General features: G+C 35.4%; 15 protein-coding genes and 1 long non-coding RNA gene across 24 annotated transcripts; 10 read left to right on the plus strand and 6 right to left on the minus strand.

The window, feature by feature from the left end:
• Positions 1-13,303: 13,303 nt before the first annotated feature.
• On the plus strand, positions 13,304-14,176 carry LOC145581408 (putative F-box/LRR-repeat protein At3g58920). The gene is made up of 3 exons (XM_081638418.1): positions 13,304-13,462; positions 13,603-13,755; positions 13,856-14,176. The coding sequence occupies exons 1-3, from the start codon at positions 13,304-13,306 to the stop codon at positions 14,174-14,176; spliced, it is 633 nt and encodes a 210-aa protein (XP_081494544.1).
• Positions 13,689-19,848, minus strand: LOC145582547 (disease resistance protein At4g27190-like). Its single transcript, XM_081639527.1, has 4 exons — positions 19,516-19,848; positions 14,912-18,446; positions 14,647-14,838; positions 13,689-14,152 (listed from the first exon to the last, which is right to left on the minus strand). Exon 2 carries the CDS (start codon positions 18,429-18,431, stop codon positions 15,504-15,506), a length of 2,928 nt encoding a protein of 975 aa, XP_081495653.1. The 5' UTR covers positions 18,432-18,446; positions 19,516-19,848; the 3' UTR covers positions 13,689-14,152; positions 14,647-14,838; positions 14,912-15,503.
• A 1,777-nt stretch (positions 19,849-21,625) lies between these two features.
• On the plus strand, positions 21,626-29,705 carry LOC145582548 (disease resistance protein At4g27190-like). 3 transcript variants are annotated; one of them, XM_081639528.1, is made up of 5 exons: positions 21,626-21,846; positions 21,998-22,075; positions 23,289-23,372; positions 24,666-24,799; positions 26,285-29,705. In XM_081639528.1, exons 1-5 carry the CDS (start codon positions 21,806-21,808, stop codon positions 29,416-29,418), a joined length of 3,471 nt encoding a protein of 1,156 aa, XP_081495654.1. In that variant the 5' UTR covers positions 21,626-21,805; the 3' UTR covers positions 29,419-29,705. The 3 variants fall into 3 exon arrangements, with proteins under 3 accessions (XP_081495654.1, XP_081495655.1, XP_081495656.1); XM_081639529.1 differs by having other exon boundaries at positions 26,294-29,705; XM_081639530.1 differs by having other exon boundaries at positions 26,297-29,705.
• Positions 29,706-30,681: 976 nt separating this feature from the next.
• LOC145583353 (15-cis-zeta-carotene isomerase, chloroplastic-like) lies at positions 30,682-38,989 on the minus strand. 3 transcript variants are annotated; one of them, XR_014100111.1, is made up of 6 exons: positions 38,513-38,989; positions 37,398-37,544; positions 37,028-37,237; positions 35,830-36,443; positions 34,870-34,953; positions 30,682-31,415 (listed from the first exon to the last, which is right to left on the minus strand). XR_014100111.1 is itself a non-coding variant. In XM_081640586.1 (4 exons), exons 1-4 carry the CDS (start codon positions 38,921-38,923, stop codon positions 36,108-36,110), a joined length of 1,104 nt encoding a protein of 367 aa, XP_081496712.1. In that variant the 5' UTR covers positions 38,924-38,989; the 3' UTR covers positions 35,004-36,107. The 3 variants fall into 3 exon arrangements, 1 of the variants encoding a protein (XP_081496712.1); XR_014100110.1 differs by having other exon boundaries at positions 34,870-34,975; XM_081640586.1 differs by lacking the exons at positions 30,682-31,415; positions 34,870-34,953 and having other exon boundaries at positions 35,004-36,443.
• Positions 32,034-34,863, plus strand: LOC145583354 (amino acid transporter AVT1H-like). Its single transcript, XM_081640587.1, has 3 exons — positions 32,034-32,399; positions 33,092-33,693; positions 34,157-34,863. Exons 1-3 carry the CDS (start codon positions 32,120-32,122, stop codon positions 34,697-34,699), a joined length of 1,425 nt encoding a protein of 474 aa, XP_081496713.1. The 5' UTR covers positions 32,034-32,119; the 3' UTR covers positions 34,700-34,863.
• A 1,227-nt stretch (positions 38,990-40,216) lies between the features above and the next one.
• On the plus strand, positions 40,217-42,588 carry LOC145581410 (uncharacterized). Its single transcript, XM_081638419.1, has 3 exons — positions 40,217-40,388; positions 41,409-42,004; positions 42,136-42,588. Exons 1-3 carry the CDS (start codon positions 40,217-40,219, stop codon positions 42,586-42,588), a joined length of 1,221 nt encoding a protein of 406 aa, XP_081494545.1.
• A 5,344-nt stretch (positions 42,589-47,932) lies between these two features.
• LOC145582549 (uncharacterized) lies at positions 47,933-53,632 on the plus strand. Its single transcript, XM_081639531.1, has 2 exons — positions 47,933-48,246; positions 49,670-53,632. The coding sequence occupies exon 2, from the start codon at positions 49,703-49,705 to the stop codon at positions 53,504-53,506; it is 3,804 nt and encodes a 1,267-aa protein (XP_081495657.1). The 5' UTR covers positions 47,933-48,246; positions 49,670-49,702; the 3' UTR covers positions 53,507-53,632.
• Positions 53,633-54,452: 820 nt separating this feature from the next.
• LOC145582551 (CRIB domain-containing protein RIC4-like) lies at positions 54,453-56,411 on the plus strand. The gene is made up of 4 exons (XM_081639532.1): positions 54,453-54,500; positions 55,358-55,500; positions 55,642-55,779; positions 55,924-56,411. The coding sequence occupies exons 2-4, from the start codon at positions 55,377-55,379 to the stop codon at positions 56,169-56,171; spliced, it is 510 nt and encodes a 169-aa protein (XP_081495658.1). The 5' UTR covers positions 54,453-54,500; positions 55,358-55,376; the 3' UTR covers positions 56,172-56,411.
• Positions 56,412-59,601: 3,190 nt separating this feature from the next.
• LOC145582552 (uncharacterized) lies at positions 59,602-62,138 on the minus strand. The gene is made up of 3 exons (XR_014099901.1): positions 62,000-62,138; positions 61,771-61,832; positions 59,602-61,013 (listed from the first exon to the last, which is right to left on the minus strand). It is a non-coding gene; the product is annotated as an uncharacterized LOC145582552 (long non-coding RNA).
• A 320-nt stretch (positions 62,139-62,458) lies between these two features.
• LOC145581411 (uncharacterized) lies at positions 62,459-65,467 on the plus strand. The gene is made up of 5 exons (XM_081638420.1): positions 62,459-62,530; positions 62,921-63,658; positions 63,842-64,748; positions 64,831-65,115; positions 65,211-65,467. Exons 1-5 carry the CDS (start codon positions 62,459-62,461, stop codon positions 65,465-65,467), a joined length of 2,259 nt encoding a protein of 752 aa, XP_081494546.1.
• A 24,621-nt stretch (positions 65,468-90,088) lies between these two features.
• LOC145582553 (uncharacterized) lies at positions 90,089-100,343 on the plus strand. 4 transcript variants are annotated; one of them, XM_081639534.1, is made up of 5 exons: positions 90,089-90,224; positions 98,718-98,790; positions 98,914-99,165; positions 99,296-99,353; positions 99,610-100,343. In XM_081639534.1, exons 3-5 carry the CDS (start codon positions 98,975-98,977, stop codon positions 99,733-99,735), a joined length of 375 nt encoding a protein of 124 aa, XP_081495660.1. In that variant the 5' UTR covers positions 90,089-90,224; positions 98,718-98,790; positions 98,914-98,974; the 3' UTR covers positions 99,736-100,343. The 4 variants fall into 4 exon arrangements, with proteins under 4 accessions (XP_081495660.1, XP_081495659.1, XP_081495663.1 ...); XM_081639537.1 differs by having other exon boundaries at positions 90,095-90,224; positions 98,745-98,790; XM_081639533.1 differs by having other exon boundaries at positions 98,718-99,165.
• A 552-nt stretch (positions 100,344-100,895) lies between these two features.
• LOC145582554 (endo-1,4-beta-xylanase 5-like) lies at positions 100,896-104,541 on the minus strand. Its single transcript, XM_081639538.1, has 7 exons — positions 104,280-104,541; positions 104,068-104,114; positions 103,725-103,947; positions 102,796-102,962; positions 102,571-102,669; positions 101,632-102,447; positions 100,896-101,328 (listed from the first exon to the last, which is right to left on the minus strand). Exons 1-7 carry the CDS (start codon positions 104,341-104,343, stop codon positions 100,939-100,941), a joined length of 1,806 nt encoding a protein of 601 aa, XP_081495664.1. The 5' UTR covers positions 104,344-104,541; the 3' UTR covers positions 100,896-100,938.
• Positions 104,542-111,025: 6,484 nt separating this feature from the next.
• LOC145581412 (putative F-box protein At3g16210) lies at positions 111,026-111,826 on the plus strand. The gene has a single exon (XM_081638422.1). It carries the CDS (start codon positions 111,026-111,028, stop codon positions 111,824-111,826), a length of 801 nt encoding a protein of 266 aa, XP_081494548.1.
• Positions 111,827-113,501: 1,675 nt separating this feature from the next.
• On the plus strand, positions 113,502-120,652 carry LOC145583355 (eukaryotic translation initiation factor 3 subunit H-like). The gene is made up of 12 exons (XM_081640589.1): positions 113,502-113,668; positions 113,768-113,859; positions 115,729-115,845; positions 115,955-116,058; positions 116,754-116,820; positions 118,164-118,297; positions 118,398-118,446; positions 118,847-118,918; positions 119,001-119,102; positions 119,196-119,263; positions 119,858-120,010; positions 120,286-120,652. Exons 1-12 carry the CDS (start codon positions 113,659-113,661, stop codon positions 120,341-120,343), a joined length of 1,026 nt encoding a protein of 341 aa, XP_081496715.1. The 5' UTR covers positions 113,502-113,658; the 3' UTR covers positions 120,344-120,652.
• Positions 120,653-121,475: 823 nt separating this feature from the next.
• Positions 121,476-125,457, minus strand: LOC145583356 (probably inactive leucine-rich repeat receptor-like protein kinase At3g28040). The gene is made up of 2 exons (XM_081640590.1): positions 123,527-125,457; positions 121,476-123,184 (listed from the first exon to the last, which is right to left on the minus strand). The coding sequence occupies exons 1-2, from the start codon at positions 125,077-125,079 to the stop codon at positions 121,711-121,713; spliced, it is 3,027 nt and encodes a 1,008-aa protein (XP_081496716.1). The 5' UTR covers positions 125,080-125,457; the 3' UTR covers positions 121,476-121,710.
• A 4,091-nt stretch (positions 125,458-129,548) lies between these two features.
• Positions 129,549-141,053, minus strand: LOC145583357 (putative WD repeat-containing protein C2A9.03). Of its 2 annotated transcripts, none has more exons than XM_081640592.1 (10): positions 140,590-141,053; positions 139,815-139,953; positions 139,506-139,673; positions 139,340-139,426; positions 137,774-137,908; positions 137,420-137,530; positions 135,976-136,067; positions 135,782-135,887; positions 135,479-135,565; positions 129,549-130,311 (listed from the first exon to the last, which is right to left on the minus strand). In XM_081640592.1, exons 2-10 carry the CDS (start codon positions 139,944-139,946, stop codon positions 129,898-129,900), a joined length of 1,332 nt encoding a protein of 443 aa, XP_081496718.1. In that variant the 5' UTR covers positions 139,947-139,953; positions 140,590-141,053; the 3' UTR covers positions 129,549-129,897. The 2 variants fall into 2 exon arrangements, with proteins under 2 accessions (XP_081496718.1, XP_081496717.1); XM_081640591.1 differs by having other exon boundaries at positions 139,506-139,676.
• Positions 141,054-141,633: the final 580 nt, after the last annotated feature.

The raw sequence follows: 141,633 nt of genomic DNA on the forward strand, positions 1-141,633 counted from the left end.
CGAGCAAGTTGTTTTGCACCCGAACTAATTAGCTTGCTCATTTGTTGATTGTCTTCTTCATCGGGAAATCTAAGTTCATTTGGGGTATTAATGTCATTTTAGTTATTTAATTCGGGGTATTTTTATATTTTCATCTTATTTTCATCTCTTTCTTCCTCCATTCTCCAATTCCCATCCACCTTCTTTCTCCAAGCCAGTAAATCTGCACACCAATGATACCACGTCCACCACTTGTGAGGGTTTAAAATGCCGCTGCGATGGTAAGGCTTTTCCCTAAGGGGTTGATATGGCCCTAATTTACACCGTTTGCTATTAGGGTGTCTTTTTGTAATCGTCGCAAAGCGGTGTTGGGGTCATTGTTGCGAAGAGAATCACGGGGCTGTGATGGTGATTGACGCGAAGATGGGGTGATTGGGATGGACTGTGATGGTGATGGTGATGGCGATTGAGAAGAAGATGGTGGTGGTTGTTCCGTTACTTGCCACCGTCACTAATGGGAATTTTGCATCTGTTAAAAAAAACCCATACAAATGAATATAATATTAATTGCAAGTACGGTGTATGGTCCACACCAGCGGCTGATTGACAAAATTTTGCCAATCAGGTCTGCCTCCTTCTTCATAGACAATTAGCTCATGATTGTGTTTAACAAATTCATTGGAACCAAAGGCAACCTGCCTTGGCTGCCACCATCATCATCAGACACTTTATTTGAAGAAACATTTGTGAGGAAGATCCTTTTAAGTAGACCTTTTTGTGACAAAGATCCTTTTATAAAAAAGGTGGTACAAAAGGTCCTTATATCATGTTTAGGTTGTGAGAATGGTCCTTTGACCATTTTCCGACATTGACTTTTTTATTTCCCGGCCAAAAAAAGTCACATCTAAGTTCCCTTTTTTCTCCCTCCTCTTTTCCCTCGTTTTCCCCTTTTTCCCCTATTAAACCCAAATTTCTGAAAACAATTAACACCAAAACTTTAATTGTAATCCCATGAATTAAAATTGAAGGCTATTCAAAGTAATTCAAGGCTAATCCTCCCCACAATGAGAGAAAACAGGGAAAAAAGGGAACTTAAATAAGTCACGTACTTTACATGTGGCTTTTTTTAGCTGGAAAATAAAAAAGTCAACGCCGGAAAACGGTCAAAGGACCTCCTCGCAACCCAAACATGATATAAGGACCTTTTGTGCCACATTTTTTATAAAAGGACCTTTGTCACAAAAAGGTCTACTTAAAAGGACATTCCTCACAAATTTTCCTTATTTGAACCCCTTGATAAAAAAAACTTACACCCACAATATTGAGTTTTTGTGTTTGGTCGTTGCACAATAGTAAGATCTCTATTTTTCCTTTTATCTCTAGCACCGCGATTACAACGCAAATACAACCATCCATTGTGGTTGTAACCATGTACAATCTGAAACTTGAGTGTTATTGCAATGTCTTTTGCCCTTTCAACAAATCTTTGTATATCGGAAATAATTGTTCAGTGTGAAAATGTGGGTAATAATTTACCCCATCGCCATTGGCCAAAATCATCAATGGAAACCTTATAATTACAAAGTTTTTTAAAAAAAATTAAATTTAATATTATTTCAATTTAATACACAAATTTTAAACTAAAAATATTCATAAATATACAAAAAATGACATTCAAATAAAAATTAATAGCTACATGTCAATTCAAAAATAATGTATAAATTAAATTAAATTAATTAATTGGCACACAAAATTAATTAAACATATTTTGTTGATTAAATGAATTATTATACACAAAATTAATTTTTTAAAAACATAATACGATTTTTTTATTTGAGCAAATATACAAAATTATTTAACTAGCCGTATTTTATTATTTTTTTAATAAAAAAAACCACTTGTAATAGGCGGCCACTACCATGGTACGATTGCTTTAAATTTAATACACAACTACATCATGGTGTGGTTGCGTATTACAGGCAATCGTATCATGGTGGTGGTCGCCTATTACATGCAACCAACCACGTCAGACTATGTAAAAAAAGTTTGAATTAGACCTATGTCGGTGGCGTTGAAGGTTTGTCGTCTCCACTAAGTGCCTTCGATATGTACGCAGACCGTCGTCAGCTCATTCAGATGGCCGGAAAGTACAATTCTAATAGTCAGCCTTTGTCGTGGAATGGGTGATCAACGTAGTGGAGAGTCGTGGTAATAACGATGGTGAAGCTGGTGGTCAAGATGGTGTTGGTCAAAGTTAGTGGTGGTTGGATGATTATGTATTTGTAAAAATAAATTAAAGGTGGCATGAAGGTCATTTGATGTCATAGCTTGAGTAATTCTATTGTGGTAAGTAGGAATTCACTTTATTAAACTAGTTCAGTTAACTTGAGAATCATTCGGACATAAAACTAGTTTATCAATTAAAGTTGACTAAACTATGTTACATGTTTAATCAAACTGATGCATCCGTTGACAAATAGAAGTATGCCATGATAATTCTTTGGAAGATCACAATAATCTTATTTCTTCCTAAAAGAATATGATTTGCTGGTCTTTAGGAGTGCATAGACGTGGGTTTTGCTGATAGTGCGTTGAAGGTGAGTTTGTTTAGTTTTTTTTAATTGACTTTCTTTTTTTCTTTTTCTTTTTTTGAAGAATATTGATTTACTTATTATTTCGTGGTTGCTTTAATTTGCTTATACTATATCCCCCGTACACAACAATAGTAATAAACATGATAAGGGATGGAATTAAAAAAAATTAATAATGTAAGAATTAATTAAGAAAAATTTAATGGAAAACAAGTCACATGCATCGTTGGCCTATGTCAAAATATTCCTCGATTAGTTGACACATTTCTTTAGTCAAATTAATACACAAATAAATTCAACTATTAATATGTTTAATTACTAATAAAAAAAAAATTATAAAAAGTTGATAATTTAAAAATATATATCGTGACGAATAACAAAATTATACATGATTATAAACACTATTACGTATAATCACAAAACACGGACAAAGAAAAGTCAAAAGTGTATGAATAAGACAAAAGTAAAAACACGTCAACTAATAAAAAAAACTCCTTGGACCTTATGTATACATATCTAGGTGTATATATATTGCTAAATAGTAACATAGTTTCAACTTTCAAGATCAATACAATTTATACACAAAATGGGGACAGAAAAACAAAACAAGCAGATGGTTGTGATATTTGTGGTGGTTCTAATAATTGTACTAAGCGGTAGTCATGTAGCTCAGGCGCAGCTTACAAGCTGCGAAGAGCAACAATTTCTTGGTGTATTACACTTATACCAAAACAAATTTATGTCTTTGATTACAAACAAGCAGATGCACAACTTATACAAAGCATTTTCGAAATTTAATCAAGACATAACTAAGTATATCGATTCGTTGCTTGTCCAATGCGTATCGAACGATGATTTAGATGATCTTAGAGCCTTCAAGGAGTGCATAATGGCTCAAGAAAGCAACATGCTTGATTACTTCGAAAAGGCGCATGATATGTCTCAAACACGGGTAGCCCGTGCTGTTGCTGTTAGCAAGCTTCCCTATACCCTCTTAAAACGCACTGCCCCTTGCTTGAAGTTTGTAGTATGAAGTAATCTTCCTCTTCTTCTTGGAAGACTCCTATCTCATGATTAAATGAAATTGATCTCCGTCTTATTTTTTAATTTGCTGCCTAGCTATTTGTTTGTATGTGTACATTTGCGTGTTATATACAATATACCTATATATGTATGTGTGATGTTGTCAAACTGTTAACAATTACTAAGAATCTAGGTAACCAAGTTTGAGCCCGGCCACCAACTACATTTGTTTAGGAATAGTTGGATTCCTTACCTCCCCCCTCTACTCTCAAGCATTGACCAGGGCCGTTTTTAAATATAATGCCATTAACAGTTATATAACGGCAAAGTCACCATATGGTTACTTGATAGAGTGCAAAACATATTTATGAGTCTTAACCATTAGTTTAAACTTTTGATTGAGTTGATCCGATCCTTTAAAATGGTATCAGAGTAAACGTGACAAAGAGGTCACGTTCGAGTTCGAATCTAATCCCACCCTCCACTATCAAGTGAAATAAGCGTTAGGTATGGAGGAGCTCATGCTACATCCACATTAAAGATGGGCACGGGCCGTGCCAGCACGACTTCGGCACGGTGGCCCACTTGAGGGCCGTGGGTCGTGCCGTGAACACAAATGTTGAAAATTGGCACGGCACGGGCACGATCGTCGGCACGGCCACCAACACGTTATTTTTATAATATATATATATATATATATTTTTAAATATAAAAATTAAAAAGTCGTGGTGGCTTGCAGCCCGGCACGGCAACGCTCGCTAGGCACGTGGGCCGTGCTGTGGGCTGGGGTGTGCCAAAACTTGGCACGGCACGAGCCCCACCCCGGCACAACCCGCGACGGCACAGCACGTCACGATGCCCATCTTTAATCCACACTTTAAACTCAACGGGCTCTCGTGTGAGGGTATGTGATAGCCTCAATTATCAGCTTAAATTTTTGGTTGAGTTGGTCTTTTAACATTACTAATTATACTTTTAATAGTTAAGAATTAGTACATCATTAGTATGTGACAGCTGAACCAAGACCACAAATGGATTATTGTCATCAAACTTAAGAATTAGCACATCATTAGTATGTGATAGCTGCAGTTAGCATAGTAGTTTAGATAGATTGACAAGGGCTTATGAAAGAAATTTCAATTCGCATAATTAAAAGATACAATAGGGTGTAGGTGTAAACTTTTTTTTTTTTCTTAGAGGAAAAGTAGGTGTAAACTATTAAATGAAAGAAGGCTGCAGAAAAATTCATTAGAATTAGGCCCAAATTCGCCCTAATTGCCAATATCTATCTTTTCGTCCGATCCGAATTTAACCCAAAATTACGATACGACGACGTTTTCTTATGAGTTGTCAAGTTTGTTACACCTTGCACATACATAAAGGGCTTTTATGATTAATGGTTACATGACTTACATCCCGTTGCATCAATGCGTTGTCCTATCAAATCAATGCATCCATTGAGGGATTGAAATATAAGATCATAATCTTTATGTAAATCTCAATCTTCTAAGAAGATTATGATTTGCTGGCTTTTAGGAATTGAAATATGAGATGATGAGATCATAATCTTTTTGTTTATGCGTTTAATGTCTCGTGTACACAATGGTAACCTAATAAAGGAAGGAATAAAATATTAAGGAGTAAATAATAATAATGTAAGAATAAATTAATACGGAGTTAAAAAAAAAAACACACACACACACGAAATGGAAAGTACGTAAAACAGTTTGACTTAACTAAAAAAAGAAAAATTTATCTGTTATTTAAAGTTTATATTTTGCAAATTGCTACCATTTTAAAAAAAAAAATTGAAGATTGCAGACCAAAAGTACTACTCCAATAATATTGTCATCAATCCAATTTTTCCTCGTTTTGCGTGTTGGAAAAAAAACATGTATTTCCTCCATTCCATAATATAATTTTTATTTGTGTTTTTTTTATGGTATTTAAGAAATAGGATGAGGAGTGGATGAATTATATTAATAAAAGTGAAAAGTAGAATTATAGAAAGAGAAAGTGGAAAAAAATACAAGATATATGCAAAATTCAAGGATAATTTAGGAAGTATAATGAATAAAGTTAAAAAAAGTGAGCGTATAATGATTTTTACATGCTATCTAAAAATAGAAACAAGGACAACATTTTGAAACTCGAAAATAGGAAAACAAGAAATATATTACAGGACGGACGGAGTATAATTTTTACAAATTTTTTAAAAATAAATAATCAAAAATTAAATGGAAAGCACGTCAAAGTGTTAAGACTTAAGAGAAAGCACTTAAAACTCTTGGAATTAAATAAGGCAACATATGTTGTTGATGTAGTACGTAGTCTAGTAGAGGTATATATATTGTAATAAGTAGTTTGAATTCAATCACATAAAAAAAAAAAAAAAAAAAAAAAAAAGTAGAAAACCACAAAATGGGAGTAGAGAAGCTAAACAAACAGGTGGTTGGGATGGTAGTAGTAATGCTAATAATTGTGGTAACAAGCAGTAGTAATGTTGCTCAGGCGCAGCTTACAAGCTGTTATGACAAACAACTACTTGGAATCCATAATTTTAGGAAACAATCTTCCCTTATAACTAGGGAATGGGGGGCATCAACCGATTCCGAGCTGTATGCTAGTATAAGTGATGTAGACGAAGTAATAACGAAACTTAATCAAGACGTTGATAAGTATTATTCTGAGTAACTTAAGGGTGGCCAATGCCAACCAAACGAGGTAGCTAGGTTTAAGGCCTACAAGGAGTGTCTGATGAATCTACAAGCACGCTACGATTCTTTCTTGAAGAATAAGGGGGGTTTACGGGAATTGTTTCAGCTTATCCGATCCGAATTACACTTTATTTCCATTTGCGCCTAATAAGCCTTGACTCAAGGCCCTTGATCCGAGTGACTTGCTGTGTATTTGCAATTGTACGTGTACGTTTGTGTGTTATGTACTCGTATGTATTATGATGTTTGTGTGCTTTCTAATAATTGGTTCAACTTCGATCTCCATCTACTTACACTTCTACACTCCAGAATTGAAACCAGTCAATATCAAGCATGAAAGATGTATTTTTGTTTAATGGTTTCTTTTGTAACGAAGGAGTCAGTTACTCAGTTTAATTGGCTCTTTTGAGTGTTTAAGTAGTTTAACGATTTTGTAATACTTTTAACATAACTTTAATCCATCTTACAAGAAATCGGTGTGCACCCACCTTTTTGGAGAATTTGTGAATGCAATATTCAATAATAATTGTAAAATTGATTTTTCACAAATATCCTTGGGTAATTCTCTTATTCACAATATACCCATGAAACTTTCAAAACACACACCCCTGAGTTTAATGACAATGACACCAAAAACCCAAATAACTAATGAATGTCAACTACATTAGTTATTAAGACTAAGTATGCCACGTGGCAAATTCTGATTATCTTCTTTTTAAATTATTTTAATTAATCTTTAAAAATTAAAATAAATTTTGAAAAAAACCACCTAGCCACTACCCTCTCTAGTCCCTAGACCCCACCTCCGGCGAGCGTCCATACTCTCTGCCCCCATGTTGCCGGCGCTGATGCCCTCTGCCCCCACCGTCGTCGGGGTCTCTTATTGCCTCTCTACCTCAGTCGTTGCCCACCCGGAGCCACCAGCCCCCCCCCCCCACCTGAAACCCTCATCATTTTCGCAAAAATTCCCTTCACCCAACCATCTCTCCACTCTGGCGCCGGCACCTATCACTGGTCTAACCCTGCTGCCTCCATCGCGACAGGCCCCGTACGCCGTTGTCCTTCCACCTAAATCACTAGCCTCCACCTCGAAAGTTACTTCCTCTCACGCGCATGGGGAGGGTTTCATTTTTGGGGTTTTAGGTTTATGGGGTGATGGTTTAGGGGGGAAAGGGGGAGGGGCGAATCGGCGTCGGTGGTGGGGGGTGGCGGTATGATGGTTGGGTTTTTTTTATTTTTTAAATTTTTGAAAAATTAATTAAGTAAATAATAATTTAAAAATAATGATTTAAAAGAAAAACCAATTAGAAGGCTCCACGTGGCATAATTAGCCTTAATAATTAAGGGAGTGAATTGCCGTTAATCATTAAATTAAGGGCATTTGGTGATAATGTTAAGTTGTTAAACATGGGTATAATGTATATAGTGTTAGTATATTTTGAAAGTTCTTTGGGTATATGGTGAATACAGTAAGCAAATTACTCAGGGCATTTGGTGAAAAAAAAACGATGTAAAATAAATAAAGAACAATCGCTAAGGTTGCACGAAGTAGATTATTATTATTATTATTATTAAACGAAATTCATACAACCTACAATAAATTAGTTGGAAGTCGAGATATAGTTTGGGCCTCCACTCCTCTAGCTATAGTAAAGCCGACCCTAGTGAAGATACGAGCTGCAACACGAGCCCCAATGTCTTGCGTCATCGAGAACATCTGAATCCGCTTTAGCAACGCAAAAGCCCCCTTCTCTAATTTCGCAAGTGAAGAAAAGGAGAAGGGAATGAAACCGTAACTAATCGCCTAACAACAAGCTTCATACTTAACCCGCTTCCGATGAGCCGCATCAACCACAACTCCTCCAAGAACAAAGTCAGATAGCCCTGTCTGTGTCAAAGGAGAAGACCCTGTGAAGTCGACACATACCTCACGACCACGATCCCATGAATAAAGTAACACATCGGCAGGTCTGAGGGCCCCGTCATTACCTCCAGACAATCCTATGTCAACCTCCTTTCTTGCTGAAATCCCAGATCTGTAGCAAATATCAACAAGGGTATCCCGAACAACATTATGCCGATGTTCAATACCCACAATACCCGCACACGACACTGTGTGCTAGCCGAAATATCCCCAATAAAAACCCGAGAACAAGCAGAGCACAGCGTCAAGACAGACAACAATGGATTATTATTATTATTATTATTATTATTATTATGGTCAAAGGAGTACTCCATATTATTTTTTAGTGAGGAGATTTTCCAGGCTGCGCACCGTTGCTCTGTCTCTCCCTCCCTCATTCGCGCCAACTCTGAGCTTTCTGCTATCCATCGAATCAGTTTTTCAGGTAATATTAATTGTTTTCCCTTTTCTTTTTAATCATCGACTATCAATTTCACAGAGTTACGTTGTTAATTTTATTTTCGGTATTGTCAATGAAGGGTTCTTCTAAAATGATTATATTTTGTCAAAAAAATAATGGATTATTGAACTATTGCTTATAAAGTTATAATCAGTCAAGAAATCGAACAATTATATACATCACCCAGTTCTATGTAGGGTAACTTTTAATCTGCTTTAGGCTAATAAATTAGAACCTGTTATTGTTTTATTTTGTAGATTAACAAGTGATTTTTATGGGATAAGTTTTATAATAAATAGTAATATGATTATTGATTACCTCTATCTGTTGGAATTAATCTTAATTGAGTAAACTTATTATAAAGAGAGTAACTATATTTGTAAAAACATGCAACTTATTTAAAGGTAAGTATATTTGTTAACGGCAAGATTACGACAAGATTACTACTGTATATAGAAACTAGATGCATTTTAGGGTTGCAGTGCAGAAAGTTCCAGTAGAGGGACACCGTTGGTTAAAGGAGTATTATTTTTTTTACTGTGGAGATTTTCGAGGCCGCACACTGTTGCTCGCTCTCTTCCTTCCCTCTTTCGCGCCAACTCTGAGCTTTTTGTTATCCATCGAATCAGCTTCTTAGGTAATATTAATTGTTTTCTTTTTTCTTTTCTATCATTGACTATCAATTTCACAACACTGTTAATTTTATTTTCAGTATTGTCAATTAAGGGTTCTTCTAAGATGGATTATTTTTGTAAAAAAAAAGATAGATTAGTGAACTATTGCTTATAATCAGTCAAGAAATCGAACAATTGTATACGTCACCCGATTGAACAATTGCTTATAATCAGTCAAGAAATCGAATAATTGTATACGTCACCCAAACCGCTCCTACACCAGCCCAACCCCTTGCCCCCACCCCCACCGGCGACCAACATCCTCTTCGGTGTCGGCGGCCACCCTTCCCCCTAACCCTATTCCATCGCCACCCTCTCCTTCCCAGAACCACCTTCCCCCCACCCTAAAACCCCTCCCTTCACTTTAAAAACACCTCTCTCCCCTCCCACCGGTGCCCAGCCCCTATCTTCTGTGCCGGCGAAGCTAATTCGCCCATCCCCCTACCATCTCCATCCACTTCCCCCCCCCCCCCTCCTTCATTAAACCACCATCATCGACACCTTAAAACCCCAAAATTGAAGGGTGGAGATGGGAGGGGGAGGGGAGGTTTGGGTTCGCGGGAGCGGGAGCGGTGAGGGATTATTGGACGCCATTAGTGGGGAGTGTAGGGGGCTTCTAATTTAGGGAAATCGATATTGGGGTTTAAGGTGTCGATACCAACCCTAGATTTCGATTTTTGGGGATTTTAATTTAGGATTCCGGCGTGATGGTTGAAAGGGTGGAGCTCGGAAGGGATGAACTGATTTGGGTTCTCCGGCATGGGGAGGGGGGCTTTGGTCGTCGGCGGTGGGGAGGGGAGGGATTTTCGAGGGAGAAAGAGAGTTTGCAAATCGCGGGAAGGTGGCTGGGTTGCGTCGTCGGCGCGGTTGTTCAGGGCTGGGTCGTCTCCGCGGTAGTGACTGGTTGGAGGTGGGGATATGGTGGTGGCAGTGACATACGGTGGTTGGGGCCGCTGGGTCTTGGTGTGTGGTTTTTTAAAAGTTTTTTATTAAGTAATTAATTTACTAATTTAATAAACAACCAATCATAAGCCACCACGTGACATAATTAGCCCTGTCGTTAGTCATTAATGGCACTCGGTGAATTTTTTTAAAAATCGGTGGCATTTGGTGAATTTTGAAAAGTCCGATGGCATTTGGTGAATTTTTAAAGTGTTCAGTGGCTTTTGGTGAAATAGTCGTTTCGAAAATCCACCAACAACATTGAAAGACCAACATCAGAACCAAGATCCTCAATCAACTGATTGAGAGCATGAAGAATTGTCTCACCAGCTGAAGAAACCCCAACGCCAACTTGAAGACTCACGACCTCAAGTTTAAATTACAATGTGTTAGCCACTAAGCTATTACCATATTATATGTAATTTAATAAAAAAATTAATATTAATAAAGATTTTTATCATTGAAATAATGCAGTAACTCGGGCATCTTCCGGGCTTAACACTAGTTATTATTATTATTATTATTTTATTATTATTATTATTATTATTATTATTATTATTATTACATACGATTTTTTTTTAGTTGCAACTTTGGAATATTTTATATCTTACAAATAATACCCAAAGTTACAACTAATAAAATGTGAACAGGCTCAGCTCAGTTCAGTTCATTTCAGCTCCAATCAGTTCAGTTCAGTAAATGTGAACAGGCCCTTAGTATTGTCATTTGGGTTCTTCTAAGATGGATTATATTTTCTCAAAAAAAATATTGGATTATTGAACTATGGGTAATATTATATGCAGTCCTAGGGCTGCATATAAGCATTTAATATACTTCCCTTTTTAGTATTAAGTTGGGAATTTATCAACAATTCACGAGTAAATCGGTGTAATAAATGTTTATTTATTATCTTATCTTTACATTTTTAGCTTTTTATATGCAGCCATAAGGGTTGCATATATCATTTTCCTTGAACTATTCCTTATAATCATTCAAGAAATCGAACAATTGTATACATCACCCGGTTGTATGTAGGGTAACTTTTAATCTGCTCTAGGCTAATAAATTAGAACTTGTTATCGTTTTATTTTGTAGATTAACAAGAGATTTTTATGGGATAAGTTTTATAATAAACTAGTTTTGTGTCCAATGCGATGTCCGGGTTGTTTATTGAATTTTAGGATTAATCTATAATCCATATGTCAAAATTTAAAATATATCATTGATACAAAATTAGTTAGGAGTTTATGTGATTTTCTGACGATTTGCTATCTAGTAAGCATGTAATGACTAATAATAATGTTGGTGAAAATGTTCGCTTTAATACATTAAAAAAAATAATTAAAAAAAATTAGCAAAAAATAAACTATATAAAATAAATGTTCAAAGCACGTTAGATTGACCCAAACCCAAAACTTTGGGCAAGGGATGAACATTTCTTGACTCATAACCTGAAGTGACCCAATCCGAGATGTTTCATGAGCCAACCCTAATTGACATGTATCCATTATATTAGATTGTGAAGTATATAATTTTAACCGATTAATATATATTATAATTTATAAATAGATGTTTATATGATAATTTTTATGATATAAAAAATAAATTTATATGATACTTTTTGAGAATTATAATCTAATAATTTTTTGGATAAAATTATAATTCAATCTGCACATCTGAAATATTGATATTTTATCGATAATAAAACTCTAAACTAACAATTTTATCCTAAAATTCTATCTAAATAGAATTCTAAACCAACTTTTTTTATCTTATGAAATCTATTCAAATCATACTAACGTGGCGCGATACTTGGCGAAAAGTTAGAACGTCAAGTGTCACAATGTCGTGACCTGGCTAAAAGTTTATTAGTTATATATATGATAGTAATATGATTATTGTTTTCCTCTATTGTTTGGGATTAATCTTAATTGTGTAACTTATTGTAAAGAGAGTAACTAAAATTGTAAAAAAAACATGCAACTTATTTAAAGGTAATTTTACATCCGATGTACTACATAATAACCCAAAAGTTTGTGTACCTACTCACGCTTTCTATTGTCTCCAATTAACTCGTTCATCCTAGATTGATATTTGACAAGTGGAATGTTTTGATTTCAGGATCCTAAGTCTATAGATTTCAAGTTGAAACCATTTACTACATTGCAAGATGATAGCCTGGTGCTAGATAGGCTATCTAGTTTGCCTCTTGAATTGTTAATTCGAATACTTTCTTTGCTTCCAACCAAGGATGCTGTTATTACTTGCGCGGTGTCTAGTACAATTAAAGGCGCATTCCTGTGGATTACGAGCCTAGACTTGAGTGATTCACCTGTATCGAATTGTTTGAAGTATCCATATGCATCCAACGTTTCCCTGCTTTTGTCTCTTTTGTTGATACTGTCCTGCATGCACACCAGTCTCAGTATCTCACCAGCTTTAGACTTCATCTAGGCAAGGATTTCGCCAACACATACTATCTTCTTATTGCCAAACATAAGCCTAATGGGTGTGTGAAAGGCTGTTTCCCAGACCTCAAGTCCACGCAAATAAATGCGTGGATCTCTTTTGCTATAACCTGTATTGGCCTCAAGGAGCTTGATCTCCGAATTCGTGTGAGGGAACCGGGTGAGCTGCCACCAGCTATCTTCATGTGTGAAACATTGGAGGTGCTGAAGATTGATGTCAACCTTGGTCTTGATCAAGCTTACACCATGCCATCCTTTCGTCTTCCAAACTTGAAATTACTACACCTGTATGCTGCTGTCATTAACGAGGATGGCTTTCTGCCAAATTTAATTTCAAGCTGCCCTTTACTTGAAGACCTCACAGTGGAAGCATTTTGGAATCATGTCAACTACATATACATTTCTTCGCCTTCTCTTCGGAGGTTGTGTTTAGTTATGAGTAAATTTGATAAATATGGTAACACTGATTTTGTGCTTATTGATACTCCTAATTTGGAGTCCCTTTATTAGAGTGATAATTTACCAATACAACACTCTGTTACAAACATGAATCGTCTCGTAGAAGCAAAAATAATATTTGGAAATACCATAATCAATAATGTTCCACCGTCATTAGATGAAGTTGAAGATCTTCAAGTATTGCTTAGCTTAATCAAAGTCTTGAATAACGTTCAGCATCTATCTTTTTGCGGCATTTGGACAGAGGTTTGTTTAAATTTCTAGTTTTGCTACCCGATTTCTTTGTTTATGCACTCTCTCCGTTTCTTTCACAAGATCCCTCATATATAAAAACAAAAGGTAGTATGTATTTTGTATTTTGTATTATGTTGCACCTTTGATTGAAGGAATTAAACTTTCATGGTATAGAGGATGATCTGCCAGTGTTTGATAATTTGAAATATCTAGAGCTGGGTTTAGCTGATCATAACTGTTGGGATAAAGTAGTTTTGGCATTTCTAAATCATTCGCCGGTCTTAGAAACTCTTGTGTTTCCTCAGGTTAGTCTGTGACTTCACTTCTGTATTTAATCTACATATACATAGAATAAATTTGATTCAAATAATGACACGACGATGTTGATTTTGACCAACTTTGCAGGGATTGATTGCATGCCCTCCTGAAGACTCTGACGAAGAGACACTCAAGGAAGAACAAGAGTTTTTCAGAGAAAATCTAACAGTTATTCCTTCATGTTGCAGATATCATCTTAAAAGAATTGTGATTGATAACTTCTTTGGGAAGGAGCGGGAATTTAATCTGATCCAGATTTTGTTGAGACATGCTTTTGTGTTGGAGGAATTGATCATAAGGCAGGCATATTATCCAACAGCAGATAATATGGCGCTTGAAACTGCATTGCAGACTTTACCAAGGGCCTCAGCTACATGTTCAATCCTGTTCAATTCAGGTGCAGAATAAGAAGACAGCTTCACAGGCATATTTAATTGCATATCAAAAGGCAGAGAGTTGGATGGTAGTGGGCAGGTCAGATAGAAGACCCGCCTCATCTCTGTACTGTTGGGGCTCCGGGAATGGGTCCAGGTTTGGTGGGTGGTGGGCCGGGGATGGGGATAAAACCATACCCGCCTCATCACCATGGGGCGGGAATGGATGTACCTGCCCCCTACCTTCATATTAACTCAACTTCCTCATTGAAGACATATTTTGTTATAATTTTTTTTTAATACACATTCTACTTTTTATTTGTAGAGAATATTTTTTTAAGCTTAGATGATAAAGAGGGGAAAGTATTAATAATGTTTGCCAGAAACGCTTTTTTTTTCTTTCCTTTCAGCCAATTGAACATCATTCAGATTTTATCTGAATCATCAGTAAAGTATCCAACAGACCAAGTAAATACAGTTCGTAAATAGTAAGAAGCAAGCTACCTGAAGAACAGCACTTAATTTAACCAGCCTTAGACCAAACATGCCTTTAGTTAAGAATCAGCAAAGTGTGCCCTTTCTTTCCTTCGTGTCTCATTTGATGTGAACAGTTTTCTTTTGGATGGTCCTCATTTGATGTAAACAGTAGATATGGCAAGGTAACAGGATCTTAATGTATGGGGAAAACAAGGATATCTGCAAGGAATGCAGTATATAAGTGCCAAATTTACAGAAACTGGAAGGAATTATACCAAAAAGAAGACGATACCTTGGACTGAAATCTTCTGTTCACTTCGAAGTGTCTTTAAATATTCACACTTTATAATCTTCTTGTCCAAAGAGTTGCTATGGAGTGCTTCTACTTTGTCTGCTGATGCCACATACATATTGAGCATGACAACAGGCTTGATGAATATGACTGCGGAGAATGGGGAAGAAGGTGAATGATTATGGTGGTGATGGAGCAATAGAACAGAAAGCATGTAGGAGAAAAACTAAGCAGCCATGAACATGGCTTCCAAAGGATGTCCCCTGAGGCTGAGAAACAAAGTGAGGCTGGCAGCGGCAACACGACAGAGAGCTATATGAAATGCTGGTGGATTCAAATGAGGTGTAGATAGATCTGAGGCAGGTTTTCTCCATATTTGGCAGGGATTAGACAGCAGTTCACAGTGAGCACTCAGAAAGAAGAAACATATACTCATGATTGAGGGTTCTCATAGCCGTCAAGTCCGCACAACGAGCAGATTATTAGGATGTGATAGCTGCAGTTAGCATAGGAGTTTAGATTAACAAGGCTTATGAAAGAAATTTCAATTTGCATAGATGAAAGAAGGCTGCAGAAAGTTTCCATGATATCATCAGATGAAACAGCAATGTTCATGTAGCCGAGCTTTCACTTCATGCTGCATTGCCAGTGCTTCCCACCAAGCTTCAGCGCAGTGAATGGATTGTAATTGCAATGCATTTGTACCACTGAAAGGTAATACAGTCAACCTTTCGCATGCAATGATTTCGATTCTTTGAAGAGAAAGCCACTCAAATGAATTATCACCATAGATGCTGACAAGACTTGGTAAACCAATGAGTTCCAGCTTTTTCAGGGAAGGAAGCGTGCCAGATGAGTCCACCATCAGAGACAAGGCAAGCTCTGGATGCTCAGCTGCAATTATTTCAGTAATCTGAGAGCATCTCTCAATTCTCAAGTACTGCAGGTCTCGGAGATGCTTGGTCATTTCAATGGAGAGCAGCCTTTTCACATATGCACAGTCATACAGTGTAAGAGTATTTAACTTTGCAAAGCTTCCTGGCAAGACTGATCCCTCCCAGAGAGTCTCAAATTGCTGAAGTTTCGATAGATGAAGCTCTTTCAGCCAGGGATACAAAACAACCATAGGTGCATCGACACCCACAATTTTTCCAATTTTATCACACTCTTCAATGATGCAAATTTCCAGGCACTCCATGTTTTCAACTCCAAAATCTGACAAATTTTTGACACTCTCATGACCAACCATCTCAAATGCACAAACTCGTTTAAGAACATCCTTGATTGCATGAGAAATGTCTTTGCCATCAAAATATTTGAGATGCCGTTTAGCCAGGCATTTTGAGATGTCCAACTGATGTAGTTGATTCACCACATGGACACCAACTGTTAGTTGGAAGGATCTAAATTTCTCATCTGTAAGAGGAAATTGGCTGCTGTTCCAGGAACTGCTGTTTGCAATAAAAGCTTCCAAGCATTTCAAGCTAGGAAAGTGGAAAGAAAGATTATTCAGCATCGACAGTGTTGCTACCTCTTTAGCAATCGTAATTGCTATTTGATTCCACCTTGTATCGAGAGGATCAACATCAATTGCTAATTCCTGCAATAAGCAAAGCTTCTTTACCATACCAGAAGGGATCAAGTCCATATCAGGATTTTCTTGATTCATAGAACTCATAAAGGAGACTTTCAAGCACTGAAGTTGGGTCAATTCTCCAATATCAGAAGGCAAACTACAAAGACCAGTTTGACATATCTCAAGTACTTCGAGATTTTTGAGTTCACCAACTTCTTTGGGTAATGCTGCCAATTGTTGACAATTATTAAGATACAGCCCCCTTAAGTTGGTTAAATCGGTAATTGAATTTGGCAATGAAGTGATCCCTGTACCACACAAGTCCAAAACTTTGAGGCAAGGCATGAAGTGGAAGAATGATGGTGGAATACTGGTTAGCATTTGATTTTGCTGGAGGAACAATGTAGAGAGTGTATAGCATTCAGGCTTTTCAGGTAAGCACTGTAGGTTACAGCGGATCAGAGAAATTACTCGGGCACATCTCCATTGTTCAACTGGAGGATACCCTAGCTTTTCATCAGGCCTTACCAGCAATGACCAGTTAGTATCTGTATCAGCTAACTTGAGTGCCATTTTTCGGAACATGAGAGGCATTTTCACAAACTCCTTCTTACACCTGTCAAAAAGGTGTTTCTCTACGAGAGTTTCCAGTAAAATTCTTCCTTCATGGCGTGCCTTTGAAAACATGTGCGTCTTAGCAATCAAACCTTCGGCTTTCCAGCACTCTATTAAATAATGTTGGCAAATCTCATGATCTTCAGGGAATGATGCTCCATATAGTAAGCAACGCTTCAGATTGTCACCTAATCCATCATACACTAGTCGGAAAACATTCAACATTTCTTCCATGGGCTGCAGCTGATGATCTGATGGTGATTGCAACTTTGACAATATTTTCAGCCATAAATCTTCACTAAATTTGTTTTTGAGCATCCTTGCCACAACTTTAATCAACTGTGGCAGCTCTCCACACTCTTTCAGTACTCGTTCAGCTATTGGCCTGATAGTTGGATGCTCTACTGCTTCACCAGCAATCTTTCGGAAGAGTTTCCAAGCATCTGTTCTGCTCATCCTCTCCACTTTGATATCTTCATCTACATCCATCAAATCACATAAGGATCTGTATCTAGTAGCCAAGACAATTTTTCCATGCTCATGACTACGAAGAATTCCCACAGCACGTAAATCAACTTCCGTAAATACTTCATCTAAAAGTACAAGATACTTCTTTTTTTCCAGAGCATTACGTAGTATTAAAGGCAGATGATAATCACTGCAGATGCTCTCAACGTTCAATTTCAATCTGTCTGCAATTGTCTGCTGTATTTTACGAACACTCCCTTCTTTTGAGACTGTCACCCATATTACAATGTCAAACATGCCGTTCTTTTCAACCTTGTATTTCAGGTTTTCCATTATTGTTGTTTTGCCAACTCCAGACATACCCCAAATCCCAATACTCTTTGTACTGTCATCACTCAAGTAACCCAACAACTTTTCTACAACATCATGAAATGTATCCATGTCATCCAATTCATTCACAGACTTCTTTTCAGAGGGACTGTTGCTCATCGGCAAGGTGATTTCAGGTTTCATCCTGTCTTTAAGAGCAACAATTGCCTTAGTTACTATTTTCATCTCTTCACAAAGCTTCACAATACTAGGTAAATTAGCAAGTCTTTGGCCATGTTCACACGAAGTCAGGTATCTTTCTTTTATATTCTCAAAATCCCGCTTTATTTTTTTGACATCATCCAGCCAAGTACCATATTCATGCTTCTCCCTCGTGGCTAAGTGACTACTAATCAATTTACTTATATCTACCTCCTTGGTAAAGAGTTTTTTTGCTTGTTGCTGAAGATCTTGGAAGATGTCATCCACACTAACAGCAAGGTCATATTTCTCCTTGAAAGAGCGATATCTATCTGAAACTGCTTCATCCATCTTGTGCCAGTGCCACTGTAACAATTAAGAGGTGCATGAGTGCCATATTATTCACAAGAGAGCTTTATTAAGCTACCGTATTTTCTTGTCCCAAGAGGACACCAGCCCCTAACAGGCTGAGGCAAAGAAAGGGATCCGGAAAGTACCCACAATTAAACCACCATATCACCCAACCATGAGTTTAGAGGTGGTGAGGATCGAACCTCCAAAGTCCAACCTCCTAGTTGGGAAGTCGAAGCTCTACCATTGAGCTCCCACTAGATTCTCGTATTGAGCTACTATGCAGGAAGTTATGAACTTATGACATCAAGTGAGTCAATTATAAAAATAGCGTTTTGTGACCATTGACATACATAAAGATGCAAACACAAAACAGAATTCAAGAGTAATCCTTTAGGCTAAAAAGGGGAAAAGAAACACCTAAGAAATTATATCAAGAACCAAAATTTCCATAAGATCTCCATCTCTATAATAATCATTACCAAACACAAGAAAAACAGACACAAAGATCAAATTTCATCCCTCAAACTATCGAAATCAAGATAATAACACGAGTCAATCGTGCACTAGGTTGCATAAACCAACCATAACAAGAAAAGCATTATTGCAATATGAGTCCATCAAGCTAGCATTTGAGCTCTATGAATCACACTTCTCCTTAAATTTAACAAGCTAAGCATTGAAAGATTACACAAACCTTAATTTTAAACCAATTAATTCCAAATAACAAAATAATATCTACACAATAACTCAAATTAATATACAACTGCAAGAATATCAAAACTTTCAGGGCAATACTATATTGAAAATCCAAACTAACTAGCTCAGTTAGTAAAGTCTTGAAAGGTGGTACCTAAGACCTCGGATCAAATCCCATTTATTACATTACTATTCATTATCTAAGACCTCGGATTAAATCCCGTTTACAATAAGCACATTACTACTCCTTATGCTTTTTATGCATCAAAAAAATATGAGCAAAAGTACTATTTTTTCAGCAAAATACAAGAACCAATTCCAGATAATTAAGAAATTGAAATTTAATCAAGAAAAAAAAAAAAAAAAATGGGAGAAGCAAGAATACCAGTAAAGTGAAGTAAAAATTTGAGATCCAGAAGCTCTCTCTCTCTCCTCGAAGAAGTCAACTGACAAGCTCAACAGCAAGATTATAGTCGCCTTCCATCGACCGCCATGGTTAAAAATTATTCCTTGACTCGAGCTTGGCTCAAAAATTAGAACTATACGGTATTTTTTTAAAAAAAAATTGTACTGTAATTTTATGTTTTGAGTTAAATATTGGATTTTTTGACTTTTACCAAAAAAAAAAAAAAAAAAAAAAAAATCACAAAATTGTTTTTTTCGAGCACTATAAAGAATTTTAAAAGTTTTATTTTATCACAAAAAAAAAAAATTTAAAAATTGTTTTTTACCATACGTTGTCAAAAGCCTAACGGAATTTTTTAAATTCTTCAATTTTCATGCCAAACACATGCTGTTTAGGGGTTTTGGGAGGCATTTTGGGCGTTTAGAGCCAATTTGAGGTGCGAATTGACAAAAAATGATCGAAAATGCTTCCTTTTACATGTTTAAAAATACCTTGATTTGCGTAAAACACGCAAAACGAAACATTTTCGATAATTTTTTGTCAATTCTGACCTCAAATTGGTCCCATAGAACCAAAATGCCCCCAAACCTATGAATAACATGTTTTGCGTACGAAAATTGAAATTTTTTTTTAAACCGTTAAATTAAGATTTTCTTGACGGTATGTGGTAAAAAACAATTTTTAAATTTTTTTTTTGTGATAAAATAAACCTTTTAGTAAAAAGCAATTTTGTGAATTTTTTTTTTTTTTTTTTTTGGTAAAAGTTAAAAAATCCTTAAATAATTGCCTAAATTATTTGTTAAAAAAAAAAATACACAAAGTTTTATATGCAACTCAGTGGCTAGTCACACGGTATGATCAGAACTACTTGGTCAGTGGTTACTCGGTAAGGAGTTATTTGGTCAATGGTTACTCAATCGGTCAGAGCTCGATTAGGATTACTCGGTAGGTTAGGGCTTAGGGGTAAGTTACTCGATCAGAGATTACCCAATCAGTATTTTAGTGTATGTAAATCAGCCACACAGAAACACGGTGAAAATTTTTTTGCGTAATTATATAATTAATGCATTTTCTTTGGTTTTATTTTTAAAAGAAAAATCATTTTTCTAGTTTAATGTCATTGATATAATTAATTCATTTAGTATTTGTATGTGTTGGCCGAGAATGTAACAAGGGCTTTTTGGAGACTAAGGGGACGCTATATAGCATTTTTAAAAAATTACAAAGGAAAATTTGCAATATTTTAAAGCAAGACGATCATGGGTTGGATTGGCTCGTAGCATGTCATGACCTAGCACTGAAAAAGGACATTGTATCCCACAAGTTCGGTACGGTAAGACATGCTTTTGTACGTGCTAGGCCTAGCCGTGTTTCTTTTGGAAAAGCACACTAAAATATACTTCGTATTAATTTCAACTTTATAGACACGTGGCTTAGATTGTAGTAACACTTTTAAAATTTTGATACGATATACAGCAAGAAGGCACATTCGTGCAATGAGTCAGGAGTAACTAAGCCTAAGACACGTGAGGCACCGTCTTTATAAGTATGAGGAAGGTTTTGCGATTTTTTGGAGGGGATTCAAATTTGACAAGTCTCGAATAGTCATTTCAATCCAACTTCCAATTGGTTAAACAATTAGAAACTATAAACAAAAGCGAAGAACAAAAGATACATAATACTCTCTTTATTGCATTATAATTGACACGCTTTGACTTTTATCATCATTTTGACCATCTTTATTGCCACTATGATCTATATTATCAAATTATCAAGTTTTATAATCATTCCTATTTCGTGATACGTCTTTCGTTTTTTAAACTTGTAAAATGAAAGAAATACATACAAATTAAATACTTTATATAATTACAATTTATTTATTACTCGTATAATAAAAGTCAAAATGTGTCAATCGTGATTAAAGAAAGGGGAATAGCTTCCAAAACTATGTGCCGAGCGATCAAGCAAACCATGTACTAGTGTACTACTCTAAAAATATTTTTTTAAAATGGAGGGAGTAGCAAGTAGTCATATTTATGTAAAGGAATGAATCTAACGTCTTAACAATATTAAGTCAACTTATGTTTTGCTCTCTATTTTAATTTCTTCCCTCTTTTGGCCATTACCACTTCACACCTTCTCCTTGACCACCTACTTCCCCAACGGGCCCACATCATCTCTACAACCGGGCTCCTTACAGCCCGCTTCTGGCCCGTTCTCTAACCTTTCCAAGTTTTCATTTCTTAGATCCTTAACTTTTATGGAGTAGATGAAGATCAGTAGCAAGGAGAAAGATGTTTCTGGAATTAGGTTCTAATTTACTACCAATTTTTATTTCTAAATGCGTTTTTTCAAAAATTAATCCACAATAATTTTTTGTAATTTTGTTTGTTAATTACTGATTATATACTTAAGCATTTATTTGATTTTTGTTATTTGATTTTTGGTTTTGTTTATGCAGGAAATCGTATGAGCAAGTATGGAAGCAAGACTCACATTTCCCAATTAAACGTAAGAGAAGCAATATACAATCAACTGAGTAAGATTCTACTTCGTATTACATTTTCAATTGATTATTTTTTGTTATTTTGCTTGTTAGTTCTTGTTCTTGTTCTTGTTCTTGTTGGTTGACTTGTATGGAGAGAACTAGAGAAGGTTGGATTGAGTACTATCTTGTTATGAACTACAAATATTGAGTTGGTCAAATTCGGATAGATTTGACTAAGAACTAAATTCATACACATTATGAATTAATATATGTAGTAATAAGAAATGAGTTGGTTGAAATGAGAACTTTAGTTGATTATTTGATGTCCACACTAATGTAAATTTTCTAATTTTAATTCTTCTCCCGATTTAATCATGTTAAGCATGAAAGATTTTCCCTTTCTCAATACTAATTATCTTTCTTGAGAATATAGTCATGCCTAGTTACATTTACGGTGTGTTTGGATAGAAGGAAATGGAAGGAAAAGAAGGGGAAGGAAATTGAGGGATGTGATATCTTTCATTTGGATAACAAATTAGGAAGGGAGGGAATTGGAGGGGAGAGAAATGGAGGGATTAAATTGTAGGAGAATGATCCCTCCAACAATGGAGAGATTTGGAAGGAAAACTCACCATTCTTCTCTCCCCTCCCTTTCCCTCCCCTCCTCTTCTCCTCCCTCCCCTTCTTTTCCTTCCTCTAATGTTATCCAAACACACTGTTAATCATGCAATACAAAGCGTTTTCACAAACAATTTATCATTAGAGCAATTTTTTATTATCCATGCTATTGACTTATACGTAGTATAAAGGTTCAACTCAATCTTTTAGATAAGTCGACTACTCATAGATTTCCATGTCGGTATCCCTGTAGAGTAACATTTTAACTTTCATACACAACATAGTGTTTTTATTATTTTGGAATACATAACCCTCAAAAATACGTTCATAATTGCGATTATTTTCTTGTAGTTGAGAAAACCTTAAATCAACAAAAGCTATGACCTTTTTGAAAAAAAAAAATTGACTTGGAGCTATGGAGTATGTAAGATCTTCTATATGCTATGTTGGCTAGAAGTTGACACTTTTGGAGCAAGCTCACAACTATGTACCAAAAAAATCTGCCACATTTTAATTATGTTAATTACTAGTATTTAGTTTTTTGTGAGAAAGGTGGAGGGGAAAAAACAGTTGCAAATAAAAAATAATGTGGAGTTATACCTTGCAGAGAATACGTGTTTAAACTTTTACATCTTTTGGCTCTTAGGATTGTCGTTCAGGAACTTACAGATGATGGATATTCTTGGAGGAAATACGGGCAAAAAGAGATATTAGGATCAAAGTATCCACGGTATGAATCCTTGTTAAACTTGTGTATAAAAAAAGAAAGTAAATTTGATTAGATGTCTTCTTTATACTTCCTAAACTTTGGTGTAATACCTTATGCTATTTGATTGCATATCTTTCATATATGATTAAATTTATTCTATTGGTTTTATTAAGTGATCAAAAGGTTCAATTTTGTTATGTATCATTCAATGAAGACGTTGATTACTTCCATTAGTTCCATATAATAGTTATTATAACTTCATGTGTACTGTTGTGCTATATTATGTGTTGCTTTCTCCCTCGATAGTTGCAAAACATAGTTGCAAAACTTTCATTTCATTAATGTTCCAAATACTATTCGCTTCGACATTACCATATTTTTGGCCATTTATTTCTCTTTATCTCTCCTTTTCTTGTGGGCTAACTACTTCTTTCGTTTATTCTCTTTCCAATCACTCGAGTCTCTTAAATATCAAGGTTTTTCCCCTATGTTGCAACTTTTAAGAATAGAGAAACTATGAAAAACATCTTCTCTTTATCTTTCTATTTCTGGACTGAGTTTTGATTGTAATTTTACACTAATCGATAAGAAAAAAATATCATCAAGTTGGATCTTGTTAGATTTTTCTCAATGTATATATTACAAATATGCAGTTTCATAATTTAATTAATATGGAATGATAGTTATATAGTAATAAGTAAACAAAATTTAACAATTATGGTATGATCTACGTAATTAGTTTTTGAATTAAGGTGAAGAAAACAATTTCTAATAGTTAGGGGGGTAATAAGAAATGTGATGGTTGAAGAAAACATTTTCTTAAGTCTTACTCGTTCACGGAAGGGGGGCAATGAGAAAAAAATATTAAGGAGCATGAAGGAAAGAAAAGGTGATGATAAAGGAGATGAGAAGCTGGTGATGTGAAAAAGAGGGAGAAATGGTGTAATAGTTACCTGCACTTTGAGGGTTAAAGTTACCCTAGGTGGATGGTAGGTAGTCTGGGTACTTATCACCCCAAAATGAGGGCAAGAACCTCCTACTTCCTCTACTTTACACCAAAATGAGGGTAATTTCCCCATACTCCCCTCCTCTTTGCACCACCATTAGATCATCCCATATTCCCATGGCACCACCCCCATCCACCTTTTCTACCATAATTAGCATGCCCTAAATGTTGTTCTGATCATGTTTCGTTTGTCTGCTGCTACCCCTAGTCATTTGTGTTGGCATCAATGAATACGTTGGCTGTGTGTTGTTCTATAGTATCAACTTGCACAAGTTTGCATATGATTAATGGTATAATTTATTCAACAGGAGCTATTTCAGATGTACATATAAGGAAGAAGGTTGTGCAGCTGTGAAGAAGGTGCAGAGGATTGATGAAGGCGATGCTTACCAAATCTCCTATAAGGGTCTTCATACTTGCTCTAATGGAGCGAGGATTATACGTAAGATTTCACTTTTATGTTTAGTTTGTGAATTCACATCAGTGGTCACTTTGTTTGAACTGTTTAAAGTATTTCAAAAAAATCTTCTATATCAATCTCTGTTTCAGATTTTGTACCTCAACTTCTTTCAATTCTCAACAACTAATTTCCAGCAACTAGGTCCCATCTTAATGCCTGACTCTTCATTGGAATTGCCCATTATCTTGTCTGATCAACCAATGACATCTAGAAACTGTCAGATTAAAACAGAAATAAATCATGTTTTATGCTCTATGGTTTATATTTGTATACCTTGAGCCTTGGATGGAAAGGGACAAAGAATGGGCATCTGGGTGGAGAAAAGACAGGTATCAAGAAGTTTTTCTCCCCACTCATTAAGCATACATAATGAAGTTTATGCTAATTAAGGATGAGGATGTGCACATTTGGTGTTTAAAACCGTCTTCTATGACATAAAGAATTCTTTTGCTCGTGTTTGCAGTCACTCTACTAATTAATATGGTCCAAACAAACACATAACTAAGATTGTTGTTGAGTTAAGTTTCGATGTGTGTGATTGTTTTTGAACAAAATTCTGTAGTTGAACTAAGTTTTGATGTGTGTGACAGCGTGACAGCACCTTTTGATCTTCTGTGAAGCTTTTACAGCCCACTTGCTAGGTGGCTATAAATGATAGTAATGGGAATGAGCTTGTATGTGAATTTGTAAGGAAAATCGAGGTTCAATCCCATGGCAATGCTAGCTCACCCCAAATTGTCCATTTCTCTTTATAAATTTCCATTCCCACCTAATACCTCCTCTCTAGTGGTAATGGATGGTAATGAAAAAATATAAAGAAGACACATGCTTAAGGATGAAATTGCATTTTTATGGGGATTACAATGTAAATTTCGTACCTAGTTTACACTTAAAATTCATTCCCATTGCCACCATTTATAACCATATACCAAACAGGCCATTAGTAATTTATTGATTTGTTGTACATACTTTATTCAAAATGTGCGGGCCTAAAAGATTTCACTTGCTTTGAAGCCTTTAGTTATTCAGTTGACAATGAAGATAGGGGAAAGTTTTTTTTTCCTTTTCCAGATGCTGTCAATGTCACCATCCTAAAGTACTGGACATCTTAACAATACTCTTGACATCTAACGCACAATGCACTCATTCATATTCTTGTACTTTATTTATTCCTTCTCTAGCTAGGCTACCTTTAAGCTTTCATATACTTATTCTACCCTCCAAATGACAAGTGCACAGAGAAATCAGCATATCTATTCTTCTACTTTATTGTAATCAACATGATCCATGATTTTAAAAGTTTGTTGTTCTGTCACGGAGTATTTTGCAAATTTTATTTCCTGTTCAACAAACTAATGTAAACTAGCATACTTACTATCAATTTTATATCATGATTGTGGACTTATGGTGCTATGTTATTTTTGTAAATACAGGTTAAATTATGCATATTGATATACTCATTTTTAGCTTTTGTAGCAGGAAGCACCAGTGGGGCCTCAGACTCACAATCTTTCAAGATATCCTTTGGCGTGGATGATTGTAGGGCACTGGAAGCTCCAACTGTATTGACAGGAACGGAGTCATTTACTATCACAGGAATTCCATTTTTTGGTTCAAAAGGCACCAATACTCCTGACAGCGAGAGGGAAACCTATGCAAAATGTTCTCAAAATCATAATGCTGATGTAACTAGTCAAATAAGACTAGATGAATCCATCATATCAACGATTCATAATGCTGATGTTACTAGTCAAATAAGACAAGATGAATCCATCATACCAACGATTCACAATGTCGACTCGACGTTTAGTGCAAATGACAAAACAACGAAAGAGGGAGAAATCAAAACCAGTTTGACTCATTGTCGCTTGAGAAATGTTGTAAATTTGGGCTTCAATTCTTGGCCAACAGCGAAGTATAGTAGATCAACTGATCGCAGTCTGCAGAGATTATTATCTGCTTTTCAGGATGTAGAAGTGAAGAAGATTGGAATATATGGAGCTGGTGGTATAGGGAAAACCACATTGATGAAAGCCTTTCTTTCACGGTATGATGTAAAGAGATCGTTTGACTTGGTTCTTTGGGTAACTATACCAAGATGCTCTTCCCGAAGAAAGATACAGAATTCATTAATTCAGCAGCTATCTTTGAATGTGCCAAATATAAAGTCTGATGATGAAGTTGCTATGATCCTTCTGCAGATTCTTTTAGCAAGGAAGTTCATTTTGTTTCTAGATGATGTATGGGAGTACATTGATCTGCCAATGGTGGGAATTCCTATCGGCAATCTAGATAATGACTATATGATAATATTGACAACCAGATCAATCCATATCTGTGAAGCCATGGAAGTGGATAGAACCATTGAAGCTCAGGTTTTATCTAGGAAAGAATCACTACAATTGTTCCGTTTTCATGTGGGTAATGTCATGGATTCTGAAGATATTGAGCCTTATGGTCGTGCAATTGTTGACGAGTGTTCTGGTTTGCCTTTGGCGATAAAAGTTGCTGGAAGTGCCTTGAGAATGGATAGCAGTATATTTGCATGGAAGAGTACAGTAAAGAATATATTATTGACTAATTGCCTTCAGGTACTTAAAATTGGATATGATAGGCTCAAAGAACATGATATTAGAAGTTCCTTTCTCTATCATGCTTTATTCACAGAAAGAAAAGCAGTTAGTATTTCTTCTTTTGTAGGGTACTTGGTGGATGAAGGCATTGTTTCTGGGAGTATGTCAGATGCACATAGAAGAGGACATGATATTATTAAATATCTCATTGACGTCTCTTTATTGCAGTGCACTGATGATGGTTTGATGGTTGAGATGCATGGGTTTTTACGTGATTTGGCATTAGTAATTCTCTCCGATGCAAAAGGGTTACAAATGCTTTTGATTCGTTATTTTAGGTCTATACTGTCACAGAAAACTCTTTTGTCTCACATAAGCAATCCCACATTTGAGCAACCAGAAGGTCACCTTTCCATATTGAAAGCAGGTGATGATCTCAGTGAACCACCATCAGAGGAAGAATGGGAAGAAGCAAAAATGGTCTTTTTGATGGATAATACACTTTCATGTCTACCAAAAAGGCCAGCCTGCTCAAAATTATTAGCATTATTCCTCCAAAGAAATAGCTGTTTAAGAGTCATACCTTCATCTTTCTTCGAGAACATGTCTTCTCTCCAAATTCTAAACCTGTCCAAAACCAGAATAAAATCTTTACCACAGTCCCTCACAAAACTTGAATGCTTACAGGTATTGATTCTCCGGAACTGTCAACGTTTGTTTTTTCTCCCACCTACAATTGGGGCTCTGAAACACCTCTTGGTTCTTGATGTTCATGGTACAGAAATATGCCAGCTGCCTGATCAAATATGTGAGTTGCTTTGTTTAGTTCACTTGCAAGTCTGCTTTTATGGATCCATGGATGAGGATGAATGTGCCATGCTGCCAACACAGTTGATCTCAAAGGGAATAATTTCCAACCTTGTTCAGCTAAAGGAGCTCAGCATTAATGTATATCCTGGAGATCCACGATGGACTAAGGTTGCATCAGATGTAACAACTGAAGTGAGCAACTTAAAATTATGCTCCCTGTCTTTCCACTTTCCTGAAATAAAAAATCTTGAGTATTTCATTGATGTGAGTCCAGCTTGGCTACACCGAACTTTGACCCATTTCAAGTTTGTTGTGGGCCATGATGTCAAGCGTGTTGTCTCTCATGTTTCTGATGACCTTGAACATGAGTATTGTCAGCAAGATCGGTGCTTGAGGTTTGTCAATGGTGAAGGTATGCCTGATGCAGTTAGTAAAGTGCTTTCTCAAGCTACAGCATTTTATGTAGATCATCACCTCACTGCTCAGTCCTTGACACAATTCGGACGGGCTACTATCAATGATCTAAAGATCTGTGCTGTAAGGGATTGCCCAAAACTAAAAGCAATAATAAGCAGCACAAAACAGACAGGCAATTTCTTTCCGTTTCTAGAGCTCTTGAGCATCCACTATTCCTGGAACCTGACCTGGATTTGGGCGGGTCCCATTCGAGCTGGAAGTCTCTCAAGGCTTAGGCGACTATCAGTGCATTCTTGCCCAAAACTGGAATTTATTCTTTGTCGTTCCATGGTGGCTGTTCTGTCCAACTTGGAGGAGCTGATTGTTGAGGACTGTCAGTCTTTGAAAAATGTCATTAGCAACCAGGATCAGAGTTCTGCAGATGACGATATTGGTGACAGTGATTTTTGTGAGCCTACTGTTACCGATGTCAACTCCATTGAAGATGTTGGAAAAGACCAAATGGAGGTTGACCCTCCTGTTTCTCCAGAGCTTAGGTTAAAGGCACTGAAACTTCATTATCTTCCCAAACTGGTAAGCATTTGGAATGGTGGCGGTATACCCTGCTTAGAGTATATCAGTATCTACAATTGTCCTAGAATGAAGAATCTTGATCTAAAATCTCCTGTTGAGGCCACCATAAAGGAGATCAAAGCTGAGACTAGCTGGTGGGATGGTTTGGAATGGCGGGATCCTGCATTGTTTGCTAAACTTCAGGGTCGTTTTAAGGAAATCCAGTCTGATATATGTGGTTCGATGTAGCCATGGACTGGTACAGTTTCGAGTTCAAAGTAGACACATTTTTTTAGATTAACTACATAGTAGATAATTGGAGTCTAATTTGGTGATGAATAGATTAATCACACTTACAGTAGATCAAATATAGTTCTATGTATGTTGTCTAAGCTATAATATACTTTTAAATCAATTTTGTTTACCTATTGTTTTAGTACTGAGAGTATAAGAACATAAAAGTACGAAGTACTTAGTTATTCTGGAGTTCAGGTTGTACAAATTGAAATTGATTGTACGACATGCTAATTATGATCCGTTGTTTCAAAGGTGATAGAGCTTGTGCTGCTTGTAGTATGTTCAGTACTTTAAAATAAGCAAATCCCAACTTTAGGAGTGAAATTTTATACTTTACCTTTCTACCCTAGTATAATTTTCATTACGTTTCCACCTTTCCGTGTCATTTAAAAATAAATTAGTGAATTGTGTGGCCTAGGCAATGCGATAGATTGTATTATTTTGAGTCATAACATATAAATTATACCCCCTCTGTCCTCGAAAGAACGACCCATTTGGCCTAATTTTAGTCCCAAAAATAATGGCCCATTTGTTTTTCCAAACATCTATTAAAATCACAAAATTACTAATATATCCTCAAATATTTTTGTCATGTAGTTCTTTCTCCCTATTTTACCCTTGTACTTTTTCAGATCTTTGTGCCATCTCCTCTCTAAATTTCTAAACTTTTTTTCTCTTCTGCCACCATTAATTTTTTTGTCCCCCTCTTTCTCTCTCTTCATTTTTTCTCTCTAGATATTAATTGCAAATTATTGCTGACTTGTGTTTTCCCATACATTTGTACTTGCAAATTAAGTTTCTTAATACCCGCAAAATCAACCCAAATGGGTTGTTCTTTCGGGGATGGAGGGAGTATAATGATTGAATAGAGGACATGGGAGACGGAAGGATCCTCAAGTGGTTGGGGTTCAATCCTCATCCCCCATTTCTGTGATAGGGTGAGCGACCCTCCCATATCTTACTGATTAAAAAATATAATAATATAATGATTGAACAAGCTAAAAGATTGATCGAAGAAAAGAAAAGGCAAGCTCCAATCTATTAAGAATTTACATTGTAAATATTGTAAGTGTGATAAGGCAAGCTCCAATCTATTAAGAATCCATTGGTGATGGATTCCTACTGTACAATGTGTTTTAGGCCCTGTAAGAATCCATTGGAATATTTTGTAGCTAGAAATATGATTATACGACGTAGCATAAAAAATTGATGTGGCAAGATTAATTACAATACATTACACATTGGAAATGTTTTAGCATAGGTCAATTTGTTAAAAAAAAAAAAAAAAAAAAGGCTACTGTTCTATTAACCAGTACCTTGGAAATGCTACATATGGAAAATTTTGAATCCCATTCAACACAAATAGACTAAACAAGGTACTTCCCCAGTTCACATACCACTATACCAGTCATACTCAATTAGCTTGTTCCAGAATTCAGATATTTTCATATTGCTCTATATTAAGATTATTACACAGCACACTTTCTGAAAGATACTCATTTAGAGCATTTCTCAATCAGGAAACCATGTAATAACCTTATCTTAACACAAACTAGCTAAAGTTTAAGACCATACATTCTTTTTCAGCAACTAATTTTCAGGATCAAGTCGGTACAATGATGTGCACGAACAGAATAGGAGCTGTGACGTGATTCATTTAGTGTCAGTTTCTGACCGGTTTCTTCAAAGAAAATCAATCAGCCAGGAAACCTGAAAAAAACCCTGTATATTGTGTTGTGTTATGCATTAACTGAAAGGGCGAACTCATGTGCAAAAAGGATTTTTTCCCTCTTTTGTATTCCTCCCTTGTACACAATTTTATTAACCTAAGTTGGCCAGACTCTAATTTGCTGAATGCAAATCCATTATTCCATTTTGACAACTTCCCAACGTGGTAGTATTCTCATACCAATCAAGTCATTATCAGATCAGACAACATCACTGTCAGCCTGCACCAATGAATAACTAACATTAACATAATTAACCAAACAATGCATCAGAAAGAAAACATATTAACCAAATATTAGAGCAATTGAGGTCCGCTCCATCATCTTGGTCATTATCATTAGTCTTCAGTCTGATTCTAGCTGAATTGAACAATCAAACTTTGTAACGTAACTCCAAGTGCTTCAAATAAGGTTAGTTAACCACAGTATTGTTGTATCAGAAACTTTGGTGCAACTGTCCACAACACTTATTTTCCAGTATAATCAGCTAGTCGGGGTCACACGCATTGTACATCTGTTCACACCACTTATTTGTCAGATTCTCAACCATAAGTTTGGAGGACTCATTGCACCCAAAACCAGCTGTCTTGTACATCATAGATCTTTTTATTCATATTTAAGGTGTAATCTTTACAAACAAGGAAAAGAACACAATCCAGACAACCATCGCTTTCATTCTCAACTTACCCAAGGCACACAGCACACTAAGAAACTTAATTTATTTCTGGACCACTTGCTCCTGAAATGCAAACCTATTCAGCTATATATAGGCCTCTACCTCCTATAATCTCACAAAACTAAAATTCCTAGGTCATATAAATCCCATTTATCACATATTATCACTTCAGGCAAGAGCCAGAAACCTGCACAGTAACAAGCTTCCCCTGAGTTGAACAATAAGCTAAAAGAGTCAAGTAGTAAACAAGATGGGGTCTGATGATACACTAAGCATAGAGCCTGAGTCAGATCTGTCATATAGTAAGCTACAAAGAAGTCAAGTAAACAAGATGGGGCCTAATGATACATTTAGCATAGAATATGAGAGTTGTGGGTTGTGTTTTGAGGAAAATAATAAATTGAGCGAATGTGAGCATATAGAGAGGAAGTCAAAAACAGAAAATAAAGAATGTATAGACATAAAGCAACCTGCCAAGCCCAGTAGCTCTTTCACTCACTCTGTCATCAATATGACTGGGATGGTTATAGGTAAAAAGCTGTAAAATCATTAGCCACCTCCTTTTTCCAATTTTTTAATCGGGCATACATTGCGTAATCTAAGCAATTGTTTGACTCTCTGTTTGGTAATTAGCTGGTAGCTGATTAATATAGTTGGTTGTATTGGTTTGACTAACTAGTTGTATTAGCTGGTTGTAATTAGCTAACTCTCTAAAAGTGTTTGGTAAATAGCTCTTAACTAGTTAATTATTTCAATGTATTTAACAGACAAAAAGCTTAATATTGAGCTATTTCAAAAAAAACCCTCTTTCAAAGTTGTTTACCAAACCCCCAAATAAACTTAATCAGAATGGTCAAACCTCTAATAGGCCTCAATAAGCTAAAAGCTCTCCAAAAAGCTCTTTACCAAACAAAGCCTAAACATAGAAAGTTTTGTTTTCCATGAAATAGTCAAAATTGTTTGGTTGCACTTAAGGTTGTGTAGAACTACCTTACTTCCTGAGGGGAGTTCCAATCACCTAAGAGGAACTTGGTATATTGGTAAGCGATTTCTCCCTGAAATTCAAACTTTCCAGAACGTGTTTGTCAACCAAACAACAGAAAAGATTATCAATCCTGAAAATTTCCAATGTAACTTCTGGAAATTAAACTACAAATTATCAAAGCACAAACAGTTACTCTTTCAAGAATGACTTATTTTCCTTGTATCAACATTTTTGCAGGTCTAGGGCAGTTATCTACATCATACGGCCTGGAAAACGGAGGGTGGGTCTCTGCATTCTTACTTGTAGGACTCGGAATGATATGTGCCTATAGTGCTTGCCTACTTGGTAAATGCCTCCACAAAAATCCCGAGTTAAGAAGCTATACTGACATTGGATGGCAAGCATTCGGGACAAAAGGGAAAATCATAGTTACAATACTTATCTACACGGATATTTTCATGGGCCTTGTATCCTACACAATTTCACTTCATGATAACTTAAACATGGTCATTAAAGGAATTCCTATCAAGGTGCCCTTGATCGAAAAATCAACGCTACTAACGACGACAGCAATTTTGGTGGCACTTCCTAGCCTATGGCTCAGAGACTTTACTTCTATAGCTTTTCTATCAGCAGGTGGAATTATCATGTCAATGCTCATTTTTCTGACAGTGACAGGTACAGCAATGTTTGAGGTGGTGAATGCAAACCATAACATACCAGTGCTGCACCTAAACAAAATTCCTCATGTAACTGGACTTTATGCCTATAGTTATGCAGGACATACTGTTTTTCCCAACATATACACATCCATGAAAGATCCCTCCAAGTATCCAAAGGTAACTTCCAGTCATTTTCATTGAAGTACAATAAGATGGCTGCAGTATGACCAGAAATTAACTATTATACCTACCCAATAGCTTCTACCACAGTGCCAACATGAGCATACTCCTTAGGCCATGTTCTTTTCATCTTTGAAATATAATATTTTTGAAAAAATCAGTTTATTGATACATGTAATTAAGTAAACATTAGAAGAAGAGAACAAGGGCTAAGTGTCAGCATAAAAGTCAAGGATGCCAAGGGGTCCATTCATAATTGTTGGGCACAATCTATCCTGTGTGGGAGTCTAAGATAGGCTGGCCTGTGTTTGATCTCCTCCCCACCCCCCCCCCCCCCTCCCAGCACCCTCTGTGTAACAATTAATTTTAATAATTGAATAAAAGAAGAAAGTTGAAAGGTAGCTATTTTTTATTCTTTTTGGCAAACTGATCTTCTTTCCTGCACTCTGGTTCTTTTCAGGTTACTGTATTGAGCTTCACTACAATCACGGCGCTTTACACAGCCTTGGCTTTCATGGGAGCAAAAATGTTTGGCCCCAACATAAACTCTCAAATCACCCTCAGCATGCCACAAGATAGCATTGCCACAAAAATTGCCTTGTGGGCAACAGTGTTGACACCTATGACCAAATATGCACTGAAGTTTGCCCCACTTGCAATCCAACTTGAGCACAATCTTCCTTCTTTCACAAGTTCAAGGACAAGGAAAATCATAAGGGGTAGTATAGGCTCGATCCTTCTTATAGCTATACTAGCCCTCGCTCTTTCTGTGCCATACTTCCAATATGTTCTCAATCTAACTGGCTCTCTTATCAGTGTCAGTATATCTATCATAATACCATGCATCTTCTATTCCAAAATTTATCTTGCTGAAATTTCCAAACCTCACTTGCTCTTCAATGTGATTATCATCATGATTGGGTTCGTTATTAGTTTAACTGGAACTATGTCATCTTCAAAGTCACTCATCAAAAAAATCACAACAGCTACTCCTTCCAGTTGAGGATGCTCTCATATTCTCTTTTGGGAAACTCTCATATATACCTCTAAACATCTCAGATGACAAGAACAGAGGATGTCGAAGATAGTTGTAACACTTGTATCATTTATCACATTCTATACAGAATACTTATGTTTAATAGTAATACTTGTTGAAATAGAAGAGATACTTACAGTCTTACAGCTAGGAGGCCTTGTGACTTCTGAATATAAAGTGGAATAATAGAGGCGTTTACTGCTAGGAGAGCCTTGTGACTGCTGAACATAGAGATGCAATTCACTGAAATTTTCAATTTTATCATAACAATGATAGAATAGATTTGTCAGGCAGGTATCTTATCAAGCTTCTACCACAAAATAAGCAACAATTAAATTGTAGTGTTAAATTCACAGGAAAACCATATATGAATAATTTTCCCTAAAATAGAACCTTTTTTTTTGTTTACAGGTCTCTAAAATAGAACTTATTGGCCCTTATTTAACCTTTTATTTTTTTTTGTGAATTAATCTTGAGTAGCCCTTAACTGACGTTAAAGTGCCTTGCTCAAAATCATTATATACTGTGGTTTAACCAATCAACCTGATTGGAACAAATATGCCAGAAAACATCAAGAAAGAAAGAAAAACTCTGCAACCTAGTATAATTAATAAAGAGCCCTGCACAGTGTATATATGGGTAACATGGCTAGCTGATCTGGTCTCACAGATACACAAAGACGGCAGGGTGATAAATATTCAACAGTAGAGTGACAAACCCTGCAACCATGCTGTCCCAACTTTCCCAGATAACCATCAACAAGCTAATTGCATTTGTTCTCCAGTTTCCAGTATAAGAAGAAACAGCTACTAGATAGAAAATATTAGACCACATGTCAATTTTTTGAAACACATAGAAGAAGAGAATTCAAACACCAAAATTAATGATTTTTTTTTTTTTTTTTTTTTTTGAATTTCTTTCCTCAGCTATTAATTATACAAACTAGGATCATATACTAAAATCACAACTTTCTTTTTTAGTGAAAATTGCAACTATTTTATCTAGAAATTACAAATCAAAATCCAATTAAATACAATGTTAACGATGCACAATTTTTCTCTGTGACAATTGAAAATTAAAGGGAATCAGGGACGCACCACCTTAAGCTGCAATGGAAGGCAAACAGTTGCTGCATCATCCTATCAAAAATTGTGAAATATTATATCCAGTTCTCCTCAGACAAGTCTTTGACATTTCTCTTTAGTGCAAGCTAGCAATTTACCCAAAGAAACATCCTGCAATACTCTGTTTGAGCCCAAGAAAGGTGGTATCTCTCTCTCTCTCTCTCTCTCTCTCTCTCTCTCTTGTTCCGGTCAATGATCACACCAAGTACTGCCACCTACTCACCTGTTCATTGAACATTACACAGTAATTCCTACCAGTGAAGTCGAAAACTGGCTGACTGCATAATTGGGTGAGCAAAATAAGCACCCAGGGTGACAACAGTCACTGCTATATATGGCACCCGAATAAATTCTTTGTAGTAATCTTTTGGCAGCCTTTGACGTCCATCAATTATAGCAGCAAATGGAATTACACTTGTTCGTTTCTTCACAATCTCAAAAGCATCCCCGTAACGTAAAGATAACCTTCTATCCCCATTCCAAACACCAAATAAATGATGTCCAATCAAGCCAATGGAGGCAGCAACTGCCACAGAGTTCCCAATCCAAACAGTGTGAGCCAGACACCAGATTGCCTGTCCAACCATCTACATATAAAACAGACTAGTCAGTCCCTTTCAAGCTCATAAGCAACCAATATATTCAGGTGAAAAGGGACACAAGATGCGGATATTAGTAAATGAAAAGGGAAAGTTTAAGACTTGCATGATTGGTTTAAATTTAGATGTATACGAGAAGAGGGTAGTAAACATATGAAGAGGAGTTTTTAAAGCATCCACAGTGGGATGGCACCTATTGATGTACCTTCTCCTGCCATGGCATGCACCCCTTCATTTATGACCAGGTTGAAAACGAAGTTTGGTAATAAATATATTTATTTTGACTTGTATACAAGAAAATAGAGATGATATGGTTCCAAAATTTCGGGAACTCTTGTCAATTTTCCTGAGCACCATCTTAATGGCATGATGATAAAAACAGACATGCAGTAAAAATAATAGACGATAGTCTGATATTTTACCCCATTAGGAAGCTCTAAATTCTAGAAAGTAGCATCTCTAAAGAGAGAAGTGTTTAGAAAGTCCATCTTCATTCAGTACATTATTACAAACAGTTATTTCAAAAACAATAACAATAATCTTCATCAGCATCAGAGAAAGATGATATTCACCTGTGGATGGCGAGTAATTCTCATGATTCCTGTTTCCCAAAGGTGCAATTTGGGCTTGTCAACTGCTGCTACTTCCAACAAATTAAAGGTTGAAGGATAGAGAAAAAGGAAGGAGATGAAAGAAGATAACCACACAAGCTGATGTACTCCAGGAACACTTTGGAGCTGCCATAATTGTATCCCGTCATATCTGTGGTTTATGAAATAAACCTAATATAGAGATTCAATTAAGATGTCATTGTAGATTAAGATGGCGAGAATTACTATAGCTTTTTCCGCCACAAATGAGTCATCAAAACAGAAACATGCAAAAGACAAAATGAAATTGAAAAAAAATATCACTTTAGAAACATAGAAAGGCAAATCTCACCACAGTGCTAACAGCTAATGGAAGCGATACTCCTGCAAATAGGACACGGAAGGCACGTTCCCCTATAATTTTCTCACCCACATTCCTAAAACTAGCCAATCCACTATGAACAGAAGCAAATATGACTATGAGGCTCAGCAGCACAACCTGTACAAGATTATTGAACGATTAGGCCTTTTGATGCTCAGAATGAAGGGTTGAATACTTGAAGGTGCCATCAACATAAACATATATCAAACAAGTAAAACAAATACTAAATATATACAAGTATAATCACAGGACCAAACACCCTAAATACATTATACTGAAAACACATTTCCCTGTTGTTGAAGATTTCCCTATGTGGAACAGTTCACGCTACATTTACATTAGTATAGAGTTCTGAAATTTTGATAAACTTATAATTGAGCTAGAATGCAAAGTACATAAGTACGACACTCATTAACACGAAAAGGCATGCTGCCTCCAGCCTTCTCAGGAAAACAACTTTCACAATATATACCTCAAAGACTTACGAGCACTATGATATTAACTTCATATTACCCCCAAAGCTACATTACTGCTTCCCTAGGACCCCTATGTACCAATAATTCAATATCAGTTTAAATCCCCAAATCTATACGGTTTGTTCTGCAAGTAGTTATATCTTACGGAATATATACTTCCCCTATTTTTCATTACCCATGGAAACATACACTTCACTCAAACTCTACGAACATTGGCGGACTTTTTACAAATAACAATCATTGATACATTTTCATTGAAAGCATCGGATTCGTTTCCAATACTGAAATTGAAGAGTCCGAGTAACAAAGAGCGAAACACACATTCGGTACCACACTCTATCTGTATAACGTGATTGATTTTGTCAAAACTTCACCTCATTTCAGCATAACTCCCCTATATTTCCTAATTGGTTTCTAGCTAACATAGTATCAACAATATTACTCAAATTTCATCAATTACATAATTAAACTAAACTATACACTAAGATGAATATCGGTATATCACATAATCATGACTAACTATACATTAAAATGAATAATTCGACATATATAATACTTGTTATGATATTTTACAGTATTAATATAAGTTGAAAGACAAGAAATTTTCACCTCAGGGCTTTCGAAGACACTCTCAAGAGCATCAATGAAATACTTGCCAAATCCAGTAGAATTATCAATCCAAAGATAATTAAGGGCGAACAACACAACACCCAAAATTACAGTGAAGTAAACCCAAGAAGTTAGCTTCTGGTTGTTCAGCTCGAAAACTGCGGCATCTTCTCCGACAAGAACATCATCGGAATCCTCATCGGATTCTCCGATGGAATTCCCGACAAGTAACCTCCGACTCCGATGTCGGAATTGCAGAGGATTTGGGGTGACGTGGATTGGGATACTGAATTTGCGGGGAATTGAGGGAGAGGAGAGAGAAATTAAGGGTTTGGTAATGGAAATTGGGGGTTTAGGGTTTCGAGGATGAGGAGAGAGAAAGGGGAGTGATAGTAAAAGTGAGGACGCCATTGATGGAGGAAGAGTAGAGAGGTTTGTGGGTTTGTTTTGTAGGAAAGGCTAATTAAAGAATGGTACTCAATTGTTCATAGATTTTGGCTAATTAAAGAATTATTACTCCAAATTGGTCACATTTCTAAATATGTCCGGTCAAAACGAAGCACTTAACAAAAAAAAAATGATCTGCTCTTTTCTGTTCAGAAGCTCAAAAGAATAGGACCAAATTGTGTTATTTTGCTTTTTTTTTTTTGAATGTTTTCATCACTCATCAGTATTTAACAGTTTTATTTATACAAGTAGATGCGTAGGTGCGTTTTGATTTAAATTTTACGAAGTTCAGTTCTAATAACAAATTTTTAGTCAAACAAACAAGGTAATTTGTGGCATTTTAGCAAGACAGAAGATTGACAATGTTAGCTCATTGTTCTCTCTCTCCTCAATATTAAAGCCTGAGAAATCTCAAACATTGGAGGTCGAGGAAATCAATGTATGAGGGAAACTTCACAAACAACGCCAACCAACTACCATATGTTATAGATACTAATAAAACGGTGAATGGACTTGTTGCCAATTACGCGGTTAATTCAAAGTAGAATTTGATTTTGATATAGGCGCCCCTAAAGAATACAAGGGTTGCTTTATTGGATCACTTGAGTGAAGTTGCTTGGCATAATAACACAATGACTTTTATTTTAACGCAATAATCTTTTTTTTAACATAGTTACATTTTTTATTAAATATCGGACGTAATTTAGTGATTGTCTCTAATATTATTGATTCATGTAAAACAAGTCTATTTAAAAGTTTGTAATGCGGTAAAATAGTTGTAATAGCTAGAATCATTAGGATCGGCTAGTGGCTATCATTAATTAATAACATAGTCAAATAATTTTATATGTATTTTAAATCCATTGTCCCGCATGAATTTGATGGGTGTGATTTAGTAATCGCAATTTGAGGCCGGTGCAATATGATAATGGGTGGCAGGTAATCAAATAGGCCATTATTCCACGTCATGCAATGAATTTCTAACATTATAAAAACACAGAAATATATTAACAAAGACTTTGCTTTATTGACGAATTATGATAATATTTGCTAGTACTATAGAATCATTAATAAGGATTTTGGCCTATAAATAGCACATCATAGGTCATCCTATCCCCGCTCATATACTTGTGTAAGGGTGGTTAAGAGAGTGAAGCTTAATTTCCAATAACTGTAATCGGATCTTCTCTTCGTCAAAAAAAAAAAAAAAATAATAATAATAATAATAATTAAAATTGTATGCGTAAAGTGGGAGTGATGGCAAGCTTGGAAGCAAGGGTTCATTTGCCAAAATATGTAGCATTGAAAGCAAGATATGGTGACGCTCCATTTAAGTATTTGGGCGTTGAAGATGATGGCAAACTTGCATACACCACTGACAAAGTGGTCAGCGATCGAGCCAAGTTTGCTGTGGAGTCTGCTGGAGATGGTATTGCTCATATTAGATCCTGCTATAATAACAAATACTGGGTCAAAGTATCATTACTATTCTTAATCTTTTTGTTTTAAGAACCATAAAGCCTATTAGCAATTTAAAACAAATCGGTTATTTTTGCAAAACCTTAGTCCGAGCTACACACTAGTTGCACTTACTAGAAACTATATATATTATATATGTGTATATAAAAAGGAAAATTGTGTGTAAAATAAGGCTCTGTTTGTTTTAACAGAAAATTATTTTTGGGGAAAATAATTCTCCATGGAAAATTATTGTTTCAAGGGAAAACCTAAACAACTGTAAATAAAAAAAAAAAATAGTTTTTCTTTTGTTTGTTTCTTTACATGAAAAATTATAAAGGAAAGACGAAATAAGGAGTGGATTTGAAGGGAGAAGGTGGATGAGAAGAGAGGTAAGGGATGTGAGGAATAGGGAGGAAAAGCAAAACATTTTCCACTCTTGGGAGAACTATTTAAAATTCCACCTTTGAAATTAAAAAATTGTTTTCTATCCTTTACTAACCAAACAATGAAAAATGATGAAAAAATAAATTCGGTCAAAACGAACAAAGTCTCAAACAAAAAAAAGTTCCAAATATTTTAAGTATGGAAGGAGTCCGTAAATTGTACTCTGTAACATATTTGGCCTAGATTGTTGTTTTGTTCTAGTTCGCATTTCACTAGTTGATCAATACGCCTTGTTTGGTAAGGGATTTTAGCTAATTTTTTTTATTGACCTTTTCCTTTTAGCATTCTGTCAAACAACACAATTTTGTTGATTTATGTATGCACGCAGTCTTTGTAAACATGAATTTTTTTTGTATAGTCGTGTAGATGGGTATATTGATATGGATACAATAGTTGAAATTTGATATTTGGTCTTAAAGAATACCATCTTTAAGATTTTAATCATAATTGGCATTTTATTTTTAAAAATATCGATATTGGGCAAAAAAAAGGAAGTAAATAAAATGCTTATCTTGTAGGTCATCAGAATGCGAAAATTGGATAGTCGCGGCAGCAAAAGATCCAGTGGAAGACAAAACGGCATGGAATTGTACTTTGTTTAGGGCCAACGTTAGTGATGATGGCGAGACAGTGAAGTTTGTTCACGTTCAACTTGGAACAACAATAGGCAGACGTTACATTGCTTCGGACCGTGATATGTACTTGTGTTTGAAGCCTCTTGCCACCACCGAAGACGTATCCACTGTGGTAGATTACGGATCAATTGTTGTACTACCCCAATATGTTGCTCTAAAGGACCAAAATGGTTTCTTTCTCAATACATATGATTTGGGGTTTATGGTTAAGCTTGCCGTATTCATGGATAATGAAGATATTGGACAGACAGGCAATGCATTCGAGATCTTTACAACGCGTGATGGCCACATTTATCTGAAGAGTGTTACTGTAGGTTTGTTTTGGACAAGCAAATTCAAACTTGTAGGCGCTGAAATGGATGGTAGGATTGCTTGCTACAAAGATCACAAGGACGAAGAAGGTGATCCTACTGACACTGATATGTTATTTTCGGTAGTTAAAGTTGACAAGGGTATTATTGCTCTTCGTCATCTATACACTAACAAATTCTTGGAAAGGAATGAGGTATGTAAAGAGACCGGGCCAATCGTACGACAAATATATGGTTTAACGCCTACTTCACATACTATAACAAAAGAGGCTCAGTTATAGTATTCAAATTCCATCTTGATAGAGCTAGGATCTACGATCGTAAGCCTCTCACATTGGCTGAAGGAATAGTCCATAACCCAACTGACCAAGTGCAAGAGTACACTCTTCAACTTACCTATACTAAAACTACGACTTCTACTTGGAATACTAGCAGATCCTGGGCCGTGAGTACGACAGTTACAATTTCTGGCGGTGTCCCTTTCATTGGAGAAGCATCGATAGAAATTGGAGCGGAATACTCGGAACAGTACGATATGGGAGGATCTGTAGAGGAATCTGAGCAAGTGCAAAGCACTTTCACAGTCAAAGTACCACCCAAGAAGAGGGCAACAGTAAGTGCTATAGCAACAAGAGGAAAGTGTGATGTTCCCTATTCGTATGATCAGGTTGATCAAATGTCTAACGGAGATATCAAAAGGACCACTATGTCCGATGGTGTTTACACAGGTGTTATTGCCTTCAACTTCAATTCCCTTGTCCGCTACGAACCCCTTTGATTGGCTCCATATCCATCAAATGATTGTTGTTTCTTTTTTGCAAGCTGTGTGTTTTACAAGCATTTGCTCATTGTTTGTTTAAGGGCGTCACGTGCGAGGTTAACATGCCGGGTCAACCCCGGAATACAAGGTCAAAGTCTATTTTCCGGCCAAAGGTATGGCCTTGAAAAAAAAATTTAGATTAAAGTTTGTTTTTGCAAAAAAAAAAAAAAAAATTATAAGGTGGTTTAATTTCCTGCAAAAAAAAAAAATGATTATAAAAGGTGGTTTAATGCAAAATTTCCTTTTTCTTATCCTTATAAGATATTATGCTCCTTTTGATATGTTCCCGTGTAAACTTGTGTGTCAACTCTTTCAATCTCCCTTGACCTGACCCAACCCCTTACTAAATTACTCTTCTTAAAACCAAGTTTAAAAAATTTTAAACATTCAAGCATTGCCGACTCTTTCAATCACTTAAAAAATGTCCTATTACACGTTATAGATTATTTCATTTTCAAAATAAAAAGATAATTTGATCATGACGACATTTCTACTATCATCAAGAACATTGGTTAGATTCAAAAATTATACTAATAGACTGATAGTATTGGTGGTTGAGAGACCAAAATCAGTCATTTAAAAGTTAAAGGATCAAAATCAAACTTTTATGAAAGTTTAGGGATCGTATTTATTCATGGAAAAAGCTAACAAACGCCCGGAAGGCATTGGGTAAGGTAACTAAAAATAGAATTACACTATTAAATTAAAAAGAACATAAATTATATCGGAAGAAAACCTTATAGACCATCTCCAATGGTGAAACTTGAAGGAGTTTTTTTAGGAGAGAGGGACAGAGAGTATTTTTTGCAAAGGATACTAATAAGTTAGTATCTAAACTTAGCAATTCCAAAAGAAAGTTGCTAAGTTTATATACTCAACTTTGAGTCTCATTTGACAAAAAATACGGGTCTTTTATCAATGTTATAATATATTTTGTAATTTATTTAAGTTTTATTTTTATTTTATTTTTTTAAAAAACTTATAATATGAATTTGGTGGGCCATAAATTAAAAGTGACATTAGATACTTTAAAAAGTCTCGCTATTGGAAAATTAGACTTCACATGAGTTGCTAAATTGAGAAGTGGGTTGGGGAGGGCGCTTCGGTTCTTATTAACCTTTTTCGTTAATATGATGGCATTTTCAAAATTATTCAAGCATATTTCAATATTTTATTGTTTTCATGGTTTTTAGCTGACATGGCACATAACCGTGGACGTTAGAGCATGGTTAACAGGCAATTTTAATCTTGTTTTGTCTTAAATTTGGGAATCCTTGTGTAAAAAAAAAAAAAAAAAGAATATGGGAATCCCAATCTCTGTCTCACCATTGTTAACGAATCTAGAACCAAAAGCTCCATATGAGCTTTCATCTTCTCAAGCTTTCATCCTCCATTAAAGCTGCTGAACCTTTCGTCCTCCATTAAAGATGCTTAACCATATCCACCGTCATCATATTTCAGGCGGTTTAACGAAAACCCTAAGATTAAAGGTGAAACAAAGGGTATTATTACCCCTAAAGGTTAGGGATTTATCCTCATCTTTGATATCTCCATTGTAGCTGACCATTGAAGATTTCTACAGTACTCACTCGCCGCAACGACCTCCTCAAACCTTCATAATCAGTACTGCAATTGATTGTGGGTAATGCAATTTATTGTGGGTACTGCAATTCGGGTTGACTATACCTCCACGATAATTATGAACTATTCAAATCGCAACCACGACAATTAGGATTTGATTTCTGCAGCATCTAATCTCTAAGAGAGGACAATTCAACGAAAATGAAAGGTGTTGGAACGGAGTGGAAGTACGGAAGCATTTAACGCCGGTTATTTGTTGTTAGATGAACTTCTTGCATCTTGACAACTTTACCCTTACTAAGTAGGCGAAAATGACCTTTCGACCCTCATATAAACATAACCTGTTAATATGTCATATTAACAGGTATTTTTTCGTGGGTTGGGTATCATCAGTGAAGGTAAAAAACAAATCATTTTGCATTTCAATACTCAAAATTAAGTCTTATCAATGAAGGTTGTTTAACATGCATGCAAAATTATTTACTCCGCATAAAGTTATGTGATGGGTCCCCTACCATTCCATGCAATATTTGTATTCTTGTTGGACCATTCCATGCAATATTTGTATTCTTGTTGGACCATTTGTCGCTTTCTAGCCTTAATCTGATGTTCTAGCTTAGCCACCTATTTCTATTACTGTACTTGTACACTTTACTTGTGGTCTATCTCTTCTCAATACATCATATTTTTGGGATTGAGGAAAATAAAAAAACCAGCTTTCTCGCATCTCAAAACATCTTTAAACTGTCGGTCATTTTCCACGCTTTCCATTTTCAAATTAGAAAATATCCATTAATCAATCAGTCAAACAAATTCAATTAATGAATTTGGATATGGGTTGTATGTGGAATCCGTTTTTATACTTTGTTAATAATGCAGTTTAGTTAAGTTAAATGTCAATGGCAAATAAGCATGACAATTTCACAAGAAAATCCTTTGCTTATACTATGCTTTCATTATCATAAAACGTTACACCCTGAAACATACAAAAACCAAGCAGATAATATAAGGTAATAGTCGTAATCCTATATTTGCTTCATATAGTAATTACCTCTTTGAATATCATGGATTCATGGTATACTAAAGAAATACGGTACTGATTAAACTAAAACTGCTTGTATATTGACTCATGCTAATACACAAGGTATTTACCTCGTCCTCTTTCGTATTTTGATTGATATAGGATGCATATTTACCTGTTGAGTAAGTTTTTTTTGTTTTTTTTTTTTTTTTTTTTGTGAATACGAGGGGCTAGGCCCCAAACAAGAAAAACAAAAATAAAAACTTCGAGGAACAAAACGTGGCAAAACCACCCCAATTATATCATCATGTTATCGATAATTAAAAATATTATTGTTGAAAGTTTTACATTGATATACATGTCCAGGAAACGTTTCAATAAAAAAAATATAGAGGAAATATTGATTATTCGTAAGAATTGGAGTATTTGCCTATTTGGATTTGGCGTGTTAAGTATTTACAGAGGGAGTATAGATTAGAGGTGATCAAAATTGGTTCGGCCCGAAAATAGTGCAGGTTTGTGCAAGCCTAAAATCACATTTTAGTTAAAAGTCCAAATCCGACCCAAAAAAGCCCGAAATGTCCGCTTTGGGGCAAATTATAAGATGCACCATGATGTATATAGTTCTATATGAACCACCAATTAAAATATACTCTATTTTCTCTTTCCTCCTCTACTTTTCTAATTTCTGATTTTTCTATCTCCTCTATTTTTCTCTCTATTTTATTTTTCTTTCTCTTGAATTCGTTCATCATCCTTTTAATTGAATTCCTTCATATTGTTGATCACCATATAATGAATTCCTTCATTACAATAGATAAAATTCAAATTTTATTTTCTTCAACCTTCGATTTGAAGCTTTATTAATGGAGTTTTTACAATAAAGTAGTGAAGCTAAAAATGGCGTCGTCGTCGAATAAAAGGTGGTTAAGACGATGGTGTGATTATTTTCCGATGAGATTTCATTATCTAAATCACCATGGCTAGGTCTGAGTTTTGAAATATGTAGCTTTCATATTGTTTTGATTTTTTTTAGTGATAATTGTGTATTTTGTTATGAACAGTTCTGCATTTGATTATATTTAGTATTTTGAACATTTTAAGTTAAAAATATGAACGTATGATACGTTTTTAGTAAATACATAACATGTATTTTTGGAATTACGAACATCTTTATTATAATTTTGAGCATGCGATACATTATTTATGAACTTATTTTTGTTTTAGATCTATGCATTTTTAATTTTATTAAAAAATTTGGCATTCTCTACTTTATAATTTATAATTCTGAACATTTGGCATTCTGAGCAGTGTCTTCAAGTGCAGAAGTTTTTTAAGGGTGTTCAGTGGTTTGTGGTTGGGGTTCATAAGTTTTTGTAGGGGGTTCAGTGGTTTTTCTAGGGTGTTCAATGGTTTGTGGTTGGGGTTCAGAAGTTTTTTAGAGAGTTCAAAGGTTTTTATAGGGTGTTCAGTGATTTATGATTGGGGTTCGGTGGTTTATGTAAGGGTTCAGAGGTTTTTGTATGGTGTTCAATGGTTTGTGGTTGTGGTTCAGAAGTTTTTGTAGGGGGTTCAGAGGTTCTTGTAGGGTGTTTAGTAGTTTATGGTAGGGGTTCAAAGGTTTTTGTAGGGTTCAGAAGTTTTTGAAGGGTGTTCAGTGGTTTGTGGTTGGGGTTCAAAAGTTTTGTAGGGGGTTCAGAGGTTTTTGTAGGGTGTTCAATGGTTTGTAATTGGGGTTCAAAAGTTTTTAACAATTGTTTTTTCTTAGATACATCATCTAATTTCTTCTTTTTTGGTGTTCTGACGTAGAACATTTGACTAATTGTACTGTTCAAAAATTTTAGGGTTCAAGTTAGTATTCAATTCTTAAAAGTAACAATTTAAAATCAAATTGCGAATTTAAACAGTAAATTACTTACACATCTTCATCCTCTTCAGTACGAGTAGATAATTTTGATTTTCTACCAAAAAAAAAAAAATTAAAAAAAAAAGTCAAAAAGACAATTATATGGTATAGTTTCAATTTTACAATTTGTTAAATTATTTTAGCAAATTTAACATAAATGTAGGAAAATATAAAAAGTTTAAGTGATGTTTATCTTTTTGAAGGTGTTTTCGTGTGTTTTTTTGTCTTTTGTCATGGTAGATTGCAGTTTTTAGAGAGAGAAAAATGGTGAGAGGAGAGAGAAAATACAAAAGAATTAATTGAGGAAGGTTTTTAATTTACGAGAGGAGAGAGAAATTTTTTAAAATGAAATAAAAATAGATATGACATTTTTTTTTTGAACTTAAATAGATATGACAGTTAGAGAGAGTAAGAACTATTATTCTTAAAAAAAAAAAACCTAAACTTCGTGGGCTTCTTCTGTTAGGTGCAGATTGGGTCAGGTGCACCTATTGGTGCACATAATATTAATTGCCGCTTTGACCTGACAAGTTTGCTACTACTTTTTTGCGAATTTGGACATGACCTATCATGTTAAGGCCCGATCTGGTTTAAATATTTTGATCAACTCTAGTATAGAGGGAATATTGGTTAAAATTCAACCATATCCGGTCAACTATTGTATTTAAAATTTGTAAATTCATGAAATTACCCAATAATTTTACTAACCCATACAAAAAATGTTGAATAAAACCAAAGAATAAAAAATACTCCGTAGAGAAAGAGTCAAAAAAATGAAGATGCTCTGAATCGTTGCAGAAGATTTGGAAGTAACCAACTCTCTCTTCTTTCTCTCTCTTAACTCACACTGCTACTCACTCACACACTCACTCACGCATTCTGCACCACGCTTTACCTCAACCCCTACCCCCTACTTCTCGTGGGTCCCACCCTCTAAACGACGTCGTTTCTCCCCTCCTCCTACCTTCTTCTCTACCATAATAATGACCATTTCTTCAACAACATTATTTTCCGTTCTAGTGAGAGAAACTCATCAACATTTCTAGAGAGAGAAACCAATTACTCCCATTTTTGTACGGATAATCAACCTAAGCTTTACTCTACTCAGGTTTGTCTTCTTCAACAATTTTATTTCTTAGAATTTTTTATATGAGTTTTGAATATTGGAACAAGTTATTTAAAATTGTTGTTGTTTTCCCATAATTTGTTGGTTCAGATGTTTTTTTTGTCATTTTCAAAGTTGTTAATGACTTTAATTCGTTTAATTTGTCATTTTCTATTATGGAATTGTTGTTATGTCATACTCATCCATCTCAATGGCTAAATTTACTATAAAATCACGAGTCGATTATTGTTACACTACGGTTAAAGGTAAAATCACGTATCAATCGGTGTAAATGTTACTCTAGAGATAAAATTAAGGGTCAATTGATATTATTAATACATTAATGCTTATTGATGAAGGTAGAGTTGCATTTAATATATTACTGTATGATTTTGTTTGGATTAAATAAATAATTTGTTGAGTATTTTTTAGAATAAAGTTTAGAGTTTCTAGCTAATGGATTGGATGGTTGCGTGTGCTACTATTAAAATAATTTAATTACTCTATATAATAAAAGATTGCATAAAATCTTTTTCGTGTGTTTGTTTGCATAAATATAAGCTACATTTTTATAATGTTTAATTTTTTAAGGTTTCTTAATTTATTATTATTTAATTTGGGTTGTTTGTTGCTGGAATTTTTGTACTACTATACATGTATTAGTAAAGTGGTTGAAGTTTGCAGCATTTCAGTACTAGAATTCAATGGAATTATGTTGATTAATACCAACCTACAGTACATTAATTATCTTGATTTAAAAAGAAAAAAAAAAGTAAGATGAATTAGGGTTTAATTTTGGGGATGATTTGGGACCACAATTAGGGGTTAAAGCTCAAAAATTGGAACCATTCCTTATGAATTATGATTCCTGGGTTTGGAACATTCTATTTTTAGTAATCAATTTGAAAAATTGGGTTTCTAAAGTACTAAAAGTGATTTAGTGGGGGTACCCGTAATGGGGTTAAGGTGAGAATGTGAAATGTGGGGGTCCAAAAAGATTTTTTTTTCACTATTCTTGTGATTTTTGGTTCAGGGGCAAATCAACTTTGGACTTCTTGAAATTTTTCATGAACTTTTCACAATTTTGTTGGAATGTGGTTGTCATGTTTGTGCTTTTTTTTTTTTTTTTTTGTTCTTTTGTTTTGAAAGATTAGTGGGGGTTTGTGTTCTTAATATGTAATTAAGGTGGGTAATATAATTACATTAGTGTGTTATAGTTGATGTTTTACTTCTGAGAGTAGAAATTGGGGTAAGGATGCGAAAGAGAGTAGAAAAAGTGCCTTTCTTGAGAGTTTATCAACTCTTAAATGGTAGTCTAGTGAGGGTGAAAAAATTGATGATGAATTACCTTTAAATTTGTATATATTTCATATAACGTATCCTCCATTTTTAAAGGGTTTTAATATGATACTTTGTGCATATGCAGGGATGCTACTCTGAAGTATTGAGCTTGTATAGAATGATGATTCAGAGCCTGGTTTTAGTGCTGCTTATGCTATGTGCAGCCAATGGTTCCAGTGATATTGAGATAGTCACTTCTCTACGGAAGGGTTTAATCCAGAGAAAAGAAATGATTCCTAGCTGGTTTTACCCAGAGTCTCCTGTGTGTAACTGGACAGGTGTAGTATGTGAAGGCTCGGACATCCTTGGGCTTAGTATTCCTTGTAGATCTTCACCGCTAGACCTTCCTCTTTCTAGTACCATAGGGGAGCTAAAACATCTGAAGTATCTTAATCTCAGTCAGTGTGGGTTCAATGGCATTATTCCTGATAATGTCTGGAGTCTCAAGGAACTCATGATTCTGGACCTGAGTGGCAATGGGTTCTCTGGAACTCTACCTTCAAAAGTGTCCAACCTGAAAAATCTCAGGCAACTTGTACTTGATGGAAACAACTTGTCTGGTAACTTGCCTTCATCGATTGGCCTTCTAACTGATCTTATGGAGCTTTCTGTTGAGGAAAACTTCCTCTCTGGGAATCTTCCGGCAGAGCTTGGAAATCTTTCAAAATTGGAGTCACTTGATATTTGTGCAAACTCTTTCTCTGGTGTCCTCCCTTCGAGTTTGGGTAATCTTGCTAGTCTGTTGTACTTTGATGCTAGTAACAACAAATTTAGTGGTCCTATCTTCTCTGGGTTAGGAAATTTAACAGGCCTTGTAAGGATTGATCTCTCCTGGAATTCCATCAGTGGAACCATACCGACTGATATTGGGAATTTGAGAAATCTGACTTCAATAAGTCTGATGGGCAATGTCATTAGTGGAGTAATACCATCATCTATTGGCAATCTCAAGGCACTTCAGTTGCTTAATGTCCAGAACTGCAGACTTTCAGGTGCCATACCTGAAGAATTGACTGAGCTATCGAACTTGGGTTACCTGGGTATAGGACAGAACTCTTTTGTGGGAGAATTGCCAGAAAGCATTGGAAAAATGACCAGCTTAAAGCAGTTTCTTGCTGGAAATGCGGGGTTGAGTGGGGACATCCCTGGACAACTGGGTAACTGCAAAAGGCTGATTGATTTAGATCTTTCCGTTAATTCTTTCTCTGGTCCTTTACCGGATGGTCTTGCTGGGATGGATTCCCTTCGATCTCTAATGCTTCAGTCTAACCACTTGTCAGGGATGATCCCAAGGTGGATTTCCAACTGGAAGCAAGTAGTATCTATAAATATGGCTGAGAACCTCTTCACAGGGTCTATTCCACCACTCAATCTGCCTAAACTGATGTTCCTTGACATGAATTCTAACATGCTTTCTGGTGAGTTGTCTTCAGAAATATGCAATGCAAAGTCAATAAGTACCCTGTCATTGTCCAACAATAATTTCAGTGGAAGCATTGAGAATACCTTCAGAAATTGTAGTGGTCTAAGTGATTTGACATTGTCGATGAACAATCTTTCCGGTGAGTTGCCTGGTTACTTAGGTGATCTTCCTCTCATCACCCTGGCATTGTCAAAGAACAGATTTGAAGGAAAGATTCCAGATCGGTTATGGGAGTCAAAATCTCTGATAGGATTAATTCTCGACAACAATTTGCTTTCTGGAGAGATTTCTCCAGCTCTTGCCAAGGTTCAGACATTGCAGAGACTGCAATTAGGCAATAATTTATTTGAAGGGACCATCCCAACTGCCATTGGGAGATTGAGGAACCTGACCAACCTCTCTCTGCGCGGTAACCTGCTAACAGGAGAGATCCCTGTGGAGCTCTTCAACTGCACAAGCCTAGTATCCTTGGATCTTGGTTCAAACAGTCTTACTGGTCAAATTCCAAAATCCATTAAAAGATTGAAACTGCTGGATAATTTGGTATTAGCCCGGAATAACTTATCTGGTTTCATTCCTGAAGAGATTTGCTCTGGATTCCGAGAGGGGCCCTTGCCAGATTCGGAGTTCACTCAGCATTATGGCTTGCTTGATCTCTCCTACAACAAGTTTTTGGGTCCAATTCCTGCGTCAATTGGTCAATGCTCTATAATTAGGGAGCTGTTACTACACAATAATGAGCTGAATGGAAGCATTCCTTCTGAATTATCTAGTCTTTCTAACTTGAGCTTGCTGAATTTGTCCTCCAATCATTTAACTGGTCCAGCCATACCCAAAATGTTCACATTGAAGCAACTTCAGGGCCTTATCCTTTCACACAACGAGCTTACTGGCTCTATTCCAGATAATTTGTCCTTGTCAATGCCTAGCTTAACTGAGCTGGATATTTCATGGAACTTTCTCAGTGGTTCATTGCCGCCTCCTGTGTTCAGTTTTGAAAGCCTTAGCTACCTTGATATCAGTGCAAATTCCCTTACAGGAACCGTCCCTTGCCACATGGCATCTGCCAGCTTGCTGGTACATTTAAATGCTAGCAACAACCATTTTTCTGGCCCCCTTTGTGACTCCCTTTCAAACCTAACCACCCTTTCCTCTCTAGACCTGCACAACAATGCATTGACAGGAAGCCTTCCACCCTCTATATCAAACCTTGCTGCTTTGACATACCTAGATCTTTCTGGTAACAATTTTGGAAATTATGTTCCATGCAACATCTGTGACATTGAAGACCTCTCCTTTATCAATCTCTCTGCCAACAGATTTCTGGGAATTGTGCCTGAGTCCTGCACTGATCATAAAGGACCATGCTTAGCCTCTGGCCCTCCACGAACTTTGAAACAAGCCCCTATTTGGGGTATTATAATAGGGGTCTTAGTTGTCCTTATTGTTCTGGTCATCTGTGTGGGCAGACATCTGATATTGAAGCACAAAGTGGCCCTTCGTGACTGTAAAAAGTGTGAGCTTGTAAGTACAGCTGAGCGGTCTGATGATGAGCTCATGTGTAAAAAGTCAAAGGAGCCATTGAGCATTAATATTGCTACTTTTGAGCATTCTCTCACCCGCTTAAGCCCTGCAGATATATTATCAGCCACTGACAACTTCAGCAAGATGTTCATAATCGGTGATGGTGGATTCGGTACAGTTTACAAGGCATCCCTGCCAGAGGGGCGAACCATAGCTGTCAAGCGGCTTAATGGAGGACATTTTCATGGTGATCGAGAATTTCTAGCTGAGTTGGAGACTATCGGAAAGGTTCAACATGAAAACCTGGTTCCATTATTTGGGTATTGTGTCTTTGCCGAGGAAAGGTTTCTAGTGTATGAATACATGGAGAATGGGAGCCTTGATGTGTGGTTGAGAAACCGAGCTGATGCAGTGGAAGCCCTCAATTGGCCCACTCGTTTTAAGATTTGTTTGGGAACTGCCCGGGGCATTGCCTTTCTGCATCATGGGTTTGTGCCTCACATCATTCACAGGGACATCAAATCCAGCAACATATTACTGGATCACAACTTTGAGCCCAAAGTCTCGGATTTTGGCCTGGCCAGAATAATCAGTGCTTATGAGAGCCATGTCAGCACCATTCTTGCTGGCACATTTGGGTATATACCTCCTGAGTATGGACAGTCTATGGTGGCGACAACTAAAGGTGATATTTACAGCTTCGGTGTGGTGATGCTGGAGTTGGTCACTGGTAGGGCACCAACAGGGCAAGCTGACATCGAGGGTGGTAATTTGGTTGGTTGGGTTCGGGTGATGATGGCCACCCACCGAGAAGATGAGGTGCTCGATTCATACATCCCATCTGTCGCAAGGTGGAGGCGTCAGATGTTGCAGGTCCTCAGCATTGCCCGAATATGCACCAATGATAATCCTGCTAAGAGGCCTACTATGCTTGAAGTTGTCAAGCTGTTGAAGGAGATTAAAATTGAGAGTTAGAAGGAAAAATAATTTCCCATATGTAGTGTAAGTTGGGAACTGTAATCTGAAGCAGAGTTTGCTAGGAGCTAGGATTTGTATATAAATGACGAGAATTAAAAAATTTATTGGGGCATTCAATTTGAATGAAATCACGCCCCTATTCCGGAATCTTAACCAATTAATGAAATTTCTCTTCATTTTTATCTGAAGTCCTGATTAGAAGATTTGTCTCATATTTTGCCACTTTTGCTTTAGAAGTTTTTTGTTTTGCCTTTTCTGTTAGTGATGACATACTGATATAGTCACATGTCAAAAAAAAAAAAAAAAAAAAAAGGACATACTGATATAGTATTATCTACTTAAAAATAGCTGTGTGTGCTTACATTAATAGAATGTATAATCAGCTGCATTTGTTAGTCTGAACTGAAGAACTTTTTGCTGCTGGGATCTGTTTCACTTTTTTTTGAACATGTGCAGTGGAATTACAGGTAAAAAGCCATCCTGTTGCTAGTCTGTCACTGTTCTATATGCCACTGGAGATGGGTCATTAGTTGCAGTTGCATTTCAGAGCTTGCACCAAATAATATAATCGAGCTGTGCATCTGAACTCTCAGCCGGAATGCTTTCCACCCTCTAGGTGGTTCCTGTACCTGGAAAAATATCCATCCCTACAAGACTTGAGATGATGCTCAAGGAAGCTTTGTTAAGGATGGATGTGGTTCAGTGGTTGCCTCTAATTTATCTGGTTCAAAGGCTGCATCCTTTGCACAGGTCAGAGTTGTGTGTCTAGTTTCAAGAAAATTTCTAATGAAAGGATTTTGAGCTTAGAACTTAGGAAAATTAAGTGATACCTGTAGAAAACAATCACTGGGAGAGTTGCAGGGCCAGGGTGTCTGTGGGGTGTGCGATCTGCACTACTGATGCTGGTGTGGTAAATGCTGCAGCACTGAGAAACACTGAGAAAACAGCAGTACTCTAATGTGGAACGCGATTACAGCAAGAACAAAAAAAGGTAAGAAAATTGATAGCAACATTATTTGCAAGTTTATTTTATATGTATGAGGGTTTTACTTGTATTATGAGCTTGAGGCATCTCACCTGTAATACAGAAAGTAGGAATTGTGGATTGTTGCCGTGCTATTGGTTGAATCTCTTGCTTAACTGCTGAAAGAGAGTTTTGTAAGAGTAATTAATCAAAATTTAGAAAGCCACCAATCCCCTGTTCTGGCTTCTTTTGCACAGAAGTTTTGGTCACCATCTCCACTTCTTAGAAACGAAGACATACTTGAGTGTTCTTTTGAACCTTAAATCCAGGAACTTTACTTGCAATTGACTTCACCTATTCCAACATCCTTCCCCACCTTATTAGACATTAGTCGACCTACTTCTAATCATTCTAAAACCCGACTAATTATACTTTGTATAACCTAACACTTAGGAAATTATCCTAATATATTTTTTTTATGAAAATGTGGCTAGGTCAACTAGAAAAAGAAAAAGGTGGTGCTTAATTAAATTAATTAATTGATTTAGTGGGATCATATTTACTTAAACGACAAAATAGCTAGAAATAAGGACTATCAATCAACAATTAGTTGGTTGAGTAGCACAGTTCCACCAACTAATTTAACTACTCCATGATGGTTCTTTCTCTTTTATTTTCTCTGCTTATGTCTCTGCACCAAACTCAGATTGTACTTTACATATTCACACGTAGCATGATTTATGATTCTACCTTGATAATTAAGGCTAACCAGGAAACTACTTGCATCATTTTTCAGCCACTTCAAATTTCATATTCATATTATAGCTTTCTTAAGTGTGATTTACTAATACTTTCTTGCATCTCCTTAATCAGTACTTAATTAGTACTATTATCAAGTCACTAATGAGTAAAGACATGAAGGAACGGCGTGAGAGATGGATAATTCTTCCCTTTTCCTTCGGTTGCTCTTCTCGTTCAAGCGTTGCTGTTGGCTCTCCAAGTCCTCCTAACGGTGCTGTTCTAAATAGTACGAACTCTACCCCTTTGCTCATTCCTGAGTCCATATTCTTTTATCATGTGGTTGGTTATGCTAATCCTATGAGATAATTCCGCTCATCATACCAATTTAGTTTCTCTGACTTGAATTATGCTTTATATGTTCTCCAAGGTAGACAAGCCAAGCAAAATGATTTACCCATCACCAAGAAAACCATGAACTCGATTAGCTTCAAGCTTCCGAAGTCCAAATTATCCCAAGGAATTAGAAGATTAATCAGAAGTCTGAAGACTGTTTCTCAATTCTTTGGTAAGTTACAAAAAAAAAAAGAATTTCAAGAACAAAATTTGTGTTCATTAATACACAAACTAGACAACAGTTTTGGAAAGTGTTTAAAAAAAACTAAGTTGTAGACAATAATTTGTTGTGAAACTGATTGCTGTGATTCCTTAGTATACAAGGAGGAGATGGATGTCGAAGAAGAGAAAGAACTGGAGATAGGCTTTCCAACAGATGTAAAGCATCTAACACACATAGGATGGGATGGTTCTACTACAGTTTCTAATGATGCGAAAGGCTGGGAAAATTTGACCCCTTCAGAAATCATCTCTTTCCCATCAATTTCATTGAAACAATTCGAGGTTGCAATGGCTGAGCAAGCTGCTGCTGCAGGTGTTGCTGTTGGAGAAAAACCTGTTTGATATATCAGTCATTCCCTATGGGAAGAAAAATACCTGCCTTTCTTTTCTGTACAATCATAGGCTTATTGATTTGTTTTTAATGCTACATGTATCATGTATGTGATAGAAACAGAAATTCATAACTCAGTTTGATTAACTAGTATGGATTTCAACTAATTTAGCTCATTAAATCGTCCGAAAGATTGTATGTAATACAGAGTTTTGGAACTTATCAATCTTACAGTCCAAATTCTAGATTCATTTTGGTTTTCGGCAGATATTGTAATTTTCAGTACCTATGTAAACTATCCATGGCTATGTTCATACCACCCATACACTACAGATCCCACACTCCATCCCTGGTTCGCCTCGAGGACTCAGAACTGTGATCAGTGATCTGAAATGATTGAGCAGGATCAACAAGTGGGTTATTCAGGTATTCTGATTATCCATCAATTCACCATTTCCAGCATCAGAATCATTAAAAATCCAAAATAAACTAACTCCCTTGAATCAAAAATCTGTTCATTTTTGCTGTAACATTGCTAGTGATATACTCTGTATTAAGTTTATAAATATGTTATTGATGATTTATCTAAATTAAAAACATTTGCTAATGAAAAGTTGGTTCTTGCAAAAAAAAAAAAAAATATATTGTATTTTCTTATTGATGATGCAACCAAATTCAACAAAAAATTACCTAGAAAAAACCACCAATATGAAATTCAACTACCCAAAACAGATATCTAACCAAAATAATTTTAACACCAATTAAAACAATTTATTTGCATAAAAAAATTCATTGAAAAGAAAACAAAATAATGAAGATTAAAAGTCGAATGTAGGCATCACAGCGAGCACAAAGCTCACAAAAAAGAGCAAAGGCTTTCTGGAGATGACTCAGATTGTTTATGTCTCCGATTCTGAGTTTTTCAGATGAATGAAATAATGAAGACTTGAAGACAACCCAGAAACTGAGAAGTCTTGGCTGCCTCAGTGTCTTCAGAAAATCGGATTTAGGGTTTATTTTGAGACTATTACCCCTTTTATACTACATCTACCCAGCCAACCCAGGTCCATTCCGTTGAAAATTAACCTAGTGTTGACTTTTCATGACCAACTGTCAATGGAGTACATTATGGGTCTATTTTGATTTACTGAATTAAATTGAACTGAACTAAAGTAAACTGATTGGAGCTGAACTGAACTGAATAGAGTTGAAATGAAATGTTTATGAGAGAAGGAAATTAGGAACTAAACTGAACTGATTGGAGCTGAACTAAACTGAAACTAAGCTGAAAAGAACAGACCCTACATACTTACATAGCACATGCATCCCTAATTCCCTATCTTTAAAATATGATAAAACACTTATGAATAGTGTAGAGATAATTACTCCTTCCTTTATTCTTTTTTTTTGACGCTCCATTAAGGATTTTGACATTACTCCCTAAAATATACTTTGACCAATGTTTGTGAACTATACATTAGAAAAAATTTTGTCTTGTGGGACTTGTTAGAATCTTCTCAATAAGTAGATAATTAATATTCAACAGGCAAAGCCGGGGACTAGAGATTTTCTATAAGAGAACGGGTTTGCCATTCTTGAAAATGAGAAAATGCACGATAGAAGACAGTATCAATAGGAAAAAAAAAATATTTAAAAACAACTGCATTACGGCTTTTCCAAAGGCTCCACAACATAATGACAATTTTAGGAATAGTACGGGGAGAGGAACATTTAAGAGAGCACAAGAGGTCATGGAATGAAGAAGCAGAAATGGGAGGTCCAACCAAGTTACTGACAGCCGAGAAGACTAAACATCCCTAGAAAAGGGGCACAAAAGAAAAAGGTGATCCTGAGATTCAGTTGTCGAATTACGTAGGGCTCAACAGGAAGGAACATCAATATTACAAGAAAGTGATAAACCAATGTTTGTGAGTTACTTCAAAAATAAACATGTATTTTTTTTCCATTTTATTTATTTATTTATTTATTTATTTTTTTTGTGCTACCATCTTTAATCTTTATATCCTTATTCTATAATTGGTTTTAAATAGGCAAAATTGACTAAAACAATATAAACTATTGCTTTGGTGTGTTTAATAACACGAATTTTAAGTGGATGAACTTAGGGGGTTGGGTGCAGTAAATGACATGAATATAATGATTTTCAGTGCTGAAAATTCCACCGAATTCCAGCAATTTTTTTTCTAATAAAATCAACCCCTCACTCTTTCACCGTAATATGAAATAGGTGATGGTAAGTTACCATCCACCGAAGACGAATACTATAATCCTTGAAAAATATAAGTCGGAAATTTAAGAAAAATATACTCAACCATCGTTTCCTTCACTTATTAGTTAGTTTTCTTTACTTGTTTGATCTAGATTATGAATTATAGGATACAAACAAGAAGGAAGCCGGGTTCTGTATATGATTAATTTGGTTGATTTATGGGTAAAGGGTTAATAAATTACTCAATGTTTATAAAGTGAGATATTTGTTTGTTCCATTAGTTTACATAACATGTAATATTATTGTTAAATAATGATATACTGATATGTGTAATAGATTACATACATCACATAATGATATTAACAAAGATAGTAATTAATCGCGTTAACCGTACACAAATCCCAATTACATACAAAGATTATAGACTTATAGTAGTCATGTGAAAGGGGAGTTATTTGTTTTTTAAAACGTAGCCAGAATCCAGTGGAATTTCCAGTAGCGAAGATCATTCATGTCATTTACTGCATCCAACCCCCTAAGTTCGTGATATTTGTTGCTCCACATAAAGTTCGTGATATTAAGCACACCCAAAAAAAAAAGTAATATTTTGTCTTTTTTTTTGCCAATTTTGCCTTTTAAAATATGATTATCATTTTCATTTTTTTTTCTCTTCTTAAAGAATTCCCCAAGCACCCTAAGAAAAACTTAGAAATTTGAAACCTTTGTGGTAATTTAGATGAATTTTTTTTTAATTTTTTTTTTACAACAAATTTAGATGAATTTGGTGTTATAAAAGGCAAATGAAGATGAAATGCAGGAAAACGAATATGAAATGGAGGAAAGAGAAACGACGTATGGTAATTGTACATGTTTTCGTATGAATATGTTATAAATATTATTCGTAGTAATTAGATTGCTGAATAAAGCTTCTAAAAAATGTCTTTTTATTTTTATTTTTTAAATTAATATAAACATCGTGGGACTATAACAAAGAATCACTCAACTCAACTACACTCGACTCTGAAATCAGCCCAAAAGAGATTTCCATGCATTAGTTGCTCAGACCAATCCTATTCCACATGATTTAGAATAATACAACACTATAAGATTATTAATAAATTAAAGTACGAAAACATAGAAACACTTTCTTCTTCAAACTTATAAAAAAATTACTTTGTCTTAAACTGATACTTCACACTTATAAAGCAAATAGGATGTCTATTTAATTGATATTGCCACATACATACTTTTAACAAATTAAGAAATTAGGCAAAAGATTTAGCAGCTCTCTGAAAACTAAGTAGGATGTTTGATAATTAATACAATAGGGAATATTTATAATATGAGACCATCCAAACCACAATTTGAAGCAAATCCATGTAAGTCCAGAACATGAGATGATGCATTATCAACTACGGACAACTCTCCTTGATAGAGGGAATAGACTCTCTACATATCTAAAACAGTTATTAATTGTTACACTCAAATTCCGGAACTTGCTTGTTGTGGGATTATAAAGCCACAGCTCATTATCATCGAGACAGAGCAAAAGATCACCATCCAGCCGTGGTGTCCTGACAGAAGGAGCATAACGTACATTATGAATAGGTGCAATTGCAACCAAGCACTGCCATGCTATTGGAGCTCCCAAGTTGTCAAATTCAGTGACTACCCAGATGTCAATGCTAGCCACTAGCTCGGGTTTCCGGGAAACAAATAGTGCAAGGAATTCTTCGTACAGCCCAATCTCCCACATGAACCCACCAACGCCAGGGTCTAGGGGATGAACAACCCCTTTTGGTGGATTAGAAATCTGAAATGTCTCGGTACTTAAATTAAAAGATAGGATCCTATCCCCGGATTCAATGTCGGTAGACAAGGTGGCAGTCCAATAATAAACACCATTTACAAATGTGTCCATGGTCGAAGTCGAGGCATTAACAAAGCCAAGGCCAAGAGCACCCAAAAGTAATGGCTGATCACTAAGCCTCTTCCATGAGTTGGTGCTTAGAGAGTTAATATCATAAGCCAAATTTATGTAAGGGTGGTCAGATTCGATACTTGTTAATGCCATAATCTTGAAATCGTTAGACAACGCATCAAACATAAAGCCAACAATGAAACGTTGATATGGAGGTTTTGGAAAGGCAACAATCTTAAAATCTCTGGTGGCCGGATTCCACAAGCCCCAATAGCATTCATAGTTCCTCCATTCTTCTTTTAACCACTTAATTTCAAGGCAAATGATACCATTTGCACTGCCTCTAAAATAAGTGCACAATTTTCTATCTGGATCAACGGTGAGAACGGATTTTATATCACGCTCTGCGTCTGATATCAAATTCAAAATAACATCATCCCCTTGCAGTTTAGAAAACAGATAGCATTGGTTTGGATGTGATGACAATGAAACCAAAGGAGGAGTGGCACATCGCCATCTGATATGTGCATGGCATATTGAGCATGGTAGTGTGTCAAAATGAAGCTAGAATCGTCAATGAGGGCACACCATGACCTACACACGCATCTTAATCGTAACAAGTCTCTCATTGCCAGCCTCGAAAAGATTCCCCCTAACAAATCATCAGGGAGGATGTAGTTTGTTTCTCAAGGCTCCATTTGGCTACAAGTAGAAAAATCAGGTGCTTTTCAGCCAAAATTTGAAATTGTAATCAATCAATCAAAGCCTTAATCCCAAAAGTAGGGTCGGCTACCATGAACCAAATTTGATTATTCCAAAATTTGAAATTGTACCTTTCTCAAAATCTAATTAAAATTAAAATTAAAATGGGTTTTTAAAACCTCATTATACATAGATTGATTGATTAAGGCTTTGATTGATTGATTGATTATACATAGATATTCTTCTGCATCAAAACCCGATAGATGAACAAATTTCCTCATAATCAATTGAGTTCATCATCACATAATAAAAGATGAATTAATACAAGTTAAACATTAAATTACCTTAAAAAACAGAAAATTTTCCAATAGCAAACAACAAATATTCAATTTTCTTGTCAAAAAAAAAAAAAAAAAAAAAAAAAAAAAAAAAAAAACAATTGGATGCAAAATTTTCAACGGTTTCTCAGCAATTACAAACATCAAATCGATGCAATAATAAGACATAAGTCGATTACTTTATATTAAGTGATAACAAATTTCATATCATAGAGAAAAATCCCAAATATACGACATCATTCCATGATTCATGAAAATATTTTTTGGGCTTCAATTAACTACTTCATACCCACTAAATACGACCATATAATTAACAATTTTACCCACAAAATGCAAATTTTTAGAAAATAACCAAATCAGATTGGGGCGAATTTGAAAACAATCAATAAAATTACTTGAATCCTAGAATTCGAAAGTACCAGGAAATTTTGGGCTTCAATTAAATTCAAATCGCAACTCCACTGCAAATTGCTGCTCCAATCTGAATTAATAGAATCTTCTAAGTGTCGAATAACGGAATGAAAAATCGACTATATAATTAACATATATATACCCACAAACAGCTAATTTTTGAAAAACAAACGAATTAAACTAGCGCAAATTGAAAACGATCAATAAAATTACATGCACTGGGAAATTCGAAAGTACCTGCAAAATTTGGAGCTTAAATGAAATTAAAAACGCAACTCCACTTAAAATTGCCACAACAACTGCAATCACTGATTGGAGATTAAGTGAATTTGAGGAGAGAGAAAGAGAATTTGAAGAGGGAAAGAGAGAATGCTCAATTGTGTCAAAATGAAATAAGTTGTCTTTTTTACATTAAAAAAAATAAAAATAAATAAGTTGTCTTTTTTACATAAAAAAAAACGTCGCCCTCGAAACGCTCGCAAAATATAGTAAAATTACGTATTTATCCTTATAATAACGATTATAAAAATAATTAATTTTACCTTAATTTTACACTTTTACCGTACACAAAACTTTTTACCGTTCTCTGTAGTGGTCACGACCACCAACGCTCATCGGTCAACCACCCTAACCACCGTGATTTTCAAAATCAAACAAAATTTTTTAAATTTTGCAAAATCAAATTCGTTAGATCTTATGGACAACGATGAAATACCAGAAACACAATCTTTGACGGTCGTCGAAGGCTCGTCAAACCGTACGGAATCAGTACGTCGCGATATTTTTTTTTAAAAAAAATTCAAAACCTAGGAAACGACTAGAATTTTCGAATAACCTACGCTGAAACTAGAAAAAACTAGGCGTTTCAGCCTAGGTTATTCGAAAAAACTAGGCGTTTTCTGGGTTTCGATTTTTTTTTTTGATTTCACGTATACGTTGATTGTTATTGGATTTTACATGGTCGAAATTATTATTGTTATTAAATTTATATTATAATATTGTTATTAGAAGGATTATTGGGTTTAAATCATTATTTATATTATTGAATATATTAAGTATTTTATAATTAGTGTGTTGTTAGAATTGTTATTATTATTATTAGTCGTGTTTGTTGGTTCTTAACTTTTATTAATATTTATATATGATTCTGAGTCCGAGGATGGTGATGGTGTGGACTATAGCGGACATTTTTTGACAGACGAAGTGTTTTCGAGTTTTGAGGATGCTGTTCTATGGGCACAAAATGTTTGTCGACCGCTCGGATTTATGTTAGTGAAGGCTTCTTACAAGACCGATCAAAGTGGTCGACCGTATCGATATGTGAGTTGTGATCGTGGAAAAAAGGGCATGATAAGAGACATGATGAATGCGATACGCAAAGACACCAAAAGCAAGGCAAACAGTTGTCCTTTCAAACTCAAGGCTGAGTATGTCAGAGTAGTAAATGGTTGGAAACTTAGTTGCTTGAACGACACTCACAATCATTCTTTGGTTGTTTATCCTGAGGGACATCGACAAATTAGCGGTCTTAGTATTGTTGCTAAGCAGGTAGTGCGTGACATGACTCAGGCACAGGTGCCACCTCGACATATCATGAGAACTCTTGTAGAAAAGTTTCCCGGAGACCGTCCAAACATCAGGCATGTCTACAACTGCAGAAGTAAAATAAGAATGGATCAATTCGAGGGAAGAGAAGTAGTTCACCAGGTGCTTCATTTGGCCAGACAGAGCAATTACCTCACTTGGGTTTTTACTGATTCCAACAATGTGTTGCAACATGCTTTCATGGCACACCCGATCATGACAAATTTGCTACGCACATACCCGTACGTGATAGGTATGGATTCCACTTACAAGAAGAACCGATACGGCATGCCATTCTTTGAGATTGTTGGGGTTACACCGACTAATCAGAACTTTCGGTCATCATAGAGAGCCGTCGGCACTACTGACAGATAGGGAGCTTGGCCTTTGTGCAGCGTTGAAGAGCGTGTTTCCAAAGACAAGACACATGTTGTGTGTGTGGCATATTAACAAAGATGTTGAGGCGAAGGTTACTTCCATGTTTGAAAAAAAAAGGAGATTGGTGCCAAGTTCAAAAATGGGAGGTGGAGGCTTGTGATTAATGCTACATCTGAAGAGGCATATAACAGAGAACTTGCAGTGTTGAAAACCAAGTGGAGTCGATGGCCGAAAGTGATTGAATATGTTGTGGACACTTGGCTCGTACACAAGGAGAAGTTTGTATTGTTTTGGACAAACCAGGTACTACACTTCGGCAATGTTAACAACTGCAGGGTTGAGAGCCAGCATTCAGCATTGAAGTGTTGGATTGACAGTTCAACAGGTTCTTTAGACACGGTTTGGGCTCAGGTGCACTGCTCGATTGAGAACAAGATCATAACCATTCGTAATGGATTAGAGGTATGTAGAACAAGTCATGGTCAGAAGTACAAGCATAAGCCTTTGCATCAGTTGAATGGAAAGGTATCCCACTATTGTCTATCTATTCTTCTCGGTGAGACGAATAGGATGCGAGGGTTGAGTACGAATATCCATCGACGTTGTGGGTGTGCTCTACGTACTACCCACGGCTTACCTTGTGCGTGCCAAATATACGACTCGATTGCTGCAGGGAAGGGGTTGTATTCGAAGGACATTCATCCATATTGGAGGACCTTTGTCATTGGAGATGGTGTCGACATTCCTAATATAGTTGATGAAAATGATGAGGATCGAGCTCATTTCCGCAACCTTGTTGATCAGGTTATTGCCAGCGACCCTGTGATGCTTAGGCACGTGTCACGAGTTATTGAGGGTGAGATGGATCCTAACTACGATGACCTTCAGGAGCCTAGAGTCAACCCCCGTGTAAGGGGACGACCACCCGAGAATCGTAATAGGCGGGATCCTTCGTTTTTCGAGCATGTTCAACGTAGTGGGCGAGAGAATCGATCTAAAAGTAGGCCACCCCCATTTGATACAGGTGATTATCGATTTAAATAATATTTTTATACATCATATATTTTAATTTAACTATATGTCATATTATGTTTTTGATTTTGTAGGTACCGGGTTCGACATGCGACAATGCAGATACAGCTACGCTATTCCCAACATCATTTGGCCTTATGTCGTAGGTGTTAAGGACGTTATTGGAGATGGGAACTGCGGATTTTGTTGCGTAGCATATTTATTGTACGGAAATCAGGAGGAGTGGCGATTGGTTCGACATCAAATGGCAAATGAGGTTGGTTCTCACCCTTGGCTATATAGCATGATTTACTACGACATATGGGGCCAAGGGGTTGGTTCAGGACTGCAAAGGGAGGTAGACCTGATCAGATGGGATGGTGATGCGTGTGGAGAGGAGCACTGGATGGTAGCATAACAGGATTTATTTGCTATGCCACAATATGGAATGTGGTGGTGATTTGTTATGGAGTAGGAAATAGACCGTCATGCTACTATCCATCTACTACTATTTTATCGTTGAACAATCGTGGACGCTTAGATAGGCCTTCTGGTGAGTTTGTGATTGGAACTGTTGGTGGATCGCATTTCATTCGGTTGCATATGGATCGTGACCACCCACTACCTCCAATTTCACCAATGTGGTTTAACGCTCGTCAGGCAAGTGTAGATGGGTGGGAGACAAGGTACGAGAGAAGGCTTCAACTGTGGCAGACATTAATCAACTCTTAAGTACTGTTGAGTATTTTCGTGGATTTTGATTAAACTTTCTTATAACTTTATTAATAAACATGGTTATTTTTTTAATTTATTTTAAGCAATTCTTTTCAAAATATATTAAACAAGTACTACATAATTAGAAAATAAAAAACTCATACATAAATGTCAACTTGATAATTTCCAACAAATGTCTAAAACTTAAATGTCCACTAACAACATCCAAAACATAGATAAAACAACAAAGTCAAAGCTAAAATACATATGACAACTAATCTCCAAGTCCATTTATTGCATTCCAATCATCAATCACTTGCTCCAACATTGCTCTGGTGTCTCTCGATAGCGTAGAGTACTCACTAAGTGATCGCTGTGTTGTAACCATGAATCGTCCTACCCACTGCACAAATAATTATAATTGTATTAATAGTAATTATAGGAAAAAAAATAAATAAAAAACAACTAACAAAAAACGTACATAATCAACGTTGGTCCTCTCAGGAAGACCGTGATCATCCTCAACATTAGGAGTGACGATAGGATGACTAACTTGAAGGAATTGTGTCTTCGATAAGTGCAATTACTAGATATATCAAGGATCACTGTTATGGAGATAATAAGTTCATACTATTGGGGCGTCATCCTCTGTTGCTAGACTATGAGAGATGATATTTGGGCTAGTCAAAAAGCCCAAAGCCCTTTAGAATGGATCCTATATTGGTCACACACAAGGGTATTGGGTTAAGCAAGTTAGAGGCCCATTAATGGGCCTCATGAGAATCAATTAGTCATAAGCATGAGTGGGCTAAGTATAGTTTGAGTGGGATTAGGAAGTGGGCTTGGATTTGGACTTGGGCTATTATTTAGAGATATGATCTATAAATAATAGCCTTGCCTAGGGTTGAAAAAAAAGTCACAATTGACAATACAGTGAATTGTGAATCAAGCAACCACCATCCAAAAGCCCTCATCCTCCCTCTCTCACACGCACGCCTCTCCTCCCCTCTCACCCACGGCCGGCCACCTCTAGTGGTCACGTGGTGTTGCGCGGTGGTTCTTGCCTAGTTGATCGTTCGTCCATCTCCGTAGAAGGTCGATAGAAGTGTTCTTTCGCGACTAACTAGCATTAGTGGAGATCTTAATCTGTGCCCGTGGACCAAGTAGAGGAATCGCATTTGAGGTTCTTTATCTCCCTATTGTTCTTACTCGATCATCGTGGAATCACGCTTCAAAGGTATAATTCTTACTTCTTTATGTGTTATGCATGAGATCCTTGGTTTGGTGCTATATGAATATGATTCATGTTAATTCCGCATTTAGTACCTATAATCTCCTACAGTGGTATCAGTTAGCCTCTTGCATTTACATATATTGAGTAATAATTCTTTGATAATCCACAATTTTAATTCAATTAGGAGGGAGAATAATTTAATTATGAGTCAATTGTTATTTTAAATGTGATTTAACAATATAGAATCATTAAAGGTGTTTAATTTGCTCCATATTAGCCATCAATTGATCCGAATTTTGCCCCAAAATAATCAAAAAATTCGAACCCCTAAAACCCTAATTTCGAAAATTTCGAATTTTAAACCCTAATTTGTGAAATTTTGTGTTTAATTTTTGATTTATTTCGATGGTAATATGTTTAAGGAATTTAATCTATTTGATTACATGTTAAAATTATGAATTTTTCATGATCAAATTATTTAATTTAAATGTTAAATTAAATTGGGGATTAATTTCATCAAGAACCCTAATTTCAAAATTGAATGTGATTTAATTTTGGGATTAATAGGACCACATAAAGTTTAATTGATTTTTACAAAATTTGTTTTGTTTTAATTAATTAAAACACAAAAAAAAAAAAAATTTAAAAAAAAAAAGGGAAAGAACAGCAGCAGCACCGCGGCTGGGTGGCGCTGCCACGGTGGTGCCGCTGCTGGTGGTCCAGGAGGGAGGGGGCGGGGCTGGGTCAGGCAGCAAGGAGCAGCGCAGCAGTGCACCACCCCTTGCGTGTGCTGCTGCTGCTGTTCCTGCGTCACTGCAGGGGCAGCGCACACCGTAAGGTGTGCGGCCACCGTGGCCGGCTTCGGCTGGCCACACCACGGTGGCTGACGCGGCCTTTTATAAAAAAAAAAAAAAATTGTTTTTTTATTTTATTTTGGATAAAATCAGATTTCAAAAAAAAAATAAAAGGATAAGTTTAAATTTTGAAAAGATAATTAACAAATTTAAAGTTGTTATTTTGTTAAGTTTGGATAATTATGGAGCAAAAGATTCTATAAGGATAATAATTGATTAAATAATGTGATTATCTCATAATTATTTATGGATAATAATTGATTTAAAATATGTGATTGGCAAGTAATTAGGATAGAATTCCTAAATTATTTAGGATAATCATGGAAAATAAATATGATTTATATTCCATAATTTCAAATAAGATTTGATTCTATCTCATACCTAAATTAAAATATATGATATTTTATAATTGGTTATGATTAATATATGATATTATCTAATTACAGTAATTAATTAAAATATGAGATATTTATAGCCATGTTTCCTTCATTATGATCATCAGATGTTGTAGTTTAGGAAAGCATGATGAGTGATTTATTATATGGCATTTTATAATATATGATATTGTTTATTGCTATATATAGACTAGTATGGCCCATATATTCTAAAATACGATCTGCGCATCGTGATGTATTTTTGTAATCTAAATACGGTCTGCCTACCGTTGAGTATTTTTGTAATTTATTTTATTTTATTTAAGTAGTAGATAGAATAGAATAAAATTACAGGTTGCAATTGATCCAAAAGCCAATGAAGTGAAGGCCCAATGGAGCAAGATGGATGAGATCCATGAAGATCCAAGTGGGAGCATTTTACTTTATTAGTTTTCTTAGGATTAAGGGGCCATACTATGTCATGTTTTATTGCATTAGTAGATTATGCATGTTTAGGTTTATTTATGTTGCTTGATGATGCGCTAGAGTTCACTATACAATCACAACATAATAAATCTAGATCCCAGAAATATTGATGCAGCTTTTCCAATTAAAAACCCGATGAAAACCTTGATCGTTTGTGATGGGTCGGCCTCAGCAGAGCGTCATAATATATCTTGGGGAAGTGGGGGTAGATCACGTTCTACACTTTTAATTGGTTATATTCAACAAGGTTACCTAAAGATCAGTTTAGAACCTTGAAGCTAAGAGTAATAATTAAACATGTGATGGTTAATTATTCAACCAAGAATTACAAGAGTTGTAATCAGTAAAGAGTTTACTCACCTTGAAAATGTAATGGTTGATGGCAGGGCCTCAGTCCGGTTAATTATTGCACAAATAAAGGATCTTGGAATCATTTTATTCAATAGGGATCATTTAAATATTGAATGAATGCTTTAAAGTTACCAATAAATTCAAAAATTACTTATGATACTTTAAATTTATTAAACATAATTATTGAATTTTGCCTCGTTTTGTTTTTGTTTGTAGATGAATAACTTATATGACAACACAGATTTACCAATGAAACGCAATTTAAGGCTTAATCTCAGAAACTACAGGCAATGGGAGGGCGAATTGAGAAATGTTCTCACAAGCTTCAAGCTTGATGCTCGCCTATATGTACCCGTTGAGAACAAGTGTGCTCCTGGTCAGGACCCTGAAATGCATGCAAAATTAGTTTTGGGTGCAATAAAGGTCAAGAACCTAATACTGGAATCTATTCCAAACTGTTGGTACAATAGATTCAGACGGTATGAGGTGACCAACTTATATCAATGTCTTCGTGCTATCTGTAGGGGTGGCATGGGGGCATTGGGTAGCGGAGGTGTCAACGATCCAAACGTAAGAGAGATTGTTAGCTCGATCCCTCAGATTTACTATTCCTGGGCTGACAGTTTAAGGTATGAGACTTACCGGATTCATGGTAAGATAATGGCAAAGAAACTCTTACCTGGTCAGTCAGTGAGGAACCATGTCAATGAATTGGTTGATATGATCAACCAAATGGATGTCCTCGGGAAACCGATCGATGATGATTCTGCACGTGACATTATTTTGTTCTCACTCTATGCTGGTTTTGACATTGTAAGACTTTCTCATAATGATGAGGGATCATCTGCAAATTTGATCAACATCTTACTTAACCATGCTGAGGAGTACCTGATAAGGAGAGATTGCCAGTGCTTCTATTGTGGTGGATGGCAAGTCCATACACCAGGGTGTCCCCATTATGCACCAGTGAAAACAGAAGGTAAGGAGTTACTTGATGTTTTTGTTGTAGAAATTAATCTTACTTCATCTTCCACTTGGGTATTCGATACCGGTTGTGGTGCTCATATAGTTAATGACGTGCAGGGCTTGAAAGAAAGTAGGAGGCTAGATCCAGGGGAAGTGACACTTCGAGTAGGAAATGGAGCAAAAGTTGCTGCACTTGCTATTGGGAGTTATCATTTGAGACTACCTTCTGGATTAATTTTAGTACTTAATAACTGTTATTTCGTTCCCAGCATTACTAAAAACATTATTTCAGTTCCAGTTTTAGATACTGAAGGCTTTTCATTTGAAATAAGAGACAAACGTTGTTTTATTTCGAAAGAAAACATGTTATATGCTAATGCTAAGTTAATTAATGGTTTGTATGTTTTAGAATATACAACTCATGTCTACAACATAGATCATAAAAAGCAGAAAACAGATGGTTCAAACCCAACTTACCTATGGCATTGTAGGCTTGGACATATTAACCAAAAGCGCGTCCAGAAATTACACAAGGATGGACTCCTTTCTTCTTTTGATTACGAATCATTTGAAAACTGTGAGTCATGCTTGCTTGGGAAAATGACTAAGTCACCCTTTACGGGTATAGGTGAAAGAGCTAGCGACCTTTTGGGACTCATACATACAGATGTGTGTGGACCAATGAGTTCAAAAGCCAGGGGTGGATATAATTACTTCATTACTTTCACTGATGATTTAAGTAGATATGGTTACATTTACTTAATGAAGCTCAAGTCGGAAGCCTTTGAAAAGTTCAAAGAATTCCAGAATGAAGTACAAAACCAGCTTGGGAAGACAATTAAGGCACTACGATCTGATCGTGGTGGCGAATATTTAACCCAAGAATTTGATGAACATCTGATTAATTGTGGAATAATTTCACAATTAACCCCTCCAGGGACACCTCAATTAAATGGAGTGTCAGAAAGGAGAAATAGGACTCTACTTGATATGGTTAGGTCCATGATGAGCTTTACTGATCTTCACATATCATTATGGGGATATGCATTAGGAGCAGCTGCAAGAATACTAAACAGAATCCCATCCAAAGCTGCAGAAAAGACTCCATATGAGATGTGGAATGGAAGAGCTCCAAAGTTGTCTTTTCTCAAGATTTGGGGATGTGAAGCCTATGTAAAACGTTTACAAGGCGATAAACTACACCCTAAATCAGACAAGTGTTTCTTTGTGGGCTACCCCAAAGAAACAAAAGGGTATTACTTCTACAATCGTGAAGATGACAAAGTGTTTGTTGCTCGCGATGGTGTCTTTCTAGAAAAGGAATTTCTATCTAGAAAGCCAAGTGAAAGTAAAGTGGTTCTCGAAGAAATTCGAGACGAGCAACAAATGGATGTGGATAACACCACATCAGAGGCGAGGGCGCATGAAACGATTAATCATGCGTCGGAGCAAGCTAATTCCACCAGCGAGACTCCTATCGTCCCACTTGAATCTAATTCATGCGAAAATCTTCAAGGAGTTGGAGAGAAAATTTCTACTGTTGCTCCTACCCCACGTAGGTCTGCCAGAATCAGAAACAAACAGTTTGTCGAAGTTCTGTTAACTGAGGATTCTGAAATCTTCTTATTGGAGAATGAGGAACCCACAACCTACAAGCAAGCTTTGGTGAGCCCCAACTCAGATAAATGGCTTGAGGCCATGAAATCCGAAATGGAGTCAATGTCTGAAAATAAAGTGTGGACCCTAGTTGACTTGCCTAATGGGGTAAAACCCATTGGTTGCAAATGGGTCTACAAGATTAAAACAGACAAGGATGGAAATGCTTACATCCATAAAGCAAGACTAGTTGCAAAAGGGTTCAGACAGATTCATGGTATTGACTATGATGAAACTTTTTCCCCAGTAGCAATGCTTAAGTCCATTCGGATTCTTCTAGCGATCGCCGCATTTTTCGATTACGAAATATGGCAGATGGATGTCAAAACCGCATTCTTGAATGGGTTCTTGAAGGAGGAAGTGTATATGACACAACCTGAGGGTTTTGAAGATCCAGAAAATCCTAGAAAGGTATGCAAGCTTGAGAAATCCATTTATGGATTAAAGCAGGCATCCAGGAGTTGGAATCTTCGTTTTGATGAAGCAATCAAAAGGTTTGATTTTGTCAAAAGTGAAGAGGAACCTTGTGTATACAAGAAGTTTAGTGGGAGCAGCGTAGTTTTCTTAGTCTTGTATGTGGATGACATACTTCTCATGGGAAATGACATACCAATGCTTGAATCAGTCAAGGAATGGTTGAAGAGTTGTTTTTCCATGAAAGACTTAGGTGAAGCTGAGTACATTTTGGGAATCAAAATCCATAGAGACAGGTCTCGAAGGATGATTGGACTAAGTCAAGAGACTTATATTGATAAGGTTCTTGACAGGTTCGAGATGACAAACTCCAAGAGAGGTTTTCTCCCCATGTCCCATGGCATTACGCTCAGTAAATCTCAATGCCCGGTTATGCCAGATGAGATGAGACGTATGGCTATCATTCCTTATGCTTCTGCAATAGGATCGATAATGTATGCCATGATTTGTACAAGGCCGGATGTTGCATATGCTCTAAGCATGTGCAGTAGGTTTCAGGCAAATCCAGGTGAAGCACACTGGACAGCTGCCAAGAACATCCTTAAGTACTTGAGAAGGACGAAAGGAATGTTTCTAGTGTATGGTGGCGAAGATGAGTTGGTTGTCAAAGGTTATACGGATGCGAGTTTCCAAACAGACAGGGATGACTTCAGATCTCAATCTGGATACATTTTCTGTCTGAATGGAGGAGCAGTGAGCTGGAAGAGTTCAAAGCAAAGCACTGTCGCAGACTCTACGACAGAATCAGAGTATTTGGCTGCTGTTGAAGCAGCTAAGGAAGCTGTTTGGATAAAGAAGTTCCTGACTGAGCTGGATATTGTACCAAGTTCTCAAAAGGGTATCGAGATATATTGTGACAATAATGGAGCTATTGCTCAATCCAAGGAAGCTAGGTCACACTTCAAATCCAAACATGTAGAGAGGAAGTTTCACCTCATTCGAGAGATCGTTGACAGAGGAGATGTCAAGATGAGCAAAATTCACACGGATGAGAACATCGCTGATCCGCTTACTAAACCCCTTCCAATGCCTAAGCATGAGAAGCATACTAGTGCAACTGGATTGAAGCAAATGGTGTAATTAGAAGTTGTTATTTGTTTTGAGAAAATAAGTTACATATGTAATACATTCATTTGCAGAATTATGTTTAATCAGAAATTATCTTTTCTCTTATTTAATTGTGGTTTCAATATTAAATAAAATGTCCAAAATAATTATGGATTGATGGGCTCATCAGGTTATCTATTTTAGAGACCTGGTGTATGAAACCCCACAGGTGAACAAAATCCACATATTATTTAAGTTCCTAGTTCGAAATCATTAAAGTGGACATAAATGATTTAAATGAATGGACTAGCATGTAAGATTGATTGGATAGCTCGGTTTCATGGGCTATAGGAGCAAAGTGATAATGCTCGGTCAATCACATGGATATGCATGAATGATGCAGGATCGAACTATAGACCAACTTTGAAGTTCAAGTATAGAACTTCCGGATATATTAGTGGATTCCTTTGACATGAGTGGAACATTGGTTTCATTCAATGGATGATATAACTGTGGTACATTCAAACGTCTTCCCGTAACTGGAGATTATAAAGGGTGTTTCCTGGTTATTTCAGAAGTTGAGTGGGAGCTTTGGTTGCCACAAGATTGGATAGAGTCTTCCTATTAAATTAGGAATGTGTCATGTTTTGGCCTCTTGAAGAGGGAGAATTCAGAAAATGCATGGCCGTGCTCAAATGTGTTATATAGTAACCATTTGTTTTGTAATTCTAACTCGGATTTCAAGAAATGATTTGTAGATTAATATAGATTACATAAGATGCAATCATATTATCAAATCGACACAAAATGACTTAAGGAATTTGAATATTGCGCACTTGTCTCAGACAAGTGGGAGATTGAAGGAATTGTGTCTTCGATAAGTGCAATTACTAGATATATCAAGGATCACTGTTATGGAGATAATAAGTTCATACTATTGGGGCGTCATCCTCTGTTGCTAGACTATGAGAGATGATATTTGGGCTAGTCAAAAAGCCCAAAGCCCTTTAGAATGGATCCTATATTGGTCACACACAAGGGTATTGGGTTAAGCAAGTTAGAGGCCCATTAATGGGCCTCATGAGAATCAATTAGTCATAAGCATGAGTGGGCTAAGTATAGTTTGAGTGGGATTAGGAAGTGGGCTTGGATTTGGACTTGGGCTATTATTTAGAGATATGATCTATAAATAATAGCCTTGCCTAGGGTTGAAAAAAAAGTCACAATTGACAATACAGTGAATTGTGAATCAAGCAACCACCATCCAAAAGCCCTCATCCTCCCTCTCTCACACGCACGCCTCTCCTCCCCTCTCACCCACGGCCGACCACCTCTAGTGGTCACGTGGTGTTGCGCGGTGGTTCTTGCCTAGTTGATCGTTCGTCCATCTCCGTAGAAGGTCGATAGAAGTGTTCTTTCGCGACTAACTAGCATTAGTGGAGGTCTTAATCTGTGCCCGTGGACCAAGTAGAGGAATCGCATTTGAGGTTCTTTATCTCCCTATTGTTCTTGCTCGATCATCGTGGAATCACGCTTCAAAGGTATAATTCTTACTTCTTTATGTGTTATGCATGAGATCCTTGGTTTGGTGCTATATGAATATGATTCATGTTAATTCCACATTTAGTACCTATAATCTCCTACATAACTCTCCTAAACCATGATAGGTAGTCAGGTGCACAAGTATGTCCTCCAGGTGGAACTCTAGTATATCCACCAAGCAGAAGACTGAACGCAGCACCAGGAACAAATCTATCCCACATGCGAGTAGTCATCTGAGCTGAAAAACTGACCCTATAAGACTTAACATTAACTGGTCTCTGAGCATCATCGGGCCTAATCATGTCACCGGGAATATCCTGTATAAACCCCAACTGTCGAACAACTCGACCAGGCATATATGGCTCTATGATGCCTCGATAGCGAATACATCCGGTAAACTCAGTCCTAGGCACCTGCAATGTAGGAAAAGCTCCGTACGGTAACCAGCATACCTACAAATTAATACAAGTGTAAATCAACTGTAAATAAAAGAACTGTAAAACAAATAGTATTACGTATCTATTTATACCTCATGGTCACTCAGCTGGTCAAGTCGAGTACGAAAGGACACGAGACGCTGTTGATGCTTCCTCGCCATACCAACATCCTATAACCCTGCACGTGCATATGGAACGTCTCGCGTCAACACACCCTAGTGAGGCCGAAAACATGGAAAGTACTCGTATATCCAAGCCTGTAGAAGAGTTAGACAACCCGCGATAGAATCACATCCATTTTGGGTGGCATGCCCGAGCTGACGATACAAGTACGCTAGTGTGGCTGAACCCCAAGAGTATTTCGTCAACCTCTCCAGGTTATGCTCCACAAACAACTCAGTGAGAAAAGAAGGGTGGGTACGAGAACCGCTCTTGTCAGTAAAGAGCGTGTTACCCAATAGGACCCACATGTAACCAATGACCTGAGTCACCTCTAGTTGCTCTGCACTACGACACCTAGCAATAATCTGGTCAGTATGGACGCCACCGTTCCTGTAGATGGCAGTCTGAGTCCTGACCTGTAGCTCCTCCGTAGTCAACTGTAACAACTCAGCTACAAATGTCCTATACTGGTCATTAGAGAGGTCATCGGCAACCATATCCCCATCAACCCGAATACCAAGTATGTGGTGTACATCGTGCAACATGATGGTCATCTCACCAAAAGGTAGGTGGAATGTGTTTGTGTCTGGCTGCCATCTCTCCACAAAAGCAGAAATCAGCGGAAAACCAAGGTGGTCGTGCATAATGCTCGGCAGGTGCGACAACCCAGTCAGGCGTATCCGCGTATCCACTACTAAAATTTGGTCAAATTACGACTGTTTTTTTACCACCGTCATTTAAACGGTCGCAAAATATAATATTTGCGACCGTTTTTATGGCGGTCGCAGATTTGCGACCGTTTTTAGGCTATTTAACGGTCGCAAAAGTATTTAAAAATGTTTTAAAAATAATATACATGTTAAAAATAATTCTAAATTAAAACAATTCTATTGCGACCGTCAAAAACGGTCGCAAATTGCGACATTTACGACCGTTATAGAAACGGTCGCAGTTTCGACCATTTGCGACCGCCACAACCGGTCGCAAATTGCGACCATTACGACCGTTATAGAAACGGTCGCAATTTGCGACCGCTAAGAGCGTCGTAATAAAGTAATGATTTTTTTTTATAAAATGGAGTATAAAAGTGCTGCGCAACCCACCCTACCCCTAATTTTTGATGGAGCAGCCGTTTCTTCTCATCATTTTCTCTCTCCTCATTTTCTCATCTTCTCCTTCCTTCTCCCTTCTCACGCCCTCCTTCCTTCTCCCTTCTCACGCCCTCCTTTCTCTTCATCTCCTCTTTCTCTTCTTCTCTTTCTTTCTTTCTCATCTCCTCTTTCTTTCTCTTCATCTCCTTTCTTCATTAAGCCATCACATCAAGCCCCACCGTCACAAGCAAGCAACGAATGAACGAGCCGCGCCGCCACCATCCCTTTCAAGAATTTCGATTTTCATGGTCAAATTCGACCATGAAAACTTAAGATCTGGAGTTTTCATGGTCGAATTTGACCATATAAACCCCATGAGGAAGAAATATTAGGAAAGGTATGTTGATTTTCTGATTTTTTTTAAAAAATTTTGTTTTATTTTCGATTTTTGTTGTTTCATTTCAGTTTTTGTTCGAATTTCTGTTTGAATTTTGGTTCGAAGTTTTTTTTGAATTTTTGTTGATTTGTTTTTCGAATATTGGTTCGAAATTTTTTGTGATTTTTGTTCATTGTGGGTTTCAATTTTGCTGGGTTCAATTTTTTTTGTTAAGTTTTGTGGGTTTGATTTTGTTCAATTTTTGTTAGTTTTTGTGGGTTTGATTTTGTTTGATTTTTGTTCAAATTTTAATTAGTTTTTGTGGGTTATATTTTGTTCGAATTTTGATTTAATTTTTGTTCAATTTTCGGTTTGATTTGTGTAATTTTGTTCGAAATTTTGTGGGTATTTTTTTTTTTGGGTTTAATTTTTTTTTGATAAATTTATACAATTTTTGGGTTGAATATGGGTGGTGGTGGTGGGTAAAGGTGGTTAAGGCTGGGCGGTGGCTGGTGGTGTTTTAGGGTGGCCAGTGATGGTGGGTAAAGAGGGTTTGGGTGGGAAGTTGTGGGTAAAGGTGGTTTAGGTTGGCGGTGGCGGCGGGTTAGGTGGTTTCGAGTAAGCGGCGGTGGGTTTACGTGGTTAGGGTGGGCAGAAGTGGTGGGTAAAGGTGGTTTGGGTTGGTAGTGGTGGTGGGTAAAGGTGGTTTCGGTGGTTGGTGAGGCTGGATGTGAAGTATAATAGTGTGATTTTTCTTTTATTTTGTTTTTTTAAAAAATTTAACCAGTCGCAATTTTTAATTTTTGCGACTGTTTTCTAAACAGTCGTTGAAAATAATAAAAACGGTCGCAAAAAATCTGCGACCGTCAAATGATCGTAATAATGATTTTCTGCGACCACGTGAATAACGACCACCACTTTACGACAGTTGACGGTCGCAATTATTAATTGCGACCGTTTTTACTATAATCTGCGACCGTCAGAGACGGTCGCAATTTGGCTGTATTTTAGTAGTGAGCAATGTCTGCCGTAAATTCCTCTATCCATTCAATCAACGATCTACACACGGTTGCTCTAGTATGACACCGCAAAAACCGTCGATCTTCCCCATCCCAAATATATCGAGCAACATGGGCCCCGAAACTAGTAATAACAGTCCCAACCTCGGGTCCACCCTCCATCGGCCCCTGAACAAGCCAAGGTGCTACAGATCGAGGTGGTCGTGAACTCGTAAATCTCCCATCAAGACCTCTCGTCACGAAAGTCGGCTGCTCCTCAGCATCAGCATCACCATTAGCATCATCATCCTCAGGTCCATCATCATCGTATCTCAAACCCGAACCCGAAACCGAGCTAGTAGTCCTCAACAAAAGATTAGGACCGGCTCCCTCCTGCTCATCCAAATAAGTCCCACAACTCTCCCCTTCTCTGTCGCGCTCTGGTAAAGAACTACCTTCCCGTATACTAATCCCCGGCCCCCTATCTCTCCTAATCGACGCATTAATGCCGCGTGATCTAGCATGCCGTGGACCGGAACCCTCGACTACATTCTAAATTTAGAATAAAATGGCATTAATACTTGTGCTTTTTAATCTAATGAGTTTAAAATGGCATTAATATAAAACAAACAAGCTCGACCAAACAAACATTTCAACCAAATACTAAATCAACATTTCATAAAATTCAAATCTAACAACACCAATTAATTAACCAATTAATTATAACAAAATCAACCAAACAAAAAATATTACTAATAATTAACAACTAAATATCTAAACTTTCAACCAAATACTAAATCATAAATATAATTTTCTAAATAATAAACTAGTACACATATCAACCAATTATTATAACAATATCCAACAAATAATATTTCTACTAACTAAATATCCAAACTTTCAACCAAATACTAAATCATAAATTTAATTTTCTAAATAATAAACTAGTACACATATCAACCAATTAATTATAACAAAATCTAACAAATAATATTTCTACTCAATAACAACTAAATATCCAAACTTTCAACCAAATACTAAATCATAAATTTAATTTTCAACTCAAAAATAAAAAAATAAGATTACGGGACCATGCCGTACATAAATTGATCTCCATAATTACGGGATCTTAATACTCTAGTGATTATTTGGGTAACATCATTTTAATTCAAAAATCTTGAACTTTAGTTGATTATTTAATTTCCAATTTCCAATCTGTTCTTAATAATAATAAACAACAATGAAAATTGAAAGCCAAGCAATTAAAACCCTATACCGAAAAAAAAACGAATTTAAAAAAAAAACCCAGGAAAACGACTAGATTTTTCGCACGTCCTAGGCTGAAACGCCTAGTTCGTGCGAACAATCGTATGGTTGTACGAAAAATCTAGGCGTTTCACCTCAACTGCCAGATTTTTCGTACAACCACACGGTTGTTCGCACGAACTAGGCGTTTCAGCTTAGGACGTGCGAAAAATCTAGGCGTTTTCCTGGGTTTTTTTTTTTAAATTCAACCAAATATAATTAACAACTAAATATCTAAACTTTCAACCAAATATAATTAACAACTAAATATCTAAATTCACTCTTGAAAATTCATGATAAAAACACGCGTAAATCAGTGTAGTTAGTGTGTTTTTGTCATGATTTACTAGATTTAAACATTTTCCTTTTTTTTTAATTATATACGAAGTATAAATTACAAAAGCTAGTAAAACTATAGTTTGTGAATAGTTCTTTGGAGTTGTCATAGAGGTGATGAATAATTCTAATTCTATTGGAAATTGTCTTAGAGGTGATGTAAAATACAGTCAAGCCAGGGTTAAACGAACATTGAATTCCATGTCGAATCCCGTTACATAATTGTCATCTTTGTATGCATTATTATTTACCAAACAAATTTTAATTTATTTTTACACAAACACTTGTGATATAGTGTTGATAAACTTATCTTATCTGAACTTATTTATTTTATAGGGTACTTGTAAAAGAGATTAAAACCTAAATTAATTCATAAAACTATTAGGCTTCATTATTAATGATACTATGGTCTAAGATATGAAAACTTAAATATATATACTCATAATAAACAAGGAAAAAGAGAAGCACCTAATATACAGAATTGGTTAATTACTAACCTTGTCTTGTTTTAAATTTTTTTTGACAAAATAAAAAATAAAAAGCTCAAAGCAATTTTTTTCCACGTAGTTTCATGAGTTAATCAAACTCAGATTAGTATATTTAAATGAAGTATGATGAATTAAACAAGTCTTAATTTGTTACAAGCAAGGTATTATCGAGTTTAGCAGTGATATATAGGGTACTCGTTAATTTTAAAATGATACTCAATAACCATACCCGATAACAAATTATCGGAACATATATCCAAACCGTTATGGTTTTTCGGATAGTTTTGCTCAGCCACTGATATTGTCCAAAATGTGGTCAATAATGAGCCAATAGGAGAGGACGGCCAAACTTTCGGTTGAAATTTTTGCTCAAATTTATGTTGGGCCAGTTATGGCTTTTCAAATGCAACACTTTTCAACACTAAAAAGTAAAATCTATTCCTAGAGCCCAAAAAACAAGCCCAGTAAGTAATAGTTATTTTCATTGTCCACGAATATAGAATTTGTTGACTTATTAAGGGTCTGTTTTCATACGATTATTTTCAGTTCACTTCACCTGTAATTAGTTCAGTTCAATTCAGTTCAGCTCTAATAAGTTCAGTTCAGTTCAGCTGAGTTCAGTCAATGAGAACAGACTCAGATTCTTACTGAAATTCCATATTCTCTAAATTATTTTCAGACCATACATTCTCCATTTTATAAAATATAATACGTATTATAGTTTAGCAATTTTTCTGTGTGGCTGGCAATATCGTATGACAAGGGTTACTTGTAAAGGTTATTTATTCAGGGGATACCTGTAGTTATTACTTATTCAGGGGTTACTTGTATGTGTTACTTATTCAGTGGTTACTTGTAGGGGTTACATATTCAGGGGTTACTTAATCAATCGGTTTGCGCGTTTTATGTGTGAGAGTAACCCTTGGACCGGCTGAGTAACCCTTGAATAAGTAACCCCTATAATTTACCCCTGACCAAACAAGTAACCTTTGACCAAACGAGTAATCCCTACAAGTAACCCGTGATCAAATGAGTAACCCCCTACAAGTAGTTCCTAACCAAACGAGTAACCCATTACATTATGTAACCCCGACCACACGGTATGACCAGCTACATACAAATAATTGTAATTGTAGTTTGCTACATGATTGCATATATAGTCTCATGCTTCCTAACTCAAAATTTCAGACGTATAAATCATAATAAATAAATGATCAATAGTGCGTGAAAATGAGGATGATCAAGTAATTAAAAGTGATTACTTCTCCATAGATCCAACAAATATGCTCATAAAATTTAGCATTGAGGTTAAAGTTAACAAGAGCTAAGACGTTGGCATGAACGGCGGTACAAAAGCAAGTAGCAGCATTAAGGCATTAAGGTTAATTAGATGATAATTTAGTTTTTCATTTTTTTTATACTAGGTTAAGTCTCGTGTCATGCACGGTAATAATTAAAATTTATAACAAAAATTATAAAAAATGATGTTAATTTAACAATAATATACCAAAAAAAATATTTGTAACAAAATAATAGTCTTTAATTAAGGATATTGATGGTTAAAATTGTGTCTCGACAAATGTGCAAATCCAAGTATAACATATAAAAAAAGGAGGAGTATTATATAATAAAATAATTTTGTTTGGTTGTTCTTATAAACGTTATGCATAATTTTAAGATCTATACAAAGTATGCTACCAAAATATTTTTTTCTATTTTTAATTAAAATAAATTTTAAGTTAGAGGAAAAAAATTGATAATATTATAATAATCTTGGATAATGATATACAAAGTATTTCAATACCTTAATTTTAATCTATGTTACTATATTTGTAACTAAAAGATTCCTAGTATATACAATATATTTTAAAAAAATAATAATAAAAAATTAATTCAGTATGATTGGATTAAATGTGTTGTCAAAATGGAAATAATTATTATTGTAGGTTAAAAATTGGAAATCATTCAAATTTGGCAAAAAAAATAAAGAAAGAAAAAAAAAAGGCGGAAATTTTTTTAATGACATCATGACAAGTGTCCCTTTAGGTTCGCTTTTAGTATAGGTTAATTGATTGATAGGATGATTGAAAAAAAAAAACATTCTTTGATTCAGTTTCTCCTTTAATATTTTGATCCATGATCCTCTCTCTTCTGGAATCCTTCTCTATTCATTTAGATTTTAAAGTAGGATTATAACAAATTAAAATACAATGGAAATAATTATTGATCCAACCTTTTTTTGTAAAAAAATTAATCAAAAGAACATGAGTATGTTATTGATGAAGATCTGATCGGAATTAACGATTTCCATGGTCGTGTATATTTTACTTTATTTAAGCTTTACCCCATAAAAATAAAATGAGGAGGGGAAGGAGCAACGAAACATTCAATAAATCAAGAAACTTGGACTATGATATGAGAAACGATTGGAGTTTAAATATAAACATGTTTGATTCTGGAAGAAAGCAAAACAAAGTATTGAAGGAGAAACTGACATAATGTTTTTTTTTTTTAATCAAAATTTTTACAAAACTAAAAAGTCATTTTCAAATCTCAATCAACGGTTTATATTAGTTAAAATAGATAAAGGGTTGAGATTTAATCTAATATTTTTTTTTGAAAAATATAATTGACCACAATTTTATTGTAGTTGATAATTGCCATGCATGGATAGAAATAATACATCAAATCATTTCAAAACAAACATGCAAGATAACTTTTGGGAAATATGTGTTCCTTTTAGCTCGATAGTGTTTAATTTTCTATAGGAATATAATCATATATGACCATCAAATTAAATTTAAGTAAAAAAAAGTCATTGAAACGTATGTTATTTACTATAGGTAAATTTGTAAAAAAAAAAAAAACCTTTTAAATGCATTGTTTTGCGAAAAAAAACCTTTTAAAAGCTTTTTTGTAAAAGAAAACCCAAACACGGCTAATTTTTGTTGAAGACAACCTGATACCTCTAATTCACCTTTATTAACCACTAATTACTTCTAATTACTCTCTAACTATTTAATAATAAAATTAGTTTATAATTAAATAAAAAAAAACACAAACCACCATCTCAACCACCAGCCACCCACCCACTCCCTTTCCCCCTCCCCTAGCAGCAGCCCCACCACCGACTAAGCCACCAGAATCGTAGCCCCCATCCAAGCCAACCACGAAAACCACCCTAGCCACAACCTAGTACTAGCTAGCCTACTCCCGTCGTCAACCACCACCCGGAAACCGCCACACTCCCATCGCCAGCCCACCACGAAAATACCCACACCCAGAAACATCAACTCGACCACGAATTCTCGAAATACAACATCGTGTTCAAAGATGGTCGAGAAAAATAATCAGAGTTTGCACAATTAGAGGTTTCTCGTGAAAGAAGTCGGGGCGGGCAAAGCTTTCACAAGGGCCCTCCTCTTCTCGTGGAAGGAGGAGAGAGAAATTTCAAGGTGAAATTAATGTCTTCAATTGATAAATTAGGGTTTTTATGAGATAATTTAAGGAAATTGAGATGGAGAAGCCATTGATAACCATGATTGAGCTAGGAGAGAGAAAGATGAAACTAGGAATTTTTGGAGGAAATTGATGAAGAAGAAAGGAGGGGGTAAGGGGGAAAGGGATGTGGGTCTCCGGGCCGGCGATATGGGTTCAAGTCGGCGGCTCAAATGGGGGAGGGGGCTGCTGTCAAGGGAAGGGGAAAAGGAGAGGGAGGGGTGGCTGGATGGCTGGTGGTGGGCAGGTGGGTGGGGTTTTTTTTTTAATTTATAAATTAATTTAATTATTAAGTAGTAAAATGTAAATTAGAGGTTAATTAGAAGAGATTAAAGGTTAATTAGGTGTGACTAGGTTGTTTTAAACAAAAAAAATTAACTTTGGGTTTTCTTTTACAAAAAAGCTTTTAAAAATTTTTTTTTTTCGCAAAATGGTGCATCTAAAAGGTTTTTTTTTTTTTTTGACAAATTTCCCTTTACTATTTAAAGCAACAGATGGGGCATAATTGATTTATTGCATTGGCAATTCTACAAGTAGATACGACAAAGCATTAAATATCTTACACTTTATGCATCAATTTGAAATTCAAGAACTATATATAGAAAAATCTATAAACCAAAAGAGGAAAAAAATTACCTAAGCTAATAAGCATTATCTTATGATAATTGGCACCCTACTTTTTCTCATTTTTTCTTATCCAGATAAAGTATACATGTATCACCATACATGTATTACCAGACGTAAAACTCATTCTATATTATTGGAAACACATTCTATATTATCATATAAAACTCATTCTATATAACCCTAAATAAAATGTCGTCACAAAATACTAAAATAATTTGATCGTCTTGATGTTGTCCATGTTATCTTTAAATAAAAAAGAAATCTTGATCATATAATTAAAACTCATTCTATATAGCCCTAAATAAAATGTCGTCACACTACTAAAATAATTTGATAGTCTTGTCAAGAAAAAAAAAATGATCGTCTTGACGTTGTGCATGTTATCTTTAAATAAAATAGAAATCTTGATCATATTTCTTTTATTTTTTTTTAAAAAAAGGAATCTTGATCATATGTATTTTGAAAATTAAGATAATAATATTCCCTTTGTTTTTTGTTTGTACCTACTTAAAATGTCACAATTAATTCATGAGAGCAAATTAAACCTTGATCATCAATTCACACAAATTAATGAGACAAATCACTTACGTATTCACACATAATACATAATGACATAATATGAGATATAAATATAGATAATTTTATCTAGTGTTTGGCCCGGGCATTGCTCCTGGTGTTATTTTGAGTATTTTTATCATTATTATTATTAAAGAGCTTGAAAGAATTTTTCTATTGTCGAAAATTATAATATTACAATAACAATAATAAATAGTTTTGAATAATTTTGCTTTTATTTCTAATATGTATTTATATATTTATGTGCATAGATAGAACAACATTAGCTTATAGCTTGGATGGTAATAAGTTGGTGATGCATTTTTGGTTAACCATGACATGAAACAAAAATGTGCTAGAAATACACGTGGCATATTGAATGATGACGTGACATTATGATGGTGCAAGAATGAGATACACGTGACACATTGACATTTTTAGGAACACTTTTTAATATATAAGTATATATTTGTGTATCAGAAAATATGAAAGGCAAATAATAATAATAATAATAATAAACAAAAGGTAGACATTATTTTGTGGTTAATGATGGCTGATGAGATCCAATGCCTCAATTGGATTTTTTTTATTTAAAAAAAAAAAAACCATGTAGTATTTGTCTATTGGATATCTTTGATGCTATTTACTTAGTAGGAGTCTAAATGTCATATCATCTACTAAATGATAAAGTTTTGTGCTTTGGATCCAAAATAAGGTTTCTAATTTGGTATATATGATTCATAACCAATTACACAACTGAAATTAAATTTTAAAATTGAACTGAAAATCAATTCAAACATGTTAACCTCATTTGGATATAGATGTTTAGACAAAAATGATTATTTTATTTAAATAAAAATCTTGATGCTAGAAGTAATTCCCGAAATTAAGATAGTTAAAATTAATGAGAAACATCCACATGATCATAGAAATATACTGTATTCCATAAATGAAAGCCACAGATACAATAATGGGTTAGTAACTTAGTAAAGTATATGACAATTACTCAACCGAAATGTACTCTATAAATTGGAGCTTATTAGTGCTTCATATTAGGTGCTTCATATTAGGTTTCAAAAAAAAAAGTACTTATATACTTTGTACGAGTACTAATTAAGCTAGCTCTACAGTGCCTTCTTTCATTATTACCATATTTTTGTTGCCTTTGCGATAACCCCCACCATTATAGTAGCTGCTCCTTTGCCTCCATCTCCATCACATCCTCATCCTCCACCTCCACCTCCTCCTTCTCCTCCATCCGACTTTGTCCTTCTCGTTCTGCAATGGCCCAAAAGTCTGTGTCAGGCACCACGGTGCGTGACTGCCCGAGCACGAACAAGGGTTTTCATTACATGGTGGGTGGTCTGTGGATTAGTGGCGGATCTTAGACTAAACTATATGGGAGCCAAGTTATAAAATTTAATAACTTCTAATTAAAATTATAGATATATAACTATTTACAAAAAATAATAATCTGACTAGTGTCAAGTTTAAAAGAAATGACATCAATCGTCCTCACTTAATTATTATAGAAGCTTCCTTCAAAAAAAAAAAAAAAACCCTATTATAGAAACTTGTTACATATAATTAAAATATGATAATTAAATAATAAATCACTATAAGAAAACAATATGTGATTTTGATCTAAAATTTTACTTTACACAACTTATATGGGCCAATAGATGCAAAAAACATATCACGATACATGTACAATATATGTACAAAAATAATATAATTATTTAAAAATATATACTATTTGGATTTGTAGTTGTTAAATTGTAAATAATGAAATAAATTTGTAATGATGTCATGATTCGAGCGTAAAAAATTAAGGTGTTGATAAAAAATAAATTTAAATATTAATTTTTCTTACTTAAGTAGTAAAAGTATATATGTTATATTAGATTTTAATTTTCATTTATTTGAACCAACTTGAAAAAGTTGTTGTGTTTGTCACTTGACATAATATTTTTATCACGTTCGTCTAATAACTCTTACAAAAATAATAGGGGTCGAATCCTTATGAGACCTAATGAAGATCCTCCCCTGTTGTGGATGCCGCGGGGAAGATGAAGCCGTCAGTCGTTGAAAACAGCACCAGACTTTCAATGCCAGCTTATTGCCCTAGGTATTATATAATTATAAATTAAATATAAAGTTGTTTATTATAAAGTTTTTTTTTTAATGTGTTAATTGTGTTGTCATTTGGTTATAGGCTATTCTCCCTCTCGTACCAGGCGCACCCTTTAACGGCATATATGAAGGCCATAAGTGTCGCGGTTAAGGGCATCAATAATATTTTTCAAGTTCAATGTTTGGTCAAAGGCAACAATACGTATCTAGTGGAGATGCGAATTTGTATTGACCACCAAATGCAAGGACTTTATAAAGTGCCCTGCAACAGGAATATGGAGGGAGTACAAGGCAATTGTAAGGTTGACGACCACCATGGGGGAATAAGCTTGTTCTTATGTTGAAGTTGCACTGGTATTGGATGGTACAGACGATAGGGCTGTACGGATTGACGTAGGAATAACTATGTTTGGCAAGACCTTTTGCCAATACGTTGGGTTTGCTTCTAGTCCCCTAGGAACTTTGCAGAGAAGTATAGTTAGAACTTAGAAATGAGATGAGGAAAGCAGCAGCCATTATAATTTTTTTGAACAATGAGAAAGCTCTATCTAATTTACCACCTTGTAAAAAATTCCACTTGCAAGTAATTTATACTGGTGTAGCGGGAATATTTTTACTGTGTCATTTTTAAAAAATGACACCATAAAATGATGAGGTGTCATGTTATGATTGATATATTTTTTATTAATTTTCAGTTTAGCAGTTAAAAAATCATTATTTTGAGTAGAACTAGTACGAGTTAATCATTGTCTGTATGATATATATGAACAAGTGGGAACTTTATCGCCCACCACCTACCTAGAATCATTATTCTTTTCGGAGTAGAACTTGTACGAGTTAATCATTGTCGGTGTGAGATTAACTTGTATGTTTTGATAGACTCTTTGTCCTCTTCTTAATATAATTCTCCGGTTTAAAAAAAAGAAAAAAAAAATTCATTAGTTATTTTGAGTAGTTATATTATTTAATTATTGGCACCTTTTCATCAATGTTTCATTTTCTATATGTAGATGTTGTTCTCACTTCTGAAGTGTTGATTTTTTAATTACACTCATATAGTAGTGGTTACTAATCTAGTTCGTTCACAGGTTTTTTATATATGGTTGCCGCCGTAAATGCTTGGAAGTATTCTGATTTTTTGGGTTAAAATTATGTGCTAAATGGTCTTGACAACACATACACTTTATAATGTATATAGTACGATAAAAACGGCGAAAGAATTATGCGAGTCTAGTAGATTATAAGTATATTTTTTTTTTGGTGCACACGAGGAGCAACGCCCCGAGAAGAAAAAACTAAATAAAGAAAACTACGGGGCAACAAATCGTGGCAAAGCCACTCCTACGACATCATTATGTAAAATACGACCAAGAGCAAGAGGTGGGACTTGAATCAACTCGAAACGGTTGTTCTGATTTACTCCTTGATTGGCAAGCCAGTCTGCAGCGCGGTTTCCTTCTTGATAAACATGCTTTATCTCTATCTCCCGTGCTTGGTCTTCCAATAGCTTATGACAGCGTGCTATGTGATGTACACATTCTCTTCCATAATCTGCTAAATTCTGAAGTATCTGAACCACTGCTTTGTTATCAATCTGCACTTGTAGCTTTTGGATACCCAATCTCTTAGCTAATTGGAGCCCATATTCCACAGCCATCACTTCAGCCTTAAAGGCAGAGCATATCCCAAGCTTCAGAGAATAAGCATAGCTGAACTTCACGCAATATACCCCCTCCCCCTGTAGGACCAGGCGTACCTTTAGCAGCTCCATCTGAATTAAGAGAATGCCAACCTGCTGGTGGAGCTATCCATTTGATAAAAGCTTCTCTCCTTACCATGGGAAGATTAGAAGGACTTATTAAATCATTTCCCAAGACTCGCCATACTTCCTCAAATCTGTCCAAAAGAAATTGCCTCACATCAATAGGAATCTCACTGTTTCTATCAAAAACCACCGCATTTCTCCACTTCCAAATCCACCAAACCACAATCGAAAAATAAGTAGGCCAGATTTCCGGGGACATATCATTGTGAGCTTGAACCTTAATATTTCTGACAATCCATTGCTGCAGGCTTCCAGCTCGAAAATCTCGACAACTAGCAGGTCCTCCTACTTGCTTCCACACTTCTCGTGCAGCTACACAATCCCTCATTGTATATGATAGAAGATGAGTCAAGTCCAAGAAGTCAAGATAATAATCCATGAAATTTATGCTGAATATATGACTTTATCAACGTGGGCTGCCCGGTTAATCTTTTTGATTGAATTAATTTGTCAATCTATTTTGCCAAGTCATGAGACTCCATACGTTGAATATGAATTAGCTATTACTCATTGTCTCATTCCACATTTACCCAACACCCATGATCCATCTAACTCCATCAATTCAATTCCATGACGCCGTTTTGTTAAGCTTAAAGCTTGTTTATGTACTACAACATCGTCGAGTGGTACTAATTGGTTGTTGGTTTGGGACTCCACTTGATAGGGAGAAACACATTTATAATTAGACACGCATATAGATATGATAAAAAGATTAAAAACACGTTTACTTTTGGTGTTCTCACATAAAGGTAAATTATGGACATTTATTTTTTTAATTTTTGGTGCAAATATGTTCTTTTTACTTTATTAGGTATATGTCCACTGCATTTTAATAGTATTTTTTTCACTTCAGCTGTTCTTTATATTTGTATAATATGTTCTTTTCGTAAAACATCTATATTCCCTCCGTGTTTTTTAAAGTGTTACACTTCCCATTTCCAGCCGTGTTTTTTTAAGTGTTACACTTCTTTTTTGGCAAAAAACTACATTAAAATATTATATCTCTCTCTTCTCATGGTCCCACCCAAACCCACTACTACTTTTTTTTTATTATATCTTTCCACTCATATTCATTACTTTTTAATAAACTATTAACCCCACTATCTTTCTTTTACAATTTTTTAATACTCCAACTACTCCACTTACCTTTTATTTTATTTAAGTCAATTAAATTATCTAAACTATGTGTTGGTCAAACTGTAACACTTAAAAAAACACGGAGGGAGTACAATGCATGGTATGCATGCCTATAAGAGCATCCTTATTCATGAACAAATTTTTTTTTTTTATTCATGTTACTATTCATTAAAAATATATTTTCTCTCTCATATACATAAACCAAACAAATAATTTCCAAAATCCTCCTCTTAACCATGAATAAAAAAAAAGTGTTCATGTTATTATTCACCTACCACACCTCAATTTATCTTTTATTAAAAATTAAAATACATACATAAATAATAATATTATAATCTCATGGATGGACAAACAATTTCAATGAATGGTTTGGAAACCATTCATACTTATTCATCTCACTATTCACCATCACCTAATTTTTTTTACATTATTTTATTCAAATAGTAACCCAAACAATTTTATTTATTTATGATTAAGGTTGCTCTAAGAACCACACACGGATTAAAATGACCATAAAAATAGTTAAATATACTTTTAAATTAACCGTTTTACAAATTGATGTACTCACTTCACACAAGACTTATTTTTACTCCGTGTGTAATTACGTTGAGACTTTGAGAGGGAAAAGACAACTTATTTATCCTTATTATTTTGATGGAAAAAAGACAACTTATTTCATTTTGACACAATTAAGCATTTTCTCTCTTCAAATTCTCTTTCTCTCTCCTCAAATTCACTTAATCTCCAGTTAGTGATTGCAGTTTTTGTGGCAATTTCAAGTGGATTTGCGATTTCAATTTCATAAAAGCACCAAAATTTGCAGGTACTTTCGAATATCACTGTGCATGTAATTTTATTGATTGTTTTTAATTTGCCTTAATTTGATTCGTTTGTTTTTCTAAAATTTGCTATTTGTGGGTATATATACGTTAATTATATAGTCGAATTTGGTTATATAGGATTCTTTCTATGATATGAATTTTGGTATCGAGCAATACTGACGATTGATAAATTGTGTCTTTTTTTTTTTTTTGAATTGATGAATTGTGTCTTGTTATTGCATCAATTTGATGTTTGTAATTGCTAGCAATCGTCAAATTTTCGCATCGAAATGAATAGTTGTTGTTTGTTATTGGAAAAGTTAATGCACCTAATTTTAATGGTTTACTCGTATCAAATCATATTTTTATTATTGAATACTTGTGATGATAAACTCAATTGATTATAACATTTATTAAAAAAGTATTGGTTCTCTAGTTGCCATATCATTTAGTATCGTAAAACTTACAATGAACGATAACCAGCATCCCCCAAACCCCCCTGAATTGCTTGACCAACTGGTCAGATCTAACAAAAAGCCAAAGAGAAAAATTACACAATACTTTTTTGATAGAAATGGTAATGCTATGGCTGACATGGAGGTTGAAGGAATGGGCAATAACCCCATTTCAAATGGTGAATTACAGGCTGCTGGGGCGGGTTTTTCCCATCAACAGCCTCCTCTGAATGGGGTTGGACATAAGTCCTTCAGGGATTTATTGAGAGATACCCAAATTGCTTTCCAGGCTGAATTGGGAATTCAATTTGAAGGAGAGGAGGATGATGTTTCGGATGATGATGAGGCACCAGAAGGGATTGAAGACAGTGATAGATGCCCTATCATTCTTCTTACTAAGGAGGAGAAGAGAGCTATGAGGAAACCTTGGAGGAACACCCTAATTATAAGAATGTTTGATGGCAGTCTTGGTTACATGGGGTTGATGAAAAGATTGAAAAGAAAATGGCAGTTGAAGGGTGAATTAATCCTCACAGATATAGGCTGCAAATATTTCATAGCGAGGTTTAATAATGTGGATGACTACAATTATGTGCTCACTCAAGGACCATGGCTAATTGATGATAAATATCTCACTATTAGAAAATGGACACCAAACTTCATCCCGGAAGAAGCATCCATTAGTGTCTTGACTGTCTGGGTTCGAATTCCAAATCTATCAGTTGAGTATTTTGACAAGGAATTCCTGAAAAAAATTGGAGCAAAGATTGGCAAAGTCATAAGGGTTGACAAATCGACAGCATATGCTGAAAGGGGACAATTCACTGGACTGAGTGTTGAGATAGACCTCTCGAAACCCCTGCTTTCCAAGTTTTGGTTGAAAGGCAAGATATGGAGAGTGCAATATGAAGGCATAAAAATGTTATGTTATAAATGTGGTATGCTCGGCCATGTTGAAGACCAATGTGCATCGAGGCAGCCTTCGAATACTATGATAATTGACAATGTTAATGGTCAGTTAGATGGGGTAGAGCAGCAACATATTGAAGCTAAAGCTAGACCAGAGGAGGTGGACGAATATGGGGATTGGATGTTAGTCAAGAAACCGGGTCGAAAGAGAAACCCGAGAGTGGAAAAACCAGGGTCGGGTATGGGTAAGGATGGTCAAAACCCGGCAAAAAATCAGAGTCAACCCCTTTCAAAAAATGTTACCAAAGTAGCTAATTGTATCGATGGAAGGAAATCTAATTTCGAGATTCTGGCCTCGATGAATGCGGAAGAGGATCAAAATTTGGAGGAATCAATGGGAAAAGATAATCATGCCTTTGCTATAAATTTGGGAAGTGACCAAACTAACAAGGATTTGAATTTATCTATCTCAAATAATGAGAATAATATCCCCACAATAAATCTTGGAGATCAATCCCAAAATTTTTCCAAGAATATTTCCTTTAATTTTGGGAAAAAAGATCAGGAAGTTAGAGGAGGTGGGAAATTTGTTTACAAGAAAAAAGATTCTTCTAAATCACATAAGGCAAGCTCCCAGTCAAACGTGCCTTTGACCCCAATCACTAATATTCTCAACCAAAAAGAACCAAGTCAAAGCCCACAAATTGCCATATCTGAGGGTAAAGAAAACTCGCAAACAATTTTTTCTGAAGCCAACACACAAAAAGAAACAGAGGAAATTCCAGAGGTTGTAGTAGTAAGTTCGAATGATGTCACACAGAAGGAACTCACACATGTTTCCCCCACCTTCGGATGTTATCCAACTAATGGTTCCAACGGACAAGACATTATTCGTGGGACAACCAATGGAGAGACCATATTTGGTCATTGCCGACCCCCTGACGAATGTGTTGGAGGTGAGACTCGAGTCTTGGGAGGAACCGATCCCGGAGCCAATGGAGTTGGTGGTCTACCTTCAGATCCCCAATGAAGTAAGCAGATTATTGAGATTAATCTCAAGTGCATATGTAAGTTCATTACCTTCTACTCCAAGTATAATGGAAGATACCATGCCTAATTTAGCTCCAAACTCTCTGCCTATTTCATTCATGATTTGGAATGTTCAAGGGGCGGGTAGTCGTGCTTTTATTAGCTCTTTAAAAGAAGTAATTAGGAATAATAAGCCTACAGTTTTTGCTCTTGTTGAAACACATATGGGGGGACAACAAGCTGTAAAAATTGCTAATATTTGTAATTATAATGGTCACACACGAGTAGATGCTCAAGGGTTCAGTGGAGGCATATGGATTTATTGGAAGCAAGACCTTGTGACTGTCGAGCCTATCATTAAGCATAATCAGTTTATTACCATGGATATCAAACGTATAGGTGAGGAACCTTGGTACTTCACGGCAGTTTATGCTAGCCCCGACCCTATGAAAAGACATGATTTATGGAATGAATTAAGGGATTTTGCTTCATCTCATAATAAACCTTGGATGATTGCCGGAGATTTCAATGATACTCGCTTCTCTCATGAGCGTAGCACAAGTAGCCCTGAGACTTCTAGAAGGGCAAACCGATTTAATGAATGGGTGGAGAGTATGGAACTTCTTGAAATTGAGTTTAGTGGTCCTAATCATACATGGTCTAGGGGAAATTCTATGGATACCTACACTAGTGCAAGGCTCGATAGAGCTTTATGTAATGGGGATTGGAGTCTACGGTTTGCAAATGCTGCGGCAAAAAATCTCCCTGCCTTCTGATCATTGCCCGATTATTATATCTCCAAATGGTTTTGTTCCTATAGGCTCGGTGAATAAACCGTTCAAATTTCAGGCGGCTTGGCTTACCCATGAGCACTTTCGTGAGTTTATTGAGGAAAAATGGTGCAAAGCTACGCCTCTTGTCCCACAATTACAGAAAATGTCGAAGGAACTTCAAACATGGAATAAGGAGGTGTTCCATAATATTTTTTAAAAAAAGAGAAATCTCCTTGCTCGTATATCAGGTGTCCAACGCTGCCTCTCTGAGCAAAAATCTCGTGATTTATTAAAGCTTGAGTCCAAGCTCCGTAAGGAATTAGATGAGATACTTGAACAAGAGGAGTTGTTGTGGTATCAAAAATCCAGAATTGAGTGGATTAGGGAAGGGGATCGAAATACTTCCTTTTTTCACCTAAGCACAATTGCTAGACGTTGGAGAAATAATATTACGGCTATTAAAGATCAACCGAATGGTGTTTGGCTCTATGATAAGCAGCAAATCCAAGAAAATATTGTTTCCTACTTCAAGACTTTATTCGAAGATGAAGATCAAGAGATTATTGGGCAGCTGCCTTCGGATGTGTTCCCTGAATTTACAACTAGAGATTGGGATTTACTCTCGAGACCTTTTGCTAGATGTGAAGTTGAGAAAGTGGTGTTTGAAATGGGTGCTATGAAAGCCCCGGGTCCGGATGGCTTCCAAGCTCTTTTTTACCAAAAACATTGGGACATCGTGGCGGATAATGTGTATAAAGTAGTTCTTGATGCTTTGAATGGTAAGGGACTCCCGGAAAATTTGAATGACACCTTCATTGTTCTCATTCCAAAAGTGGACAAACCGGAGCTAGCAATGCAATTCCGACCTATTAGCCTTTGTAATGTGGCCTACAAAATTATTACGAAGACGATCGTAAATAGGATCAAACCTATGATGCCCCACTTAACTTCTTGTACTCAAACAAGTTTCGTGCCGGGAAGACAAATAACTGACAATATTGTTATAGTACAAGAAGTGATTCATACTATGAGGAACAAGCAAGGAGGGAAAGGACTTATGGCTATTAAAATTGATTTTGAAAAAGCTTATGACCGTCTTAAGTGGGATTTTATTAGGGACACTTTGTATGATATTCGGTTCCCCCCTCTCATCATAGACTTGATTATGGAATGTATTACTACTTCAACAATGCAAGTGCTTTGGAATGGTGAACCGACCCAATCTTTCAAGCCGGGCCGTGGTATCCGCCAAGGTGACCCTTTGTCACCTTATATTTTTGTGCTATGCATGGAGAAATTAAATCAGCTCATTGAGGAGACCATAATTCAAAATCTTTGGAAGCCTATTTATGCAAGTCGAAATGGACCAAAGCTATCAAATTTATGCTTTGCTGACGATATTATTTTGTTCGCTGAAGCTACTGTTGATCAAGCCATGGTGATACAAGATTGTTTGGCTCGATTTTGCACAAATTCTGGTCAGAAAGTCAGCTACTCAAAGTCTCGTGTATATTTCTCTAATAATATGCACACACAAGATACGGCTGGTATATGTCATGCTCTGGGAATCGATGAAACTGACGATCTAGGGACATATCTTGGAATGCCAACACTCACTAGCAGAGTCACTCGAGACACTTTCGCTCATCTATGTGAAAAGATTGATCGTCGCCTTGCGGGATGGAAATCAAAGTATATTTCTTTAGCGGGAAGAATCACTTTGGCCAAGACAACACTCACCACTATGAGTTCGTATGCTATGCAAACAGCCAAGATCCCTCGTTCAATTTGTGACGATATTGACAAACGCACAAGGCGTTTTATTTGGGGAGGTGATGAGGAGAAGAGACGAATTCACTTGCTATCTTGGGATTGCCTTCAACAACCTAAGGAAAAGGGTGGATTAGGAATAAGATCAGCTCGACAAACCAATGCTGCTTTTTTTGACAAAATTGGGTTGGCGTGTACTCACGGAACCAAATGCTCTATGGTCTCGTGTACTAAGGGCAAAATATTGTAAGGGCCGTTGTGATATTGACATGTTTGAGCCAAAGACGAATATGTCAAATGTTTGGAGGGGCATCTCGGAGAATGCGAAGCTTATTTGTGAAGGGTCGAGGGTGGCTGTTAGTAATGGTGCTACAACCCTTTTCTGGGATCACAATTGGGCCTTAAACAAGCCATTGCGAGCTGTTACTATTAGGGACATTCCAGAGCAGTTGGATGGTGCGACTGTTGAGGAGTTATGGGACATCGAGATTGGATGGAAGTGGGACTTAATTGCCGAGCTGCTTCCTGGTGATATCCTAAGACTCATTGAGGCTCATGCCTTGAGAAAGGATCCAACTACAGGGGATCTCTTGTACTGGGGTAGCTCTAAGCAGGGAAAATTTACTATAAAAGCTGCTATGCAAATCATTCGAAAAGAAGATGAAATAGGACATGACAACACTTGGAAATTAATCTGGAAAATTAAAGTTCAACAACGAGCAAAGGTTTTCTTGTGGCTAGTCATGCACGATAGGATTATGACAAATGCAAATAGAGTGAAGAGAAGTCTGACCAATAGCCCGTGGTGTCCAAATTGTAACACTCAGGAAGAAACAACTCTTCATGCCCTTCAAGACTGCAGAACAGCTAGAGAAATTTGGAGACAAATTGGAGGCCCTGCAGCAGCTCTTAGCTTTTTTACAGGAACTTTGCAGCAGTGGATTGCTCGAAACATTAAAGTTCAAATCAAAAGTGATCGCTCACCTGAAATCTGGCCAACTTATTTTACAATTTCAATTTGGTGGATTTGGAGATGGCGAAATAATGTTGTATTTGGCAAAGCTGATGAAAATCCAATTGATGTGGGTCAATTTTTGCTTACTAAATTCGAGGAAGTATGGAAGGTGTTAGGTGATGGGCAGAGCAGTTCTCAAGCACCAAGAGCTAGACAGGAAATGCTTATCAGGTGGCTGGCTCCTGCTGTAGGATGGCTAGCCTTGAATACTGATGGAGCAGCCAAAGGCTCTCCAGGACCAGCAGGTGGAGGGGGTCTGATCAGGGATGCAGCTGGGAGGATGCTTCATGCTTATGCAATAAAAATAGGGGTGTGTGATGCTTTCATGGCAGAACTCAAGGCAGTAGAGTATGGGTTAGAGCTGGCTAGACGCATGAGAGCAGCAAAACTGCAGCTACAAATTGACAGTCAGTGTGTAATAGCAGCTCTGACTAATCAAGAAATTAATAGAGGACAAGGATATCATATCATCCAAAGATGCAAGCAGCTGATTGATGAAGGTTCGTGGCAAGTGCAAATTATTCATGTGTATCGAGAAGCAAATAGGGCGGCGGACTGGTTAGCAAATCATGGAGTCGACCAGAACAACAACATTGAGTTGATTCAATTCCCTCCTATCGAATTAGGACGTATTTTACATGAGGATAGTGTAGGGGTGGCTTTGCCACGTTTAATTTCTGTTTAGTTTTTTATTTTCCCGGGGCTTGCAGCTCCTCATTCGCACCAAAAAAAAAAAAAAAAAAAAAAAAAAAAAAAAAAACTCAATTGATTATGATAAAAACCTGTTTCTCAATCGGGTTTTGAGGCAGAAGAATTTCTTTTGTATAATTTGGTTTTAATTTTTAATTAGGTTTGGAGAGAGATATAAATTGAAATTTTGGCTGAGAAAGCACCTAATTTTAAAAGTTGTAGTCAAATGAATGCCGGGGAAACAAACTACATTCTTCTTCCAAATGATTTGTTAGGGGGTATCTTTTCAAGGCTGCCTGTGAAAGACTTGTTGCGATTAAGATGCGTCTGCAGGTCATGGTGTGCCCTCATTGACGATTTTAGCTTCATTTTGACACACCACCGTGCTCAGTATGCAATCCACAAAGCAGATGGCGATGTGCCACTCTTCCTTTGGTATCATAAGATAACACATGCAGATCGGTGCTATCTTTTATCTAAACACCAAGGGGATGACGTTCTTTTGAATTTGATATCAGATGTAGAACGTGATAGAAATTCTGTTCTAACTGTTGATCCTAGTGTAATAGTGAAAGCTCTTTGTAAAGGCATTACAAATGGCATTATTTGCTTCGAAATTGAATTGTTTCATAAAGAACGGAGTGACTATGATCTCTATGAATACCGTCTTGGCTTGTGGAATCCAGCCGCAAGAGATTTTAAGATTGTTGCATATCCAAAAGCCCCAGATCATCGGTTTTCTGAAGGCTGTCATGCTGTCATGGGCTTCATGTACGATGCTATGTCTAACGATTTCAAGATTTTGGCAACATCTTCTATTGTGTGTGACCCTGACTCATACATAAGTTTGGGTTATGATATTTACTCACTAAGCACCAACTCTTGGAAGAGGCTTAATAATCAACCAATTTACTTGGGTGTTAGAGGCCTTGGCATTGCTGTTATCTCAGCTTCAACCATGGATGTGTTCGTAAATGGTGTTTGTTATTGGATTGCCTCCTTGTCTACTGGAGACGGAACCAAGGATTGGATCCTTTCTTTTCATTTAAGTACCGAGACATTTAAGTTATCTGATGCACCATAAGGGGTTGTTCAGCCCAGAGTGCATTTATATGATGGGTTCAAATGGGAAATTGGTCTGTACAAAGAATTACTTGCACTATATGTTACCCAGAATCTCGAGCAAGTGGGTAGCGTTGAAATCTGGGTAGTTACTGAATTTGACAATTTGGGAGCTCCAATAGCATGGCAGTGCTTGTTTGTAACTTCACCTATCCATGTACAATATGGTCCATATGCAGTTGGATCACGGCTGGATGGTGATCTTCTGGTCTTACTCGATAATGACGTGCTGTGGGTTTATGATCCCAGAACAAGCCAGTTTCGAGATTTGAGTGTACAAGTTCGTAACTGCTTTATTTATGTAGAGATTCTATTCCCTCTGTCAAGGAGAGTGATCAGGAGTTAATAATGCATCATCTCATCATGTTCTGGATTATGTATGGATTTGTCAAATTGTGGTTTGGATGGTCTCGCATATTATAAGTATTCCCTATTGTATTAATTATCAAACATCCTATTTACTTAGTTTTGAGAGAGCAGCTAAAACTTTTGCCTAATTAGTTGAAGTATGTGGCAATGTCAGTTAAAAAGACATCTTATTTGCTTTTTAAGTGTCAAGTATGTATCAGTTTAAGACGAAACAAATTTGCTTTATAAGTTTTTTGAAGAAAGTGTTTTAATGTTTTCATACTTTAATTAATAATGTTATAGTGTTGTATTATTTTAAATCATGTGGAATAGAATTGGTCTGAGCAGCTGATGCATGAAATCTCATTTGCCACTGTCTATTAGGTCTAAGTGATCCATCTATTATGGCAGAGGCTAGCGTTCCTGTGGCAAGAGGGGATGATCATCAATATATGAGGTAGTCTTTTTGTTTGTTGTGTTGGAAGCTTATTAGCTCAATTGGTCGAGCACTGTGATTTCACAGGATGTAGATTCTGCAAAGCATGCATTAGATTACAAATCCTTGAGAAATCTACTTCAGGATTCTGAAAGTACTGTTGCAAGTTTGAGATCAGAAATAGAGGCCTTGAAGCACTTAGGAAATGATTGAGGAACAATTTGAAATTTACAAGATGGGAAATGAAGATCTGAATTTGAAGCTTTTGGCAGTCAATTCTAGAATGGATGAATCCCACCAAAAGATTGCATCCTTACTGGAAGAGATGAAGAATAAGGAGAATCATTGTGAAGAGTTGGAGGCAAAATGCCACAATTTGCAGGTCCAACTAAAGAGGTATACTTAACTGTCTTTGTCACATTTGCACTTGGCAGAACTCTGGTAGACTTTTGCAATCGTGTTGATTAATTTGAATTATCTTGAGCTTTTAAAACTGCTGTTTGAATTACTAATTTGTTGATATCAGGGTGCAAAAGGCGGATACCATGAAACGTCTCGATCAAGGCAAAAAGCAACTTAAAAATGTAAGTTATATTCCTTTCATCTACATGTACATAAAAAAATGAAATAGAAGGTGTTAACAAAAATAAATGCCTGCATATCTATACTCCAATGGGAAGACAACATGTATAACTTTGTTCTTCACCTTGAAACTTTTAGACGAGGGCCCCTAAGTTCATACAGGGAAAAACATGTTTGAATATGTTTATAGAATAGTATATATGAATGGATCCATTATTCCTTGTTGAAATTTGAACTGAAATATGAAATGGTCTGTAGGAATGGGAAATATCAGGAGCTTCAGAGAAGCTAGCAGAGTGCCAAGAAACCATTTTACATTTAGGAAGCAATGGCCTCATCACGGGATGCTGTGGTTTCAGACAAATTCATCTCCACTCCAACTAGGAGTGCTCCTGGTGTTACCTCAACCCCGGAATCTGAGAAAAAGCTAGCTAGCCAAAGGTCCTCTCTGCTGGACCAAATGCAATATACTGATGAACCTGATCAACTTGAATCACCAAAAACCAAGGAAATTATATGTACCAACAATCATTCTGGTTCACAAAATACTGGTAATGTTGTTGCAAAGATAAACGATGACATTGCTTTGGGTCCTTTGGCTATTGTACTATACCAAAAACCACAGGTGGACTTTTTAAGAAGCTCTTGAGGAGAAAAAAGAAAGGTATTAGTAAAAAGATGCAACTTCCATTTGAGGCCTGAGACACATGAAAGCAATAACTGATGCATGGAAATCTCATTTGGGCTGATTTCGGAGTTGAATCTAGTTGAGTTGAGTGATTCTTTGTTCTAGTCCCACGATGTTTATTTTATAAAAAATCTTTTTAATGTTTTCATACTTTAATTAATGCTTATATGTAGCCCTAAGGGCTATGTATAACATTTTCCTTAATGGGTAATGTTGTAGTGTTGTATTATTTTAAATCATGTGGAATAGAATTGGTCCGAGCAACTGATGCATGGAAATCTCATTTGGGCTGATTTCGGAGTTGAGTCTAGTTGAGTTGAGTGATTTTCTGTTCTAGTCCCACGATGTTTATTTTATAAAAAATCCTTTTTTTTTTCTTTTCTTTTTTTTTTTTTTTTATTAAAAAAAATCAAAAAACATTCATTTTCTAATAAAGTCAAAATGTGTCCATATATTTTAGGTTCAATTTTCAAATTTCAATCTCGGTTAAGTAATTGGGTATTAGTCATATCAATTAAAATTATACACGTCATATACTTTACTAACCCATCAGTACGTGTTCATTTGGATTCCACAGATAGAAGATTTACTTTAGCATGATAATGTAAGACCAATTTTTTTGGTGCAAATTATTTAAGACCAATTTCATTATAGGTGACTATTGAGTTCCACATCACAACAATTTGATCACAATTGGGTCAATTATAGGCAAGACTCGTTTGGGTAGAATTTACTTGGGTTGAAATATTCTCGGTTCTAGTACTAAGAATGTGGACCGGATCCATGCAAGTTGTTTTATGCAATATGTAGCTATAGTTTTAATAATAGACAAAACTGCAAAACACATCTACTTGCTATTTGCGAGTATTGCAACATGTCTACAATTCAAATTTCCAAATTTAGTTATTAATATTGGGAACACATGCATCATTCTTGTCTAGCAGAACATTCACAAACTGTGCTGATTTATCTTCAGTAACCTTGAGCTTTAACTTAGTACAAGAATTTGATTCAGGATGCCTTACAGTAACTTCATAATCCCCAAGAAGCAACACTACTTCTTCATAAAACCCATGTCCATTGGTTGAAATCTTCAATGGTTTCGAGCTCCACAATTCCTCGATCAGCTTATCAATTACATCTCCGGTTGGTGTGGTCTTAAAGTCTTGATCAATGTCAATCAAACACATCTTGCACTCCTTGCTGAACGGCGAAGTGGGCCATATCACAATTCCTTTGACAGCAGGGTGTGAGTATCCCTCCCTCAAAACTTCCTCTAGATACTCTGCCTGCTTATAACAGTTTTCGACATATAAATTAAACTGTTACATACTATACACTGATATGTGTAATACTGTTGCTTTACATATTAGAATATAAAGATTTCAGATTCACAAATTATGTGTATTCCTTAATATTGAGATGATGCACTCTGCCACTCTTTCGCGCTATCAGTGAACATAAAGAATTCAAATGCATAGATCATTATATTTTTTCCTGATCTCATTAAGCACAAATTCTAATTTTTAATAAGAAGTATATGTATATAAATATGTGTTTTATGGACTTGTAACAAGAGTCAGTGATTGTACCTGGTTCGCGCCTTTATCAACAAAGACTTCAGTAAGCCAAATAGGGAATCCCATTGAAGCTAAGTAGTCAATTCCTGCTCTCATGTAAGCAAAGTTAGGCTGACCAGGAGCAAACCGCGATTCTAACCCTATTCCCATAGGCAACATCTTATTACCACTACTCCTTTCCTTGTAATATGAAACAATCCTTTTCAACTTTCTAGCATATTTTGCAGGCATTGACTCTTCATCTTCGCTATCCTCTATCGTGCTATAATCATTCATGAACAAAATCGGCTTTTGATCAAGCTCATAAGTTCTAGCATAAATCTCTGCTGAAGCATTTTTACCAAGTTTATTCTCATAGAACCTAAAATGCAAGTTCTCATTCATAACATCCCAATGAATCAATCTCCCTTTATACCTTAAAACAACCGATTTCAGCCTCTTTTCAACTAGTTTTTCCAACTTCTTTGGGTTGATGTTGAGATTTAACCAAGTGGGTTGGTACTTTGGATCGTCCCAAAAGATATTATGACCTCGAACATCAATGTTGTTCTGCTCACAAAATTTTAGCATCGCGTCAGGAATGGTATAGTTTTCTTTTCCTCGCGTCTTTTCTTCTGTGAAGTACCATTTCATTTCGTTACCAAAAGCAGTGACTGAGAATCTTGAGGCAATAAACCAATCTCGGTACTTTGTACTATTTAGGACGTTCAAGTTCATTTCACATCCAACTGGAAATCCTGCCTTTGTTTGCTTCAGAGTAATCTTTGCTCCTCTTACTGCTACCTTCTTTTCGTTTGTCACTTGAAATTTCACCTTACGCTTTCTCACCTACATGAACGATGATTTCAGTCTCAGCTCGCTCTATTTATCTGATTTTTACTCAACTAAAAACTGATAATTAAGACTGTAAATATCCAATACAACTTCAAATATGTTTGCCTTTTTTTTTACCTTTGCAATGGTTGATTCTTGGTGCAATCTCCATTGCTTCTTAGTAAACGGTTGCAACGATACATTATTAACCCAGACTTCAACACATGTGTTATTAGTCTGCATATACAATTGTTAGAAACTTGCATAATACAGAGTTATAAAGCATAAAAATAGGTCCATTTCTCAAAATTACACAAAAATTATTTCTCCTAGGGAAATCATTTTTGACAGCAGTACATTTACCTCAAAAGTTAAATCAACCGTGCCAGTAAAATTTGCAACGATGCCACCTTTAAGCATGCTCCAACATCCTTGCTCGGCTATGACAGTACCGCCATGGAGATATTTACCACAAGGGCTTCTAAATTTAACAGCTACAATTTCACTGCCCTCGCTTATTTGTATCCATGCTGTTAAATTTCAGGCTGATTATAATTTTATCAAAAATTTATGATCCAAGTCTTCTAATTAAGAGAATGAGTTATATTGCATGAAACTAGTGGCATGTCATATGTAAACTAACAAGTAAAATGTGAAATCTGTGATGGCTGGATTAATTTCGGTCAATTGCTTGATTTGTAGCTAATTAGTATTATATGAGCTAATTTAGCTAGTGATGTCTTGGTGGTTATGATTTGAGACGGACATACAGTGAAGGTTTAAAGGAAATTCGCGACTTAAGTGAACAAATGTTCATAGGCTACCAACTGAGAGATTATGTAACACTTCTATGTATCAAGAAATAAAGATAGTAAAGCATAAGATTGAGGAAAAATGTAACAGGCCCAAAAAGAACAAACCACTTCAAAAGAATACAAAAGAACAGCCAACTAGCTAGCTAAGAGACTAAAAGTCCTTGCATTTTTGTCGATTCAATGCATGTACCATACTTGTTAAAGAGACAAAGGGAGGAGGCAGGGAAATATGGAGGAGAAAGACAACGACAAAGGCGAGTATAGTAGGACTGTAGAATATACTCTCAAAGAATTGTAATCAATGCTCCATAAACGAATACAACAATTTACTGTACTACGAGTTAGTCTCACCCAATACTTTTGTGTCGGACCAACAACATATGATTCCTAATTAGTTATAATAACGAAGTTTTAACTTGCTTAATCAAATCTCTTTAATTATGAATTCCTAAAGAAAATGAAGTTAGTTCATGTTACCTGAAAATGCATAAAGTTTTCCACCCTCAATCAAAACCCTCTGAGAAAGGCCATCAGATGGATGTGTCCTGTTAATAGCTGCGATAAATTTGTTCCCACTTTTTGTTACCCTTTCTTGGATCCTCCCTGGTCCGAAAACAGTCCATTCTTCGATACCATCATCGAATTCTGGATTTTGTATGATCCCTCCACCATATTGAGCTTTCCAAGCTTCCTCCAAACACTACAAAAACATACAAAAATGCTTGTATTAGAACCTTCTGCTCAATCTAGGATATTAAAACTCGATTGTAAGAGCCGGATTTTTTGTAAAAAACTGTCTACATTCCAATGAGTTTAGTACCTCTGTAGTTGCTGAATAATCATACTTCAAAGCTTGTATGATAACCCCTGCATCAATTAAAAATCCGAAAATTTAGTAAAAGACAACAATACTATAATACAATTGACAATAAGGATGCGAAAATTTAGTAAAAATTTAAACTCACTAATGATATAATAGACCAATAAGTACAATATAATCGAAAATTACACGAGGCGAATCCTAGACATTACCATTATTGTAGGAGAAGAGGAGCAGAAAGAACGCATGCCATAACAAGAAAGTAATAATCTTCATTTCACTCAAGACAATGTAAGATGTTAAATTCAACCTAGCAATTGCATACTCTCAAAATTTAAGAGGATATGATTTTTGTATCTTAGTATATACAAAAATATAAATTATGGCTTACAGCAAGTGAAGTGAAATTTGAGTTAAATAACAAAAGAAAACACCAAAATGACAAACTATGACCTACACAAGAAATTTTACAAAGTTTTTGCAAAAATAGTTGAATCATGTGACAAAAAAAAGAGACATGTCAGCTTAAGTGTGTAGTCTTTACTAAATCATGATTGCACAGAAAATGAAAATAATTACTAAAGAAAGAAAGAAAGAAAGAAAGAAAAAAACAAAACGATATCAGAACATGCATCTAGGTCATTAGGATAGGTACGTGGTCCAGTGTTTTGCAATAAGACACACTTAATTTTTTCTATTTAGAGGTGCTTAATTTAAGGATCTTCACAACTCGAGATTGGTTTATATACTCTATCAAACTGTTATACGTATATTAGTATTGTACTAGATTTTGTCTAGTTCCCTTGCACATTATATTCTTGGTCGTGTACTCATGTGACAACCCTTTATTCCGCTCTTGACCTTTAAAACAAGCTGTATTTTATATTTAAAAAAAAAAAAAAAAAAATGGAACGAATCTATCATCCTACTTCCTACGTACACAATTTTGGGTCCAAAAAAAAAAAAAAAATTTCCTACTCAATTTAATAAGTAAAAATCAATATGATAGACTTTTTTTTTTTTTTTTTCATAGGAAATATGATAGACTTTAAATTAGAGAATAAGACAATTAAAGAAACGAAGGAAGCATTTAATTGCAAGCAATCTAGCTAGCTAGTTGATTGAATTTCACAGTTCATTTTTTGTATTCATACATACATGTGAATATATCTTATTGAGCCCTAACAATGTCAATGTCTCCGGGATCTTGTTATGCCAGTTTTGTGGATCTAATTTTAGTTATTGAATTATTATATAACATAAACGGTGACTGTAGATCATTGTGAATTTAAAATGTGATTTGTGACAATTAATATATAACTAAATATCCCTTCATGAACAAGTAATTGATTTTGCTCAAATTAATGAGGAATATGTGACGTATTATGTATGAAGAGAGTAATAGGCTTCTCAAGTGCTTTTCATCAATAAAAGAGCTCCTTTGCAGAAATGATGCTTCGGAGTACAAGTCATATCTAGAAAAGTTTCTTTTGGGAACAAAAGCTTCACAATAGAAGTTTCATCGAGAGAAGCATGAAGACTAAAGTATTTTTTATATTTTAATATTTATGTAAATGTAAGTGAATCGGATTAAGACTTTACTGTAAATTTAAGGATAGTTTTCAAATGGCTACAATAAAATTGTAGTCATTGTGTTAAAACAAATCACAACCATTCATTTATATTGACTAACCTAAACCGCTGATATGGTTTATTTTTATTTTATTTTAAAAAAATTTGACAAAAAAAAAAATTGTAAAAACTACCACGATCAGTTTCTTCTTTATTGATTAGTCTATATTTTTTTCCCATTTACTTCTCTTCATTCAATGATTCAATCTTTGCCTGTGATCCACGTATACTGGTTATAATTATTTGCTATTGGCTCCAAGTTCAACCATTGTTGTCTTCTCGCAATGGATGGGATAACAAAAGCCGCATGTCTGTTTTGTATGTGCTTTTTGCGCATAGTGATATACTGATATGGCATTAGATCAAGTCAATTGTTGCCTCTGAATCTGGCATCCAATTAAGGTTGCTTGAATTTTTTGCAATATGTATCCAATTTAAAATAAAGAAAACAAAGAAGTAAAGGGAAAAAATTACTGAGTAAGAAGAAATTGATAAGATCGAAAACTGATAGGAATGTGATAGTTTTAAAAAAATCTTGTTCAAATTTCTTTTTTTTAAAAAAAATAAGTAACCATATCAACGGTTCACATTAATCAATTGAAATTAACTATTATGATTTGATTTAATATAATGACCACAATTTTATTGTGGCCATTCAAAAGTCATCCGTAAATCTTAAAAAAAAAACTTGATATTTTAAATATCGAAAGTCAACACCTAATGAACGGATAAGTTAAATTTTATCAATTGGAGGCTTGAGATTCACTACATACATCATAGTGGCTACATTTTTATTTATGGTTCATTGCAAAATTAGCCTATTGCATTAATATTGGATATTAACTGAGATTTTCCTTTTGAGGTTTTCTCAAGTCAGTCACCTACTCTTTATTTATTTGTCTCTTGATTGACCTGAATACACACCACCTTCCCCACAAGATTATATTTAATTTATAATTTTTTTTTAATTTCTAAACAATAGCCAACCTGGTTTAGAAAATACTCCATATTTACCAATTTACATTGGTATAATTAAAGAAAATTTCAATATAATAGGTTTTAATAATTGCATGTTTACGTCAATAAAAAAAAGTGATTGCAAAATATTCTGGTGAGCTAATTTATTCTGCTTACTAATGATTTGTATTATAAGCGTAAAAAAATAATGATTGCAAAATGACAAAGTAAATAAGGGGTAAGAATTACATAGTATATAAAAGGTAAGAATTACATAGTATATAAAAGGTAAGAATTATGGAGTACATAACACAGACTAACAAATTAACAAATTAATATGAAGTAAATAAGGGTAAGAATTACGAAGTACATGAACTAACACATGGCTAACAAAATTAATACGGAGTTAATAAAGGGTAAGAATTACGGAGTAATGTATATAGTAAACATTAATCATATTATATATATATATATATATAGTTAGAGAAGAGAAGATTAATTCAAGTATACAGAACACAGTGGTAAAAAAAAAATTCATATCAATTGCTTTAATAACTAGATTATTAGTTTTATGGTTTTATTACATCTTACTCATTAATTATACTCTAAAAGTATACAAAATAATCCTATTATTTAAACTATTTCTAAAATCAGGAATATTTTTGTGAACATATGGGGTAACGAATGGATAACATTGCGGAACTCGCTGTCAGTCAATACAAATGCGAAATTCCATCAAATACTTGATGGTGGAGGATGTCATGCATCTACTTTGAAAGTTTTGTCGTTATCCCTCTCAAATACCGTTTTAAAGTATAAGCCATAATAGGAGAAGGTTTAAAACCTATAACCAAAGGACATAATTAGAACATAAAACACTTTTAATAATCTAAGTATATACCAAGTATGTTTTGTAAAATTCACTAGTTCACTATGTGTCAAATTTATGTTGTTCTGAAAATAAGTTACGAGTGGTAAGCCTAAACAAGACTCATGTTTTCTTTACTCATGTCTCCAAAAATTCATGTTACTTTGTTGAAATCTTGGCCAATATATGGTCATGTCATTCGCAAGAAACTATATTACATGAGGTATAAATAATTAAAATTATAACAATTTGTATTACTTTAAAAAAAGTGTAGGAGTATAAATAGTACTCAATTAAAATTGTAACAATTTGTATAAATAATACAAGTAGCATACTAACTTGTTATACACTTACGTTATAAGGTCATGAGGTAGTGAAGTGCATCTTATCCACTGTGCAAAGAGAATTTATGTCTGGCTGTTGGGACTTAATTCCATGCATGTGGCTTTGTATATCCCTTTGGCCATTATAGCGCCAAGATAGCAATGTCTAATGATGGGGGAGAAGTATTATAAGAAGGGGAGGATGATTAAAAAGAGATGGGTAAATATCTAATGAAAAGAATAAGAAAAAATGTAAAAACCATTTTTGTCTGTGTCTTTAGTGTGCTATAAAACAAGTATTGTTTTATATTTAATTAGTTGTAATTTGTAATTTTTTTGAGAAACTTGAGTATATCGACCATCTAGCTTTATATCACAAGGTAGTTATTATTGATTATCTATTTATATTGGGGTCTTGGGGATAGTCAATTTTTTAGAGCAAGTATAATCTTTGCATGATTCAACAATAATTCCTTGTCCTGCTGTTGGGACCTTGTTGCATGTTGTGACTTTGCATATCCCCTAAGCCATTGTAGCGCCAGCAAAGTCTGATGATGGGGTGGATGATGATTATAAAAAGGGGAGGAGGATGATTAGAAGGAGAGGGAGGTGGAGAAGCAAAAGTAGTAAATATCATAATGAAGAGAATAAAAAAATATATAGAAACTCGCCAGCCACGGAGAAAGTATCTTGCGGAATATATATTCCATATTCACTATAATATTCTTTTTATAATATGTATTATGAAAATGATATATTTTATATTATTTTTATAATATATTTTATATCAACTTATTAGGTATAATATTACTTTTTTCAAAATACATTTTATGATAAATAGTTTCGTACTACCAATGTAAATAATACCTCTTTGTTTGTTAGGCTAACCAAAATAAATAATACCTCAGCTAATTTTGTATAGAAATTTTTTTTTGAATGCATTTTGTTATACTAATATAATTGGTTTTAAAATTTGATCTAAAAACCAAAATTAACTAGCGTAACAAAGGGGAGCATTATTAATTTGGGTAGTTAGGAAATTATTAACATAATACTATCTCTGTGTTTTCATACTTGCAACATACTTTTTTTATAACTGTATGAGCTGAGGTCAGAAGTGATTAGATTATGTAAACAGACGAATTATGCTATAAAATTTAAATCGTAACAGCTTGTCACTTACTTCTTATTGGCGGTATAATTTGTTAATTAATTTGTTTGTTTATTTAGTCTAATATCTCCCTTAAAGTGTGTGTCAAAGTAGTGTGTTGTAACTAAATGAAAATGAAGGAATTATGTATTTCGTAAAAAAAAAAGTATTATTAAATATTAAAAAAATATAATAATGAATATGGATAGAATTTACTTTTGTTATATATTTTTTACTAATAAAAATATATTAATAGTCAAAATTACGTCTCAGCAAATGTGCTGAAAAAGCTAATGCATTAAAAACAGAAAGATTTGCTAGCTCAAGCAACTTTAATCAAATCCATTATAATCATACTAGCTAAAATCATTGCATGACTATATTAGACTACAACTCCTTTTGCATGCCCCCGGTTTACAATAATTTTATTGTACATCGAACATTTTTGCGAAAAGTGACCCTTTTTCTTTATAAAAGTGACCCTTTTTCTTTACAAAAGTGACCTTTTTTATTACAAAAGTGACCCCTATTTTCACAAAAGTGACCTTTTTTTTTACAAAAGTGACCTTTTTTTTTTACAAAAGTTACCCTTTTTTTACACAAAAGTGACCCTTTTTTTACACAAAAGTGACCCTTTTTTTTTCCACAAAAACAGAGTATCAAAATAAAAAAAAAATAAACACAAAATGCAAAAGTTAACCCAATGGTTCTACTTTCATCCCGTATCTTTATCTCTCCTCAAAACTAAACATTTCCACCATTAACAAACCTTCAAATTCTCTCTCCTCCATCAAAACCTCAACCCCCTTCTCCCTCTCCGTTACCAACTGCAAGTCCTCATATTTTTCCCTTCATAGTTGTCGTCATCGTCACCTCTGCCGCCATAGTCATCACCACCTCCGCCGCTGCCATGTTTGCCACCATCAAAGTAGATGAGGTGAAATGATAGATACCCACAATAAGGTATACTGTATATGCAATTGGGGTCGAGGCATTCGGAGTTGTTGTAATCCCGGACTTCAAACTCGACAAATCGGGGGATGGGAGGAGGTCAGAAGCGCTGGAATTGGGGTGGTCAGCAAGGTCGAAATCGGAGGGGGACGCCGGATTCTTGGGAGAAGCTAAGGGAGTGGTGGTTTGACGGTGAGTGTTTCAGCCTGATTTACACTAATTAGTGTAAACCGGATGTTTTTAAATATTTGTGATTAGATTATACTTCTTTATGATCCATTTTGACTCGACCCCTTTAATTTAGCTAGAGCACAATTTCCCATTAGATGTGATTAAGTTTTAGTTAATATGCCCCACATAAGTTATCACAAATATATATATGCCCCTCATAAGTTTAAATCATTTATGAGATGGATCATACCCTTAATTAGCTTTTTATTAATTCGACTATAATCCAAATTTTGTACATGTCATGAAGATCATAATCTGAAGTATAAATAAATACATGGCGCATGCAATACAAGTGGTCAAAACATGACAAAACAACCTAAAAATCGAAGTAATTAACTCTTAAAATCCGTTGCCTTGGACCCTCCACCATCGGCGATCCGCCTGCTCTGCCGGCCGACCCCCTTCATTTCCCCCCTTGCCTATTTAAAAGGTTTTTTTTTTCGCAAAATGGGACATTTAAAAGATTTTTATTTTTTACAAATTTTCCTAATTAAAATAAAAAATTGTGCATCTTTATCTTAATTCTCTATCTCTATTAAAAAAAATAAAAAAAAAAAATCCTACTTTTCTTAACAGCTAAACTGTATACCTAACACCTAGTGTAGTGGCAATTTCAAGGGGTGTTGCGATTGGAATTTCATTGTTGCAGGTACTTCGAATTTCGTTGCTTTGATATTTTTTTTTTTTTTTTTTTTCTCTATAATTTCGTTTTTCATATAATTTTATTTGATTTTTTGTTTGTGCGTATATACGTTGATTATATAGTCGTATTTGATGGGTACGTAACTAGGTACTACTATGTAGTAATTTATTGAATCCAATAGTATTTTTTGTGAATGTTGAAGAATGTCGTATGTTTGGGATTTCTTTGATATGAAATTTGTCACCACTCAATATAAACGATTAAGATGCGTCTGCAAGTCATGGAGTGCCCTCATTGACGACTATAGCTTCATATTGATGCACCACCATGCTCAATATGCTATCAGCAAAGCAGATGGCGATGCGCCACTCCTCCTTTGGTTTCATATGATGTTAATACATCCAGATCAATGCTATCTTTTTTCTAAACACGGAGCGGATGACGTTCTTTTGAATTTGATATCAGATGTAGAACGCGATAGAAAATTTGCTCTCACTGTTGATCCAAATATAATAGTGAACACTAAATGTAGAGGCAGCGGAAATGGCATTATTTGCTTTAACATTGAATTGTTTAATAATAAACGAGGGGACTTTGAATTCTATTGTGGGTTGTGGAATCCGGCCACAAGAGATTTTAAGATTGTTGCATTTCCAAAAGCCCCAGATCAATCGTTGCCTCGATGTTCCTGTGTTGTTGGCTTCATGTATGATGCTTTGTGTAACGATTTCAAGATTATGGCAAAGACTTGTATCGTGTCTCACTCTGACAGCCCATACATAAATTTGGCTTATGATATCTTCTCACTAAGCACCAACTCGTGGAAGAGGCTTAGTAATCAGCCAATTTACTCGGGTACTTGTGGCCCTGGCCTTGCTATTGTCTCACCGTCGACCATGGATGCGTTTGTAAATGGTGTTTATTATTGGATTGCCTACTTGTCTAACGATGATGAAACCAAGAATCGGATCCTTTCTTTTCAGTTAAGTACCGAGACGTTTTAAGTTATCTGATCTACCACAAGGGATTGTTCAGCCCATGAACATGAATATAGATCAATTGTTCGGACGGGAGATTGGTCTTTACAAAGAATCTCTAGCAGTATATGTTACCCAGAATCCCAAGCAACAAGTTGGTCACGTTGAAATCTGGGTAGTTACCGAATTTGACAATGTGGGAGCTCCAATAGCATGGCAGTGCTTGTTTGTAACTGCACCAGTTCATGTAAGTTCTGGTCCATACGTCGCGGGATCACGGCTGGATGGTGATCTCCTGGTCAAAATTGATGATATGCTTTGGGTTTATAATCCCACAACAAACAAGTTTTTGGAAAGGAGCATAGCAGTTTCGCAGTGCTTTAGATATGTAGAGAGTCTACTTCCTCTAACAAGGAGAGTGATCAGGAGTTAATAGTGCATCATCTTTTGCTATGGCCAATGGATTTGCTTCAAATTGTGGTTTGGATGCTCCTTCTTACAAATCAAACATATTCTTGTATGTTGTATTAAATATTCTTTATATTACGGTCTCTATATTATGTTTATTGCAGTATGATTCTTTCTTTGGTTTACAGTTTACACTCTAATTAATAGAATTGGTCCAACTTGTATGCTAATGAGGACTAATCAAGTCAACTACCATATAGACCACCACAACTCGAGGGAGTAAAATACCATTGATAGGCAATCCATGTAGCTTATCCTAGATTTGCTTGAGCAACTTTAATCAAATCCGTTATAATTTACTTTCATCATTCTGGCTAAATCCCTTGTGTTGTTATATTAGACTATACTTCTCTATGATCCATTATTTTGACCCCACCCCTTGATTTAACTAGAGCTCAATTTACAATTATAAGTGATTAAGTTTAAATTAATACACCCCAAAATTCTAATCATTTATGAGATGGATCTTACCCTTAATCAACTTTCTATTAATTGGACAATAATCAAAATATATACATGTAATGTAGACCATAATCTAAAGTATAAATACCAGAGTAAATTATCTCTCGTGTTTTTGCCGGTGTGGTGTATACAAAGTACAGTACTTCTTAAGTCTCATACACCGACTCATGCAATACAACTATACAAGTGGTCAAGTGCATACTATGCTTAGATCTAAAGGTTCAAATAATTCTAACATGACAGAACAACCTAAAAACCGAAGTGATTTACCCTTAAAATTGCAAGGACGGACTAATGTTTCATGAGAAAAATATAATATGACCTAAGTAGATTTTATACAAACCTGATTAGAAATGTCAAAATCAAATCCGATTGATCTCACTAAAAAAGAGAGCATGTTCTCATTTATAAAATGAGCAAAATTTAATGAGTAAATAACCTGGGTGTATTTAACAAATTCTACACTAAAAAAGTTCGATACAAATTTCGACTTGTATGCACACAATAATTTAGCGTGATTCAATTTTGAAAAAAAATAGACCCGATCTGGTCTTACAGAACCCAACCCGAATATCCAAATTAACTAAATCCGATCCGCACACTCAATTTGATACAAGTACAAACTCGTTTTGAGTGGGCCAAAACCGCACAACAAAAATTGTGTAACGAAGTTTACAACCAACTTAAACTCCTAAAGAGACTCGGACTTTTACTCATAATTAAGCCCATAAATATATACTACTAAAAAAACCAACAAAAAGAAAATCAAAATTAGAAATTCTGAGCGTAAGAAAAATTTGGGTATCTAGGGTTTATCTTTCTCTCTCCTCTTTCTCTTTATCACTCCAGCAGGAAGAGAAAAAAACTCTTGCACTTTCATCAAATTCCTCTCTTTCTCTCTCTTCCTGTTTGGAGTTTTCACATTAATCATGGCGAATCGTAAGAATTTCTAATTTTTTCTGCATTTTTTTTCAATTTTTTTTGTATAATTTTTTGTTTTTTTGATTGAAGTTTTAATTTTTTAATGGTGATTTTCAGAAGCTCCAGCACCAATTCGATCGTTTCTTCAAGCTGCGGCGAAGCCGGAAGAAGCTCCTCTTCCTCTTCGCGTTGTTCAGATTGAGGGCCTGGTCATTCTCTCTCCTCTTTTTATTAATTTTTAAAAATTTCTTTTAATTTGATTTAGGTTTGAAAGCATTGTTTTATTCGGAATTTGATTAGGTTTTCAGAAGAATTTCGGTCCTTTTTTTAATGGAATTGATATAATTAGATGTCTTAATTTTGTAAATCTTATTGTTGGTTTAAAGTTTGTATTTTTATTGTTTACCCCTTGAATTCGAAGATTGCACATCTCTTTGATGCAATTACATGCCTCAGAAAACCAAAATTTGACTTTTCGTCTCCATTATCGTGATCACTGGATTTGCGTGCGAGTGAAACATGTTAATATGTTGAATTATGTTGTGGAATTGGATTGAATCGGATGGAATTGATGGAGGTATAGGCTGATTGTAAAGTGTGTAGGTGTTTATCGGTTTTGCAAAAATTATAGGGCATTGGGTTAATCGCTGAAGATAATTACAACGTGGATATAATTGAATGGTGTTGGATTGAGGTAGGTGATTTTTGAGCTGAATTTTAAGATAAAAATGGTGTATGTAAGAAGAATAGAATGAAGTGGATGATTCAATTCTTAACTGCAAGCTGTAATTTAGCAACTGACTAATGTGGGGAGTAGAGGGAGAAACAAAATCAATGAGTTGTTTATTGATGGAAATGGGAGATATATTGATGATGCAGTAATAAAAAAATTGATTGACAGGACAATTTTTTTTCTTCTTTTTCCGTTTTGATAGAGGATGAGGCCTTTAGTGAATAATACAGAGATTTAGATTTAGGATTGTTTTTGTTTTGATAGAGGGCGAGGCCTTGAGCCCTTGAGTAAGTGAATAATACAGAGATTTTGATTTTGGATTGTTTTTATTTTGATAGAGGATGAGGCCTTGCGTAAGTGAATAATACAGAGATTGCGATTTTGCCATAAACAATTGTAATTTTATTTTTAGTTGCACAAAGTTAAAATTAGATTATGCAAATTTGATGTTTTGGAGTACTTAAGACCCAAGGTTAAGTGTTGCTAGGAGATGCTGGTCTCTAATAGGGATGAATAGCCACTAATCCAGTCCATTTCTTATAGATATGATATGGAACATCCCTTGGATATGAAAAGAAGTAGGTTGAGTCATGCATTCCTAAAAGTTGAAGTGTTACTAGCAATTGACTAACAAGGTTGAGCGAGAAACTAAATTGATGAGTTGATTATTGATTGGGAAGTGAGATAAATTCATTGACGCAGGAAAATTGACAATGATGGCGAGTTCATAATTAATTTATGATTAGTGTCACTATGTAGGAGGTCAGGATCTCAAAGTATGTGTGTTTATGAAGTTAAAAGTTGTTTATTCATTTTTTTGATGGATGGCTAAGACTAAATTTTTCTAAATGAGTTGGTTCAGACTACACGTTAAGTGGTGCCAAGGAATGATCAGTGGGGTTGCTCAAATTTATATGAAAGATGTGGTGTAGAACACCCACTATGAATGAAAAGAAGCCGAGTCAAGAATTTCTTAATTTTGCTTTGAGTCATCTTTCCTTTTGTTTTTCACATGGTGTATTTGTCAATCAATCTATAGTTGTGTTAACATTGGGGAAGGTTATTAATGAATTTTGCTAGTCTATGGTTTTAATGTAGTTGCAAGTTCTAATTTTCTCTTAATCGAGAATGCGAGTCAATAGGCTGTAGTTTGATGTTTGACTTTCATGCATACCTACATTTGAAATTATGCTGTTGTTTATAAGTAGCAAACACGAGGTCACAAGTGGTGTGATATGTTAAAAATGGGTTTCATTGAATGTAATCTGTCTTGTGTATATGGAGCTGTACATTAGCAGGTTTCTAGAATTCTGACATTTTTTTTATTGACATGTAATTTGAGCAGGCTATACTGAAGATAATTAAACATTGCAAGGACTTTTCCCCAGCTTTAGTCACAGGGCAACTTCTTGGTTTAGATGTTGGCAGTGTCCTTGAAGTTACTAACTGCTTTCCCTTCCCGGTATGCAAAGTGATTTATCTCTTATTTTCATTGTCTTACCCTTGTCCTATTTAGTGAGCTTTTTTATTTGGTGGTTATTGATGTCTATTGTCATGTAATACATGCTTAGATTAGAGAAGAGGATGAAGAGCTGGAGGCTGAGGGTGCAAATTATCAACTCGAAATGATGAGGTGTTTGAGAGAGGTTAATGTCGACAATAATACTGTTGGATGGTAAGCTCTGATTGATTGTGTTGGTTATGTTTCCGCTAAAGAATTTTTGTTCAACAAATGAATTCTGTTTGATGTTTAGTAATCACACATCAAGTCCTGATTAAGTAGTTGTCCTTTATCTCCTCAATATTGTAATTGGTAGTTGCAAGAGCTAGTTTATTCTATCAATCCTGTACCTTTGAGTTGTTGTTACACTTAGCACTTTTCCTTTTGACTGTATTATATATTTATAGTAACTGTTCGTATTGAAGCGATGAACTTGATCATTTAAGTGTTGCAAGTCAACTTCATTTTCTTGGCATTTGCACCATCCTGTGTCCCATAGGTCTACCTAGTTGGGTTGTAGATAGCTTGGCTGGGGGTCTCTACTTGCCCTAATTAAACTACTACAGATACAAGGTTTTTTATATATTTACCTTTATCAGTTAAATGTCTCAAAATAGCTTATAAACCGTCTTGGCGTATGCACTATTTTCTAGATGAGACTACTAAGGTAGCCTGAGCGAGGGCTCTTAACCTGCCTTCATAATGTTTTCAAGCATGTGTCTTTTAGCAACCTCTAAACTAGTCTTTGTTCATTGGAGGATAAGGTTATTTATGTATCGTCATGCTAACCCCAGCTTGTAAAAGAATTTTAATCTAATTGTTGTTGCTGCTGTGTTCTCTGCCTCATTGGGATAAATGTAACATTTCAGGTACCAGTCAACCTTGTTGGGGTCTTACCAGACTGTGGAACTGATTGAGACTTTCATGAATTACCAGGTAATTCTAATTTGACTTCTTTACTGCACATGCATAGAGTATCCAGTGGTAGTCTATTTCATAATGGGTGACACTTTGATTGATTTCAGTCACAATGGTGCTTTTGACTTGCACTATATGTATCCTAAAGTGTTACATTAATAAATCTTATATACTCAAGCCTTATTGTCACCATTCTTCTTGGGGAAATTATAAATTGAAATGTTTTCTATATTTAGTACCTCTGTCGACAATCGACACTATTGTTTGATCTTACATCATTAGTTGTAGTAGTACTCTACCATGTTTTAATTAGTTTGACTTGTGCGACAACTAATTGTTTAGAAACTAAATTTGGCTTTCATTTGTTTGGAATCTTGTATTATAAAATGAAATGTTTGCATTTGACTTGTGCTGTCAACCATTATCAACTTGACTAGTGTTATCTTCTCATGATTTATATAATTGTATCAAGGTAATCTTGCTCTAGTACCTTTTAAGTTGGTGTTTGGTTCACAGAGTGGAATGGGTTTGGAATTAGGATTATAACTAGGCATGTATGGGGTTGGAACTTGATACTTTCTACCATGTGTTGGTTCAATTAAAAATCGAAAATAATCCCTTAATTTTATACCTAGTGGAATGGTATAAGCCAAACCCATCTGCCCCTTGAATTTTTAAACCCCATACCTTATGGGTTTGAGTATGAGTTTGAAATTCATAATTTTGTAACCAAACGCATTATAGGTTTTACAAATTTTAATTCCATATTTCCTACCAAAAAACCGCTTTTCAAACACTACATTAGACACATTGTCAACCTTTGTAACTTTTTATATTTTTTAAAGGAAGGATACACATATCAATTATATTTTCACATTTTTTTGATAATTCAATGTTTAAATTTATTGAGATTTGCCATGTAATATCAATGCAAGTGCCAACTTTATGGTTTTGATGAAGTTCAACCAGCATTTTAGATGTTCATATTTCTTAAGTTATTCAATAAGGTTGACAACAATTCAAGCAGCGTTGTCTCTCAGCTGTAACCAATTTGTATAACTGTATTATTGACCTTTGAGGTTCTAGTAATAATTTATATGTTCACATTAAAAGATTGCCCCTAGTCTTCAATATGGTCACTGATTTAGTTTTAATTTTTGTAATTTTTTTCTATTAATTAGCTTAATGGATGCTGAGTTATTGAGGTTCATCAGCTATTTGCTCATTGTATCATCTCGTTTATCCTTTGATTGTTTTATTTTATTTTTTTTATAATTATTTATTTTAATTTAAAAAAAAAAAATCTTCTGTAGGCTATTTTCAGTTTTGAATTTTTTTTGACAGTTTTAATGTCATTGCAGGAAAATATAAGACGTTGCGTTTGCATTATATATGACCCATCAAAATCAAATCAAGGTGTCCTGGCTCTGAAGGCGTTGAAGCTTTCAGATTCTTTTATGGAGCTATACCGCAGCAATAATTTTACTGGGGAGAAGTATGTCATTTTTGCTTGTCCAGTTTCATTTTCATGAATAAAAAAAATAATAAAAAATAAAAAATCTCTTTTTACTCATACCTGGTCCTTTATGTTATAGGTTGAGGGAGAAGAACTTGACATGGGTGGATATTTTTGAAGAAATTCCTGTAAGTGATGGTTCATTTTCGCTTCTTGAATTGTAGATAGTTGTCTGCTTCTTTGTACTTGCCGGATGAATCATAAAGAACAATATCCTGACTTTCTATTCCCTCTCTGCAAGCTTTAAGAGGGAGTACATTTGAGAGGAGATGTACCTTATATCTTCTTGGGAAATGATATTGCATTGTGTTCTTTATAAATATCTTTCTTCACATTCAAAGAATTTTACGTTTGGTAAAGCTATTTGTAAGTAGGCCTTGGGAAATTTCTCCACTCATTTGCTTTGAAAGGAAAGAAAAGGAAGTAAAGGCATTAAGACTTTTCTGTACTTTGGTGCTTATCTGTGTGGCACTTTGAGTGTTGTTTGCTTAGGCTGATAGATTTATATACCAACTTCTTTCTTTGCAGATTAAAGTCTCAAACTCGCCTCTTATAAGTGCTGTTATGACAGAGCTGGAAAATGATTCACCAGTCACCCAGGTGTGGTTTCTTCCTGTGTTTTGCAGAATTTTTTTCCCACACTTTTGTGTAGGTACTTATGTGGCTTGTACTTCTACTGTAGTGTGATTATGATCGCCTGCAATTAGCTACCACTCCATACATGGAGAGAAACTTGGAATTTTTGGTTGAGTGCATGGATGATTTGTCTATGGAACAGCAGAAGGTTAGATTTTCAGGCTTTATGGAACTTGTTGTCTGTTAGAGTTTCCTTTTTGTTTGACAATAGTCACTTTATTTTTTTTCTCTATTTTTGCAGTTCCAATTCTATTATCGGAACCTCTCCCGGCAACAAGCTCAGCAGCAAGCATGGCTTCAGAAAAGAAGGTAATTTATGTGATTTTTGAAATAGCTACCTTTAGCCAAAGCAAGAGCGTTATAACATCACACAGAGTAGTATCTCCTTCAAAGATAAGTTTGGGTAGAAATGAAGAGGCTGCCATTGAATCTTGAGATTTGGCAACAAAAGCGTTGTGGGTACGTAATTTGGGGGAACCGAACTGATATGATATATATACTAGGAATTTACTCTTGGGGATCTCAAATATTTCTCTTTTACCATCATGTTGGATTTTTAATTTTTAAATTCTTTATTGTTGGCATTCCAAGATTGTCGCTGTTGTATTATTGAATGGATCATGGGATTAGTGGTTGATTGAAGACATGTGTGTTCTGACCTTCATAGATCCTAGACCCTGCCAGCAGTAGAACTCATACCCATTGACTGAATTAGCTGTTGAATGAATTAAGTGTAATTATGATACCTTTTGATATTGTTTTATTAAAGTTGTCTGAATTGAAAGATCATGCTTGCAAATGAAAGTGTTCTGCTGAGAATGGTCTAATGAGATATAATCGTGACACATTTATATCTTCTAATGTTAATTTTGTTCTCTCATTCATGCAATTTGTTTTATGCAGGGCGGAGAACATGGCCCGTAAAGCTTCTGGAGAAGAGCCTTTACCTGAGGAGGATCCTTCAAATCCAATCTTTAAGCCAATTCCTGAGCCATCACGACTGGATAGTTTCCTCATAACAAATCAAATTGGCAATTACTGCAACCAAATCAATGGGTATGTTAAAACTACTGGATAGTTTAGAACTTTTTTTCTTCTTTTTTTTTTAGTTTGAATAAATAATGGACTTGGGGAGCCCTTGTGATTGTGAGAAGAGTGAGCATCTATCAGTTGTTTTTCACAACTGCTAGGCTTTCTACCTTCAGCATGATAAATTAGATGGTACTTGTGGAGTTTTACTGCCCTGAGTTTCTGCAATTTTTTCTTTCTTCTTTTTAGAGGGTGTGGGTCGGTGGGTAAGGAGTTTTTAATTGTTTTTGGTTATGTTGCAGGGTTGCTGGACAGAATTTCAGTAGATTGTATTTGACCAAGGCATTGCATGAGAATTGAAGTGCGGATGCGTGGTGAGCCTCTCCCACAGATCTCACAAATACATTATTGCTGCCTGAAAATGCTGTCCTTAATGAAATACTATCATCTGGGAGTTGGTGTCAATTTTCGAGGAATGATGATTTGTAGACTAGTTCATTTTTGTCTGACCACATTCTTGGTGTTTTTTACAATTTAGTTATGTTTGTATTATACACTTAAGGTTGTAGGATCATTGCTTAGATCTGAATGTAACAAGGGGATAATTAGCTGCAATAGTGCTGCTTTGCCCTTTTCATGGGGTTTCTTTATTTCAATGTGTACTTTTTATAAGGAAGCTCGCAAAGGCTTAGTTTGTATACCATTGTTGAGTTAATTAATGCCGAAGAAAATTTGAATTCCTACAGTCTTGGATACATGTGGAATGAGTTATGATTTGAAAATGGAAAGCCTTGAAATTTGCACTTTAGTTAATAACTTGGTATGGCTGCAGGCAAGATGAATTCAGCAAGGCTTGCCTTAATGGTTATATTTCATTAGTACTTATGGGAATTCTGACGATTAGGTGGCTCAAAATCCTTAACAATTGTTATAGCGTTTGTGTTTTGTTTTGTTATTGAAGGGTTCGGCGAAGTTTTATCTCTATGCATATTGCTGTTGCATTGTTTGAATTATACCATCAATGTGACAACTCATTTTCGATTTTGGGACTTGGGGAGTAGTTTATCTTTGTTTTTGTTGAACAAGATTTGTGTCAAGGTTAGCAAGCCCTACTAGTCCGACCGTGTGGCTATCAGTTTCGGTTTCAATGTTAATCTAGGAGGTAGGGGCTGTTATATACTGCCCAAAGCTATTGGATGACGATCTATAAGCAACTGGGTTGATGGCAATTGCAGTTAAGATCTTGTCAAGCTTTCAAAGCTAAAAAGGAATTGAACAAGACTTTTTATTTTAATATTACTTTAAATTGAGTTTTACTAACTACGTTTTAAAAATAACACTCTCATTAAAAATATATTTTATTGATCTAAGAATGTTTGTCTAAGAATGTTTGTCTTCATTAAAAAAATAACACTCTCTACCCCTTTTTCTTTGCCCCGAATTTCTTTTTGGAAAATGACATATTAATACACAACAGTATATTGCATATATTCATGGCCAAGGTGATCAAGTGATACACTGATATGTATCCTTAAGAATGGAGCAATTTTTATGAGTATCTTAAAAACCACATTGCTAAAAGTTACTATTTCAACAAGAGACTAACAAACACACACCATTTGCAAATGACATCAGGAAAGTCGTTATCAAATCCTTGTCCAAAACATTAAAATAAAAAACAAAAAAAGCATATTTCTTCACATCCTAATGATCCTACCTACTTAAAGTCAGTAACCTTCTCGTCTCTGAGGAACTGGGGTTTTGATCACTTGAAGAATCTGAACCACCTCAGACATCGAAGGCCTGATCGAAGGAACTTGAGAGGTACAAACCAGTGCCACCTTCAAAACAGGCAACACCTCTCCATCAGGGTACTCCCCCATGCTATGATCCACACAATCCAACACGTTCCCTTCCTCGAGTAACACTCTTACATGATCATTCAGTATCACCACATTGTCCTCCCCGTATTCTATAGGCCTTCTTCCTGTAATAATCTCAAGCACCATGATTCCAAAACTATATACATCACATTTTTCGTCAACTCTCAAGCTCTGGCACACTAATTCAGGGGCTGCATAACCCGGTGCACCCTGAAATCTATTGCCGGCTATACTATGATTGTCAAACCTGGTAAGCAGTCTAGCTAGTCCAAAGTCAGAAACTTTAGCATTGTAATTTTCGTCTAGTAAGATGTTGCTTGGTTTCAAGTTGTAATGTATGATTGAAGGGCTGCAAGAATGATGCAAATGAGCGAGCCCCTTTGCTGTTCCGAGTAAGATTCTGAACCTTGTATCCCAAGAAAGAGGAGCTAGGTTTAGCGGCCTTTCATGGAGCCTGAATTGGAGGCTGCCGTTGGTAGCATAGTCTGAAACCAAGAGCTGCAACTGAGGAGTCCAATAGTACCCCCTAAGAGATGCCACATTTAAGTGTCTGACCTTTCCTAGAGCTCTGACCTCCCTATCAAAGTCTTCCGGATACTGAAGTATGTTGGACTTGTAGAGCTTCTTTACTGCCACGATCCTGCCTTCGGCCCCTATAGTAGCCTTGTAAACAGTGCCAAATACCCCTCCTCCGATCTCAGATGCCTTGTTGATTAGAGACTCAGGGTCAGCAAACAGGTTTCCTGATGTCCTTGTATCAAAGAGGACTAGTCTCCCTACTGAGGGTGTTCCTGACCGAGATGAGCTTGAGAAAATGCTTTCCAACGCGTTGTCAATGAAAGCAAGTCTCCTCCTTGCAGAAGCATTTAGTAGGGTTATGATAATTACCCCAATTACGATTATAGCAGCTGCTGCTATCGCAATGATGGCTGAGATACTGAGGAATTTGTGATGATCTAATCTTCGTGCTATCTCGTTCCCCTCATCGTTTCCATGCATGCTGTTGGGATATGCATTGGGATCAAGGACTAATGGCTTTTGTACATTCAACTTGCAAGGACCTTTTAGTAAGGGTGAGCAAAGTCCCAAGTTTCCTTGTAATGCACTTGCATCCAAACTCGGAAAAACTCCCCCTGGAGGAAGCCTACCAATGAGCTTGTTGTAGGAGACATTAACTGCTAGAAGATTTTGCATTGTACCTAGCTCTTTAGGCATCTCCCCACTTAGCTCATTCGACTCCAGCCTTAGAAATTCAAGCCCCTTAAGCATTGACATAGAGCTTGGAATTGGACCACTTAAATTATTGTGAGACAAACTCCTGTAATTCATAATTTTATGCAATCATATCAGTAAACATCCTAAAAAAGAAAAGAAAGAAACAGAAATATACTCAAGTTTGGTACAATTTCCCCTGTTTGTTAATCTAGAATAGTTTTCAATTAATGCTAACCTTCCTAGAATAGTTGTCTTTCGATATAATAATCTAATCAGGCGGCTTGATGTCATATGTGTGCCAAGTTAGGAAGGTTAGACCGACTAGTTGAAAGGCTTTTCGTTGAGAATAGTTTTAAGTATGTGAAAAAATTGCAAGCAAAAACTAATGTTCAAGGCATCAAAGCTATAAAAAAAAACAGAATTTACTTGATAAATGAGTACTTACAATAAATATAGTGAAGAGCAATTGCCAATCTCCTGTGGAATAGGGCCAGTCAAGGAATTATCATCCAACTGAAGGATAGATAAGCTGCTTGTAGAATCACACAAATCACCAGGAATCATCCCATATAATGCACTGCCTCTAATATCTAACACTGTTAAGTTCTGAAGGTACCCAATTTCTGGGGGTATCCTAGAATGAAGGTTATTCCTAGACAAGTTTAAGTACCTTAAACTAGAGAAAAGTCCCATTTCTGGTGGGATTTCCCCTGAAAGATCATTATTTGACAGATCCAACACAAGCAAGGACTCGAAAACCTGACCCGAGGCCGGTGGGATTGAGCCTGAGAACCTGTTTTCTGACAAGTCTATTTCTTCCAACCCCATTGTAAACAGCCTTTCTGGGATGCTCCCATTAAAGAGGTTACCCTTAAGTTGGAGGGTCTTTAACCCACTGCATTGAACTATTGAAGTGGGTAAATTCCCAGTAATCTTGTTGTTTGACAAAATGAGAGATTTAAGTGATTTAAGATCACCCATTGACATTGGCAAAACTCCTGTTAAACCATTATCTGAAACATCTAAATGTTGTAAATTGGTCAAATTTCCAAACCACTGAGGAAGTTCACCATTTAAGGTATTGTGTGCTAAATTTAGGAACACTAAAGATTTTAGTGTACCAAATGTTGTGGGTATATTACCAGCAAAGAAATTACTGTTAAGATCGAGTTTAAGCAAATGTGGGCATAGACTAATGTCGGATGGTATCAAACCCGAAAACTGGTTACCTTGCAAGTGTAATTCCTTGAGATTATGCAAGGTATATATACCAGTTGGGATATTACCAGAGAGTTGATTATTTGACAGGTCTAATAATCTGAGCCTATTCAGAGCAAAAATCCCACCATTTTGGATAAAAGGGTTACCAGAAAAATGATTATTTGAGAGGTTTAATCCATTTAAGACGCTACATTTAGATAGTGTACTTGGTATTGGACCTTCAAAGGAGTTTTCTGACAAAGAAAGGTAGCTTAAAGATGGGAAATTTTGGAAAATGTTATCAGGCAATGGACCAGATAACATATTCTGAGAGAGATCAAGGTATCTAAGAGACGAACCGAGGCTCGAAAATGAACTAGGGAGTTGCCCTGTAAATTTGTTGTGACTAAGATCAAGTGTTTCAAGGTTAGGAAGTTGGGCTAATTCTGGCCTTAATTCACCAGTTAGATTGTTGTTAGATACTGACAGTACCTTAAGTCCCTGCAGCTTCTGCAACCCTTTTCCTAGCCGGCCCGAAAGGTCTAGCCCTGTTAGGTAAACCCCGGAAACCCGGCCCGTGGCCGGGTTGCATTGAATGAACTTCCAAGAGCATGGAGATCCATCATCCTCAGTCCATGAGCTCAATGCTGGTGGGTTATGAAGTTCTGACTTGAACACTATTAGTCCCAAAATGTCGTCGTTGAGATCGATCGCCACGTCCTCGTAGGCAGCCCTAGAACATCTCATGGCACAACATGATAGTAGTAGAAGGCACACTATGAGCTGAAGAGTGCTCATTTGCAAAAATTTTCTTTGAGTAATTTTTTTTTTGGGTGCATAAAGTTATGTATACATAACTGTAACTAACTAAAATATCATATAATAATTTAACTTTGAGTTAGTCCACTCAAAAAAAGGTGAAATCTTTACCTAAAAAGGAATTGTGGGTGATGAAATTTTGGTGGGTTTTTTGCAGGGGAAGAAAGGCAGATGAATCAGAAGAAATTGATTGAAATCTTTGGGAGAATGTTTTGAAAAAATTATGGTGCCAAAAAAAAAAAGTGGGGTGTAATGTGTAAAGAGAAAGACAAGTCAAGTAATTGGTCCAAAAAATGCATGTGACACCATATCAGAAGATAAAATAATGTGTATACAGCATATAATGCAACAAAATGTTTACATCCTCTTGTCTAAGGCATCCTATCTGTGCAATTTTGTCTCTTTTTAGGGTTGATTTATGGCTATATTTTTCCTATACTTTGGTGTTTGAAATTAGTATACAGTATACTTCATTAATGACAATGGGAATATTTTGGTACTTCACTGTTAGTAGCTAGTAAAGCTATGACAGTAGTAAGGCTGATGGGTTTGTTGGGAATTTTGGCAGTGGATTGTTTACCTAGGATTAATTGATAACATTCAGTTGATGTGAAGCCTCAACTATATATTTGGTTAAAAGCTGAAAACCCGGGAGCTGTATAGCGGAAAATAGTGAAACTAGCTGATTGTATTAACTATTTGTGGCTTAAAAGTGTAGCAAATAATTAGAATGAATTTGATAGTCATATTATTAGTTTCATCTCATCAACGTGACTAATTTCGGATGAATTGCTTAACAATCACATATAAAAATATAGGCTAGCTGGAGAAGTGGTTAGTTAATCACTTGATAAAGTACTGATTATATAAATATTGAATGCTAAATACTTACTTAACTAAACCCTACATCTGAATCTTGTCTGCTCCTGCCGACCTAAAAGGGTAACTGGATGACAAAATCTAAACAAGCAATAAATGCATGCATGTCTTGTATGAATATTTTAATACAATCTAAGTATAGTTTTTGTAAAGATAAAGTCTTCATTTTGCGGCACTAACATAAAAGCTACAAGTATTTGGAAAAAATTTACTTCGTTCGTTATCATATTGTCTCAACAACTAATCTGTTAATGCCTTATTAAGTTAATCTTCATAATTCTATAATAGCTGTGTTATGTCGGGGATATCCAATCATAATTTAACTAGCAAGAAAAATCACCGCAGTAATGAAAAAGAAGTTATAATAGTGAAAGGTGAATTTCTAACTTGGTTTAGCTTAACAAGTGTCCATGAATACTCATGAGAAAAAACCGATAATAATAATAATAATAATAATAATAATAATAATAATAATAATAATAATAATAATAATAGTATTGAACTAGCAAGATAGACCAAACTGCTAGCAGTTAACTTGGTTAGCACCAAGTGGACACAGGAGAAACATATATTGGCACCAAATTAAACTACCAATCATTCTATGCGATATCTTCAAGAATCTTCAAAGATAAGAATAAAACCCAACACACACTACATAATTTAAAGGCCACAATATTTTAAGGACTTCATAATTTTAGTTTGGATTGTTTGCTATATTAAGCTGATGTAATATTAGCAATATGGAACTTCAATCAACCTCCAACATACTCACTTCATCACATGTGACTTGATTGTGAGGCCTCTTTTTGGTTCACGGGCAAAATATTCATGTACCTTATAATGTTATAATGTTGGGTGACGGTGATATATATAGTACTATAACATTGATTTTGTCGTGTCAATATCATAATACGTTATTAATGACGGAGTTTAGCTAGTTACTTGTAAGTGTATTAATTAGCTTAGTTAAATTATTACTATTTTCGATTTTTCTTAGTTGCAACTTTAGAATATTTTATATCTCTCAAATAATCTCCCAAAGTTATAACTAAAAAAAATCGGAGGTAGTATATGATTTGTAAATCAGTGATGCTTTGGTACAAATCTACTCCAAACTTATTTTAATTTCTCAAGTGACTTATTAGGAGATAGTCCTAGGATATCTGGATATATAATGCACATTGCAACCTACGTATATCATACCTACCGTAAAATAATGCACGCAAGCTTAACATGTTTTTTTTTTTTTTCCTCCTCTTCTTTCTGGTAATACCCATTTCTCAGAAAAATACAATTCATTCCAAATATATGACTGACTTCCTCTTCCCAATATATTAATGATTCTCCAAGTGATGATGAGAAGACAAAGAATATGGTCACTTGCTAGTCAAATTATATACAAATTCCATAATTTTGAAAGAGTCTTCTATAACTTCTTTTGTCTCCTAATGAAATATTAGTATGTACAATAATTTGGTTTCTACTTAATTAAGCATTCAAATTCAATTATTGATTATGAATAATTGTTATTTCATTGAAAAAATAGATGTAATGTGATTTAGGGCCTGTTCTGATTTACTGAACTGAGCTAAACTGAACTTAACTGAACTGATTGGAGCTGAACTAAACTGAATTGAGCTGAACTAAATTGTTTATGAGATAATGAAATTAGGAACTGAACTAAACTGATTGGAGCTTAACTGAACTGAACTAAAATTAAGCTGAAGAGAACAGGTACTTAGTGGAGTATATTTTGTGAGTACCAAACTTTTTCTTAATGGAAAGATATCGATATTAATCTTAACATACTTATAAGGTTTCTTTATGTATGAAATTGTAGCAACAAGTATTCCGAAACAAATAAAAGAAAATGTCACAAGTATTCTAATAAGTCGAGGCAATATCATTTTTTCTAGATTATGTATGTATGGTTGTAAGTAACCTACCCTAACATCCCTAAGCAAAAGTATTATTAGTACTAATACTATTAAAATTAGATGTATAGTAGATTAGTACAATTAAGTACATAAATTAGGAATATAGAAATAGGGTGCCCGAAGAAGAAGGGAACAAGGACAAGAAAACCCTAGAGTTTTCAGATTCACAAGATCCAAACAACGTTCACGGGTGTTTCCTCTATATTTTCTCCACTCCACCCAAAAAAGAAATGATTTTTTTCACGTACTTGTAAACTTGGCCTCTCAAAGGGGTAAGTGGTCCTATATTTCATATGCTTCTTTTCATGCCTCATTATATATGGCACTATACCCTTTGATACCAATGGTACCACCACCAACATTTAACTTGTTAATGGTCTTGAATCTGATGCCATGAGTTGATTAGGAGCAAATAACAAGATACATTTGGCTACCAATACAACAAAATTCCGAGTTAGTCATGCACATATGTAATCGAATCAAAGTTATTCTCATCTTCTCGAGATACTATAGACCTATTGTTATACCTATTATGGTTCCAAACAACAATCCATGACGGTATGATCCAAGAGGACACCCCACACATTCACTTTAGTTTTGAAAAAATTCTTTTTTTTTTTGGTGCAAGGTTTTGAAAAAATTCTTGAAATTGATCCGAAAACATGGATTATAGCCTTTTATTTCAGACGATTTTTGACTTTTTCGGGGCTTAGAAAGAAAGACGACAAGGCTCTACTCATGGACCCCATGAGACCCTGAGAGGTCATTTGGATGGTTGGAAACGTCTTTTCTACATCATTACCACCTTTGCAACGGTGTTTCCAAATAGCCACGCACATAATGATCATCAAACTGAACTCATTCTTGGCAATTAGGCATAATGTAGACCGGTTGGAAGACTTGTTATAGTACCAATCCAACTCATATGATAACGAGGAACAATCCACAATGTTTATGGAACCAAAGATCCAATAATTATTTGAAAGCCCAAAGGTCCAACATAAGCTAGATTTTTCTATATTTCGACTTGCATCATGTTATGCATGGCTCATTAATCTAATTTTCTAGAAGATTATTAAGAGTATACATAGTATTCTTATCTATTAAAATTATGTTCCAGTCCAAAGTATGGGCTAAATATTTCCTTTGCCTCTTTGCAGTTGTATAAAATGATAATAGTAACATAAAATGAATTGATGATTGTTTGTATGAAACTATGAATTGTAAAAATATTCATCATATTTGCTCACTATACTAATTTATGCTGTAACTGGACTGGTAATTGTTGGAAATTATCTAATATTACATCGCAAACAATAGAAACATTAGATTCGAAAGGATTGATGACATGTTCAAAGCAAATGAAGTGATATCATCACTCTTTCCGTTCTTTTTTTAATTGCAAAATTAGATATTTTACGAACATAGAACAAAATGCATGCATTTTGTGTATTCGGCATGTACTGGTATCGAGAATCAGACATGCCATCCTTGCTTAATAATGATAATTAACCGCTAACACTAAAAATTATCAGCCAAGATTAGTCCCGAGATCTGAATTCTAAAGGAGATTAGTCCTGCATAATCAAATAAAATCTTCACCTCAACACAGAAGAAAAACAAGTCTCATGGTGAAGGGGGAATTCAGACACCTTTCACAGATTAAATGTTCACAGCTAGATTTCAGACAATGTTACACCGATACATTTACATTAACCCAAAGCGAAAAAACAGCTGGAAAAAGAAGAAAATAAGAGGGGATGGGGAGTTTAACTAGAAGAACCAGAACCCTATCATACTATGATAGCATACCTCTTGCTATACAAACATCTACTAGGTATACTTTACTACTTACTAGCATAATCTCCTGCTGCTTTATTCTAATATAACCTATTTGATGCCAAAAGATCCATAATTTTAGAAACCTTGAAGCACGATTTTCAAACCTTGCTAATGAATTGAGCAGGCGAGTTTCCATCATTCAGAAAAACGAATCCAGGTATTGGTACGCATGTTTTCTATTGTACTGTAATAAGCTTGCATAAGTCCTGTCCCATATTCCTATATATAAACATTCGTCATCAGGGCTCAAAGATACTCCGGAAATCTCCCCGAAGAAATCAATCTCCTGTCGCTTCTCATAGTTTGCTTTCGTGCTGTACACATGGACAAAATCGGCTGGTTCAGCAGCCACCATAAATTTACCGTCTGATGAAAATCGGATGGATCGGGTAGCGCCCAAGTTTCCTTTTAAGACGGCAACTGATTCCGAAAGCTTCCTCACATCCCAAACTCGGCATGTCTTATCTTGATTACCTGTGGCAAAAACTTGTCCGTCTGGGTGCCAAGCGGTAGCAAAGGAAAAATCGCGATGGCCTTCCACTGTCGAAACAACCTGCCCATGCAATAAACAAATCATCATGATAAATCCTCATTTATAAAGGCCCGTTTTCTACATTCACTCTTTTAAGCATTCCCTGGGTTTAGGTTTTATTTTGACTTATAAGAACAAATTAACATACATTGGCGGTTGGCCTAGCATGTTGAGTACAAATCAAAAGCAAGTCCAACATACTACCTCCGTTAACCCATTATGTGCAACTTTTACTATTTTTAACCATTATCTGCAACTTTTACTATTTTTGGCCGCTAAACATTATGTGCAACAAAAAAAATTATTTTCTCTTTTAGTATAAAAAAAAACGGGTGAAAAGACCACTTTACCCTCATTTAAAAAATTAAAATACAATTTACTAACTATAATAAGATTTAATTAATCACTAATTACCACCCATTCTAATTAATATCTACTCTTCATCTTCAATTCAAGATTTCAAGTAACCAAAATCCATCTCCATTCATCTCCATCTGCATTCATCTTCCCCAAATATTTTCTCTCTCCTCTTTCAATCCCATTATCTCTCTTCATATTGTTTAGATCTTCTTTCTCTCTATTCAACTTTCAAAAAATTTGTAGTGGGTTTCATGAATTTGAGATTTTCCTTCTCTTTCTTCAACTTTCAAGAAATTCAATTCGTGGTGAGTTTTTCGAATTGGTGGTGATTTCGCAGTGGATTCCGTTGGATATGAGGGGGATTTCGTGAGAATAGTAGCCTGGATTTCGTGGGGGTAGATTTTTTCGTGGGGTGGTTTTTATGGATGTGGTGGGTTTTCGTGGGGGTGTTGGTGTAGGTGGTGGGTTTTTCGTGGGGGTTGGTGTAGGTGGTGGGTTTTCGTGGGGTGTTGGCGTAGGTGGTGGGTTTTCGTGGGGGTGTTGGTGGTGGTGGTGGGTTTTCGTGGGGTGGTGGTGGTGAATCGGTGTGAGTGGTGTTGTGCCTGGTCTTGGTGGTGACAGTGGGTGGTTGGTTGGTGTTGGTGTTGGATCTTCTTTCTCTCTCTTCACCTTAATTACATATCCTTTTAATTTACTAATCACAATTATGAAATTTTGCATTGGAGTCCGTGTCATGCCCCAAAGTTGTAGATAATGATTAACGGAGGTAGTATGTATATTGAGAGATTCGTCTTAAAAACAAAACACGTGCACAAATTTGGTATATTCCCTCCAATACTCATTATCTTTCCACTTCACTAACCTATCAGTTATTGCTCAGTATACTTCATTTCATACTATCACTAACTTATAATAACCAATGCACCATTGCTAAAATCAATCTAATCTAAAATACCAACATTACTAGTCAATTTTTATTACATCAAGAGTTGTTAAAATCACGTGGATTAAAGAATCATCCAAAGACTTGGATCATGCATAAAATTTGGATCAAATAAAGAATCAATCGTAAGATTGTTAGGATAGCATGAGAATCAATAGGATCACGAGTGTATTCTGATTCTAATGATCCTACAACATAGGTAAAATGGACGTCTTTTACGAGCCTTGGGCTAGCCCATATAATACTAAACTAAAAGAAACCATCAGTCGGTTATTATTAGAATAAAAATGAGAAGGAAAAATAAAACCAACAAACAGTTCTTTGACTTTCTCACTCTCCTAATTTGACAATTTCATGCTGCTCCAACCTTGATGCGGAAACATCCAAGATTTCCTTTCTTGATTCATTCTTGGAACTTTCTTAAAAGTTCTTAATGGTTCTTGGAAATTTTAAGTTTAAGTCTAGATTTTGCTTACAATATTACCTTTCACTTAAAAGGAATTTTTTTGGTATCAAGCATTAGGAATTATTTTTACACTTTTCCAAATTTATTTTACAAAATCTATCGTTTAAGAATTCTACTAGGAATTGGTCTAAGTTGGCTAAAGGTCCCAATTCCCTCAATTCCCAATTTTACAGAAAGAAAAAATCAAAGAACCCTAACTTCTTCGTGACTTCCTCTCACCTAAGTTGGCACCGCTATCTTACCTTTCTCAGACTGACTTTGGCCGCACTCCGCCGACTGATGTTCGCCTGCTTGCCTTCTCTCTCTTCAGTAGTTCTTCGACAGTTTGAAAGTTCAGCTTTAGTTTTAAATTTATCTATTTTTTTTATTAATTTTTTTTTTTTTTTTTTTTGTAAATTGTTAATTGAAATTGTGATTTCATTCACTTGGGATACTTCGCTTACTATATCCATTGCTTTGCCCATCAACTCCAATTAACTCTTGTTGCTATTGCTAGAGATAAGGATGATTGTATTTGGGTATTTGAAGAACTTGGGTTTTTGTTGAATGCTATTGGTATTTCTTCTAAGCGAAAAGAATGGCTACGAGAGATCAAAAAGTGGCAGAAGCATTAGATTTAGGTGAGCTTGAGAGTGGGCAAGGAATAAACCTAGAGCTAGGCATAGGTAGGCCATGTGATACTCGTTGGGGTTCTCATTATAAAACTGTTTTGAATGTTGTTACATTGTATTCTACAATCTCTGAGGTACTTGTAAAAACTGGTAAAAGCAATGTCAACAAGGATGACAAGTTGAAAGCTCTAAGAGTTATGACTGCATTTTCATAGTACACTTGATGCTAGAGATATTCGGTGTCACTGATGGGTTAAGCCAAGCTTTGCAAAGGGGAGCAAGACATTGTCTACGCAATGTCATTTGTTACTATGACTAAGGCGCAACTATGAGGGATGATGGTTGGGAAAATTTCTTACCTGACATGAGGTGCTTAAATGAGCTTAAAGGATCACTATTGGATTAGTTTTCAGCTAATAATTGGGTATCCAGCAAGTTAGCCCAATCTGTTGAAAAGAAAAAGTTCAAGAGGATCATCTTAGATACTAGGGGATTTTAGAAGAGGTGTAGCATGTTTAAAAGCTGCATTGCCACTAGTGAAAGTTATACGAATTATGGATTCTGATGAGAACCTATGGGATTTATCATGAAACAAAGGCGCAAGCAACAAAAAAAAAACAAAAAGGTTACTCGTATGTTGTTACTGATTTTGGAATATATATAGTGTTATATCACTTGTATGTTTTTCTTAAAGTGGTTATAAGTCTCTTTTAGACATTGATGATGAGCATTGGGTGGAGGTACGAAAAGAATGCAAATTTTATCAACAAAAGAAGACTTTAAGAATGTTAGAAGGCTTTTATGGGTTGCCTACTGCTGTGATGACAAGAAACAAGGAAGAAAGAGACTACAAAGGCCCCAACATACACCAACCTTTTTTCATTTTTTTTATTTGTAGACAAAAAAAAATTTCATGAAATTAACATGATAGTATGTATGTGAATTAATTCATAAAGCTGATTGGTGGAATTCATATGGTGATGAATGTCTAATTGTCTATAGCTAAAAAATTTTGCAACCTAGACTTGCAGTTCTTCTAGTTGTGAAATCGAAGTGCATTTGAGATGGTAAATATGGTATCTATTATTTTCTACGTTATATAATATATTCATGGGGTGACTTGATATCTCTTCTCATTACTTTAGTTATAATTTTTATAGGTTCATACAAAGGAAGGCAGAGAGGAAATCAATTACATCAAGAAAAATAAACGATTTAGTCTTCATGATTTTAATTTGATATTAAAATATAAACATGAAAACAAGTAAACATCCCGATAACACAACCACCAATTGATTTGGAAGAGTTGCCAGTGATGATGAGTGCATAGCAGAAGTAAAAGAACATGTTCTTCCATTAAATGAAACATGGTTAATTGATCTTAATTGAGCGACAAGGAGATTTGCTAGAACTACAAATTTTAAAGGAAGTGATATTAATATTGAAGTCCAAACTTTGAGCGTTGCAACTTTTATGGGTCCAAGTGAATTAGGTGCAGAAAAATTTGGTGATGGTGAAAACTTTTATAATGAGCCAACTACTACAACAACTGATGTTGGAAGTGATGATGTTGAATATGGAAATGGGAATTTTAGATTGGATAATAGATAAATAATATTGTAAAAAGAATATAATAAATAAAAACCTAAGAGCTAAGTGTTCTTTGTAGTTTGTGACTTATTCTGTAAATTGTATGCTTAATTTTTCAAATGATTTTTTAAAGCGAATTTTTTAAAAAAGAATGTCAACGAATCCACAATACATATCTATTTGTGATAAAATTAGGGAAAAAAAAAAAAAAAAAAAAACACCAAGTATTATACGTACATATTAAGTCTTAATTTATTGAATTAGGTAGGATTAGGGGTGCTAATTGAGTTGAGCAGCTCGCGAGCAACTCGTACTCGACTCGGTCAACGCTCGGTCAAAACTCGACTCGAGTTAGCTCGACTCGAATTCGACTCGATTCGAGATGTTAACGAGCACGAGTTGAGCAAGCTCTAACTCGACTCGATAAGCTCGTGAGCAACTCGATAATATATTATTAATATAGAATTTGCAAACAAAGTTACTATCTTTAAACATATTTGACACTTATTAAGTCTTAATTTATATCATGAAAAAAGAAAGAGTTAATTTTTAATAATATCTATATATAATTAGGAAAATAGTATAAATTGAACAAAAAATAAATAAAGGCATATGATTATAGAAGGACCAAAATTTTAACGAACAGATCGTGAGCTACTCGACTCGACTCGAAACTTTAACAAGCACGAGTCGAGCAGGTTTTATTTGCTCGAAACTTTAGCGAGCACGAGTTGAGCACATGTAAAAAGTTTTCGAGTTGAGTCAAGCACCCCTCAACTCGTGATCGACTCGCTCGATAAGCACCCCTAGGTAGGATTGTACAATTTTACAATCCGATCCTACAATTTGATCCTGGAAGCCCTTCCGTAGTGAGTAATTTTAACAGAAAGTAGCCATGAAATTGGAGGAATATTAAGAAAAAGAATAGATAGAGTAACCCAGCACGGGAAGAAAGAAGCATCACATTTTTCTTTTTATATCTAAACACAGTTGCTCATATCTACTGTTTCTCCAACTAGAGTGTAATGTCTTTGGACCCTTCAATGTAGCTACATTTGAACACTAATACCTAGGCCAACAACATGCAACTGCCAATACCTACACATGCTTATGCTTATAGGATAAAGGGCACTGTTTAAACCTTTAATGGCTAGGCAGCTAGGCAAAGATACGGCACCTTAATTAAGAGAATTCTGCTACGTGCATAGTCTGTCATACCTTTCCGCTTTGCGAATCAACTAGCAACCCATCGACATGATCACCCACAACAGCAATAAGTTTCCGGTCAGGGCTAATTGATGTGTGCTGCATCAGGAAAAAAAATTACAGGTCAGAAACACTAGTAGCCAAATAACTGCAAAATACAACTCTAAATGAACCTCCATGCCCCATCCAACCTCCAAAAAAAAGAGAATAGAGAAAGAAAGCAGAACTTAACATTGTTATATTTATGCTATGAGTATAATTTGAGGTGGGTTACAGAAAGAAAGAAAGATAAGCTAAAAGTATGAAAACACTCACATTTACTGGCCAAGGAAAACGGAAGTGGCTCAAGTGCTGAAAACTCTCCATATCATACAGTCGTATTCCACAATCGTTATTTGAAGCCATAAAATGATAACAGCCACTGCAAAAAAAATTCCAAACAAAAAAGTCCTGTCAATAAAGATTATAAAAAAAATAGCCACAATACTCATTTATCGTGATTTCATTACCTCAAACTGTTGTATATCTCAACTGCGTTGGTGATAGCATTGTCATCGTATGTTGTCCGGGCACAAAAACTTATTCCTTTTTTATCAAGACGCTGCAAATATAATCAAGTCAAAACAACATTGATTCCATCATATAATCAATAAAGATTCTGGAACACACCAAAAAAAAAAAAAGGAAAGAAAAACAAAATGTATAAATCCAATGCCCTGAAAGAGCATTAAGGATACATTAGAGTGAAATAAACAAAAACAATGCAAATAGAGTGCCCCTATAACAAGAGCAACCAATTCAAATACTCCAAAGAGCTGATCGCAAAATCTGACTAAAAGGCTATGTTACTCAGAGTCTCAGACTCGCTTACTTGTGTCAGTGTCAGACTTGGACACGAATGTCCAAGCGTCACAAATCCAATCACCAGCTTTTTTTAAAAAAAAATCTTCATGTTTATGGTCCAAAATGAAGTGTGCTCATAACCATGTCAGGGTGTCAAGTAACATAGCTACTAGGCTAATTCTTTAAAAACAAAAATCAACTCTTTTTTTATTGAATAAGAAGATGATATGGATATTCTAAAAGAGGATCAACTTAACTCAAGCTTTCAATTTGACTTTCTGCTTAGAAGTGCTAAATTGTCAGCATATATTAACTAAGCTAAGTGTGGTTTCTTGTTCCCTCTAGGTTTCTCCTTGGGAGGGTGTTTTCCTAGTTTTTGCTAGGGTTTTCCCAGTCTTTTGGGTTTTCTTTCAATCTACCCCCTTCTATCTTTTTTTCTCCTTCATCCTTCTCTTCTCCTTGATCTCCCTCGTGAATATTGGTAGGGGCTACCACTGGTTCCTTGATAAATTGTAAACCCCAAAATCCCTTTCTAAGCGCTCATAATAATAGATCCCGTCCTTACGATGGTCTTGATCGGTGTAGATGATTTCTCTTTTGCCATCAGAAGTTCTAATTTGTTGGTAGTGGTTCATGCGAGCGTTAAATCAATTGTCAAATCAACGACTACAATTAATTGAATCAATTTATGTTCAATTCAAAAACTACCAAAGATCGAAAGGCCCCCTTGTAGAAGAAAACTGCAGAGGACAACGATTCAAGAGACAAGGGTATTCATCAATGTCAATTCGCACTCGCTATCATAGTTCTACATAATTAGAATTGTTATTTGATTCAATTTTCATTGTATTAATCATTTCTGATCTCTTTTGTAGATGTCGTATGGCTTCTTATTAATGAATTGATCTTCCCTTAAAAAAAAAAAAAAAAAAAAAAAAAAAAAACCAAGCTACGAAGTTCTTTTTAAACATAGGTTCATGATGTTAGTAAACTGTCCACACCAATAACATATACAGTCGTATAGAGATAACTCTGATAAGTGACGATTCAGTTTATGAAAAGCAAAAGAAATCAAGTATCGCAGTAAACAAATAAAAGATGCAAATATACCTTGCACACTAATTCTCCTTGGAATCCCCCAGCAACCATGAGTTTGTCTTTGACTGCTAGTGTACTAATCTGAGTTTGGGTAAAACCTTCCACCAAGCTCCCTTTGTGTTTCTGCAACATCAATCAACAAAGAAAGCATTAAGAGTTACAGATCAGCCAAGGACTCGTGGAAGAAGCTTTAAAAAGGCTGGGGGTATAAAAAAAAGGATCGAGGGCAAATATACAATCTCACAGTATAATACTATGGACATGAAAATATTTACATTATTATGCAGTAATATTCCCCCATACAGTTTTTTTGTATAAAAAACATAATTAATAAAAACACACATTTCAAGACAGGAGAGAAAATACCTCATTAGGGGACACATGTCCAGCAAAATTAACAACCTCTGATAAGCTTCGAGTCAATGATGACCAATGCATCACTTGGTAGTTGGACATGAGATACACATCATGTTTTGAAGTAGCCCAAACAAGATTTCTTAACTGCAAATAGATGAACACAACAATGTCAAACAGTGATACAGCTCCAACAACATGCAGATTGTGAAAACACAAAAAAAAAAAAAAAAAAAAAAAAAAAAAAAAAAAAGAGATCAAAAGACTCAACAGCATTCACATAACCTAGTACTAGAACAACATCTGAAACTGATAACAATTGACGAGGATCTGAATTAATCTTTATGTGGATGAACGATTATAATTATCAACTCAAACCCTCGATATATTGAGTAATGCACTAACTCTGAAAATCATACACAATATAATTTCTTAGGGTGCATTATCTACTTGATTTACACTTATAAAATCTTATTAAGACTTATTTTAAAAGTTGAATTTAAGTAGCACTTACTTTTTCCTAGACTTAACATAAAAGCACAAATTTTTCTTAAAAACTGAAAATAAGTTGACCAAGACACATGGTCTTAAAGGGCGCATAATGCAAATACTGACATTTGACAAGGAAATAACTCAATTTAGCATTCACAATGGTCATAGACAGCAACATCTAACAATAAAACACAATGGAAGTCCCAGGACTCCTAGCATGTATCAATATCTCATGATCTCATCACGTTCTACACTTTAGTTTCCCTACATTTGAGAAGTCAACATAAAACAACCACCTATTAGGCATAAATATTGCTATTTTTTATTGCCAAATGATTTCAGAATCGATCTGAATGGGCTAGGAAGTGATCTCATAGGCGCAAACAGACCATTTTAAATTCGTATTTACAATATATTACACAGGTTCAAAATCAAGTTGGCTTATTCAAGATTTATAGCTTTCAGTCTTGCACCTAAATACTTTAATTATCTGCCTAACTATGGACAATAGATTACCTTTAAATTTACTCTATTATGAGAATTCACATGTGGAGGCAGAATCTTGAGACTTCACACATTGAAGATGAGTATAACAACTTTATAAATCTAGGAGTCACTTCTTCAATAGTCATATAATTTTACTTCACACCCCATAAGCTTAGAAGTGGCCTACATCTCACTATCTCAATGTATTCCCTTGGGCACAAGCTATGAACCTAGGCAAACTTCCAAATTAAACAGCATGAAGATTCAGAGAGAGAGAGAGACTATGACACACGAGAAAAAAAATTGCACAGGTGCTAATATCCTAAACCTAATCAGAGAAAACAAATGGGAAGTCTATCAAATAACTACGGCATGAATGCTTTGAAATTCCAGGCAACAGTGCTTATCATGGCCACTATCATAATATCCGACTAGAAAAAAGGCCTCTGCCAAGTGAAAAGCTTAAAGCCTACTATTTTGCAACATATAACACAGACAGAAAGAACCACATTTGCAGCAACAATATATGGTAATGTAAAACTAAACTGAATTATCTGTTTTTCTCACAGAATCAATACAGAAATCCAGAAAGCTACAAACCTGAAAATGTAGAATAGTAGGCTTAACCAATCTTGAATTGTAGAAGAACTCATAGAAATTTCCGCCTCTCTCCTTTGACTTCCATTCCTAATCACACCAAGTAAGTCAATACACAAAATTCCGAACAAATATTGTTTCATTACACACTTCAAGGCAAGTAACCAACCTTTTCTATGGAGTCCCCAGAAGATGGGACATTCTCATAATTCTTGTACTGTTCTAGCCTAGTTGACCTGTATTTCTCTCTTGTTATGTTCAATCTATCCCATGGAATACCCTGAATGTCTTTCCCTTGTCTAGCACTGGCAGCCGAGGTATCTGTCACCTTCGTAAGCTGCTAAATCATATCAAGCAGGTAAGTTTCAGTACCATGAAGAACAATACTTGAAATCGAGAAAGAACTGCATTAAAAGCTAATACTCTAATCAAGCTTCTACACTGCTTATTGAACCACGTGAATAGAGATACTACATACCGCCTCATACTCATCCATTCCTAAATTGCCATCATCTCTAGCATAAAACTCCCCATCCACTTCGTCAATGAATTCAGGAACATCCTGCTCATCAGCCATGTAGTCGAATTCATCGACTTGATGTTCAGACATGATTCACCTGCACATGAATGTCTTGGCATTAGCATAAAAGGCTTGAAATTTAGAATTCATGCATAATTTCCTACCTAAACCCTGTGCTTAAAGCGCAATCAACTGCTCTATCACTGAAATATAATATATACAAAATTCGCAATAACTCATCAAATTATTAAATCAAAAGTACCAAAAATCAATTAGCAGTCAATCACTAAACCCCTAATCTTTATACTATAGAAAAATCAATTGCCAACAAAAATAAATCAATACTAGATCTTCTATGGATCTTCACCCACCGAAAAAATTGAAAATTTAAATCTAAAACAGAAGCAAAATTCAATAATTCTCAATTAAATCCAAATCTAAGCAACACCCAATTCAAAACAATCATAACCCATCTATCAATACTTGAACCCATACAAAAAAAAAAAAAAAAAAAACCAAAAACCCAGGAAAATTGAAATCTCAAATCCCTAAAACATACCCTAAAATTGCAATCAAAGAACAACCCAGAAAAGAAATTAGATAATAAACCCACAAAACATCAAATCAAATATTATCAATTTATTATAAACATAACATAATTAAAAAAAAACAAACAAACCAATAAAATAAACCAAGTATGAATAGTTTAGAAGATGTAAGAAAACGACATCACCTTTTAATTAATTAAATTTTAAGACAGAAGAGCAATCTGGAAAACTCTCGTTCTCCTTCAACCTGAATATCTTTCCCAAATATCAGATACTATAACTTATTAATGGGGAAATTTTTTTTTTTATTTTTTTAAGAAAATTAATTAATTAATTAATTGAATATCTACATTAAAAAAAACCGACTTTATTGGGTAGTGGGGAAAAGAAAAACTAAATGGGCCTTAAAAATTGGGGAAAAAAATGAACGCAAAGACTCGGATGAGTCAACTCAACTCGAAAAGTAATGTGTCCCCAGAAATAGATAAATGGGGTTGCAGCATTAAATTGATTTGATAAGTGAATATCAAGGTTAATTAGATTTGAGAAATTAAATTGGGATTTGGCAAAGCAGATTTTGTGCAGAGAGGATGAGTTGTGAGGGAGGAGAGAGAAACATAGAAAAAGACAGATTGTGATGCGACGGTAGATCCCGATTTTTATAAATACATTATTATACCGAGTGTAAATAAACTACTTCATCTATCTCGTAAAAATTGTTCATCGTATTGAATATATATACTATTAGAATTTTGATTTTCTCATTTGTTAATGGGAATAATATAGTCACGTGTTATCTTATCGAGATTATAGAGGGAAATTAGGAATTGAACTGAATTGAAATTAAGCTGGAGTGAATAGGCTCTAAAATATTAATCTTACTGTGTTCTTTTTTTTTTTTTTTTTTTTTTTTTTTTAAAATGCAAGTAACTATTCAAAGAGTAGTGTTTTGAATCTCTACCTAATAAAAAGCTTAACAAAATATTAGGAGTATGAAAAGAGGCAGAGCAATAGAAGACGAACAAAGTGTTAATAATTTTACGTGGCCTCAAAAAAAAAAAAGTGTTAATAATTTTACATAATATAGATTTTAGTTGTAGTCATAACTCATAATCTCATACGGAAAATTGCTTTTTATCGACTTTCACTTTTTTTTTATTATTATTACCTCATTTTCAAATTATTTACAATGATTTGATGTAAAATACGAGTAAAAAGTTATTTTAAAA

The sequence above is a fragment of the Chenopodium album genome, chromosome 15, assembly GCF_948465745.1.
Source record: "Chenopodium album chromosome 15, dcCheAlbu1.1, whole genome shotgun sequence".
NCBI lineage: Eukaryota > Viridiplantae > Streptophyta > Magnoliopsida > Caryophyllales > Amaranthaceae > Chenopodium > Chenopodium album.

Excerpts from the sequence above, each read along its gene's own strand:
- LOC145582551 (XM_081639532.1), top strand. The coding sequence starts at position 55,377 with ATGAGTAAAGACATGAAGGAACGGCGTGAGAGATGGATAATTCTTCCC. Across the intron at positions 55,501-55,641 it reads TAACGGTGCTGTTCTAAATA|GTAGACAAGCCAAGCAAAAT; the intron begins GTACGAACTCTA and ends ATGTTCTCCAAG. Across the intron at positions 55,780-55,923 it reads GACTGTTTCTCAATTCTTTG|TATACAAGGAGGAGATGGAT; the intron begins GTAAGTTACAAA and ends GTGATTCCTTAG.
- LOC145581408 (XM_081638418.1), top strand. The coding sequence starts at position 13,304 with ATGAATCGTCTCGTAGAAGCAAAAATAATATTTGGAAATACCATAATC. Across the intron at positions 13,463-13,602 it reads TTTGCGGCATTTGGACAGAG|GAATTAAACTTTCATGGTAT; the intron begins GTTTGTTTAAAT and ends CTTTGATTGAAG. Across the intron at positions 13,756-13,855 it reads AAACTCTTGTGTTTCCTCAG|GGATTGATTGCATGCCCTCC; the intron begins GTTAGTCTGTGA and ends CCAACTTTGCAG.
- LOC145582547 (XM_081639527.1), bottom strand. The coding sequence starts at position 18,431 with ATGGATGAAGCAGTTTCAGATAGATATCGCTCTTTCAAGGAGAAATAT.
- LOC145582554 (XM_081639538.1), bottom strand. The coding sequence starts at position 104,343 with ATGAAGATTATTACTTTCTTGTTATGGCATGCGTTCTTTCTGCTCCTC. Across the intron at positions 104,115-104,279 it reads CCTCTTCTCCTACAATAATG|GGGTTATCATACAAGCTTTG; the intron begins GTAATGTCTAGG and ends TAATTGATGCAG. Across the intron at positions 103,948-104,067 it reads ATTATTCAGCAACTACAGAG|TGTTTGGAGGAAGCTTGGAA; the intron begins GTACTAAACTCA and ends ATGTTTTTGTAG.
- LOC145581410 (XM_081638419.1), top strand. The coding sequence starts at position 40,217 with ATGGCAAGCTTGGAAGCAAGGGTTCATTTGCCAAAATATGTAGCATTG. Across the intron at positions 40,389-41,408 it reads TGTGGAGTCTGCTGGAGATG|TCGCGGCAGCAAAAGATCCA; the intron begins GTATTGCTCATA and ends AAAATTGGATAG. Across the intron at positions 42,005-42,135 it reads AATTCTTGGAAAGGAATGAG|CCTCTCACATTGGCTGAAGG; the intron begins GTATGTAAAGAG and ends TACGATCGTAAG.
- LOC145581412 (XM_081638422.1), top strand. The coding sequence starts at position 111,026 with ATGTCGTATGTTTGGGATTTCTTTGATATGAAATTTGTCACCACTCAA.
- LOC145583356 (XM_081640590.1), bottom strand. The coding sequence starts at position 125,079 with ATGAGCACTCTTCAGCTCATAGTGTGCCTTCTACTACTATCATGTTGT. Across the intron at positions 123,185-123,526 it reads TGCTCTTCACTATATTTATT|GAGTTTGTCTCACAATAATT; the intron begins GTAAGTACTCAT and ends TATGAATTACAG.
- LOC145583357 (XM_081640591.1), bottom strand. The coding sequence starts at position 139,946 with ATGTCTGAACATCAAGTCGATGAATTCGACTACATGGCTGATGAGCAG. Across the intron at positions 137,909-139,339 it reads CTACTATTCTACATTTTCAG|TTAAGAAATCTTGTTTGGGC; the intron begins GTTTGTAGCTTT and ends ATCTATTTGCAG. Across the intron at positions 135,888-135,975 it reads GAGATATACAACAGTTTGAG|TGGCTGTTATCATTTTATGG; the intron begins GTAATGAAATCA and ends TTTTTTTTGCAG.
- LOC145582548 (XM_081639528.1), top strand. The coding sequence starts at position 21,806 with ATGAAGATCAGTAGCAAGGAGAAAGATGTTTCTGGAATTAG. Across the intron at positions 22,076-23,288 it reads AGCAATATACAATCAACTGA|GATTGTCGTTCAGGAACTTA; the intron begins GTAAGATTCTAC and ends TTTGGCTCTTAG. Across the intron at positions 23,373-24,665 it reads TTAGGATCAAAGTATCCACG|GAGCTATTTCAGATGTACAT; the intron begins GTATGAATCCTT and ends TTTATTCAACAG.
- LOC145582553 (XM_081639533.1), top strand. The coding sequence starts at position 98,975 with ATGATTGAGGAACAATTTGAAATTTACAAGATGGGAAATGAAGATCTG. Across the intron at positions 99,166-99,295 it reads TTGCAGGTCCAACTAAAGAG|GGTGCAAAAGGCGGATACCA; the intron begins GTATACTTAACT and ends TGTTGATATCAG. Across the intron at positions 99,354-99,609 it reads GCAAAAAGCAACTTAAAAAT|GAATGGGAAATATCAGGAGC; the intron begins GTAAGTTATATT and ends AATGGTCTGTAG.
- LOC145583354 (XM_081640587.1), top strand. The coding sequence starts at position 32,120 with ATGGGGTCTGATGATACACTAAGCATAGAGCCTGAGTCAGATCTGTCA. Across the intron at positions 32,400-33,091 it reads TATGACTGGGATGGTTATAG|GTCTAGGGCAGTTATCTACA; the intron begins GTAAAAAGCTGT and ends ACATTTTTGCAG. Across the intron at positions 33,694-34,156 it reads ATCCCTCCAAGTATCCAAAG|GTTACTGTATTGAGCTTCAC; the intron begins GTAACTTCCAGT and ends GGTTCTTTTCAG.
- LOC145581411 (XM_081638420.1), top strand. The coding sequence starts at position 62,459 with ATGGACAACGATGAAATACCAGAAACACAATCTTTGACGGTCGTCGAA. Across the intron at positions 64,749-64,830 it reads GCCACCCCCATTTGATACAG|GTACCGGGTTCGACATGCGA; the intron begins GTGATTATCGAT and ends TTGATTTTGTAG. Across the intron at positions 65,116-65,210 it reads AGACCTGATCAGATGGGATG|GAAATAGACCGTCATGCTAC; the intron begins GTGATGCGTGTG and ends GTTATGGAGTAG.
- LOC145582549 (XM_081639531.1), top strand. The coding sequence starts at position 49,703 with ATGATGATTCAGAGCCTGGTTTTAGTGCTGCTTATGCTATGTGCAGCC.
- LOC145583353 (XM_081640586.1), bottom strand. The coding sequence starts at position 38,923 with ATGGCGTCCTCACTTTTACTATCACTCCCCTTTCTCTCTCCTCATCCT. Across the intron at positions 37,238-37,397 it reads CATTAGCTGTTAGCACTGTG|GTTTATTTCATAAACCACAG; the intron begins GTGAGATTTGCC and ends TCTCTATATTAG. Across the intron at positions 36,444-37,027 it reads GAATTACTCGCCATCCACAG|ATGGTTGGACAGGCAATCTG; the intron begins GTGAATATCATC and ends TTTTATATGTAG.
- LOC145583355 (XM_081640589.1), top strand. Across the intron at positions 118,919-119,000 it reads ATGATTCACCAGTCACCCAG|TGTGATTATGATCGCCTGCA; the intron begins GTGTGGTTTCTT and ends CTTCTACTGTAG. Across the intron at positions 119,264-119,857 it reads GCATGGCTTCAGAAAAGAAG|GGCGGAGAACATGGCCCGTA; the intron begins GTAATTTATGTG and ends TGTTTTATGCAG.